Genomic DNA, 144,179 nt, shown 5'->3' with positions numbered 1-144,179 from the left:
AGTCTTTGAACACAATTTACATTATCCCAAATTCCGTGTTATAACATGGAAGCAGCTTCATGCAGTTTTCATAGTAACAGAATAAAGAAAGCTATAAATCCAATACATTGCTGGAAACATCAGAGAGGAGGTTAACAGCAAGATGGAGAAAGTTACCATACAGACCCAAGATATTATATGATGCCTTTCTTATCTTTTAGATTGGCAGAAGCCAGAGGTGTGTTGGCTTACTACATTCCAAAATTATTTTATTCATTATCTACAGGAGATCAACTCAAAAGCAGAGGTGTCCAAGAAATGGTTACTCAGGGTTCTGCAGGTATCATGGACTATGGTAATAAACCTCTAAAACTATTACATTCCAATTTCTCCACATCATTAATGTTTTTATAGCCAGTCTTTGCAGACAAAGGTCTTTCCAGGAGATCTCATTAATACACGTACACATTCATACAGTTCAATATTTCCTGTGGGATAACCCCTGGGAAAGACTCATTTTCTTTCTCTCAGTTGTTCCTAATTGCCTGGTATTGACCAATAGATTCTCATCTGGCCATATATCTCAGGTTACTGTAGTACAACCAAATGGTGTTTCTTCCTGGTGATGGCAGATCTGAAGGCAGAATCATTCCTTCAGTAGAACCCAGTGGCCTTCAGGTTCATGATTTCTGTTAATCTCCCTCTCTAATTGTCACCCAGACTCTTTTATAACACAGGTTTTGAAAGAAGCTTCTGAGAACCAATCTACAAACACTGAGGGCCATGAGTGAGACAGTTTAGACCACCTACCTGCCACAAAGTTACACTTCTTCCCCTTGAGAGCACTTTTGTACTGTCTTAATGTACTTGGGGGTTTCCTTCAAAGTTTGAGAAATACCTTTCCGTTAGTTACTACTTTTTACATTTTTGTAAAGATTTATTATTTTTTACATTATGTTTACAAGTGTTTTGCTTACATGTTTGTGTATATACCACTTGTGTTCATGGTTCTGTTAGAGGCCAGTGGAGGACTCAGATCCCCTAGAAGTGGTGTTTCATATTATTGGAACCTAAAACTAACTACTGAAACTTGAATCAGGGACCTCCACAAGAGAAGCAAGTAGTCATAATATATCAGTCATTTCTCAAGGCCCCAGAACACTATTTTACACAGGTATATATTTTTTCATGTCCTTGAGTGCTGACTTTTTTTTATATGTGAGTGGATGCCACAGGTGTGCCTGGTGCCCAAATATGCCAGACAGGATCTTATGACCTAGAGCCACACATGGTTCCAAGGCCACCCTGTGGGCACTGAGAACTGATACTAGCTTTTATTCAAAGGGGTCAGTGTGCTTAGATGCCTGGACATGTGTCTATCCCCCAAAAGACACTTTAACACTAGGAATGCATAAAAACAAACTTGTTACACTTTTAAGTGAGTATGAGATTGAATCATTTCAAAATAAAAGGACATGAGGTGGTTATTCACATTCCTAGTGAACACCTTAGTAACTCTTCCATATCCCAACATTTCCATGAACAGAAACATCATCAGCACTTATATATTCAGCAGTCATAGGACACAGACAAGTGACAATGCACAGCAAGAAAACAATTACTAGATGCAATTTAATTTCTGAGAGTTTAGGAGCCATTCCATGATGCTCCTGAGTTGCCAGGGAATTAGTCACAGAAGCTTTATATGTCACAGGAAAAGTCAAGGACTAAGACCTCTAGGTTCCTGAATTTGATAAAGACTTTCTGAAGAAACTTGACTAACTATACTCATCATTCAATCCCTATGTGTTTAGATCAAGATAGAAAAACTATCAAATTATGCTGACCCTATACTTTGCCATTGAGGAAATCAATAAGGATTCACAACTGCTTCCTAATGTGACCATGGGCTTCCATATCTACAATGCCTTTAATTCTAATAAAAGAACCTTGGAGGGCCCTCTGATGTTCTTGTCTGGAAGGAGTGATTTTATCCCTAATTACAAATGCAAAACACAACACAAAGTTCTAGGACTTATTTCAAGAATCAGGCCAGAATTTTCTGCTGCTATTGGAACACTTTTGGAGCTCGACAAAGTCCCACAAGTAAGTTAGGAGAGTATTTTTGTTCATAGTCACATAGGAAAATATTACCAAAAGAAAACAAACAAGTGGTTTATGTTTACTATAGGCAGATTTCAAATAGCAGTGAATGAATTACCTTGATATGGCAATGGTTAACAGTGGAAAGGGTGTGGTGAAAAGCATGAGCAGTACATTCTGAGAATTTCAAAGCAGATCACCTAGCAGTATTCATAAGTCTATATCCAAATGCTGGCAAGATGTACTGTGGATACTAAGGCTTTATTTGGTCACAAGTCAAAATCTAAAACACAGATATCTAAGTGCCCAATTTACCATAAAAACACCTCATAATTCATACAGTGGTCAATATATGACATAGAAAATAGAAAGCATAGAAAATGTAACTAAATTTGGAACAATCCTTACGATGATCACCAGTGAAAACATTCCAAAGAAATTTTAAGATCTCATTCAGGATAATAGACCTAAGAAGAGAATATCTACTTAGGTATATTCCCACTACTGACTATTGTAAGCCTATACTGAAGCAAAGCATCCATCAGAAGGTATTAGTACAAACAGAGAAACTATTGGGTGAGTATAAGTGTCAGGAAAAATCAAGAGTACAAAGCCCACAGTGTAACTCTGATTACTATCACTCAGTTAAACAATTCATATGGGAAGAATGAATCAATTTTCTCTATTAGGGTGATGACCCCAAATACCTAGAATATCAAAATCACCTTTTTTTTTTCTTCTTCAGATCACATATGGACCTTTTGATACCAAGCTAAGGGACAAAGTTACATTCCCATCCCTTTATCAGATGTCTCCTAAAGACAGAGGTTTAACCCATGGGGTGATCTCTTTATTGCTATACTTCGGCTGGAATTGGGTGGGGCTTTTTGTGGTTGATGATCTGAAAGGAAAGGAGTTCCTCTCTCACCTGAAAGAAGAGATGTCAACAGAAGATATCTGTGTGGCTTTTACACAAAATTTCCCTCCTTATTGGAAGCAAAGGTTAAAAAATGTTGCTGATTTGGTGGACTTGAACCAACATACACAAGTAAATGTGCAGATATTCTATGGTGATATTGATGACTTGCTGTTATTCTGCATTAATAATAAAATCATTTTAGCCAGAGGGAAGGTGTGGATCATGGCAAAGCAACACTTCATATATTTAGAGTATGCAGCAGAGGAGTATCATTTGATAAACTTTTTCAGAGGAAGTGTCTCATTTTCAAAGAAGAGAACTATCCCTGGCTACAAGAACTTTCCTGAGGATCTTACACCAAACTGGTACCCAGGAGATTTTTACTTCTATAAATTCTGGATGGACATTTTTTTTGTTCACTTTCTGCTTTGCCATGTAAAGTTCTTAAACCTTGCCCAGCAAATATTTCCCTAAAGATTAAGCATAAAAAATTGATATGATGATCATTTCTGAGCCCAGCTATTCCATATGGAATGCAGTGCATGCCATGGCCCATGCCCTCGATAAAATGCTATTGAAGAAAACTGAAATGGGATCTATGGAAGACAGAAACACAGACTGGCTTCTACCATGGCAGGTAAGCCTCACTCATAAGCAAGGGAAGCTCAGTATCTAACATTAGTAGTAAGTAATTTACTGTGGTCAAGCCAATAAAACATTTTCATCTAATAATTAAAACTATAAGTTAAAATGGAAAAGGGTTCTGTCACAGTGTATATGTATATGTCTGTAATTGTCTTATATGATTTTGGGACTGAAAGCACTGACTTGAAGACAGTAAGTCTGTACATCTTTTAACAAATGTTTTTGTAGTTCAATATGGAATTCCGTAAGATGTAAATGTAATCCATGTAAAAATAAAGCAAGTTCAATAATCAAAATTTATGTACATTCATGGAATATGTCATGTGCCATGAGATATATATACTTGTATGCAATAAGCAAAAATAACCCATATCCAGGTGGCTGAGGTGACTCAGTGTTTAGAAGCACTTCTTGCTCTTGAGAAGACTCACACTTGGTTTCTGGTATCTATATAAAAGCTTACAACTGTCTGTAACTCCACGTGGGGGGGGATCCAGCACCTTCTTCTGGCCTTCAGAGGCACCAGGCACGTTTGTAGTGTACATTGTCCCACATAGTGTTCATATCAAAGCTGAAAGTCAACTGTTGTGACAGAAAACAAACCAAAGAGAAATGAAGGCAGGCAGTGGGTCTCTTTTCAGTTTCCTGAGTTATAAATGACATAAATTTTGTACATATTTAATGTACATTTTTAAATCAATATGGAGCTTTAAATAAGCTCCACTAATATTATCACATCAAGGTAGTCTGTATATAAATGCATGTCTTTTGAAATACACTCATATTCATTGTGTGACATAAAAATGGACATATCTTAATACATATGAACCCACTGAAATGATGTTGTTTACATTATTAAACAGAATATTCTCTACAAAAAAAATCTACATTTTCTGATTATACACATTTTTCTGGTGTTGAGGACATTCACAGACCTTGTTCCCTGTAAGAACAAGGTTCACGTTTTCCACAATGTACATATTTCTTCTTGTGTTCAGTAACTCTTACATTATTTTCATGGGGAGAACTGTTCATCTTGTAATGCCAGGATCACAGGACACTCAGAGACCAAAAGGAGATGACTTGATGCAATAACAAGAGAACTTTATTAAGAGAGCAATCATATTTGGGACCCAAGTCTCACCAACGCAGCAGAAGAGAAGTGAGACTCCAAGCCCTGAGTGAGCAGGGTTTTTAAAGGGGAAGGCTGTGATCAGGGGGTTTCCAAGACAGCAATTGGTGGGGGGAGAATATTTTCATGACAGCAAGCAGGGGTGGGGCACATGCCCCGACGTTACGAATTAGGTAAAAGTTAGAGGGGTGAGGTGACCTTCTCTGAATCACAATTACCTAAGGCATACAATCACAATTGCTATTCTTCTGAACTATCTGAAACATTGGGGAGAATTTTCCCAGCTGATTCTCAACCGATTCTCATTGAATTTTGCCAGGGTGATTGTCTCTATTTTCTATGAAGCATTTATTCTGTAATATTTCCTGAAGGCTGTTGCTAGTAGAGATAACTTTGTTTTCTGCCAAGTGTACATTCTGTGATATTTCCTGGTACCTGAATTCAGCTCCTAGTAAAGATGGCTCTTTATTTCAAAATGGAGTTATACTCAGGCTAACTTAAACTCTTCAGTCTCACCAAAACAAATGGGGAGACACATAAACTAAGCCTCTTCAGAAAGATAGGCATGTTTGGGAGAGAGAGAGAGAACGGATTTCTCTTAAAGATCGTCAACCAATAATTTGTACAGCCCACTCATATCAAATGATGTCTCTCTTCAGATGCATCCATTTCTGAGGAAAATTAAAGTGACAAATGGTGCTGGAGATGAAATAAGCTTTGATGAAAACAAGATTATAGAAATGCATGATATTCAAAATTTTGTGGAACATACTAAGCATAATTAATTACTAGTTAAAGTGGGAGAGTTTATCTTCAAGAGTCCATGAGATCAAGGCTTTTTCATCAATGAAGTTCTAGTTAAATGGCCAAGCAACTTCAATCAGGTCTGAAGTTTTTCAATATTTAATATGTAGAGAAATATATGTAAAGAGTTATTAAATTTGGTTGTGTGGTGTCTCTTTGAAATTTTAAAATATTTTTTTTAATTTCAGTTTATTTTCATCCCAAGGGTGGTCCCACCTTCCTCACCCCCTAGCTTCTCCCTCTTTTCTGCTTTTCACCAAGAAAAAAAGGACCTCCTTTCCTACCATATCAACCCTCTCCAACTCGTAAAGTCACATCAGGACTGAGTATATCATCTTCCACTGAGGCCAGGAAAGGCATCCCTGCCAGGGGAAAGTGCTCCAAAAGCAGGCAATAGAGTCCAGGTTAGAACCCTCCCTCCCAGCTCCACTTGCCAGGTGACCCACATGAAGACCAAACTACTCATTGTCCATATATCTGCAGAGAGCCTAGATCCACACATGCCTGCTCCTTAGTTAATGTGTCAATCTCTGTAAGCTCCCATGTGTCTGAGTTAGTCATCTGTTGGTCTTATAGGGTTTCTGTTCCCTCCAGGTGGAGCCTCCCAGAAAACCGTCCTGTAAGACTCTACTGTGTGGTGGGTCTCAGGATGGGCCAATTACTGGCTGTACTTTCCACTCAATCTTTGTTCCCTCTTTATTTCCACACTTCTTGCAGGAAGGGTAATTTTTTTAATTTAATTTTATTTATATATTTATTTATTACAAAATTTCCACTTTGTATCCCCTCTTCAGCCCCCTCCCTCAAATCCTCCCTTTCCCATGCACCCTCCCTCTTCTCACCCTTTGCCCTTTCCATGTCCCATTGATAGGGGAAGACCTCCTGTCTTATCAGATCTCATCAAGGCTGGCTGCATCATCTTCCTCTGTGGCCTGACAAGGCTTCACCCACCAGGGGGAGGTGGTCAAAGAGCTGGGAACTGAGTTCATGTCAGAGACATCCCTCTACCCCTACTAGGGAAAAGTCTTGGGAAATGAACAGCCCAAAGGCTTTCTTTGAACACAGCTTATAGGTCTTCTCCATGCATGGTCTTTAGTTGGAGCATCAGTCTCTGCAGGCCACCCTGGGTTCAGGTATTTTGGCTTTGTTGTTCTCTTTGTGGAGTTTCTGTCCCCTCCAGGTCTTTCTATCTTGGAAGGGTAATTTTTAGATCAAAGTTTTTGTTGATGGGTTGTTTTCCCTTCACTTCATTAGCCCTGCTTAGCTAGGAGGTGGTCATTTCAGGTTTCAGGTTTTCCTCCCTGCTAGGGGTCTCAGCTAGAGCACACCCATATCCTCCAGGGAGCCTGCACTATCACTGGCCGCCATCTTGATAAAGTGATGACTCCCTTTGTGTTCCCTTCTTTTTCCCAGCCCTAGATCCTCCTACCCTCCATTGTCTCCACATCTGATCCCCACCAGTGTTTCCCTCCCAATTAATTCTCCTGTCCAGTTCCCCCTCTTCATCCATTTCTGCTGTCTAATCTATTTCCCCTTCTGAGTGACATTTTGGCACCCACTCTTGGGACCTGCTTTTTACTTAGCTCCTTTTGGTCAATGGATTCTAGTATATTTATCCTGTACTATAGCTCTAATATTTGCTTATAAGTGAGTATATACCATGTGTATCTTTCTGCTTCTGGGTTTCCTCACTCAGGATGATCTTTTCTAGTTCCATACATTTGCTGGCAAATTTCATGATTTCCTTATTTTTAATAGCTGAGTATTGTTCCATTTTGTAAATATAACACAATTTCTTTACCCTTTCTTTGCTTGAGGGACATAACTGTTGTTTCCAGTTTCTGGCTATTAAAAATATAGCTGCAATGAACATAGTTGAACAAATTTCCCTGTTGTATGGTGAGTCATCTTTTGGGTATATGCCCAAAAGTGGTAAATCAGGGTTTTCAGGTAGAACTATTCCAAACTTTCTGAGAAAGTGCCAGCTTGATTTGCAGAGAGTTTGTACAAGTTTTCACATCCATTAGCAACAGAGGAGTGTTCCCTGTTTATCCATAGCCTCTCTGGCATGTGTTGTCACATGAGTTTCTGATCTTAGCCATTCTGACTGGACTAAGATGGAATCTTAAAGTCATTTTGATTCGCATTTCTCTGATGGCTAAAGACATTGAGCATTTAAGAGTGCTTCTCAGCCATTTCACATTCCTGTTGTGAATTCTTAACATATTTTAATTGGATTATTTGATTTGTTCATGTTTGTTTTCTTAAGTTCTTTGTGTATTTTGGATATTAGCCCTCTACGTGATGTAGGGTTAGTGAAGATCTTTTCCCAATCTGTAGGCTGTCGTTTTGTTCAATGTTAATATTGTCCTTTGACTTCCAGGAGCTTTTCAGTTTTATGAGATCCCTTTTATTAATTGTTGATCTCAGAGCCTGTGCTGTTGTTGTTCTATTGTCTCCTATGCCCATGAGTTCCAGACTTTTCACCACTTTGTCTTCTAATAGATTTAGAGTCTCTGGTTTTATGTCAAAATCTTTGATCCAGTCATCCTGGATTTTGTGCAGGGTCATACATAAAGTTCTATTTGCATTTTCTACATGCAGGCATCCAGGTAGACCATCAGTTTGTCTCCGTGGACCAATCTATTTGTTTCTATGCCAAAATCATGCAGTTTTTGTTACTTTTGCTCTGTAGTATAGCTTGAAATCAGGGATGATCACACTGCCAGAACTTCTTTTATTGTATAGAATTGTTTTGGCTAATCTAGGTCTTTTGTTTTTCCATATGAAATTAATTGTTGCACTTTCCAGGTCTGCAAAGAATTGTGTTGGAATTTAATGGGAATTGCACTGAATCTGTAGATAGCTTTCAGTAGGATGGCTGTTTTTAGTATCTTAATTCTACTGATCCACATTAATGGGAGTTCTTTCCATCTTCGAAAAAGCTTCACTTTCTTTTGTTCAAAGACTTGAAATTCTTGTCATACAGGTCTTTCAAATTTTTTGTTGGAGTTACACCAAGATATTTTGTAGTATTTGTGGCTATTGTAAAGTGTGTTGTCTCCCTAATTTATTTTTCAGCCCTATTGTCACTTGTGTACAGAAGGTCTACTGAATTTTTTTCAATTTTTGAGTTAATTTTGTATCCAGACACTTCACTGAAATTGGTTAGCTGCTGGAGGAGTTCTGTGGTAGAATCGTGGGCGTCACTTATCATCTGTAAATAGTGGTAGTTCAAGTTCTTATCTTCCAGTTTGTATCCCTTTGATCTCCTTCACTTGTTTAATTGCTCTAGGTAGAAATTCAAGCACTGTATTGATATATGGTGAGATTGGCAGCCTTGTCCTGTCACTGATATTAGTGGGAATGCTTGAAGTTTCTGAACATTTAACTTGATGATGGCTATTGGCTTGCTGTACATTGCCATTATTTGCTTAGGTATGTGCCTTGTCTCCCTGATTGTGTGATGTCTCTTTGAAAATTTAAAATGATTCATATATTCTATGTTCCTAGCTCTATTGTTATTGTGAGCTTGTGTGTTATTGAACACATGTACTTGTTAGGTCCACACTCAACACTGGTTATCTTCCTCAGTTCCTCACCCTTATATTTTTAACAGGCTAGCTATCTCTCTGAAACCTTTGCTTATTGATTTTGCAGTATTCAGTGGACAAAATTTCCTTGACTTTCTTACTGTCTTCATGATCACAAAATTCCTGTTAGAGGAATATTTTCTACAGCCAACTTTTCTTTCCATCCCTTCAGCATTATCAAATCCAGGTATTCATGTTCATGTGACAAGCATGCTAAACACTAAACTCTTCAGTCTTATTTGATTACTTTAATTGAGAAATAAACCAGTATTTCAGGATTATGTATATGTATATTTCAGAATTATTTATATACATATAAATATATGTAAAAACAAACTCAAAATGTTAAGTGCTTCTTGTAGATAGAATTAGATGAATTGAATTTCAATGTGTGTTCATTCATGCTATAGTGAATGAATGAATGTTCATGGTTATATAGGTGTGTAGGTGTATGGGTTTTTCTGTGTGTACACAAACTTGCATACAAAAGTATGTATATAATCATATATTTTTATTATACATGCATGATCATGCTCAAGCATCCTTCCATTCACACAATTCATACTCAAGCACATCAATAGATTTACAAGTTTGTGAACTAGCATGAACAATAAACTATGGATTTGGATACAACACATTTCTGTAACCAATATATATGAGTTGCCAGATATGTGTGACAGGAACTGAACTTGGTATTTCTCTATAAAAACAGTATGCACTCTTAACTTCTGAGCCAGTTATCCAGAAGCATATATCTGTTAATATATTCATATTTATGAGTCAGAAACTGAATTCAAATCAAGGCAGAAAAGAGGCTAAGAATAGATAGAAATAATTCTTCTCCTACACAATTTCTAACATATAAAAAACTAAAGTTGCGTTAGAAGTTTAGTAGTTAATGTGATTAACTAAAGTGCAACTTGTAAAAATCTTACATGGAAATGTCACTAATGTTTGAAAAGAAAGGCATAGAACTATTCCTAGCATTGGTAGTCAAAGGTAAAAGTCACAGTAATATATCATAATTCACCAAAGACAAAACCATCTTTCATGAGAAAATTGAACTTCCTTTTGTAGCTAAAGGAGAGTGTGTGAGTATTATTACATGACTAGAAATGTAAAGGTAGAAATAGATGAAGCAGTAGTGACTGAGATTCTGTCTGACAATCCAACTGTTCCATAATTCATATGAAAAATGAATTCTGGCTTGGTGCCTCACAGGGGAGAATATATGGATGTTGTACACATTTCACAAAGGCTAGGAAGAAGTGAGTCATAGTTTAGACACCATAAAGGGATGTTGAACATTTAGGATTGAGAAATGTGCTAAATTACTCCATTCTACAGTCCCATATTAAAACCTCTGAGTTCCTCATAAATACATATATTTTACATAGGATGTATGCATTTAAGCTATTTAGCTTAAAGTATTTTAAATTAATGTAAAATATTATTACCAGTTTTTCTGTATTGCCCTCAGACTCCTCAATCTGTATGTGCACAGAGCTGTGGTCCAGGATTCTGGAAAGTTACACAAGAAGAAAGACCTGTCTGCTGTTTTTCTTGTGTATTTTGTCCAGAGCAGCACATTTCCAACCAGACAGGTAGAAAACTAATACTTTTCCTCAAACTGCTTGGGAATGTTGAAGAGAAAAGCTAAGAAGTGACTGTGGTGTCATAATGCAGTGCTCTTTCCTATGTCTCTTTCACTTATCTCTGAACCCATTAGTAACCACTGCTGATTCCACACAATGTGTGAATGTTTCAGTGGGAGTTCTCTTGCTATTTTGTCAAAATCAACCTACTTAAAAATCCTTCCTTTTGGTGCATGGAATGGCCATCTCAGCTCTTGAAGTGATCCATGTTATAGGCTCCTGATTGAGTGTGAGATCTTCAGTTGTCCAAGATCAAACTGTATTTCTGTAATAAACAAACCTCATGATTCATTCCTGAAAATAACTACAGGGAATGTACATTTGTAGTTGTTTCCTGAATGCACAAGAAATGGAATAGCATTTTAAAAACTTATAATTTTCATTTTGAGTATCAACAACAATAGAAAAAGCCAGTCTTTATAAATTAAAGTATGGCTGCCTGTTTAAGGTTGTGGTCAAACATGTGATAACATGTACATGTAACATCATATGGAATGATCAGGTTGTATTTATGAATACAAACACACACACAAAGACACAAATACAACATTTAATAAAAAAGATTCCGTGAATTTGAGAGAGAATAAATGTAGGGTGGGTCCAGGTGAAGGTCTAGAGAAAGAAGAACAAGAAGAGATATAAAGAAGTGATTATGTTATTTTTTAAATGAAATTTTTTATAAAAAAATAAAGTCAGGAGGAATAAACATTACAATAAGGATCTACTATTTATTTTACTCAAAAAAGCCAAGCCTTAGATAATTTTATAACAAATAGAATATTTTATCTTTTATTAAAACAATAAAATGTTGAAAGATTAATTAAATATTCTTTATATTCTAAGATCTAATGCTACCACAGGATAAATTTCTTGCAGTGTGCTATATAGCTTCAAGTACTATGTTAAAGAAATATGGAGAGAGTGGGCATCCTTTCCTTGTCCCTGATTTCAGTGGGATTGATTTAAGTTTCTCTCTGTCTAGTTTGATGTTGACTATAGATTTGCTGTATATTGCCTCTACTATGTTTAGGTATATGCCTCACATGCCTGATCTCTCCAAGACTTTAAACATGATTGGGTGTTGGTATTTGTCAAATTCTTTTTAGGCATCTAAGAAGATGATCATTTTTTTTTCTTTCAGTGTATTTATATGATTGATTACATTGGTGGATTTCTGTGATTTAAAACATCAGTATATGCCTGGAAGGAAGCCTACTTGGTTGTAGTGGATGATATCTTTAATGTGTTCTTGGATTCTGTTTGCGATGATTTTATTGAATATTTTTGCATCAATGTTCATTAGGGAAATTGGCCTGAAGTTCTCTCTCTTTGTTGGCTATTTGTGCAGTTTAGGTGTCAAGATGACTGTGGGGTCATAGAATGAGGTTGGTAATGTTACTTCTGTTTCTATTTTGTGGAATGGTATGAAGAGTTGTGAAGTTAGCACTTTTTTGAAGGTCTGATAGAATTCTTCGCTGAAAACATCTGACCCTGGGATTTTTAGGAAGGGTACTTTAGATGACTGCTTCTATTTTGTTAAGGGAGACAGGCCTATTTAATTTATTTACAAGATCTTTATTTCACTTTGGTAAGTGGACTCTATCAAGAAAATTGTCCATTCCAATTTTGCGATGTGTAGGCTTTTGAAGTACAACATAAAGATTCTTTTGATTTCCTTGGTGTCTGTTCTTATGTCCCCCTTTTCGTTTTTTATTTTGTCATTTGGATAGTGTCTTTCTGCCTTTTAGTAATTTTGTCTAAGGTTTTTTCTATGTTGTTGATTTTCTCAAAGAACTGGTTCTTGGTTTTGTTGACGGTTTAAAACATTTTGGTTTTAGTATATTGCTATTAGCACTGAGTTTGATTATTTCCAGCCATCTACTCCTGTTGGGTGTGTTTATATGTTTTTTTTTCCTAGTTCTTTCAAGTGTGTCATTAGATTGCTTGTATGAGACATCTAAAATTTCCTTATGAAGGCACTGAGTGCTATGAACTTTTCTCTAAGCACTGCTTTCATTGTGTACCATAAGTTTAGGCAAGTTGTGCCTTCATTTTCATTGAATTCTAGGAAATCTTTAATTACTATCTTTATTTCTTCCCTGACACCTGTTGTTGAGTAGGGAGTTATTTGGGTTCCATTGTGTATACTTGTTTTGCTATTTCTGTCATAAGTGAAATCCAGCTTTAGAACATGGTGGTGTCATTGGATTCAAGGGATTATTTCAGTCTTCTTGTATCCATGGAGATTTATTTGCTTTGTGCCTAAATATATGGTCACTTTTGGAGAAGATTCCGTGGGGTTCTAAGAAGAATTTATACTTTTTAGTGTCTGGGTGAATAGTTCTGTAGACATCTATTAGGTCCATTTGATTAGTGACCTCTGTAAACTTCATTATTTCACCATTTAGCTTCTGTCTCAATGATCTGTACCTTAGTGAGAGTGGGGTGTTGAAGTCTCCCTCTATAAGTATGTTGGGACTAATATGTGATTTAAGCTTTAAAAATGTTTCTTTTACAAGTGCAGGAGCTCTTGTATCTGGGGCATAGTTGTTCAAGATATTGATGTCCTCAGTGGATTTTTCCTTCATGAGGATGAAGTGTTCTTCCTCATCTCTTGATTAATTTTGGTTGGAAGTCTCTTTCATTACATATTAGGAGGGTACTACCAATTTCTCCTTCGGTCCAGTTGATGAGAAAACCATCTTTTAGCACTTTACTCTGAGGAAGTTTCTATCTTTGTGGCTAATGTGTGTTTCTTGTATGCAGCAGGATGCTGGCTCCTTTTTCTGTAAGCGTACTGTTAGGATGTGTATTTTTATTGGATTGTTGAGTACACTGCTTTTGATAGATATTATTGACCAATGAATGCTAGTTCCTTGTATTGTGGAGTAGATGTGGACAGTGTATATGTGTGCTTGTTTTCTTTTGATTTTTTGTTGTGATCTTATCTATAGCCTGTGTTTCTTGGGTTTAGTTGATTTCATTTGGTTGGAGTTTTCCTGCTAGTAGCTTCATTATGTCCAGGGTGCTGCATAGATATTGTTTAAACTTAGTTTCATCATGGAATATCTTGTTTCCTCCATCTATTTTGACTGTAATGTTTGCTGGGTATTGTAGTCTGGGTTTGTATCTGTGGTCTTTTCATGTCTGCATGACATCCTCCCAAGGCCTTTTGGCTTTCATAGTCTCTGTTGAGAATTCTGGTGTAATTCTGATAGGTCTGCCTTTATATGTTACTTGATCTTTTTCCCTTCCTGCTTTAATATTTTTTCTTCATTGTGTAGAGTTAGTGTTTTGATTATTGTAAGAATGTTCTTTTCTGGTCTATTCTATTTGGTGTTCTATATGTCTCCTGTATGTTTCTGGACATCACCTTTTTTCAGGTTGGGGAATTTTTCTTTTATAATTTTATTGAAAATATATTCTGGACCTTGTATCCTGGAATCATCTTTTCAGTCTATTCTTATTATTCTTAGGTTTCATCATTTCATAGATTCCTTGATTTCTTGGATGTTTTGCATAAGGAACCTTTCCATTGTTTTCTTTGAGGGATGTATGAGTTTCTTTAATTGTATATTCAAAGAATGAGATTCTCTCTTTCACCTCTTGCATACTGTTGGTGATGCTTTTCTCTGTGGTGCTTGATTCTTTCTATCGGTACCCCATCTCCAGGGATTTCTTGGTTTGTGTTTTCTTTATTGATTCGAATTCCATTTTCAGGTCTTGAATAACTTTATTCATTTTCTTCACCTTTTTGGTTGTGGTTTCCTCTCCATGATGGCCTCTGTTTTTTTTTTTTTTGTATTTCCCTGTACTTCTTTGAGAGATTTTTTTTTCTTTGCCTCTTTTTTTTTCTTTGCCTCTAACAACTGCATACACATAAACTTAATGTCATTTTTCTGTGTTTGAGTTACATTAGAATATCCATTGGTTTTTTGAGGGGAGGGGTTCTGGTGGAGCAATGATGTCATGGTTTTTATTGACTATGTTCTTATGCTGGGCTTTAGCCATCTTGGTTGTCTATAGCCTTAGCTGTTTCTTCCTGGGACCCACACAACAGACTGGATCCACCTGTCTTTGGAGTCTAAAGTAGTATTCAGGAGACAAGAAATGTGCAGTGGCTCAAGAATGGGTGCTGGCGATTCAGATGCCAGTGTCTTGAAGGGCAGTGGTGGGCACAAAAACAGGTGGGAGGTGGTGAATTGAAGATCAGTGTCCACAAGGTGGCCAGCAGAACTGTGTCTTGTTTCCTGGGATGCTGTCACAGGAATCCTGATGCTGCCCTCAGGGGAGCAGGAGGGATCCAATGTCTGTCTGCTAGAGCAGGGAGTCCATGGATATGGAGGTCCAAACTCACTGTAGTACGTGGAAGGTCAGGTGGCCCAATGTTTGCTACTCCTGGATCCATGACATGACCACAGAGGACCTGGGTATGAATGATTCCAATTAATTCCTGAATGTCCCACCCAGGACAGGAAGCACAAAACTTGATGCTCTGAATTTAGCCACCTGTCCACTCACTGGTCTCAGAGTCTCTGAAATCATTTGCCTCTCATATAGAGTGCACACTGGTCTCCACCATCGTGGATTCTCCTTTTTTTTTTTTTTTTTTTTTTTTTGATCTTACACCTTTCTTTTCTTTTATGGTGGGAAACTTTTGTGAGCTTTTCAATTTCCTCATGGGTCTGTTGAGGTCTATTTAGGTTGTTGAATTATTGTTGAATTCATGTTTGAATCATGGTTGCTTCAGCAATTCTATAACATCCATTTCATGTACATTTATAAGCTTACTGGAATATAGTATTTTTTTGATATTTCCTTTGAATATTCTGAATTTCTTTCGTGTCTGTAGTAATGTTTTTCTGTTGTTTCTGATTCTGTTGTGTCTTCTATTTCTTTATTTGATTTACTTGAGACAAGGATCTGTTAATTTTGTTTATCTTCAGAAAGAGCCAGCTCATCCTTTGGTTAATTCTATGTATTGTTTTCTTTGTTTCTATTTCATTGATTTCTATTATAATCTTTTTATTTATTTTTAAATATACTATTTAATTTGTTTATGTAATATTGAAGCATCTGCTCACACCTCCCTTCCCAGTCTCTCCTACTAACCTTACCTACCTTACCTACCAACCAATGTACTACTCCTCCCTTTCTTTATCAGAAAAAAGGAAGCCTCCAATGTATATCAAGCAGCCTTGGCATATAAAGTTGCAATAAGATTATGCACAATTTTAGCTATTGAGGTTACACAAGGCAGTATAATTATGGGAAAGGAATCCAATGGCAGACAAAAAGACAGAGATTGTCTTGGTCTTGCTGTTCAGTGTCCCCCATGAAGACCAAGTAGAATAACTGTTACATATATGCAGAGCCCAGATCTGTTTCATGCATGCTCTCTTGTTGGCAGTTCATTACTATGAGATTGTATCAAGAAACTTTCTGTGGGGCCATCTTCAGCAGGGAAAGGAGAGTTGGAGGGTCTTTGCATACAGGTTGCTTCACAGGGCAGATGAGGGGACTACTGGGGAAGGGAGTGAGTGAAGTACAGTAGTCAGGAGAATTTCACTGCCAACTTCTGAAATTCAGGAATATCTGTGGCTCTAACTTACTATCAACAAGGCACTTTATTTATACAAGTTTCACAGTACAAACACAGACTAATGATTACACAAGTGGTACAGAGTGGGTGTTTAATTTTTTTTCATCACATACCCAGGGTTACAAATTCAGTTACACTTAAAAATTACAAACATAACAGAGTTAATTATTATTATTAGCCCTATAACCCTAATTTAAGGAATCTAAAGAATGTCTCCTTCAAGAAAACACATTTAATATATGAAAGTCTGCTTTTAGGCTGGCAGTGTTTTCAGTTTGACCACAGTCCATACAAACAGATAATACCTGAACTGTTCTTTTTATGAATAGCAAATACTAATATCATCATCTATGCTATGAAGTAGGAAATTTTATTTTAGTCAATATATCATGTTAACTGAATTTTATTCCATCAGGAGTGTACTCTCTATGGCCTCTTATCTTTAAACTACATTTTCAGGGAGTTCTAAGCCTATAATAAAAGAATGTCTTAAATCTATAATCGAATATCCTGGCCTGCTGAGGTTTGCATATTGTCTCTGTTTACCCTGAAATATACTGTTTACAGGCAGATACCCCAAGAAAATTCCTGAAATATTGGCCTCATCTTTCTATCTGCTTATCTGTGCTTAATAATCTCCAGGGCATAAAGACGATTTCCAAACTGTGGAAAGGAAGAGTTAAGTATAGGATTTTCATAAAAAGACTAAAACATAACTTTTTTGTAGAAAAACAAAACAAAAAACAGAAAATGAATCAGTGCAGAAAGTCCCTAGTAATGGAACACACAGAAAAAAAAAGAAAGAAGAACAGTGATTGTTACATTCTGCTCAGCTTTGCTGGAATTTCGTCAAACAGCTGAACTGGCTTCATCAGAATCACCATTCCAGTGAATATGGCTCTGAATTTCCTGCTATCTGATTTAATGATTAACATGTATAGACATATTGTGTGACATGTAGGGCACTTTTTATTCTTCAAAAGATGACTAGAACAACGAGAATGAAAATTAGAAAAATTCCAAAGATTAATCTGAAATTAATAATGAAAGACAAAGGGTCTTATCCTGAGTCAAAGGATGTCAAAGACTACAGATATTTATATGCAACTTCCACAGCAGAGATAGGTACTGGTTGATCTGACCCAATAGCTGCAATTTGTTGATGCAACTGTTGTGTATTTACTACCAAATCAGAATAGTTCCATAGACCATGGAAGTGGTATCTAATTTATTCCATGATCCCTGAGAAAAATTAGACAGAAATGGGGTAACAAATATTCACTGAAACTGTGAGCAATAAGAAAAATGAGAAGAACACATGATGGTGGAAACAAGGAAGTGTATTTTTGTTCAACATACAATGTATATATAACTAGGAGCTCAATGTGTTAAAAAAAAGCATTTGAAGGATTACTTGACATTTTTCCTTAATCTGAATATGGAGGTTGGGGGTTCACACCTAAATAAAACTATTTATTTCCTCATCAAGGTGCCCAAATAAATTAAATTTTGGTATAGAGTAAGATTCAAATATCAGTCCCTGAACCTGAATTCACCTGCCTCACTTTTTCCACCCTGGGTATTGACTTCTGGATATTAACAGTTACAAATTATTTTAAGGCTGTAATTTCATTACAAAATTTCTTCCTTCCATTTTCTCCCTCCAGGCCTTCCCACGTGTTCCCAACTGCTCACCTTCAAATTCACGGCTTCTTTATTCATTGTTATTTCATGTGTTATATACATGTATTTTGAAATATAAACTGCTGATTTTTTATAATGCTATCTGTATGTATGTTTTCAGGGCTGAACAATATATATCCTTTTATTAGTAAACTGAGTGTTCTAAGTGATTGTAGTTAAATTATAGTTAAATATAAGAATGAAAGCAACCAATAATAATCATTTTTTTGAAAATCTAAGGATAACATCAAAATCAACAAAATAATGGAAATTTATAAACATGTTCCAGTAAAATCTCAGTAGTAACAGACTCAATTCTACAACGAAGTGGCAAAGATTGTTAAACAAAAAAATCAATTAGGATTTTTGCTGCCTTAAGAAAGTTTAATACATCAATGATAGTGATTTGATTTATTATTTTTATTTCTATTATTTTTCAATTCTGATATAACTTTAAGCATAATATAACTTCATCATTACCTCTCCTCATTTCTCTTTCCAAACACTCCCATTCCTCATTGCTCTTTTGTAAAATTATGATGTTTTTTTTTCATTGTTATTACACACACACACACACACACACATATACAATGTTGGATCATAGCAATAGAAACATTAACAAAGAAAAACAATCTCAGACTGGAAAATGCTTCCCAGCAAACTACCCCATGCTCAAGAATAACTGCCACCATACACAATTCATTAATGAAACCTCAGAGGCAGAACTAAGGCCAGAAATTTAGACACTGAACCACCATGATATGTTCTTCTCCCCATCAAGCCACTTAAAACCTGCAGCCCATGGTACTACAGTACAGAATCTCCACTCCCCCCTCAAAAGTCTAGTGTGTCAGTGTTCTGTTTGAGAGAAAAATCCTCCATCTGGAAATGCCCACCTTCTCTCTTTTAATTCCATGTCAACTGCAACAATCCTGATTTAACAGACACTACAATGTGCAGTGAGGAAAGCAGAGAATCATAGGTTTATATTTTAAACGTCTTCATTCAACTAAACTTTAAATTGTAAAAAAAGTAGACTTCTACAGTTATAAAATCTAACAACATTAAATCAAGATGAAGTAAATTATTTAAACAGACACATCACAAACACGATAGAAACAGTAATTTAAATCTCTCAATTAAATGTAAAAATAAAAGAAAGCAAGCCTAGCTCCAGATATTCAGCATGAATTTTACAGGGGTCTCAAAGTACTCACTGCAATACTCCTGAAAGTATTCCACAGAAGGGAAAAGAATAAATTAAAGGAAAGATATTCCAAATTTTTGTTGAGATACCAGTATTATCTTGATAACAAAAAACTAAACTTCTGAAAATTAATAATGCAACCTAATATTGTTAACTAATTAATAACTTGTGTTAAAGAACTTCTATATAGGTACACAGTTATGTGTACAAGAGATGTACTAACTTACCTAATATACTATGACTAGAAGCCGTGATTACAGACTATGTCAATATCAATGTCAAATATTACTGATTCCCATAATACTAAAAAATACATAGTATACTAAACATTCACAGTTCTTTTATTTACTTACCATTGACTGAATGAAAAGTTCAATTGACTTGCTCAGCGATCTTCTCAATGATACTCTCCTTGAAGGCTTGTACGTTTAAATGAGTCCTAAGTTTATATCTTGTTGGTTTGAAACACAAACATTATACTTATCACTAACATCTTGAGATATGGCCTGGGCTCATGAGCACTGTGTTCTAAAATTTTAATAATGGAAACACAGTTTTAGTTTCACCTTCAACCTACCTTACATAACCTGTGAAAACATTTACTTTTCAATTACTGCTGACTGTAGAACAAGCTATTTATCATCCACAAAAGGATCTTATTAAAGTTTTGTGTCATAAATATAGATTGTATTTTAGGTGAAATGGCTGCTTTGGATATGATCCCTTTGTCTGTATCTTATGGCATTGGACATATTGAATGAAATTATAAAAATTTAATTTTTTTAACTTGTTATATTTTTACATTGATTACCCATACATCTTTTTATGACTTCTTTGTCATTTTTATTAATTTTTTATATTATTACAGTTTATTCCCTTTGAATCCCATCTGTAGCCTCCTCCCTCATCTCCTCCCAAGCCCTTCTCCAAGTGCACTGATAGGTGAGGTCCTCTTCCCCTTCCATCTGCCCCTAGCCTATCAGGTCTCATCAGGACTGGCTGTATTGTCTTCCTCTGTGGCCTGGCCAGGCTGCTTAGGGTGGGTGTTCAAGGAACCTGCCACTGAGTTCATGTCAGAGACAGAAGTTCATCTCACCCTAGGAAAACATTTGCTGAAATATATTTAAATTTAATGTCTTCAAATCAGTGCTTTCAGTTCCAAAATCATGTAAGATAATTACCGACATAGACAAATAGTCTGTGATAGAACCTTTTCTCATTTAAAATTATAAATTTAATTATAAGAAAAAATGTTGTATTGGCTTGACCACGGTAAATTACTTACCAATGATGTTAGATCCTAACAGTTCCCGTGCTTATGAGTGAGGCTTCCCTGCCATGGTAGAAGCCCCTGCTTGTTTTAGTCTTTTATAGACCCATTTCTGTTTTGCTCAATAGCATTTTACAGAAGGCATAGGCCACTACATACACTGCATCCCATATGTTGTGGTTGGACTCACAAAATGGTCATCACACCATTTTTTTCTGGTTTAATCTTTATAGAAATATTTGCTTGGTATGGTTTATGATTTTCAGATAACAAAGCAGGAAGTGAGCAATCAAAATTGCCAATCCAGAATTTATGTAATTATGACTCTTCTGGGTACTGGGAGAATATAGGTGCCTTGAGAAAATGCTTTAAGCCAGTGATAGTTCTTGTCTTTGAATATGAGAAGCTTCCTCTGAAAAAGTTTACCAAACCATTCTTATTTGATACAGACTCTAAATATACTGTGTTGTTTTGCCGTGTTCCACACCTTCCTTCTGGTTGAAAATATTTTATTTACCATGCAGAAAAACATCAATTATTCAGATTACTATAGAATACTTGCACACTTAACTGTGTATGTTGGTTCAAATAAAGCAAATCAACACCAAATAGTATCCATGTTTCAATTGAAACATGTAAAAACCACACAGATATCTTTCTTACTTTTCTTCCTCCCTTTCCTCTTCTTTATCCTCCTCCTCGTTTCTTTGCCCATGTATGTGGGCGGCCAGCAGAGGTGGCAGGATCCTTATGTACTGAGTCCCGAGAACCCTAACCAGTAAGCACAGAGCACCTTAGCTACTCAGCCCCCTGCACCCTAAACACTATTTGTACACTGTTCAGCATGTGTGTATACCTTCAGGTCAACAGATGTGGCCAGATCCTTATGTACTGAGACCAAGCACCCTAACCACTAAGAACACAGCACTTTATCTAATCAATCTCCAGCACCCTAAAATTATTGATAGTGTCCTGTCTGCTCGCTTACCTGCAGGCCAGCAGAGGGCACCTATATAACCTATACAAGGTTGTGCATAACCTGAACCCCTGGCAGTATGCACCCACCTCCTCCAGGATGCATGCAGACATGGTGGGAGCCTCATGCACAAGCTACTCATGGACTTCAGGGAGACAGAATGATGGACAGCCTCCCCATGTGAGTGGGACTCAAAGAGTTTAGGCAAACAGCTTGGGATAAGAAGGATGCTGACAAGGGAAAACCAGTCTGGACAGTGACGCAGGTTAGCGGAAGTCCTGCCCCTTCAGGCTTTGCTTCCAGATCCACCCTGATGGGGGCAGACACTATGGGGCTCAGAGGCTCCGGAGGCTAACCCACCAACTCTCTGGCCTGGCCTCTGCTCCCGGGATGTAAACACAAAGTTTCTAGTCACAGACAGACTTCTAACCTTTCAGGTCTCACTTCGGAGTGTTCCCTGGTCAGGGAAGTACCAACCATTCCAAGATTCATCGCAACAGTTCACCTGCCTGATAACTACAAACATAACACACACACACACACACACACACACACACACACACACACAGAGAGAGAGAGAGATAATAATAGAGGTCCCCTCATTCAGCCACTCAGAAATCTTATAAAAAGCTTGGGATATAAGAAACCCTCCCTTAATCAAATCCTTAAAAATCTATGGTCTTGCCAGGCATGGTTGCACAAGCCTTTAATCCAGGCACATGAGAGGCAGACACAGGCTGTCTCTGTGAGTTCAATGTCGGCCTGGTTAACAGAGTCCAGGATTGTTAGGGCCCAAAAAATGATGATGTGCACAGAAGATTTTATATGAAAGGTTTATTGGATGGATATGAAGAGAATAAGAGAAGGAGACAGGGAGACAGGATGGGGGAAGGGAGAGGATGCCTCGACAGAAAAGGGGAGAGGGTAAGAGGGCAAGAGGGCAAGAGAGACAAAGTGGTGGGTTGAACCTCTTAAGGAACAACACATAACCATGCCTGCCAGGTGAGCTACTTAGTCAGTGACACATGATGACATCATAGGTAGCTAGGCAACTGAGAAGCAGGCTGCCTAAATGCTAACATTCTTCCCTTTTTCTATAATTAAAAAAAGTGAGGAGCTTGGGCTGCTTCTCATGTAAGGCAAGTTAAAGTATATACATTTAGGTTCATTGGAAGCAGCTCTTGGTTGCCATGCAAGAGGGAGAAAGAGAGAGAGAGAGAGAGAGAGAGAGAGAGAGAGAGAGAGAGAGAGAGAGAGAAAGAGAGAGAGAGAGATAACAAAATATCCAGATTTTCAAGGTCAGGAGGAGAAGAATCCACTGCCCTGGAAAGTTCAGGGTAGAGGGTTGACTGTAGAGTTGCCAGCCATGCAAGTTAACAGGTAAGGACTGAGGAATGCTGGGAGAACCTGGAGCTACTTGTCCTGGGCCTGAAGCACATAATTCCATGATTTTGTTAATAATAAGTGAGTAATGGGTGTAGATTCTCTTCTGGCTACTTCCTGCTGACACTGGGGGCTCTGTAAGGAGGACAAAACACTGAAACACTGGTCAAGTCCAGGAAGAACAGGCTGTTTTGATGCTGTTCAGGGTCTGTGAGACAATCTATGGCTGGGAGAAAAACTGCAAGTCCAGCTTGAGGAAGTCTGTGAGGTCAGACTGGAATGCTTGTGGTAGCTGCTTTGGCGCTGTTGTGGATACAGGAAATATCTGCATTTGGCAGGATACACATATATAGGCAGAAGACAAAGTTAAGTAGGTTATGCAGAAAATTCATTCGGGTGTACATTTAACTTTTGAGAGCGAAAGAATAGAGTTGGAAGCTTTGGGTCAAAGAGACTTAAATACAGATGCTTCTATTTAACTGAGGGAACCTCCAGTTACCAAATCACTGGTGGTAATTAAGAAGGCTTTGCTTTGGGTCTGTCATCTAAGAAAATTGAAGCCAAGTTTGGTTACAGAAGTTTGTACACTTAGAGGCTCTTAAAGCAGGCTCTAGGTATAGAAATCTGAAGTTTTCCAGAAAAAATCCTAGTGGAGAATCTGGAGAAACAGACAAATAAACTATTTCCATTGGGCGGGTAGGAGTCACTGACTGTCAAGGTGTCCAAAGAGCAAGGTTTGAGTAATATGTACAATCTGTTCCAACAGCTAGTAACACCTGCAGCTTGATGCCTGTAAGAACACACCACCTCTTTTGCCTGCAGGCCCTGATTGGCCAGTGTGTCTTGAATAACATGAGCCCCTCACTTAGGGTTAGAGTGTGCAGAACGGGAAAAAAACATAACACTACTAGTACGAGGCTTTTCAGGGTCATGCCTTTTCAAGATCTGCACACATTTGTATTTCAGTAGCCCTTATGACAGTGTATAAATCTATATTTCCATTCAGCTTCAGGACCTACCACTGTATCTAGCTGCAATGACCCTCCACTTACCATTTTGAGACTTCAGAACTTGCGTGACCTTCCCTCAAAACATCTAGCAGCACCTCTCACATCTCATCACAGCAGATGTTCAAGCTTGCTCAGAAACAGAGCAGAACCTAAAGCAGGATGTGCCTTCTCTTTTGACTAGACTCCCTGATTGGCCAGTGAGTCTTGAGTGACATGAGCACCTCCATTAGGGGTACAGTTTGCTGAGGGACACAGCAAACTGATAATGCTACTACGGTGGTGTCTTTTCCACACCTGCAGAGATTTGCATTTCAGTATGACTTGTGCCTGTCCTCCATCTGTCTTCCCACCTATCCCACCAGGCAGGACCCACCACTCCAGCTAGCACTGCTCAGCAGCCTGTTCTGCCTATTTATGGGCTGTGACCCTCCACTCAGCATTTTGGGACTTTGGAACTTGCTTGAGTTTTCCTCACAAAACCTAGCAGCAGTGCTCAGAGCGCTTCACACCGAATCATTCAAGCCTGATCAGCTGTAGAGCAAAACCTCCAGCATGACTCCTGAAGAACCTGCCTCCCAGCCTGACAGGCAACTCTCACCAATGGATCGGTCCTCCAGATAAAACCCATATTCTTGGCCTGCCTGCTCACATGGGAAGCTGTCCTGGGACTTGGTAGCCTTGGAACAAGACAGATCTAAGGAGAGAGGGTATCTCAATGAAAAGGCATCCTGAGATATGGGAGCCCAGAAACCAAAGAGCTCTGAGGTGGAACAATGTCCCTATGGAATGGAATCTTGAGACAGGAGAGTCAAAGAAGCACATAATTCTGAGAAGAGGCCTCTTCAGCAGAGGTGTTGTAGCTCCTATGTGAGGGTATCCCCAGTTGAACTGAGGAAGAACATCAGGAGCCTTGGCCCTACTCCTACTTTACCTCTCCTCTGCTGTGCTTCTTTTCTCTTTCCAATGATAGTCAGACCTGGCAGTAAATCTAATAAAAGGGGTTTATATTAGAGGATCCAGCCAGTGGAGGAAGAAATCCAGGAGTGGCTGCCTCTGCTCCCTTGAGAAGTCAGCAGAGAAGTGAGCAGACACAACCTTTTAATGTGATTTGTTATGGGGTAGAGATTTTTAGGGTAGAGATTTTCAGAGTGAGGATTGAGAGGATTTCAATTTCTGCACTCAGGGAAGTTCGGGATTTCCTGGTTTTCCTGTTTGATCTGAACTCCAACTCATGGATAATGTGGGGGGGGGTAGCTCAGGAATTGGTGGGTTTTCCTGCTCAGATATTAGTGAGCTCTTGTTTAGGGTTTTCACCTAAACTTAGCATAATATAGGGTGGGTCCTACATAGTGGCTCAAAATGGCCTTAGTGACAGTTACAGAAGCAGAAATGCCATTGTAACAGTTACAGCACTGTGCGGGTGAGGGACCTATTGACTTCTGCCTCACGGGGTATACACAGAGTTCATTTCTAAGCTAAACAAAACAATTTTCCTCAAATAAACAGTGAACTTATCTTGAAGGGGCAGAGACCTGATCAAGTTCACCATGCCAGACCAACTAAAGCTCCCTGAATCAGGGGAATGGCTATTTTATACATTGTTACCACAGAGATGCTGCTGGAGCTCACAAACTACCTTCATATAGATAAATCAGTCAGCAGCAGTCCCACCTGAGGCTTCAGAAACTGCTGCTGTCTTCTCCTTTTATGGCTATGTACATTATTTCATATCAGTTTTCATAGTTACACAATGTAGTTTTCTAAATGAATGGTTATGTAGAACAATATCTTTTACCCCACTAAAATTAAACACCACTAAAATTATGTCTTAAAAAGAGCAATTTGCAGCATAAATCCAATACAATCCAAAGAAAATTTCTAGAAATACACCAGAGGAAAGATGATTAGAAAGCTATGTGTCATGTACAAATCCTCAGCATTCTCAATAGGATTATAAAGAAATTGTATACACATTAGGACTAGGTGACTTCTGTACTTCCCACAAACTTACAACATTCATGAATGTGTACAGTATTTCTGAAAGAATGAATGGATGACAAGAAAACACCTAAAATGTAAGCCTAAAATATATATTCAAGTTTTTATCAAAGAACCTAAGGAAACTGCCAAGAAAAGTGTGAATTTGACTAAAGTTACTTTGAATGTATGTGTAAAAAAATAATGCATACTTCACACCTCCTACAAAAACAAATCAAAGTGACACCTAAACTGCTGTATTTCTAACCCTTTAGCTACTACTGATCTCTCTTGCAAACAGAGGCTCCATGGTCAAGAGGTCTCTTTGAAAATGAAAGTCATCACAAAGATGAACTATGGCTCTGCAGCCCTTCATAGCTACTTGCACTTTCAGGCAAACCCAGCCCCAGTGAAGCCCATAAACAAAGCAAGGGTGAAGAATGATTTAACTTCTTCCCACATGGATTGTGTAAGATGTGAAATCTGCCCTCTCCACTTTCCTAAAGCCATATGCAACAGAGAAAACTCTGCATCTCAGAAACTTCTTTAGTTCCCTCAAACTGAATCTCCCTAAATTTTACCTTTGTGCCTGGTGGTACTGGAAAGGCAAAAACGAATCTAATCAAGTATTGCTGAACCATAATCCCCAGCACCTCCTGTCTACTGGTTTCAAAACTACACATAAAATTTGTCACACAAAGTTGAATGTAGAAGGCAAGGTTCAGAACTTCAAGGACCCAGACCTTCTGTTTTCTAATCTGTCTTCCTATTGCACAACAGAGCAATGACTGTGTGTGCACACCAACAGACAGTACTATTATAACGACCAAACTTTTTCACTGCCAGGGCTGCAGAGCCTCCCTGTAGCCAATGAAGCCACACTCAGGAAGGGTCAGAAGTCAAGGGCTTCTGCCCAAGTCACCACATAGATCAACAGAAACACAATCTGACTCAGAGTCCATCTCATTTCAGCAGAATCTAATAGATAGTTCAGTAGAATTGCTCGTCCTGGCCTGGGGAAAGTGTTTATCACACACATACCATGTTGTGGTTTATAGCCTCACTCAGAGCTCCCAATAGCTGCATCAGAGGAGAATATGGGAAAGAATATGCACATGGCCTCCCACTGGTGCTCCTGATTAGTAGGCCTCACCAGAGTCTTTAGTAACTTTGAAAACCCAGCTGGACTTCAGGACTCTAGCAACCAGGAGCTCCTCTACTTGGGGATCAAAGATAAAATGACCCAGACAGCTAAGGCCTGCCCAGCTGGAAGACAGAGCCCCAGTTTGAGAAACATCTCTTTCTGTATAATTGTCCAGTCTCCCACAGCTCTTCATGTTCTTCTTAAAAGGAACATTTATTTCCACATCCATCACACACTCAATATCCAGTGTGGTTATCTCTACCTCATAGCTGAAAAGCCCTGCAGCCAACCTTTAATCAAAATCAAACAGTAACAATGATTAATGAAAACATTAGCTATGACTTTGAAATTAATGAGATGGAATTGGAAAGTGAATGAAAAAAAGAAATAAAAATGAAAAGATATGACTATTCCTAGTTATAGTAAAATAGAAAGCTTATATTAGATAAAAAGAAGAGCATAGCCAGACATAGGGACACTTGGAAGAGTCTACAGTGGATATAACTCCGAGTCATCTCAGGGAGAGAGAATGTGAGAGCCAAACCAAGAGGCCACAAGGATAAATGATAGATGAAAGAGACCAGATAACTAAAATGGTTGGATTACAAATGGACAGCCTTTGGAAGTACCACCCAAATCTTGGACTACAGGGCTTAGTATTCCATCTATACCCTGGAACAGATAGAGACAGAAGGATGCTGGGAGAACCTGGAAGGTCAGCTTTAATATGCTGAATAGGCACCTCAGCTATTTGTCCTAATATTTTAGACTTAACTTTAGGGTGAAATAAAAAGGTTGATTTACATATAATCTCAGACATTATTTTAAAAATTTGTAACAGGCTTTTTTTTGTAGAATATTTTCCAGGAACTAGATATATTTACAAGAACACACCAAGTATTAATCACACATTTTTCACTCAGGTTGTGCATTTTCAGAAAGGAAACATCACATTACTTCTATGCCCAGCCACACCAGTTTGACCAGATCTCCTGTGTTGATTGAACTAGCATTAACTACAGACATTTGTTTTCTAGAAATGAATCGAGGGCTTCATGCAGAAAAAAAGCTAATACTGTCAATGTCCTTAATATATGTAGGATGCAACCAGAAGCTGTGGCCTAGATTAAAGGTGAATCTTATAATCTCTTATCACTTCAAAATATTCAATTTAAAGAAGGGTTTTCCTCTTCAAAAGATACGAATAAGAAAGATTCCCAACAGTACCCAACTCTTTGTGTTTTAGTTAAATAGAGTCAAATTGACTAACTAGAAGAGCCATCACAATATCAAGACAGAAGACATAAGAAAATTGTTTCCTTAGGCAAGCAAGAGAAGCATGAGATTTGTTTCCAAAGCAATGTTTTTCTTCAACAAAGTAAGTACTGGGATTTCACTGAGAGAATACGAGTATGCGCAAATATAGGTTCCACTAATCCAAGCCATACTAAAAAAAAAATACCTATTCTGAATGTGGTCACAATGTAATCAGAGATATAAGGACACTCTTAGCTCAAAGTCTTGCAGAAATATGCATATTTTTAAATGGACAGAAATGCCTCTGAAATGTTTAATTTGGACCACAAATTCTTAGCTGAAAATGAAGTAAATGACACTACAAAAGCAGACTGCTCAGGAGGCAATGCCATTTGGTAATCATGATGTCTGATCTGACAGGTGGATGATACAATGCTACACTTCTCACTTACACAAAGGACAGAGAGCACAACTTCAGAAAACTTCAATGAAAATACATCTATCAGCACTGTGGAGACTATCCCTAAGGGGGAAAATTATACTTTGAGATAAAGTCTATATCTTTTAGAACTCAATCTGTGGAGCTGGGCATTATGTCACACCTGTAATACCAGAACTCAAGGATGAAGGGGCAGGCAGACTTATGTAAATATGAGGCCAGCCAGATCTACAGTGGGTCCCAGAGAGCCAGTCAATGTACAAACAAATGCTCTCTCAAAAACAAACAAGTAGGAGCACTAACTCTGTGGACAAACCAGGCCGCAATCTCAGAGATTGAGTCAGTCTGCCACTGACTACCATATCTATGATGACAGGGATGCCCCTCTGGGTCAAGCTGAGATATGTATTTAAAATAACCTTGAATCAATGAATGAAAGGATAAAATATAATATACAAAGAAACACTTTTCTTTTAATGAACATTAGTAATTCTTCAAATTCTACAATTATTTACACTTGAAAATGATTTGTCATTTTTAGTAAGTGGGTTCTTTGCTTTGTTAATTTCATCCATTTAAAAATATTTGAATGTGTTTGTGTGTATACACATGGTATGCATGTGCTGATGAGAAGACAACTATTGCTACTTATTATCTACATCAGGTATGTGAGTTCTTGACATGAAATGCAAAGGTCTTTTTTGCTATTGACCACACGGGCCCTTTTTAGGTCTAAAAATTATTTACCTATGTCCTCGTGTGTTAGTTTACAGCAACCCAAGAACAGAGATACAACAAAAATCTTTGGGAGTAATACAGGCTACCCAGGTATTGAACTCAAATCATCAGGCTTAGCAACAACCAACTTGAACCACTGAGACAATTCTCTGACATTCACTTGTAGTTCTGAGAAAGAACAACTCTTTACTCCTAGTAATGAACTAATACACTCCAAAAGAAGATAGCAGTATATCATTTTCATTTGCAAACAGCATTTATAATTCAGGTTATTTCTTCCACCCTTAAATAACAATGTTTACAATTTGAATAGGACACAATATTTTACTGATGAAATGTTTGAACTGAGACTATTTGAGTATTAATGAGCTCAGTGAGGAATGTTTGTGGTAATCAAAACTGGCAACATGACCTTGAAAATCATATACCAATGATAACAAACTCTACAAAGCTCTCTCCAAGTCTTCACATATCTGTTATGGCCATAGTCACATTACACACACACACACACACACACACACACACACACATTTTTTTTGAAATAAATCTCATTGTTGTTACACTGTCTATTACCTCTAGCCAATTCTCTTAGAAGGCACTACTTCAAGATGATGTGCCATAAGTAGCTAATGGGAACATGAAGAAGCATGGAACTTCAAATACAGACAAACACATATACATCTCTACGTACACACTATTAAGCAGTTTAACATTAACATTGGTAAAAATATGGCAAAATAGAATAAATTGGGAGAATATCTTCCACCCTTGGAATTGTACTCCAAAGGCTGGAACATGAGAATCAAGACTTCAAATGTAGCCTTGACAAATTACTGACATCCAAGCCAGGCTTGAAAAAAACATCTTAATAAATAAGCAATGGACCAGACAGGTGATGGGAATCCCATTTTATACACTGCAGCAGGAAAATACCTAACACCAAGTGGAAATGCATTAGAAGATGAACAGCAGCTACAAAAAAAAAAATATCAGAATGGCCTAATAAACTTCTGTGAATGAATTTTCTACACATACAGCAAACTCCAATACCTACTCTAATGTTTCACAATACAGAACAAAATTGACATTATAAGTGAACATGAATAATTTACTTCTTACAAGTCTATGTTGAAAAAGTTTAAAAAGGGTTCTTTTCTTGAAAATGAATACATCAACTATGTCTACAGTCATCAAATCTTTCATAAAATCTATTAAGATTTTATATCAAATCTTAAACACAGTTGCTTTCTTCTATGAATTAGTTTCTACAGTTTGACATTAAGATTATATATAAAGTAGTTAAGATATTTACAGTACTAGAGACATGGCTGTGCAGTTAAGACAAGTTTATTCCCAGAACCAAGATCATGTTTTTGACAACTCCCTGGAATTCCTTGTACAAGAAGATCAAAAGATCGGGAGATCAGAATGCACAGGCACATAAACAAAGACACACTGATATCACATAATTTAAATTAAAAGAAATTGGTAAACAAATGTTTGCTCATAAATGTTGTTCATGTGTAAGCATTCATTCCTGTACCTCAGGTGTTGAGGCATCTATAGGGTTATCTACAGAGTTTTTCTTCATCAAGAATTCCTTCATGTAACAGTAATCAAACACGTAGGCTTGAAGTCAGAGAAATTAATCTTTCTCAGTTGGTGGTATCATTTGGGAATGCTTAGGAAAAGCAGCCCTCCTGGAGGAAGTATGTTACCTGGAGTGGGCTTAATAGTTTTCAACTGCATACCATTTGTATTTCCCACTCTCTACTTCATGCTTCAGGTTGAGGATGTGAGTTCCAAACTTCCTAGCTCCCATGTGTGACACTTGTGAAACCCATTTCATAGTGATCCCATATACCTCTGGAACCATAAGGCAAATTAAACACATTTGATATTTGCTTTAGACATTGCGTTTTGTCACAGAAAAAGGCATTAATACACACCCCAAAATTTTACAACTGGATGATTTATTTCATGCAATTGGAGAGAACTTTGAAATCTAGAAGAGTTGCCTTATTGTTTAAATTCATAGGTCTTTTGTCCATATTAGTTTCAATTGGAAACAACATAAGGATGGATGCCATAAAGCATGAATACATTGTTGACACTTGTTAGAATTTTTCCTCCATATAATCTCCTTTAACTGAATGCAATTTGGTTCTTCAAAGATCTTAACAAATCTTTTATTCTAATAGATTTCTTTCAGAATTAGTTCTTTAAGTTTCTCAAAATCTACTGTGATCTGCAAAGGCTTTAACTGGTTGCTCACACACTAACATTTTACTCTTCTATAATGGTACCATGAAGCACAAAACTTTACCATACTGACCACACTCATAGCGTTTCTTTGCAGCATGACTGTTTCTCATGATTTCAAAGGCAACTACATGAAAAGGCTTTACAACTTTGTTTACTCATAGGGTTTCACTGCACTATGTATTCTTGCATGGACATAACTTTATTAAGAAAAGGCTTTATCATATTGATTACATGGGTGAGGTTTCTAGTATCTGTATTTTATATACTTGAGGATGACTTGAAAAAGTAATTTGCATGTGGGAATGAGCAAAAGAAATTTGTCCTAAGTAGTGCCTTTTTGATACTAGCCTCCATTGAATTATAGGGTGAAACCAAGGTTAAGTTCATAGTCCCTCAGAAAGCTGTAAAATTACCAATAGCTGACCAGCATTCATTACTCAACTTTTGTTCCCATAAATATCAAATTTCCATACCATGGTTTCTGGTCCCCTAACATAATGACAGACCCAAACCACATATTCTCTTTCTTTATCCATATTACCTTTTCCTAATCACAAAAGGACAAATGGATGATTGTTTTGATTGCAAAACCTACATTTTGCATCAGCTGACTTCCTCAATGACATAAACAAATCCCATATCCCTAAACCCTGACTGATGTTAAAAATTTAGTTGTAAAATGGCAAAGATGTTTATGATTTTCAAGGTCAGAAACTCTGTAACTTTCTGGTTCATTTGGTGGGTAGGCATCACAGTTTAGATCCCAAGAACATTATGTGGCCTTAATCAACCAGTAGTACCTGGATGACATTTGTTCATATTCTTAGATTTTCTCTCCATTTTGAAAGTTTTATGATGATGTAGAATATAGATATGTGCAAAGGCCTCACATCTTAACATGTTCAAAAAGTTTCTCCCTGTACAAATTCGTTCATGATGATTATACAAATGTTTAATAGTTTCACAATGTTAAATAGTCTCATAGTCTTTCTTTCCAGTATGAATTCTTTCATGACTTTGGACATGATTGTGAAGAGAAAGGGTTTTTCTCTCAAATTTTATTTTTTTCTTATCAGTTACATTTTATTAACTCTGTAAACCAGCCGTGTCCCTATCCCTCATTCCCTCCCAGTCCCTCCCTCCCTCCCTCATCTACACCATGCCCCTTTCCAAGTCCACTGATGGGGGGACCTCCTCCTCATTCATCTGATCCTTTTATCAGGTATCTTCAGGAAGAAGAGCAAGTTTATATTAGGAAATGACTGTTTTGTGCAAAGGCTTTACACATAGGACACATCCCATAATGTTTCTCTCCAGTGTGAGTTTATGTATTAGGAGACACTGTTATATGTAATGACTTTACCACCTTGGTTGCATTCATAAGGTGTCTCTCCAGTATGAGTTCTCTTACGTTTTCAGAGATTACTGTTACATGCAAAGGCTTTATTTACCACATTGGTTACGTTCATAAAGATTCTCTCCAGTGTGAGTTCTTTTATGTCTTAGGAGAACACTGTTACATGCAAAAGGTTTTACCACATTGGTTACATTCATAAGATTTCTCTCCAGTGTGAGCTCTTTTATGTAGCATAAGACTACTGCTACATGTAAAGGCTTTATCACATTGGTTATATTTGTAAGGTTTCTCTGGAGTGTGAGTTTTTTATGCACCAGGGGACTACTGTTACATGCAAAGGTTTTAGCACAGTGGTTGCAGTCATAAGGTTTCTCTTCAGTGTGAGTTCTTTTATGTACTAGCAGATGACTGTTCCATGCAAAGGGTTTACCACCTTGGTTGCATTCATAAGGTGTCTCTCCAGTATGAGTTCTCTTATCTTTTCAGAGTTTACTGTTACATGCAAAGGCTTTATTTACCACATTGGTTACATTCATAAGGTTAATCTCCAGTGAGAGTTCTCTTATCTTTTAGAATACTGGTCTGTGTAAAGGCTTTGTGACATTCATCACATTCATAAGGTTTCTCTCCAGTATGAGTTTTTTTTATGTCTTAGGAGGACACAGTTACATGCAAAGACTTTAACACACTAGTTACATGCATGAAATTGCTCTCCAGTGTGAGTTCTTTTATGTACCAGGAGACTACTGTTATATGCAAAGGTTTTAGCACATTGGTTACATTCATAAGGTTTCTCTCCAGTGTGAGTTCTTTCATGTGTTAAGAGATTACTTTTACGTAGAAAGGCTTTACCACATTGGTTACATTCATAAGGTTTCTCTCCAGTGTGAGCTCTTTTATGTAGCATGAGACTACTGTTACATGTAAAGGCTTTACCACATTGGTTACATTGGTAAGGTTTCTCTCCAGTGTGAGTTCTGTAATGTACCAGGAGACTATTGTTACGTGCAAAGGTTTTAGCACATTGGTTACATTCATAAGGTTTCTCTCCAGTGTGAGTTCTTTCATGTGTTAAGAGATTACTTTTACGTAGAAAGGCTTTACCACATTGGTTACATTCATAAGGTTTCTCACCAGTGTGAGCTCTTTTATGTAGAATGAGACTACTGTTACATGTAAAGGCTTTACCACATTGGTTACATTGGTAAGGTTTCTCTCCAGTGTGAGTTCTTTTATGTAGCATGAGACTACTGTTACATGCAAAAGTTCTAGCACATTGGTTACATTCATAATGTTTCTCTCCAGTGTGAGTTCTTTCATGTGTTAAGAGATGACTTTTACGAACAAAGGCTTTACCACATTGGTTACATTCATAAGGTTTCTCTCCAGTGTGGGTTCTCCCATGTATTAGGAGAAGACAGCTCTGTGCAAAGGATTTACCACACTGCTTACATTCATAAGGTTTCTCTCCAGTGTGAGTTCTTTGATGTCTCAGGACACTACTGTTATGTGCAAAGGCTTTGCCACATTTGTTACATCCATAAGGTTTCTCACCAGTGTGAGCTCTTTTATGTAGCATGAGACTACTGTTACATGTAAAGGCTTTACCACATTGGTTACATTGGTAAGGTTTCTCTCCAGTGTGAGTTCTATAGTGTACCAGGAGACTATTGTTACGTGCAAAGGTTTCAGCACATTGGTTACATTCATAAGGTTTCTCGGCAGTGTGAGTTCTTTCATGTGTTAAGAGATGACTTTTACGACCAAAGGCTTTACCACATTGGTTACATTCATAAGGTTTCTCTCCAGTGTGAGATCTTCCATGCATTAGGAGATTAAAGTTCTGTGCAAAGGATTTACCACACTGCTTACATTCATAAGGTTTCTCTCCAGTGTGAGTTCTTTGATGTCTCAGGACACTACTGTTATGTGCAAAGGCTTTACCACATTGGTTACATCCATAAGGTTTCTCTCCAGTGTGAGTTCTTTCATGTCTTAGGAGTTCAATATTACATGGAAAGGCTTTACCACACTGGTTACATTCATAAGGTTTCTCTCCAGTGTGAGTTCTTTCGTGTCTTAGGAGATCACTGTTACATGCAAAGGCTTTACCATATTGTGTACATTCATTAGGTTTCTCTCCTATATGTGTCCTTTTATGTTTTAGGAGATGACTGTTATGTGCAAAGGCGTTCCCATATTGGTTACATTCATAGCAATCCTCAACAGTATGGATACTTTCATATGTGTGGGAACCACTGTGAGGTGCAAATATTTCATTATATTGAGTATCTTCAGAGGGTTTGTCTCTGCTATCACTGTTTTCATACCTGCAAAGATAATAGGCACATATGAAAACTTTACCACATTCATTACAATAATGAATATTTTTGTCCATGTCACTTAATTTTACAATTTGGTGTAAAGGTAAAGAGGAATAACATCTTGAGTTTTCATCATTATTTTTATATTCATGGTGTTCGCCATCTCTACGAGTTGTTTTGCATATTTGAAAATAGCCATAATGGTAAAAATATTTGTAACCTGGCTTACATTTATACAATACTTTCTTCTATAAGATGTTTTACCATAGATTTGTAGAAAACTGCAAGACCTCGGAGCTTTAACACACTGATTGGATTAATAAATTTCCCTACACTGTGCGCCATATTAAATATGCAAAGATAACTGTAACAAACGTAATAATTTATATATTTCCTAAAACTTACATTTTCTGCAGTGTGATTTTGTGAGAATTCCTTATGAAGTTGAATAACCAGTTAATTGATGTTGGTGTATATTGTATGAAAGTGTGTCAGTATACGTGAATGCTGATTGCTGAGTCAGGAGAGAGCTAAGTGCTGATGAGATCACAGTATTTTTAGTTCTGTGGCCCATCACCAGTCCTATATTTTCTACACATTTGTCCTTCCTCATTTATTGGAAATCATAAAGAGCTGACAACTGATAGCATGGCATAGATGGAGGGCAGAACTTCTGAGTGAGAGGGAAGAAGAAAGCGAATGACAGGCAATTCACCAGAAGGACAGTGAGGTTAACAGACAGACTTGAACATGAAGAAGGTAGAGCTGGACATGCATCGGGACACTATACTTGGTTTATATGTACTAGGGGAAAAAAACGGTTCAGTATCTGCCTAGTAAAACTGTCTAAGCTTTAAAATATTAAAAAGCTTTTGTGTCATTATTTGCACTGCTGGCAGCTCTTAATAACCCATATAAAGCATAAAAGGTATCACTTTTTAAACATCTACTCAAAATGGAGACTACTGTATTTTTTAATTGTTCTGGGTGGTTAACTGTTTCATTCAATATATATATATATATATATATATATATATATATTACTGTATCCATTGTGATATATGATATACCTATTAAAAGAATGACATGGTTTCATGATGCATTCACACATTTGAGTTTTGTTCATCAGAGACATGTGCTATAGGGATTATGATTTTGCCGAAACAACATTCTTGAGTCTAAAAAACTGCTCTCCTCACAAAATTTAGCAACATTACTGCAAGTATATGAGTAACACCATTTTACTATGCACTAGTTGATTAGTATAATGTTATGAATATACTTTCATCACCTATTTACTCTGAATACATTTGGCAATATCTAAGTTGTAGGAGACTAAACAAACTGCATTTCTACCTCATAGAGATAATGAGCAAATGATTTAAACATTGACCTTGTGTAAGGTATGATTTCCTTGCATTCTTTATTAGAGGAGAACCTTGCAAACACACATCAAATACCTAACATGGAGGCACATGGTTTAGTAACAACTTAGTCACCATCAATAAATACACTTAAAGGAGTTCATTTACACTGTCTCTTCTCTTTCAAACTTCCAGAACATATTAAAATTTTCTCAGAAACATATTCATTTCAGCTTACACATGAAAATTACCTTGCATGTCTTCTAGAACTTTGACAATGATCTTCCATATTATGACCTTCCCAATTGTAGCCTAAAATACAGTAAGAGAAAATGTATGATGTATTATTGGAAGTAATACAAAATTTAAGTTGTGATCTCTGGTCAATCAATGAACCATTCACCTCTTTCTTCCTCATCTTCAAGAGAAATTCCAGAAGCAGATCAATAATGAATAAATATTTTTCCCATATTTGTCATTTATCCTTCATTGTTAATTAAATGAAAATAAGCACCAATTTTTTTTTTCTTTTTGTATTATATAGCAATAAAGCTGTGTAATGTGGTATATAATTTTTGTTGATGTTGTTCAATTGTTCAAGTTCAAGGGCTGAACTTTGAGATTGTGCTAATGGTTTAAATGAGGGTAAAGGCATTTAGAAAGACCTGGACTCATTATGAGAGGCACTACTGTAACAAGGGATTGTTCTCAAAAGAAGGCGCTCTCCACTTTTATGATATGAGCATTTTTGTTAATCTTGGGGTTTCTGAACCAACATATCCCACTTGAAAATATTAATGATCAAATACAGTCACAATTATCTCTAAAAAAAAAAAGTAAAGAAAATTCATTGTTCTACCTATAGCAGTGAGGTTCCTGTAGATCTCTAGCATTACATCTTTGTAGAGATTCCTCTGGGAAGGATCCAGCAAAGCCCACTCTTCTCGAGTGAAGTTCACATGGACATCATTGTAGGTCAATGCAGTCTAAAATATCCACACACGTATACAACAGAAAGAATGATACTTAGAACACTGGAAATGTATACTTCGTTTAAAATATTTTCAAAGTATTCTGGTGTTTCTTCTACATATTTTGTGACACACAAGTTTTAATATAATAACTTAACTCTTTTTAGGACGAAACTGAATAGAGAAGTTTACCTCTCTAATTTTTTCATCCTTTAACCAGGATTTAGATTTGCAAGACAAATGTCAAGTAACAGATAGATAGATAGAGAGAATAAACAGATCAACAATTCTGAGTCCACATCTGAGAAATAATATAAACGATTCCTTAATCTAATAACAATGGACAGGCTGGGTGTATTTTCTGATGAGTTTAATTCCAAAACAAAGAAAACAGAGGCTGGTGTATCTCATAGAGCTGAATGCTAGCCTGCTCTATGCAATAAGTTCCAGGACACTCAGGGGTACATAATAAAATCCTGAATAATATTAAAAAATTAATCAAACAAACAAGATAAAAAAAAACCTTAAAGATCTTTCTTTAACTTTCTACAAAGAGTTATACATTCTCTCTAGTTGTGCAGACATGTCTAGAAACATTAAGTGCCTCATTTTAAACAGTAATATTAATACGATCTTGCTAAAATGAAACGTATGTTTGAACAATTACAAAAGGAAAAATGAAAATACTAGTACTGTAAATGTTGATCATAAATAGGCAACATGGCGGATGGAGGTATGGCTCAGTGGTTAAGAAACTGTCTGTTCTTCCAGAGGACCTGGGTTAAATGCCCAGCACCCACATGACAGCTAATAGCTGTCTGTAACAAATATATTCAATAACATACTCGTTCGCAAACCAAATCCAAGAACAACACATCAAAGATACACACAATGAACAAATAGGCTTAATCTCAGGGATACAGGGATTGTTCAACATATAAAAACCCATCAATGTAATCCACCATATAAACAAACTGAAAGACCAAGATTACATGATCATCTCATTAAATGAAATAAAGCCTTTGACAAAATCCAACACTCCTTCATGTTAAAAGACTTGGAGAAATCAGGCATACAAGACATCAGGCACATACTTAACATAATAAAGGCAGTAAAAAGCAAGCTGATAGCCAACATCAAACCATTTGGAGAGAAACTAAAGAAATTCCACTCATATGAAGTACAGGACAAGGATGCCTCCACTCTCCATATTTCTTCAATATACTCCTTAAGTCCTAACTAAATCAATAAGACAACTGAAGGTTATCAAGGAGATACAAATTGGAAAGGAAGTATACAAATTGGAAATTCAAAGTATCACTATTTGCAGATGAATTACTTGTATACCTAGGTGACACAAGAAATTCTACCAGAGAATTCCTACAATTGACAATTTCCACAAAGTGGCTGGGATCACAATTAACTAAAAATTTCATCAGTCCTTTTGTATACAAATGAAAAATGGGCTGAGAATGAAATTTAGGAAACACCCTGAACAGTAGCCACAAACAACATAAAATATTTTGTTGTAACTCTAAACAAGCAAGTGAAATACCTCTATGACTAAAATTTGAAGTCTTTAAAGAAAGAAACTGAAGAAAATCTCAGAAGATGGAAAGATCTCCCAAACTCATGGATATATAGGGTTAACATAGTAAAACAGCATTCTTTTTTAAAATTTTTTATTAATTACACTTTATTCACTTTGAATTCCCCCCACTTCTTCCTCCCCATGAAACACTCCCTTAATCCCCTTCTCTAAAACAGCATTCTTAAAAAATGGATTCTATGAGTTCAATCCATTTCCCAACAACATTGCAACATAATTCTTTACAGACCATGAAAAAGCAAACATTAACTTCAAATGGAGAAATAAAATACCCTTGATAGCAGACCAATCCTGCACAATTGGAGTAAGGACACAGAAATAAATCCACACTCCTACTGGAACTTTACTTTCAACAAAGAAGCCAAAATCATACAATGGAAAAAAGACAGCATCTTCAACAAATGGTGGTAGTGTAACTAGATGTCTATATGTAGAAAAATGAAAATAAAGCCTTTGTTTCATCCTGAAGAAAATCCAGTCTAAGGGGATCTAAGACCTTCACCAGAGACTCTAAATCATTTAGAAGACAAGGTGGAGAAAAGTCTGGAATGTATTAACACAGGAGAACAGCAGCAGCACAGGCTCTGAGATCAACAATTAATAAATGGCATCTCAAGAAACTGAAAAGCTTCTATAAGTCAAAGGATACTATCAATAGAACAAAACATCAGTCAACAGATTGGAGAAATATCTGCATCAACCATACATCAGACAAAAATGTAATATCCAAAATATACAAAGAAATTAAGAAATTAAACACCAACTAATCAAATAAACCAATTTAAAAATGGGGTTCAGAGCTAAACTGAGAAGTCACAACTGAGGAATCTCATATGGCCAAGAAACACTTAAGGAAATGATCAAAGTCCTTAGCCATCAGACAAATGGAAATCAAAACGACTCTAAGATTACATCTTACACCACTCAAATGACTAAGATGAAAAACTCAAGTGACAACACATGCTGGTGAGGATGTGGAGAAAAGGGAACTTTCCTCCAGGGCTGATGGGAGTGCAAACTTGTACAACTTCTCTGGTAATTAAACTGGTGCATTTTCAGAAAATTGGGAATAATTCTACCTTATTACCCAGCTATGCCACTCCAGGGAATACATCCAAAAGATGTTCCATTATAGAATAAGGACAATTGTGCTACTATGTTCATAGCTGTTTTATTCATAACAGCCAGAACTGAGAAATGGATAAAGAACTTCTAGTACACTTACACAATGGAATACTCCTCAGTTATTAAAAATGAGAAATCATGGAACTTGTAGGCAAATGGACTGAACTATAAAAGATCATCCTGAGAGAGGTAACCAGACACAGAAAGAAACACATTGCTTATAATCATACTACAATCCACACACCCAGAGAAGCTAAGTAACAAGAAGGTCCATGTGAGGTTGCCAGAATGTCACTCAGAATAGAAAACAGAACAAACAGCACAAATGGATAAAGAGAGGGAACTGGGCAGAAGTTGGAATGGGGTGGGAAACAAATGTGGGTATCAAATGTGGGGAGAATTGTAGTAGGAGGTGAGAGGGCTCAGAACAAGAAGGGAAACTGAAGGCATTTCTCTTTGGAGTCATTTGACAGGGAAGGTTCCTGATAGCATGTGGGTGTGATCCTAGCTGAGACTCCTAACGAATGAACAGGGGAAAAGAGACATGGAAAATGAAATGACTACCCCCTAGCCAGACAGGACTATTGGAGAGAGGGAACAACAACTGAACCATAAAACTCATGATCCAAAAATTACCCTGCCTACAAGAAGTTTAGGGATAATGAGGGAACAAAGACTGAGGGAATGTCCAACCAATAATTGGGCCAGCTTGAGACCCACCTTAAACTAGTCAGCCAGCCAATGAAATTGTAAATGTTGTTTTGCTGTGCATATAGAAAAGCCTAAATATGCCCATTTTCTCAGAGGCTCCACCTAGTAGCCAATGGAGACAGAATCTAGAACTTGCAAATAAGCATTGGGTGGATCTCTGGGGGTCTTATGATAGTACTGGGGGAAAGATGGAAGAATCTGGAGGGTATAGGAAGCAACAAGAAGACCAACAGAGACAAGTAACCCAGACCCAGGAGGGCTTACGGAAAATGAGATATCAAATAAGGAACATATGTTCTGAACCTAGGCCTATTGAACTTATCTGTGTACTAAGGACAGTTTGGTCCATATGCGTTAAATGGTAAGTGAAAAGGACTGTTTCTTTTATGAACTCTACTGCCTGCTTTTAAATCCTCATCCCCTGTCAGGCGTGCCTTGTCTGTCTTTAGTGGATGAGGATATGTTCAGTCCTGATGTGACTTGATGTGCTGTAATGGGGTGATGCAGGGAGAGTAGGGCTCCATTTTTCTGGGAGGGGACAAAGAAGGGTAGGGGTGGACTGAGAACAGAGGAAGGAGGGATCGCCCTTTAGATGTAAAGTCAAAAAACAAACTAATCTCTTTAAAAATTTAATACACTCAGAGAAAGAGAGAGACAGTGGGCTTGAGAGGAGATAGGGAGGGGGCTGTATATGGGATAGGAAATAAATGTAATAAATAAAAATAAAAAAAGAATAATATTAATACATTCTCTGAAATATCAAGAGGCAAAACTGGCAACATGACCTTGACCATCAAATTAAAATGGTCAAAATAAACACCCCAAACTGTTATCAAATCTTCATATATCTGTCATAGCCTAAGAACTCAGTCATATTACACATATACAACATGCTTTTTTGAAATAAATCTCATTGTTGTGGAATTATATAGCCCCTCTAGAAAATTCTCTTACAAGGCAAAACTTCAGCATGATGTGCCCTGTAGTAACAAATGAGAACATAAAGAAGCATATGACTTCAAACAATACATACATACATTCTATTAAGCATTTTAATATTAACATTGGTAAAATATGTTGACAAAACAGAACACATTGGGGGTACATCTTCCATCCTTTGACTTGTATTCAGAAAGCTGACACATGAGAATCAAGAATTTAAACGTAGCCTTGACTAATTAGTAATATCCAAGTCAGGTATGAAACAAACATCACCACCTAAGAAATCAGTCCCCAATTTTTAACTCTACCTTACTAAATTTTTTAGATCATGAGCAGAATAAGAAAGATCTGAGGACAAATTACCACACAAATGACCTCCAGCTTAATTTTTCACGGAGCATATTTTCCACTGAAATCCTATAACCTCCACTTCCTCTGTATGCACTACACTCAACATTGTGCACTTCCAAGTACTACAGGAAGAGCCAATTAAGGTCTGGACTTTTGCCATCTCAAGTCCTGATATTTTCCACATTCCTCAAAAAAGAGAACATCTTCAGGTCTGTCCAGGAGCAAGGTCACTTTTGGCATAACTTTTTTCTCCTAACCTGCTAACTGTGCTGCTGTGATTGAAACCCCTAACCCCAAATATCTCAGGTTATGAATGAGTTTACTTGTTTGGTCCTTTCAGATCAGAATCCATCATTTTGGAATCCTAGGATAGAATCTCAAGTTTCAAGAAAACTTAGGCAAAAACCATGGCAAATATTGTTTCCTGCCTTGCTCTCTTGTTTCTACATCATCTCAGGCTCACCTAACATTTTTATCCAGCCCAGGGCCAACATGCTTAAGGATAATTCCACTCTCAATGGAAGAACCATCTATAGAAATCATCAGTCAACACAATCTCTCACTTACATAGAAACCAGCCATTTTCTCATTACTTCATTTATTTTTTTTCCCTTTATATCCTGCTTGCAGCTCTGTATCTCCTCTTTTCTGGTATCATCCTCCCCACCTCTACCCCTTCTTCTCCTCCCTTTCTTCTCAGAGAAGGGGAGCCTCCCCATATCAACTCTCCTCAACACATCAAGTTACATACAAACTAAGTGCATCTTCTTCCAGTGAGGACAGACAAGGCAGCCCAGATAGAGAAAAGTTATTCATAAACAGGCAACTGTGTCCATGTGACAGACAGCCCCCATTTCAAATGTTAGGTGACCTACATGAAGACAAAGCTGCCCATCAGCTAGATATGTGTAGTGTGCCTAGGTCAGCACCTGCTCGCTCTTTGGATGCTGGCAACCAGCCATTCTATGATGGCATGGTACCAACTGAATTTACCATGTGAAAAAATAACTCAGAATTCTCAGCAGTTTTATGAAGAAGTATTACACATAGAGACAAATATGACTTCGGTACTTACTTTACAACACAACAATGAAAATTGTGCACATTTTTTTGTGAAAGAATACAGCAAAAATGCCAATAACAGAAGCCCAAAAATAAAGTCAAGATTTCATCAAGGACACTCAACCAAGAAAAACTTGAAGTAGACCAATGTTACCTCTGATTGTATACATATAGAAATTAGATAAACAGAAATGTAATACCTCCCACAAAATAATGCAAATTGACCCCTACACTATTCATATTACTTTCTAGATACAACTGATCTTTTTTTTAAGTCCCCATGCTCTAGTACTCTCTTTGTAAATGGAGATCACCAGAAAAGTGCGCTATGGAGCTGTAGATCATTCCCCCTAGCAATTTCAGGCAAACCCAGTCCTTCTGATTCCCATAAAGGAAATAATGTTAAATAGTAATTTTATGTCTCGTTCTTGCCATATGTATTCCAGCACAAGATGTGAAATCTGTCTTATGTAACTGCATAACACCATATATAGTTGAGACACCTCTGCAGCTCAGAAACGCCTTTTAACCCTAGAAGTGAGTTCCTTAAGCCACAACACTGTGGCTGCTGTTATTGGAATGGTAAAAGGATGCTAATCAAATACTTCTGAAGTTTCATCCACATTCCTTCCTCAACATCATTTTTGTAACCTATTTGTAAAATTGAAATATTTTTCACAAAAAAAAATTCATTAGGAAACAATGTTTAAAACTTCCAGAAATCTGACCTTCAGTTTTTCCAAACTGTCTTCCTACTGCACACACAATAGACAGCTCATTATATGTCTCAAATGAGTAATGTTTAAAACTCTGCTGTGTACAGACTTTAACTTAAGAATTTAGGAATTTTAACCAAGAGAAAGGCAAAGTCATGGATCTGGGGAGCAATAGACTGGGATCAATGTGACCTGAGCCAACAAAGCTTGTCTCAGAAATATTTTTTCCAAAATGCTGAAAATGCAGCCATTATAGAATTAATATCCACACCAGGAAGAAAGAATGCCACACACAACTAAATGGTTAATTAAAAAAGTTCTCTTTAATAGTAGCATGTGTCCAGTGCTAGTTAATGGTATATGAGAAGTCAGCCTAAAGCTAATTTTGTACTCCATACATGCAGTCTTCCTTAAGTCTCTTTTAGGATCCAGGTTATATATTAAACAGTTTCAATATGGGCTAGAGAGTTCAAGTCTAGCCACTGAGTCAACTGGATGATTTACACAGCAAAAATATTCTTAGAATGATTTCTGTAATCCACTCCCCTAGGTCATTATTCAGTGACATGGTATAAGTAAGAGGTCTCAGGGGTTTATAATACTAGGAAAAGTAAAAGGTAGAAAATGCAAAAGCTAGGGTGGCAAGGTTTTCCATGAGCTATATCTTATACCAAGTAAGCTTCTTAAGAAGAATAGCACCTTGTACACTACTTCCTGGGGAGAAATGGAAGGAAACAGGAGACATCTATGAATTGATCAGACAGTCTCATAAAGTGGGATAAAATCATGAGGAATTATAATTAAACAAAACTGCACAAGGAAGGGGGAACACAGGATCTCAAGAACATTATTTACCAAAACCACAGTGACTTTGGAACTGATGTGTTAGAAAGAGTGGGGTTCTGAGAATCTGAAGGAAACCCTCCTCACATGTCCCAACCCTGCAGCTCACCCTATTGCTGGTTTTAGAAAAGGAACACTGCTTTATTTTAATTACCTCAGAATTTTGGGGAAATCTCCCAAAGTGCAGGCCACAGGTTCTATTAGCTCTGCCAAGCATATTTGAGAAGTGTGAGAAGAAGTTAGGTGATTCTACATACATGAGGCTCTTGGGGAAAGCTTTGTTTGATCAGAGAAACCCTCAACACAATAGTGTTTTTCCTGTTCAATTGGTTTTCACCAGATGTCTTCCCCATGTGACAGAGCTATGCTTTTCTCAAGAAGAAAACTGCAACTTTATAACACACCAGTCTTTAATGTTGGCTGTGAGTCTATAATGGCAATTAAGCAGCTTGTTATATGCCTCTTCTTTGGCATGGAGATGGGCCAATAGTTGGTATGCATAAGGGCTGTCTCCTTGGTTATGGTTGGAGACAAATTTGTTGACTATCATCTTGAGCAAACATGTGTTTCCTAGCATCCTAATCTCTAACAGGCCTGCATGGCATGCTACTTATCTACTTAGCCCTTAGCTAAATTCTACTTGGTGTGACTTCCTGTCATCTAAGTATTGGTAAATCCCTTACATCAACAATTCTACTTGTTTACATCACAGCTGTGTAAGGAAGTGCTACTCAACACATGTTATTTACAACCTCAACAAAATTAACTCCAAATGAATCTTATATCTAAATGTTAAATGCCAAGGTCAGAACTTGGAAAAGGTACTAGAAACTAGGCTTCTCTGAGTTTGCATCCTACCAAGGACATGTCTATTTTCAAACCTGTCCTGCAAACACTTTGTGAACATGCAGCCCCATAGTGTGTAAGGAGGCAGCCTCCAGAGCCCCAACCCTCTCCAAGTAAAATACTAACTTCACCTGAGCTTGCAGCTCTACTTCCCACCCTACCCCTTGAAACATTTTCCTAATTTTCAGTTAACTCAGAAAAATTGCTGTTACCTTAACCAAGGTGGCTAAACTGTAAAATTATGTCATTTACAAAGCTCTGCCTTATTATGGATAGAACTCACACAACTTTGTTTCTTTATCATCTTGAGTTCAGGACCAAATGCCAAGGGACATAAATTAAGGACCTTGGATTCCAGACCAAATGTCTTGGAAAACAGTTAAAGGTCTTGAGCCCAGTGGCCTGTATCAGCACAGCCTCCAACAGAAATTCCCTTGCTAAACCCACAATGTTAAAATTTGATTGGATAACCCCAGCACTCACCAAGGGGCCCTGCTTTTGTGGATTTAATCCTTTAAATACACAATAAAGCACCATTCAGATCCTGAACTGACCCTGAGCTCAGAAAATAAAGCTTTCATTTTAACCTTCTGCTCCAGAAATGACTTTTCTCTGCTCCCAACCCGAAGCCAATGTAGTCAAGACATTTAGATGCCCCACTGTGTTCAGGGCTAGGAAAAGGGACCTCTCAGGTAGGTGATTCTGCCTGCTGGTTCCCACTCTGCCTCAGGAAGGACCCTACAGGACAGCTCCTACTGTTCAGCCTCCTGCTCCACCAGGTTGGGGGCAGCAGACACAATCTCACCATGTTGCGACTTTGGAACTTGTCTGAAATGCCTTCATAGTACACAGCAGCGGCACACCAATCGTTCAACCCCATTCATCTAAGCTACAGAGGGAACATGCAGCATGGGGCCAGGAAGAACCAGCCTCTTCCTCTAACTGGAGGGATGGAAGATCCTAATTGGCCAGTGAGTCTTGAGTGACATGAACACCTCCCTTAGGGTTACACTTTACTGAAAGGACAAAGGTTAGTGATTCTTGGCCCAGGCTTCAGTTTCAGAACCAAACCTTCTTCATATCTGCAGCGATTTGCATTTCATCATCAATTGTGCCTGTCTCCCCTAGCCTACCCTCTGACTTCCAGAACTCAGGACATAATTTCCCTCTTCCTACGAGAATCACGGTGGATATTGCACAACCATTATTCAACCTGTACCAGAGTAAACAATCTGTGCTACAGGTAGAATGGTGCCAAGAGTATTAAAAATTAAAAAGAGATTTTAGAAAATGCAAGATTTTTGCTCGGTGACTTCACACTGGGGTCAGGTAAACTGCAGCCGCTTTTCTCCTGGAAGATAAGAGACAACCCAGGGGGGGAAAGCAGGAAAAACATGACACTTTGGAGTACTATCAGCAGGTAAATCAGCTTCCTCAATGGGAAGATGAAGAAAACAGAAAGCTGTGCTAGTAAAGGCTCTCTGCACGAAAAGAAATGACAGAATAAATTTCTCTGGATGTATATAGCTAACACAGACATTCATATATATATATATATTTTCAGCTGGGCTTCTCCTGCTTGGACTAGATGTGTAGACCAGGCTGACCTTGAACTCACAGAGACTGACCTGCTTCTTCCTGCCAGGGGACTGGGATTCAAGGCCTGTGCCATCAAATCCATGCCAGATTTTCTGTTTTAATTTTATTTTTTGTTTTGTATTTCTCAAGACCAGGTTTCATTGTGTAGGCCTGTCTGTGCTGGGCTCTCCTTGTCAACCAGGCCGAACTCACAGAGAACAGCCTGTGTCTGCATTTCGTGTGCCTGGATTAAAGGCTTATGCAAGCATGACTAGCAAGACCTTAGACTTTTAAGGATTTGTTTAAGGGAGGGTTTCTTATGTAACTAAATTTTTATAAGATTTTTGAGTGGGTGGATGAGGGGACCTCTGATTATTATTATCTGTGCATGCATAGATGTGTGTCTGTGCATGCACAGACATTAAATCAGACACTGCTGCCATCCTCACAGTTCTTAGATCGGAGCTTTTATTCTTATGCTTAAGAAATTTTATTTATTTTTTTTTTTGAAAAACATCTCCCCAGGCAGTGAGTTCTGTGCTGAGCACCACTTGCACTGTGGGTCTGATCCTCCGAGGGCAAGGAATCATATAAAATAAGAGAGAGTTAGTATCACCTGGAGAGGACAGGAGTTCCACAAGGACCAATTATATCTGGGAACAGGGGTCTTTTATGAGACTGTATCTCCAACCAAGGACCATGTATAGATATGACCTAGAATCCCTGCTCAGATGGAGCCCATGGTAGCTTGGTATCCAAGTGGGCACTCTAGTAAGGGGAACAGGGACTATTTCTGACATGAACTCAATGGCTGGCTCTTTGTCCTCCCCCCTCTGAGGGAGGAGCAGCCTTGCTAGGCCACAAAAGCGGACACTGCAGGCAGTCCTGAAGATACCTGATAAGCTAAGGTCAGATAGAAGGGGAGGAAGACCTCCCCTATCAGTGGACTTGGAAAAAGGTAGGGAGGAGATGAGGGAGGGAGGGTGGGATTGGGAGGTAATAAGGGAGCAGGCTACAGCTGGGATACAAAGTTAATAAACTGTAACTTATATTTAAAAATATATATATAAAATAAGAAACAGAGAACAGATCTCAACAGAGAATTCTCAACAGGAGAATCTCAAATGGCTGAGAAACACTGTTCAGGTTCAGCATCCTTATCCTTTAAGGAAATGCAAATGGAAACTACTTTGAGCTTTAATTTTACACATGTCAGAATGGTGACGTTTAACAGGACAAGCGACAGCTCACTCATACTGACAAAGGTGTTGGGGAAGGGAAACACTCCTTCATTGTTGGATGGAGGTCAAACAAATACAGCCAACATTGTATTTTCTCAGACAACTGAGTTGTTGTCCCAGGAGGTCATTTGGAAATGCCCAAAAGCCAAGGCTAATATTAGGACAGAGCATTGATTTCTCAAAAATAACACCAGGACCACACTGTGGAGGAAAGCTTACACACAGTGCACTGAAGGTGGAGAGGTGGACCAGGTGCAGGCTGAAAGACTTCACCCCTATATTCTAGTCTCTTTAGGGTGAGACTACTGTACAGGCTACTGAAAGAGAAACGTGGACAGAAACCCAGAATAAAAACCACTCCACCTAAAATCTGTACTGCTTGCAAGATGTAAAGTTGGCGTGGTGGCACCAAACATGCTTGAGTGGTGAGTTAATGTTTGGTTTAACTTGCACCCTAAGCCATGGGATGGAATCCACTCCCTTCATGGCCAGGAATGTCACAGAGACATAAATGACAAGCATTGCATGAGCATGTATCAGCACCAGGTCCTCTACTGAGGTGTCATGCTGTTAGCTTTGTATTTTTATGGGAATCATAACATTAGCAATGGGCATAGCTTTGACTCTCTCACCTGCTCTTGAGAATCTTTTTCCCCTAATGGGTTCCTTGCCAATCCTCTGTGTGGGGTGTTTGTTTATCTTTTTGTATCTTGTTTGGTGTTGTTTGGCAGTCCTATCTTGGAGGCCTGTTCTTTTCTGAAAAGGATACAGAGTGGAGGGAGTGGAACCGGGGAAGAAGGGAGGTATGCTGGATGTGGGAGAAGTGGAGGGAGGGAAAATTGGTCAGAATATATTGTCTGAGGGAAGAATCCTTTTCAATTAAAAAGCATTAATTCAATTTTCCTACCTAAAAAATGGAAAGAAGGGAAGCAATCAAAGAGAAGTGAAATAGTGAAGACAAGGAAAACACTATCATGACGTACAGTTATTGTTCTGTGTGCATAGAGGGAAAGCATCACTCAGAAGTTTAACAAGCTTATTCTTTAGTCCCATCTAGATCTATGAAATCAGAAGTTTTGCTCTCACCAATGTGAAATATATATCATGCAGGTAAAAAAATGGTAACTTTCTGCTGTTATGTGGAATTACAGGGGTCCCTGCTCACTTAATTCCAAAAGAGTACTCTTTCTTCTCTATAATAAAAACTAAACTTTGAAGCTGGAGAGGTGGCTCAGCAGGTAAGAACACTCTCTGTTCCTTCAGAACTCCTGAGTTCAATTCCCAGCAACCACATGGTGGCTCACGACCATCTATACTGTGGTCTGTTGCGCTCTTCTGGCATGCAGGCGCACATGCAGACAGAACACTAATTAAATAAATAAAATCTTTAAAAAGAAACAACCAAAAACAATGTTTGAATAATATTCGCAATAACAGAAATAAATGCATAATGTTATACACTATACATTAAATATATACTACATTAAGTATATACAAACTGATATTTTAAAATGTTAAGCATTTAAACATGTTTTCCCAATAAAAATAAAAGTGTCATCATCTAAGGTGGGTTAGCTGATCAAAACAAAACTAAGAAAAGTGTTACTTGTCTAAGACTATTACATTTTTATTCAACTGTAATTTATTGTCATTCTTTCAATTCAAACAAAACAAGTCAGTTTCTTAACTCATTTTCACTTCATGCAGCATGACTCATTGGCAGAAAGCTCTTATACCATCAAAATAAACCAACTTTCTGCAATTTTCTAGAATATTATACAAGCACATTTGCTTTTTATTTCTATAACAACTTTTGCTCTAAAAAGTCTGATATTTGATTTTCCTTCTCCACATACCAACTAAAAAAAATGTTACAAAAATTCTTTGAAGGTGCTTCACCTAGGTTGTGTTGTTTCTGCCTTTCATTTTCTATTGCGAACATTAAGGTAGACAAGATGACTGAAGGTCTCCTTCCCAATGGACAAATGGGAATGCAGCAAGATTGAAATCAGAGAGAGAGAGAGAGAGAGAAGTTTGTTGGTTTAACACTGCTTATGCTGTAATTATATCCTGTTTCATGACTAATACAGCACTGACTGTGAGAGTCTTTTATAAGTATGCAATCCTTTAACTATTGCTGTTGTCTTCATTTATTTGCCATACTGTCCTCCTGAGGTACCCAGGGTGACCTCAACAAATGAAGAATTAGGTTATTTTGAAAGTTATACCACCACGAATATAAATGCAATAAGCATGAGATTTCAGATACTACTTTAAAACCAATCTAGAGTACATGAAAATTTACTAAGAAGACTGTTGGGATCCATAGCAATTCTGTCATTTTATGAGCTCTGTGCAATGTAGGCACACATAAACATGGAAACAATGAGAATGTGTGAAAACATGGTTTATTGTGTTGTTTTTGGTAATGAGGGGGTGTGGGTGTAGGTAATATCTGCAAAAGCATCAGATTACATACATTAAATACTTGCAGTTTTACATTGACTATAAAATTACTTGATGTTACTTAATTTTAGTTCATATCCACAGGAAATCCCAAATTCTGCTATCAAAAGTTGATTTGTATGCTAATACACGATCCCATATCATATTCAAATTTATTGTTCAATTCTGTACCGTGTGTTATTTTCACTTTTTGTCTTCTCAAATTATACTTGGTGGGATAGCTTTTCTGACCATAACAATGTTTTTTGTGTCAGTAAATTCTATACTTGTCTTCTTTCTATAGATTGTAAATTATTTCATATCACTTTCAATTTTATGTACTAACTGTAGTTTGCTAAACAAATTATTTATATAGGATAATATTATTTACCCTTTTATACTAGAGTAAATGACACAAATGGAATGATGTATTTAAAAATAAAAAGATGTTGGCTATTTTCTCTTTCAACATGAATTCAACAGACTCTAAAGAAAATTTCTATGAATTTCTAAGAGGAAAGCTGATTCCAAAGCTATATCCCATGAAAAACGACACAGAATTCCAAATAGGATTATGAAGGAACACATGGGCAGCTGTGACCTCAGAATGTATCTCAGAGCTACAACTACCAAGAATGTGTACAACAGTTTTGACAAAATTAGGAGATGAAGAGAAAAAGCCAAAACTGTAAGCTTAAAAATATATTCAAATTTTCCTCAAAAGACCCAAGGAAACTCTGCCAGGAAAAATGTGTACTTGACCATGTGTACTTTTGGTTATATGTATATAGAAATTAAATAAACACAGACTTCAAAACTCTTACAAAAGCAATTCAAACTGACCACTAACATACATTTCTGACCCACTGGCTACTGTAGATCGCTCTCGAAAAGGAGAGATCACATGCTCTGTGTTCTGGAGCTCGGTGTAGAAAAAAGTGATCAAAAAAGTGGGCTATGATTCTACAGACCCTCTTGCTTCCTTGTGGTTTCAGGCAAATCCAGCCCCACCGAAAGCCACACACAAACCAATGTGGTGAGTGTTTTCATGTTTGCTTACTCCCACATAGATTGTGCCACAAGATATGGAATCTGCCTTATTCACCTACCCAACACCATGCACACCTTAAAAACCTCTGCATCTCAGAAATTCCTTTTGTGTCATGAAGTTAAATTTCCTGAATCACACCATTGTGGTTGAAAGTAGCGAAAAGATAAAAAGATTACAAAAATTGCTGTAGAATGTACATCGCCCCCTTTCTACCAGCTTCAAAACTATTTATAAAATTTGCCACACAAAACTGAACGTGAAATACAAGGTTCAGAACGTCTAGAGAGCAGACCATCAATTTTCCAATCTGTCTTCCCAGCACACACCAAAAGCAATGTGTATGTGTGCACACTGGACAGTGATATTTTAAGAATCACTGCTTTAAACTGCCAGGACTGCAGAGGAATTCTACCAGCCCCCCATCCACTGCCCCCAACCACCGCCAAGGAATCCACACTCAAGGGAGAGTCAGAGACCAAGGACCACTACTGAAAATCACCACATAGATCAACAGAATGACAGTTGACTGACTGGCAGTCTCAGCACCGCCATATCAGATTCTGAGAACTTAGCAGAACTGTTCCTCCTGATTTTGGGACAGTGGCCCACATACTCACCATTGCATACTTTGTGGTCTCCAGTGTCCGGGACTGACCTCAAGCTAAGATAACTACCTTAGGTAGTTAAAATTCCTTGGTTGATTGCAAACATCCCTTGCACAAACATTTAGATTAGAATCTGTCCCCTAGGAGGAGCCAAGATGGCGGCGCCGGGAGAACAGCTCATCTGAGAAGCAGGACAACACTCTCTGTGCAGAGACCAGGAGACTGAACTCGGGACCCTGAAACTACATCAATCGTGTTTCCCAGGTGAGGGGAGGCTCCCACGGGGTGGGAATCGGTCGGGTCCACTCACAGCTACCCAGCCAGAACCCGGAAGAAATCCCGGGTAACGCAGGCTTTGTGTCTCCAGGCTGGAGGCGCAAGCAGGCGTGTCCCAGTCACTTTCCCAGGCTGATCTGTGGGCACAAGGGTACCTGAGACTGGATGTCCCAGTCGCGGGGGGACCCCACGGGGAAGCAGGGTTGCGGGTCTGATCGCTGGTCACCCAGTCTTTACCCGGAAGGTCTCTGCCGCCATCACAGCCGAGATCCTGCCATGCGCAGAGAATTTAGCACTCAGCTCAGCGGTACAGACAAGCTGCGCGCCCAAGTACAACAGGTACTGGGAACCCCTGTTCAGAGAGGACCCCACAGAGAAGGAAGAAACCGTGCTGCTGGGGTCACCTAGGGAAAGTCTAGCAGACTGCAGATTGCAAACAGGTGAGTACGGCCAGTCATCACAGATCTGGGCCCAAACAGGGAGCACAGAGTGATTGGAAACTCAGCTCCCGCAGACTAGCAGGTGGGCGCACACTCCACCAGCTCAGAGGTCTGCTTCGTACCAACTATTCCTTACAGACAGAACTGAGTGCCCTAAGACACCAGAGCAGTACTCACCCGCCACAGATTAGCTCTTGGGTTCTGGGGCACAGAGCCCCAACCTCAGACCTACAAAAGTCCGGGAACCCTGAGATCAACCCCCAGATACTGCTCCAAGGGGCAACCAGTTATTCCTAACAAAACCGACCAAACCATGGGACACAAAGGTTACAGAAGCTGGTCACTAAATTTACAGCAAGAAACCCAGAAGAAGGGCAGCTGTCTCCAGGACTTCTCCCGGTGAAAGGAGAGCCCTCTTGACTAATCAGGGCCACAGTTACCACCCAGGTCTCTATGCCTAAGGTGAGCTGTAACAACTCCTGAAAAACACAGGCCATCCAGTGACTATAACCAAAAAGCTGAGAAGGCTTCCTTCAGGAAAAACCATCTTCCTGCCAAAGGGATTCTCTCCACTACAACAGTCCAGGAACAACCAGAAACTAAATTCAAACAACTAAGATAGCCCAATGGGTAGAGGACAGCGTAAAAGTCCAACCAACAAAGGCCAGAGCAATATGGCATCTCCAGAACCCAGTTATCCAGGGGCAAATAGCCCTAGAAACCCCAGCATAAATGAAATTCAAGGAGATGACCTAACATCTATGCTCACGAAGATAACAGAGGAAACAAATAAAATACGAAAAGAATTAGAGGAAGATAAAAACAAACATATCATGGCTATCCGTAAAAAAATGGAGGAAATTAAAGACAAGGAGATTATGGCCATCCATGAAGAAATATGGGAAGCTGCAGCCAAACAGTCTGTGGCCTTTAGAGAGGAAATGCTTAAATCACTGAATGAAATAAAAGAAACAGTGGATTCTTCAAACAAGCAGCTGAAGGAATTGATGGAAAAACATGAAAATACAGTCAGACAGGGGAAGGAAACCAACAAACTAGCTCAAGAACTGAAGATAGAATTGGAAAAATTAAAAAAAAACACAAATGGAAGAAATTGTAGAGAGAAAGAACTTAGGGAAGAAAGCAGGAACTACAGAGGTTAGCATAACCAATAGGATACAAGAAATGGAAGAAAGAATCTCTGGTGTGGACGATACAATGGAAGAAATAGATGTATCTGTCAAAGAAAATGTTAAATCTAAAAAATTTCTGACACAGACCGTCCAAGAAATTCAAGGCAACATAAAAAGACAAAACCTAAGAATAATAGGAATAGAGGAAAAAGAAGATTCCCTGCACCAAGGCCCAGAAAATACTTTCAACAAAATCATCGAAGAAAATTTCCCCAACTTAAAGGAGAGGCCAATAAGAATACAAGAGGCCTATAGAACACCCAATAAATTAGACCAGAAAAGAAAATCCTCCCGCCACATAATAATCAAAACTGTAAGTATACAGAACAAAGAAAAAATACTAAAAGCTGCAAGAGAAAAAGGCCAAGTAACATATAATGGCAAACCCATTAGAATCACACCTGACTTTTCAACAGAGACTATGAAAGCCAGAAGGGCCTGGAGAGATATCATGCAGACCCTAAGAGAACACAGATGTCAGCCCAGGCTACTATACCCTGCAAAACTCTCAGTCCTCATAGACGGAGAAAACAAGATATTCAACGACAAAAACAAATTTCAACAATACCTACAAACAAATCCAGCATTACAGAAGACACTGGAAGGGAAAATACAACCCAAGAAAGCTGGCTACATTCAAAAAAACACAGGAAATAAATAACCCCACTACAGTAAAACAAAAAGCAACCAAGCACACAACCGTATGACCACAGCCAACATCAAATTCAAAGAATCTAACAGCCACTGGTCATTATTCTCTCTCAATATCAATGGACTTAATTCTCCAATAAAAAGACAAAGACTAACAGAATGGATGCATAAACAAAACCCAGCAATCTGTTGTATACAAGAAACACACCTACGTCACAAAGATAGACATTACCTGAGGGTAAAAGGATGGAAGACGGCTTTTCAAGCAAATGGACGCAAGAAGCAAGCAGGAGTAGCCATTCTAATATCTGATAAAATACTCTTTCAACCAAAATTAATCAAAAGAGATGGGGAAGGACACTTCGTACTCATCAAGGGAAAATTCCACCAAGAAGACATCACAATCCTGAACATTTATGCCCCAAATACAAGGGCACCCACATTTATGAAAGAAACATTGATAAAACTTAAACCACATATAGATCCCCACATACTAATAGTGGGAGACTTCAACACCCCACTCTCAACAAAAGACAGGTCAACAAAACAGAAATTAAACGAAGAAACAATATCTCTGACAGAGGTCATGAATCAAATGGACCTAACAGACATTTACACCCAAACACAAAAGAATTTACCTTCTTCTCAGCACTTCATGGAACCTTCTCCAAAATAGACCACACAGTTGGTCACAAAGCAAGCCTCAACAAATACAGGAAGATTGAAATAATCCCTTGTATCCTGTCTGATCACCATGGAATAAAGCTGGACCTCAGTAACAACAGAAATAGCAAAAAGCCTACACATACATGGAAACTGAACGACTTGCTACTAAAAGACAGCTGGGTCAGGGAAGAAATAAAGAAAGAAATTAAAATCTTCCTAGAACTCAATGAAAATGAAGACACAACATACCCAAACTTGTGGGACACAATGAAAGCAGTGCTAAGAGGAAAGTTCACAGCAATAAGTGCCTTCAAGAAGAAATTTGAGACAGAGCATTCAAGCAACTTAATGGCTCATTTAAAAACCCTAGAAAAACAAGAAGCAGACACACCAAGAAGGAGCAGATGGCTGGAAATAATCAAACTCAGGGCTGAAATCAATCAATTAGAAACAAATAAAACAATTCAAAGAATCAATGAAACCAAGAGCTGGTTCTTTGAGAAAATCAACAAGATAGACAAACCCTTAGCAAAGCTAACTAAAAGGCAGCGAGACACCATCCAAATCAACAAAATCAGAAATGAAAAGGGGGACGTAACTACAGACACTGAGGAAATCCAAGCAATCATTAGGACTTACTTCAAAAGTCTATATGCAACAAAATTTGAAAATTTAAATGAAATGGACAATTTTCTTGATCGATTCCACTTACCAAAGCTAAATCAGGACCAGGTAAATCAATTAAATAGTCCTATATCCCCCAAGGAAATAGAAGCAGTCATCGAAAGTCTCCCATCCAAAAAAGGCCCAGGACCTTATGGTCCTGAAAAATAAGGAAATCATGAAATTCGCAGGTAAATGGTGGGATCTGGAAAGGATCATCCTGAGTGAGTTGTCCCAGAAGCAAAAAGACACACATGGTATATACTCACTCATATAGACATACAACGTAGAACAAACCCACTAAAACCTGTGCACCTAAAGAAACTAAGTAAGAGAGAGGACCCTAACTAAAATGTCCAATCCCCCATCCAGAAAGGCAAAGAGGATGGACATCAGAAGAAGAAGAAAACAGGAAACAACCTAGGAACCTACCACAGAGTGCCTCTGAAAGCCTCTGCCCTACAGACTATCTAAGCAGATGCTGAGCCTGATGGGCAACTGTTGGGCAGAATGAATGGAATTTTATGTAAGAATTGGGAAATAGTAAGAGCTGGAGAGGACAGGGTCTCCACAAGGAGAGCAACAGAACAAGAAAAATTTGAATACAGGGAACTTCCCAGAGACTCATACTCCAATCAAGGACTATTCATAGAGATAATCCAGAACCCCTGCACAGATGTAGCCCAGGGCAGTTCAGAGTCCAATTGGGTTACATAGTAATGTGAAGAGGGACTGCCTCTGACATGAACTGACTGGCCTGCTCTTTAGTCACCTCCTCCTGAGGGGAGCAGCCTTACCAGGCCATAGTAGAGGACAATGCAGCCACTTTTGATGTGAACTGATAGACTAAGATCAGAAAGGAGAGGAGAACCTCCCCTATCAGTGGACTTGGGGAGTGCCATGCATGCAGAGGGAGGAGGGAGGGTGCGATTGGGAGGGGAGGAGGGAGGGGCTTATGGGGGGATGCAGAATGAATAAAGTGTAATTGATGAAAAATTTAAAAAAAAGGAAAAAATAATTTAAGAACCTTAAATGACTTTCAAAAGTGGAGAAAAACATGGAGTTAGACAATTTACAGGGAGCACGTCTCGCCCCTTGGGGCAATGGTCTCCTGAACCTACTCATACCTCGGACACCACCACTGCTAGTTCTAGAACTGATGCAGGATGTTCCAACGAGGGGGTTAAGGCTTCTCATAATATTTCCTATAAGCCCACACCTGTTTATTTATATCCCCCATTTTTATTCATTATTAGCCAAATAGAGCCAAGTAATTGTGGTAATGATACTTGCTTTTTTGCCCAATGCTGGAATGCTAGTAAATTTACTACCTGGTTACTCACATGCCTCGCTGGGCGCCTGTGCCTGTTGATGCCCCTCACGCTATGACTCTCTTCAGACAGAAAAGGGATCTTGGAATTAACAGCCACCATTGTTACTGCCATCTCATTGGCGGCTGTTGGAGCTACCACCGTGGCATTAGCCATGAGTCATACTGTGCAGACTGCTCAGACCCTGAATAATCTTTTAGCCAATGTAGCTCATGCCTTAGATGTACAAAAAGGAATTAATGCTCAACTAAAAGGAGGCTTGATGGTGTTCGATCAGAGGATTGACCTCGTGCAGGAGCAAATTGATACCCTATGGCAAATTGCTCAACTTGGCTGTCAATGGAAGTATGCTGGACTTTAAGTCACTAGCATACAACATAAGAATTTTTCCTGTGCTGCAAATCTGTCTAAACAATTGTCAAGCTATATTTTAGGTAATTGGACTGGAAAACTCGATACTACGATGGAGCACCTGAGAGTGGCCATTGTCACGGTAAATTCTACCAGAGTGGACACAGGACTAGCCACAGGAATATCATCATGGATTGCTGCAGCCATGAATCATCTGAAGGAATGGGCGGGCATGGGAGCATTAGCAGGCCTTCTGGTGTTGGTCTCCTTGGTTTGCCTGTGGTATATATGCAAGATTAGAGTCTCACAACAGCGTAATGCAGCCATGACCATTCAGGCCTTTAGAGCCATTGAAGCAGGACAGTCTCCCCAAGTATGGTTGGCTACCATAAAAAGCTAAAATGTTATGCTCAGGATGCGAGGCTAAGCACTCCACTCAGGATCACCCGCTTTGGACCCAGAGAAGAGCATGTCTGATTGCATGCGGGTTGATGCCCCAGGTCCCGCCTCTGAGAAAAAGGTATCGGATGGGTCTGATGCTCTTTGGGTGGATGACACCTAAATGAACATCGGTACAAAGTCCCAATTTATTTCTAATATCAGAGATCAGACCTCTACTCTTGCCTGATGTGTCTTAAAAAAAAATGGGGAACTGTAGAGAGCTGCGTGATGCCGCGCCTTAAAGAGGGAGCTGGTTTCCACCTTCCACCTTCCCGATGGTGAGTGCTCTCTGTTACGAACAACTCTACATTTGGCTAAGGCTGAGGATCTGGCTTGCTTCCATGTATGTGGACCTATCTGCATTGCCCACGTGGCATGCTGGGGTTGGCTACCCAGAGGTTATTTAAGCTGTGGGTTGGCTTTCCCCAGGGTCAGATGATTGTTCAAGGTTCCTGAATAAACTGCATTGAAAAATAAAATAAAAAAATAAATAAAATAACAAGCTTTTTCTTCAATGGTATTAGGGGAAAAAAAAATCTGTCCCCAGCAAAGAATAGAGCAAAGAATAATAATAACTGAGTCTCCGCTGATGGGGGCACCCCTCACAGTTCTCTTCAGATGCATCAGAGAAGAATCTTGGAGAAAGACTATGAGCTACCTCACACTGGTGCTGCTGATTTGTAGATCTTCCCAGAGTTCCTCATTTCATTTGGCCATCTAGCTGAGCTTCAGGACAGTAACAGCTACTTAACTGGGGTATCAGATCAAGCAACTCAGACATGTGAGTCTTTCCCAGATGGACCCTTCGACCTTAGGAGCAGACAGAGCCCTACTCTAAGAAATCTGTATTTTAGTACAATTTTCCAGTCTCCAAGACACAAGGAGACAGTTCCTCTTCAAAGTCACAGGGTCCTTTGTGTGCACATTCCAATACACAAACAACATTCAGTGCAGATATCTCTACCCCATAGCTGAGAAATCCCAAATCCAAACAGGTCAAAGTCAACAACAATTAAAGCAAAAAGTGACCATATATTTGAAAGTAAGGAGTGGTAAATGGTTAATGAATGAAAAAAAAAAAAACAAGAAATAAAAAGGAAAGGACATAGATAATTCTAGATATGGTAGTGTAGAAAGTTTATTATAGATAAAAGGGACAGCACAGCCAGATGCAGGGACATCTGGGAGAGTCCAGAGGAGACATGACTGTGAGCCTTATGAGGAAAGGAAGGAGGGAGAGGGGAAAGCCAGACCAAGGGGCCAGGATAGTAAATGATAGATAAAAAAGGCCAGGTAACCAAAATGGTTGGATTATATAAGGAAGACCATCCAGGGAAAGTGGAGCTCAGCCCCTGGGCTAGAAGGCTGGGGATGCCAACCATTACCCAATCACAGGTAGAAACAGAGGGATGCTGGGAGAACCAGCAGCTGGGCCTGCTTTGCTTTGTTAAATAGATACCTCAGCCATTTGTCCCAGCATTTGAGACTTAACAGTAGGGAAGAATGAGGAGATTGAAATGATTTAACTATAATCTCCAAAATTTGTTGTAAAAAGTTAAAACAGGCTTCATGCTCCGATAGTTTTCTGGGACTAGACATGCATAGCAGAGCACACCAAGAATTATACACTCCTTTTCCTTGGGGTGCGCCATTGTTAGAATAATAACATTCCAGTTATGCTTGGCCACACCAGATTATCCAGGTCTTCTGTGTTTGTTGAATCAGTATAACTACAGAAATTTGGTTTCTAGAAATAAGTTTAGCTGCTTTTCCAGAATCTTGATTGCCTTGGTCTGTGAACTCCAAGTATTGCCAGTTTGGACATTTCCTAATCATCTAAAATTGAGTAACTGACATTTCTGTTCAAGCAGAAAAGCTCTCACCATCCTTTTTTTTCCATCCCTTTCTTTACAGTGATGACACCAGCTTCAAAGTTGGTCACTGAATTCAATTTATACATAGGTGCCTCTTTATTTGTAATTACTCACCCCATGAAACCCATGGGATGTTTGAGGAACCTCATTCACTGGTCCCTTTTTCATTTCACTTACCGGGTTAAGGTCCAGCCTGAAATGAGTTGCAAGACACTGGGCTACAAAGGCAGGATTGGGTGGTTCAAACAAGTCTTAACTACATAGCATAAAGAAAGGCCGAATTTTGGGAGACATTGCTCTAAACAGAAAATAATAAAAAAATCCATTTTTAATTAGGAATAAAATTCTTTTTAAAAAATATTTAATTTTTTCTGTGCATTAGTGTGAAGGTGTTAGATTGCTTGGAATTGGCATTCCAGCTGTGAGCTGTCACATGAGTGATGGGAATTGAAGCTGGGTCCTTTAGAAGAGGAGACAATGCTCTTAACCACTGAGCCATCTCTCCAGTCCCAGGAATCAAATTCTTAATGACTGGTAAATGTTGGAGAAGAGAAAGAAATAAGAGATTAGAGCAGTGATGCATAATGAAAGTAAAACTTACTAAGTAATACCAACAATTGACTTTTTTAGAAAGATAAATATAATTGAAAAACTACGTAGGTATACTGACTTTGAACATAAGCGGGCCCTTCTCTGGTAGAGCTAATAGCATTAATCATATACTTTTTGACCTTGATTCTACCTTCAGTGTTAGCTGCTGAGATTGGTAACCTGACATACAAAGCTACCACCAATAGATGAGTCTCAAATTTTTGAGCAGACATAGCCCTATGAAGACTGTAAATAAATGCATAGGATAGACCTTACTTGGAAATTCAATATTCACTGGCTCCATCTGACCTACCGAAATTGAACACCCACCAATCTGGTCCATTTTCACTCACATGCAAAAGTTAATAGGTGCTCGAAATTGAAAAATCACTAACCCTGTAGGGATCACGTCCCTTTTCATAGGGTGACCCCTGCAGCTGCCTGCCTTAGTCTTTGATCTAGCTATTGCCTACCCTGATTCACACAGCAATTGAACATAATAAATTTTTCTTCCTGTTCTGAACAGAAGACACAAACCATGCTCCACATGCAAATCCTTTCACTGTAACTACAATGGACAGTTTATTACTAACTCAAAGTATAAAGCTCTTTTGTGATACAGCTGTTTAACTAAATAATTTAGAAATTTTAATCAAGAGGAAAGCAAGGTCATTGTCCTAGGGGAAAACAGAGTGGGATGAAGGTGACCTCAGTCAGAAGAGCTTGCCTTGGAACATTTATCTACAAGGCTAAAGATGTAACTGTTCTAGAACTAATATCCCCTCCCCAGGAGAAATCACTGCAAACACAATTAAAAGATTAATTATGACAGCATACATTTAATGACAGCATACATTCAGCTCTGGCCAATGCTCAAAAGGAGCCAGCTGAGGACAGAATTTTGCATTACATGTATCTTGTAAACCTTAATTCACTTTTAGGTAAAGGCCTCAGGTTATGTTTTCAACAATTTAAATGGGGACTGGAGACATATAAGTCTAGCCACTTAAAAAGATGGGAGATTTACACAGTAAAAATATTTCCAGAAGTACACCAGTGCCCTCAAACAGAAGGCCATTCTTCAGGGATAGGGTCCTGAATTGAGTATGCCAGAAGAGAAGACAGGAAAAGGCAACATTGAAAAAAAATAAAACCTGGGATGGGGAGGTCTTGTACAAGCTATGTGTTAAGCCAAGTAAGCATTTTTGTCCTTCAGTTCATTTATTTAATCACTTAACAGCCAGATGGAAAATGCCATCCTCCTTTCCTCCCTGTCTCATCCCCACACCCCACCCCTCCCTACCTCTATCCTCATAGAAGCATATATCCCCTTCCCCACTTAAGTACCAACATACCCTGATGCATCAAGTCTAAATGGAACCAACTGTTCCCTTTCCCACTGAAGCTAGGCAAGTCAGTCCAGGTGGAAAGAAAGTGATCCAAACCCAGGCACAGAGTCAGAAACAGCCAGGACTCCAACTGTTAGGGGAGCTACATGATGACCAAGCTGCACATCTGCTACATATGTGGAGGGGTTCTATGTCCAGCCCATGAATACTATTTAGTTGGTGGTTCAGCCTCTGAGAGGTCCATGGCCAAGTTAGCTTCTCAAGAATAGCATCTGGTATACTACTTTCAGGGAAAATGGAAGGAAATGGTTAACTTCTGTGATGTCAGGAGAAAATATCATAAGTAGAAACAAATTCACGAGGAGTCTAATGAAACAGAGCTGCAGTAAGAGGAACACAGGGTCTCTCAAGAACATTACTAACCAAGCCTACAGTGGCCTTGGAATTGACAACCACAGCCCCATGTGGTGGGAAGAGGTGGGATCTCATGATCTGAAGCAATGCCTCCCCAAAGGCCTGGAACTCAGACCATTATGGGCTCTCTCAAACATATTCCTGGCTTTTGAGAAGGAACTCCATTTTATTCTCAATACATGGAGAACTTAGTGAAAGCTCCCAAGGCCTAGGTCCCAATCTGTTACTGGCTATGCCAAAAATGTTAATGGTAATGAGAAAGAACTATGCCATTCCCCTTATGTGAAGGCCTCATGGAATGCCTTCATTAATCAGGACAGCTGTGAACACAAACATGGCTGCTCTGACAAGAGATCACATCCAAAGACTTTCTAGATATATATGATCTGGATGGAATATAGACACATCTTTTTGCTGTACTAGGCCTAGTTTAGCAGATGAAGGCACTAAACTCCTGGAGGACAATTACATCAGGGGAATAAAAGTTACGTTAACACCTTTATGTCACCACAGGCTGTAATGTTGGTTGTGACCCTGTAAGATCGACTTGAGCAGCTTGGTAGAGGCCTGTTCTTTGATATGAGGATCGGCCTGGTAGCTGGTTGTAAATCAGAGTTGTCTCTCTCCTTTGCTAGTGTTGGGAGGCAAATTTCCAGCTCCCGCCGCTCAGCTGGCTTCTCCTCCCTGCACTCACCATGTTGCGACTTCGGACCTTGCATCAGTTCCCCTCGCAGCACCCAAGCAGCGCCGGTGGAGCTCAGAGCTCTTCACCTGGACCCAAAAAGCCGGCCCAGCGACAGGATTCTTTTCCTCCACAGAAAGGAATCCGGAAGGACACGACCCCTCTATTGACTGGCAGGTCCGGCAGGAGGCCCTGATTGGCTAGAGAGACTTGAGTGACATGTACCCCTTCCTTAGGTTTAGGCTGTCTACCTTAGGGTTAGAGTGTGCTGAAGGGACACAGCCTGTTAGTCCATGATCCTGGATTCCTGTCCAGGGCAGCACCTTCTCCAGATCTGCGGAGATTCGCAATTCATCAGCGCTAGTGCCTACACACCCAACCTCGGGACCACCCAGCCCTCCCAACCTGGCCGCTCAGCCACTTGCTGCTCCCCTCTGTGGGAGGGGACCCTAGGCTCCCCAACTCAAGATCTCAGGGCATGCCTAAGCTTCCCCACAGCACTCAGGAGGCAGTTCTGCTTCTTCCTCCTGGTGGATCAGGCTTCCATAGCCCAACTCAACTGCAGTGAAGTTACCCATCCGTCCCACAAATGGAAGGGATCCTAGAATATTAACAAGATAATTTAATTATTTATACATTTTATAATTAAAGAACAAAATACAAATTTAGGTGACTTCTCTATTAAATTACCATGGTGTTTAAATGCTTTAGCAGTAATATACACATATATAATGTAAATATAAAACATTTGAATCATATACTCCAAGAAGCCCATTCCTAGATGATTAGCATGTCTAGAAAACATATTCAGTACAATCAAGCAATGCTGACAAAATGATTGTCTCAGAGGATGAAAACATTCTAGGCCTAGATTTGATTGTATGGAGGCTAGAAGCTTGCAGGACTAGGCTTAGGTTAGCAGATGAAGGCACTAAGCTCCTGGAGGACAATTACATCAGGGGAATAAATGTTACTTTAACACCTTTATGTCACCACAGGCTGTAATGTTGGTTGTGACCCTGTAAGATCGACTTCAGCAGCTCGGTAGAAGTCTATTCTTTGATATGAGGATTGGCCTGATAGCTGGTTGAAAATCAGAGTTGTCTCTCTCCTTTGCTAGTGTTGGGAGGCAAATTTCGGGACAAGCCCGGTCAACATGTGTATGCTAGCATGCTAATCTCTAACAGGCCTGGTTAGCATACTGTTTACCTGTGGGGTGATTTAGAGACAGTCCTCCCCGCGGCTAAATTCTATTTAGTGTCACCTACTATTTCCCAAGCATTGGAAATCCTTTACATCAATTCTACTCTTCCTCATCACAGCTTAATACTGGAGTGCTACCCAACACACGAGATGCCGTTTGCAACCCCCAAAAAACTACTTCGGAATGGATCTTACACCTAAAGGTTAAATGCTAAGAGCGGAACCTGTAGAAGACATTAGAGAAACTGGAACACTGAAGAGAAACTGAAATACTCCGAATTTGGCATGCCACCACAAGGATGATTCTGCACACAAACCCCTGCTGCAAACGCTCTGCATAGATGCGGCCCCCTCAGTGAAGTGACTCAGATGCCACCTCTGGGTCCAGCGAGCACCCAGGACCACAAGGTCTCTCCCCAGTGGCTGCTGCTCACCAGCCAGTCCCGGAAGAGACCCCGCATACCAGCTCCCGCTGCTCAGCTGCCTTCTCCTCCCTGAACTCACCATGTTGCGACTTTGTAGCTTGCCTCAGTTCCCCTCAAGCACCCAAGCAACAGAAGAGGTTGCTCACGTGGTTCACCTGGAACCACAAGAGCCTGTTCAGCAGCTGGAGCTGAACCAGCAGAAAGGTATCTGGAAGAACACGCCCCCTTTCTTGACTGGCAGGTCCGGACAGAGGCCCTGATTGGACAGAGAGTCTTGAGTGACAGGAGCCCCTTCCTTAGGGTTAGGGTGTCTCCCTTAGGGTTAGAGTGTGCAGAAGGGACACAGCCAGTTAGTCCCTGACCCTGGCTTCCAGTCCGTGCCCTCGCCTTCTCCAGATCTGCAGAGGTTCGCATTTCAGCAGTGCTAGGGCCTGTTCTCCCATAGCCTCTGTCTGCCTGCACACCCAGCCTCGGGACCGCCCAGCCCTCCCACTCTGGCTGCTCAGCCACTTGCTGCTCCCCTATGTGGGAAGGGGCCCTAGGCTCCCCAACTCTAGAACTCAGGACATGCCTGAGCTCTCCCACAGCGTTCTGCTTCTTCTTCCTGGTGGATCAACCTTCCACAGCCCATTACTCAACTGCAGTGGAGTTACCCATCTGTTCCACAAATGGAAGGGGTCCTAGAATATTAACAATTAAGGAGAAGTTTTTAATTATTCATACATTTTATAATTAAGGAACAAAATACAAATTAAGCTGACTTCTCTATTAAATTAGCATGCTGTTTAAGTGCTTTAGCAGTAATATGCATATATGTATATAATATAAAATATAAAAGGTAGGAATCACATACTCCAAAAAGCCCATTCCTGTGAGATGATTAACATGTCTAGAGAACATATTTAGTACAATCAAACAATACTGATGAAATGATTGCAGGATTCTTAACTTAGGCTAAATCATATTCATCTTTGAAGGAATGTCAAGTTATTTATAGTTATTTACAAGTATTTCAGAGGAGTTTGTTAGATTTTATAAATGACTCTCACAGGAGTTATATACTCTTCTGAAAGAACAACAGGCATTGTATTTTATAATAAATGCAAAATGCACTCTTGGCAAAAAGTATAAAATCTACTAACAGAATTTTGATTGGGACTGTGTGTTCCTCATACATTTCATTTCTGAATGTTACGATTTTTTTAATTTTATTTTTATATTAATTAAGTTTATTCAATTTGTATCCCAGCTGTAGGCCCCTTCCTCATTCCCTCCCAATCTCACCCATGCTCCCTCATTTCCATCCATGCCCCTCTATGTCTTTTTTGAGACTGATACTCCAACCAAGGACCATGCATGGAGATAACTTAGAACCCCTGCACATGGCAACTAAGTATACAAGTGGGTTTCCTAGTAAGGGGAACAGGGTATCTCTCTGACATGTACTCAGTGGCTGGCTCTTTGATCACCTACCCCTAAGGGGAGAGCAGCCTGACCAGGCTACAGAGGAAAACAATGCAGCCAGTCCTGATGAGACCTGATAGGCTTGGGTCAGATGAAAGGAGAGGAGGACCTCCCTATTAGAGAAATTTCAAGAAACAACAATTTTCTTTTGTGGCTTCATGCTTGGTTCAGATAATTGCACCTATATTTCACCTGGTACCTGTGAAAACCTTGGGAGAAAAGCAGTTAACAGATGACAATCTCTGTGGAACACTGTCTTTAGCAGCCACATCTTCCCAAATGGGAAGGGAAACAAAACAAAACCAAAATAAAACAAAACATCTGTATTAGTAAAGATTCTCTAGATGAACAGAACTGATCGAATGAATGCACATGTGTAGAACGTGGGTTTATTAGAATGGCTCACATGCTGAAAGATTATTTAATCATACTGTGAACCCTGAGATGGTGTCCTGGAAAAATCTGTCTCTAGTTGTGGTATGCCTCAGTGCAAGCCCACACCTTTAATCCATGAACGCTTTATTAAAACAGGCTTAAATAAACTCAACCATAGGTCAAGAGGTCAACAAGGGTGAGTAGGAAGGTAGGCTGGGTGCTTTCTATGCCTTTCTGAGCTAGTAAGTTTTCACCCAGGCATCTGACTCCAGCATCTTTATTGGTGACATCAAATCTTTTGCTTAAAAACAAAACAAAACAAAAAAGCCAGTAATGGTTCAGCCAGTGTGGCTGGATGTCTCAGCTGGTCTTCAGTATATACCAGACTCCTTAAGAAGTAGGCTTTAATGCCAGTTTTAAAAAAATTAGCTTGCCAGCCAGAGGTAGGGCCAGCAGACAAAGAGAAAGAGCTACCATCTCCAATATCATATGTTACCATCAGAGACTGTGGCCAAGATTAAAGGTGGATTTTATCACATCAAAAATCTAGATTGAAGAAAGAGTTTTTCCACTTTCCCAACAGTTTGGGTTTTAGTTAATTCCAGACATATAGTCAATTTGGCTGCCTAGAAGAGCCATCATAACAGAAGAAAAAACAGAAGAGCTGAGAAAGATTTTTTTTTTCCTGTCGCAGGCAAGGAGAACATGGAAGTCTTTTCTAAAGCATGATTTTCTTCAACAAAGGAAGCTTTGGGGTTTTACTTAGGGAATCTGGATAAGTTCAAATATAGGTTTGCCTACTTTAAAGCATGCTAAGTTAAATCCTTTTCTTAACATGGTAATAGTGTATAAGGAGAGATATTTAAATGCATCTTAGCTCAAAGTCATGCAGAAACATTTATAAAATATAAAAGTAATGGACAGAAATGCTTCTGTAATGTTCATCTTGTACCACAAGGTCTTAGATGAAAATAAGGAACACTAAAAATCGTTTGCATGCAGCCTGTACTTTCAATCATGTTGTATGATTTCACAGATATAAGTATCAAGGCCATTTTCTCATACATACAAAGATAGAGAATACAAATTCAGAAAACATCAAGGAAATCACCTATCAGCACCATGGACACTATTCTTAGAGGAACAGCTTTGTTGAACTAGTCTAACTTCACAATGAGCCTGTTTTTGCCTATGAGATGGTTGGTTCTGAGGAATGCTGCAGCTACTTTCATACAGGAGCAGAAAGAGTTCATTTTAAGTAGCCCTGGCTGCTATCTGTCTCACTGCTGTGATATCTCTGTAGAGATTACTACAATTTTAAGCGTTATTTTTATTTCATATACATGGGTGTTTGCCTCCATGTGTCTATGTTCAGTAACAACAGAAGCTAGAAGATTGCAGGAGATGGCATGGACTGGAATTAGAGCAAATGGTTAGCTACCATGTGGTTTCTGGAGATGGAAACTGTATCTTCTGTACCAATATCCATTGTTCTTAACTGCTAAACTATCTCCCTAGCTACATTTTAATTTAAAATGTATTTTTATACATTTTAATTAAAGTATATTACATTGCTTTCCCCATTTTTTGTCCTCTACTTTTTAATTTTTATTTTTATTTCATTTCATTATTTTTCCCCAAAGACTTGTGTCTGACCCTCCCCAGGCGTGACCCTGTGACCTGGTTTGTTTACACACACGTCCACCCCAGATGGTGACCAGCTCGACCCTGTCCACTCCGTCCTCCTGAGGAGACTAGGATTGAGAGAGGTGACAGGAAATGGCTCTCCCGGATGCCCCTGCTGTAGTCATGGCTATGACAAGGGATCTCTCTGTAGCTGCTTCTGGCTGTAGGTTCCCACCCAGCCCCAGGAAGGACACACCACAGCAGGTCCGGCTGTTTAGTCACTTCCTCCACCAGGTTGGGGGAAGCAGCTGCACACTCACCATATTGCAACTTTGGACCTAGCCTGAAATCCCATCACAGCACACAGCAGCTGTGCTCAGACCAGATCATACCAACCTTTAACCTCTTCTCAGCTACAGAACTGCAGCAAGGTGGTGGGAAGAACCTGCCTCTTCCTGTGACTGAAGGGAAGGAGGGTTCTGATTGGACAGTGAGTCTTGAGTGACATGAGCACCTCCCTTAGGGTTACAGTGTACTGAAATGAAAAAGTACAGTGATTCTTGGTCCAGGCTTCCATTTCAGTCTTTTTCCATATCTGCAGAGATTTGTATTTCATCATGATCTGTGCCTATCCTCTCCTTGCCTACCTTCTGTCTTCCAGTACACAGTAGGCACTTTCCCTCTTCCTCTTGGAATCAAGACAGATAGCTGTACAGTCCATTATTCAACCTGCAGGGAGTAAACAAACTTTCCCACAGGTGAAAGGGTGCCAAGAATATTAAGAATTGAGAGATTTTAAAAAATACAGAGAGATATTTGTTCTGTGTTTTCATGCTGGGGCTAAGTAAACTGCAGCTATTTTTCAATGCTAAAACCAATGATGTAGAAACAAAGGCAACAATACAAAGAATCATTGTAACTAAGAGCTGTTTGTTTTTTACTTTGTTTTTTTGAGAAAATCAACAAGATAGACAAACTTCTAGCCATAAGAAAAAGATAGACAGTATCCAAATAACCAAAATCAGAAATGAAAAGGGGGACGTAACAATAGACCCTGTGGAAATCCAAATAATTGTTAGGTCTTATTTCAAAAGACTATATTTAATAAAATTGGAAAATCTGAAGGAAATTGACATTTTTTTCCTGTGTCTCTTGTTCCTCCCCTCCCCCATTCCTTCCACCCTCCTTTCTTTAGGAACCCCGTTGAAGTCCCTTGGGTCGGGACAAGGAGCCAGAGGGCAGCAAATGAGCAAGAAGAGAGGTGTGAGAGGAAAGCTAGGAGAAAGAAGCAGGAGAGAGAGATCCTGGAACTACGTGAAGATGGACTGGATATAATATTTCACAAAAAGCAAGTATAATGTGGGGAATCTAAATGTTAGGAAACTATGAGGGTTTGGAGGTTTAGGATGCAGTAACTATTGCCCTACATTGTGTTCTAGGTTAACTAAATGAGCCCAGTCTTTGTGTGGTGATTTGTGTATACAGCTGTTTAGGATTAACAGCAAGCTTTACCAGAAGGTATATCAATAGTAAATATTAAACAACACCTACAACGTGATAGTTTGAATTCTACTTTCCCTATTGATATTCTTTTACTTATTTTTCTTTATTGCCTAAACTAACACTTGGAGCACAATACTGAAAAGGAGTGGGGGTGGTGAACATAGATGACAAGCTTCTGACCTAAATAAACTAGCCTAAACCTTTGCTCCATTAGTGATGATTTTGGATGCAGGTTTCTCACCTATAGCTTTATTGTGTTGAGAGGTGTTGCCTCTAGCCTTACAACTTTTGAAACTTTTATGATAAAGGTATTTGGATTTTTTCAAAGATTTTGTTGTTTTTTTTTTGTAGACGCTATTAAGATGTTCATGTGATTTTTGTTTATACATCATTTATCATTTATGTTGTTTTTATATTTATTGACTAATGTTGTGCCATATTAGGTATAAGCAATTTGTTCATAGTGGAAATCAGAAATGAAAAATCAGAATTGAAAGGGGAGACCTAACAACAGACACTGAGGAAATGCAAACAATCATTAGGTCTTGCTATAAAAGCCTATATGGCATAAAATATGAAAATCTAAATGAAATGGACAATTTTCTTGATAGATTCCATCTTCCAAAATTAAATCAAGATCAGATAAATGGATTGAATAGTACTATATCTCCCAAGGAAACAGAATTAGTCATCACAAATCTCCCTTCCCAAATAAGAAAGCAAGCCACAGTCACCTTGATACCTAAAACCCACAAAGACCCAAAAAAAGAGAACTTCAGACCCATCTCTTTTATGAACATGCAAAAATACTCAACAAAATACTTGCAAACCAAATACAAGAACACATTAAAGATATCATCCATCATGTCCATGCTAGAGCAGTAAATGAGATCAAGGGGATACAAATCAGAAAGGAAGAAGTCAAAGTATCACTATTCACAGATGATATGATAGTATACATGAGTAGACCCACAAATTCTACCAGAGCTCTCCTATACCTGATAAACACCTTCAGCAAAATTGCTGGATATAAAATTAACTCAAAAAATTCTGAAGTCTTCCCGTATACAAAAGACAAGTGAGCTGAGAAAGAAATTGGGGCAACAACAACGTTCCAATATTCACAAATAATATAAAGTACATCGGTTTAACTCTTACCAAGAAAGGGAAAGATCTGTATGAAAAAAAAAAAAACTTCAAGTCTCTGAAGAAAGAAATTGAAGAAGATATGAGAAGATGGAAAGATTTTCCATGCTTATGGATCAGTAAGCATGATAGCAAAAATGGTCATCCTACCAAAAGAAATCTAGAGATTAATGCAATTCCCATCAAAACATCAACACTATTCCTTACAGACCTTGAAAGAACAATTCTCAACATCATATTAAAAAAAATTGAATAGTTAAAACAACCAGTATGATAAAGAACTTCTGAAGTTATCTCCATCCCTGATCTAAAGCTATACTATAGAGCAAGAGTAATAATAACGCCATAGTACTGGCAGAGAAAAAGACTTGTGGATCAATGGAATTGAAACAGATACCCAGAAATAAACCCACGCACCTACAGACAGGCAGGACTAAGGCCAGAAATTTATACACTGAACCCCCACGGTGTGTTCTTCTCCCCATCAAGCTACTTAAGACCTCCATCCTCTGGTACTACAGCACAGAATCTCCACTTCCCCTCTCAATAGACTACCATATCAGTGTTCTGTCTGAGAGAAAAATCCTGCTTTTGGAAATGCCTGTCTGCTCTCTTTTAAGTCCATGTCAACTGCATCAATCCTGATCTAACAGACACTACAACATGCACTGAGGAAAGCAGCGAATCATTGGTTCATATTTTAAAAGTCTTCATTCAACTAAGCATTAAATGCAAAAACATTTAATGGGTAGACTTCTAGATGTATAAAATCTAACATTAAATCAAGATGAAATAAATTATTAAAACAGATACATAATAACCAAGATAGAAATGGTAATTTAAAAATCTCTCAAAAAAAAAAAAAGAGAAAAGAGAAAAGAACAGCCTAGGTCTAGAGATTCAGCATGAATTCTACAAGAGTCGCAAATAACTCACTACAATACTCCTCAAAGTAGTTCACATAAGGGAAAAGGAAAAAAACTTCCATATTTTGTTAAGACACCAGCAGTATTATCTTGATTACAAAAAAATCAATTTCTGAAAATTAATAACACAACCTAATATTGTGTTAACTAATTAATAGCTCATGTTATAAAGAACTTCTATACAGGTACTCAGTTATTCGTACAAGAGACTTACTCACTTACCTAATACATTATGACTGGAAGCCATGATTACAGACTATGTTAATATTAATGTCAAATATTACTGATTCCCATAATACTAATTATATAGTATACAAACATTCACATTTTATCTTTTATTTACCTATCAACTGAATGAAAAGTTCAATTGACTTGTTCAACAATCATCTTGACATCCTATTTGAAGTTAATCTCCAAGGCTTATAAGTGTAAGTGAGTCCTATATTAAACCTTGTTGGTTTAAAACCCATACATTACATTCATCACTAACACACTGAGATATGGTCCAGGCCCATGAGCACTGTCTATGTTCTAAAATTTATTAATGGGACCATGATTTTTGTTTCACATTGATCTTACCTTATTAATACTAAATCATCTGCGAAAGCAATTACTTTTCTGTTACTGCTGACTCAAAGACAGGCTATTTATTGTCCACAAAAGAATCTTCTTATGGTCTTTTGTCATAAATACAGATTGTATTTTAGGTGAAATGGTTGCTTGGATATGATGCCCTAATCTGTATCTTATGACATTGGACATATTCCATGAAATGATAAAAATTTTGGAACTTGATATATTTTTACACTATTTTCAATTGTATCTTACAGAATTTCATCTCACATTAGGAAAACATTTGTTGAAAGACATTCAAATTTGTCTTCAAATGAGTGCTTTCAGTATCCAAATCATGTAAGATATATACACATACACTTTGACAGAACCTTTTTCTATTTTAATTTGTACTTGCAACTATAAGATGAAAATGTTTTATTGGTTTGAGGATAGTAATTACTTACCAATAATATAAAATCCTGATGCTTCCCTTGCTTATGAGTGAGGCTTACCTGGCATGGAAGAAGCCAGTCCATGTTTCTGTCTTCTTTAGGTCCCATTTCAATTTTGCTCAGCAGCATTTTATGGAGGGCATGGGACACTGCATACACTGCATTCCGTATCGAATAGCTGGGCTCAGAAACGGTCACCACATCATTTTCTTCTGGTTTAATCTCTATAGAAATTGGGTATGTGTCATGATATATAGCATAGCAGGAGATGAGCAATCAAACCTGTCAATCCAGAATTTATGGAAGTAAAAATCTCCTGGGTAGTGGGAGGCTGTAGAAGACTAGAGATAGTTCATTAAGCCAGGGATAGCTCTTGTTTTCGAATATGAGAAGCTTCCTCTGAAAAAGTTCATCAAGTCATTCCTATTTGATAGGGACTCAAAATAAAATGTATTGGTTTGCCATGTTCTACACCTTCCTTCTGGTAGAAAATAATTTATTTACCATGTGGAAAAACTTCAGTTACTTATGTGAGTACAGAATACCTGCACTTTTACCTGTGTATGTTGGTTCAAATTCAGGAAATCAACACCAAATAGTACCCAAGTTTTAATTAGCTGTTGTTTTTCTGCAAAGCCACACAGATTTCTTTCGTTCTTTCCTTCCTTTTCTTTCTTCTCTCTCTCCTTCCTTCCCTCTTCTTCCTCCTCCACCTCTTTTTTCTCTTTGCCCATAAGTATATGCCCTCAGCCCAGCAGAGGTGGACAGATCCTTTTGTACTGAGTCCCCAGCACCCTAACAACTAAGCCCAGTGCACCTTACCTACTCAACCCCCAGCCCCCTAAAAATTATTTATAGGATCCTCCCTGCTCGTGCACCCGCAGGCCAGCAGAGGGCGCCAGAACAACCAATACAAGGTCGTGCACAGCCTCACCCCGGGCGGGGTGCACCCATCTCCCCCAGGAAGCATGCAGGCCTGGAGGGAGCAGAGGACTGTGTTCTCGTCCCGCCAACACCCTGCCTGCGGTTCTGCTCCACACACGAGCCGCTCAGGGACTCCAGGCGGATGGATGGATGGAAGGCCAGGGGTGGACAAGGGAAGGAGGCAGGGAACCCCCAAATCCCTCCTACTCCCCTTCCTCCCCGCCTCCACCCCACGTGTGAGCAGGACTATGAATTCATAACTGCTTGAGATAAGAAGATTGCGGACCTGGGAAAACCGTTCCGGGTAGCAGCGCGTCGCTGGCGGAAGTCCCGCCCCTTATGGCTTCGCTTCCAGATCCGCCCCGCAGAGAACAGAGACTTCCGGGCTCGGAGGCACCGAGGCCGCCCTACCATCTCCCTGGCCTGGGCTGTAAACACAAACCCTCTACTTACAAACAGACCTTTATCCCTTCGTTTCTCACTTCGGAGCTCTTGCTGGTCACGGAAGTCCCAATGGTCCAAGATACATCGCCTCAGAGACCCACCAGCCTGAGAACTACAAACATGGCTTCGGAGCAAGGACTTCCGGGATTGTATCGGAGAACTATAAAAATGGCGTCCACGTGGCGCAATGCATTCTGGGATTGCTCGTAGTCCCGAGTTTGATTCCTTCCCTGTCCGTTGCCTGGACCGTGGACCCTGAGTCGCCTACAAATCCCAAAATCTCATGCGCGCTGTTTCCAGCATTATAAACGCTGCGAGGCGGAGATGCGCATGGAGAGACCCACGACGGGTCCGGCTTTTGTATCTCTCTGTCCGGAGTAGGCGTGGGTTGATGACGCACTTCCGGCCTGGTTTTTTTTTTTTTCTCTCCCGCTGGCGCGCTCGCCGGGGTCGTGAGCTGTCGTGGCGGTGTTTTGGGGGAAACGGTGGCCGCACGCCCCGCTTTCCGGGAATCTCATCGGGGTCTCGTGGCCCCGGAGGCTGCGATGGCGGTGGCCTGCGCGGTCGTGTTGGCGTTGAAAGCAGAAGCGGAGGAGGAAGAGAAGGATCCCGGGGACGGGCGAGACCCCGAAACCTCCCGGAGACGCTTCTGGCGGCTGCGCTCCGGGGACGTGTCCGGCCCGGAGGAGGCGCTGAGCCGCCGGCGGGAGCTGTGCCGCCGCTGGCTGCGGCCCGAGCGGCGCTCCGAGGAGCGGATGCTGGAGCTGCTGGTCCTCGAGCAGTTCCTCAGCCTCCTCGCGCGCCGGCTGCAGGACCCCGTGCGCCACCTGCCCCCCGAGAGCGGGGAGGAGGCAGGGGCCTGGGCGCGCGCCCTGCACCCGGCCTCCCCGCAGGTGAGGACCCCCCAAACCCCGAGACCGCAGGCGAATGAGTCTTCCCACCGCTGTGTCAAGAGCTCCGAGAGGGAAGGGCGCACTTTGGGGTTGAACAAGATCCACAGTCTAGGCCCAAGAAGGTGCAGCAGGGTTGTAGCTGGTCCCCTTGTTCCCTGATTAGCAGTGAGGAGGAGGTGGACACTGGCGCTCCCCTTGTCTCCCTTCCGCACATTCAGCCCAGTCAAAGCTGTCTGGAGATGCTGGCTAGCTCAAGCTAGCCCCGAAGTCGCGTTTCAGGGGTCCCTGAGTCCAGTCGAGGTGACGTGGGTCGCTTTGTTACCCTGCTACTCGGCTCACCAGCTCCTCGCTCTCAGCAGAGAAAGCGAGCACTAACTGAGGTCTTGCACACCTCCAGGGCACCCCGACTTTCAAGGCCAAGGCTGGATCACCGACCCGGGGAGAGTGGCAGCAGCTGGCCGCGGCCCCCCAGAATGGCTTGTGCAAAGAGAGCACTGAGGACTATGGGAGCACGGCCTTGCCCGGTGAGTGAGGCTCCTCTCTGATGCCCTGTGGTCCGCATGACTCTAGTGAGCCAGGGTCTCCTCCCGGATGCTGTGATGAAACACCCTTCCCAGAATGCCCCAGTTCCTGTCCTCCTGCCTCTGGAACTCCTCTTCTTCCCAGAATCCCCCAGTTCCCACCCCCCACACACACCTCCCTCTCCACAAGCGCCCAGGGGAATAGTTCTTATAGATTGACACCTCCCCCCCCCCAACCCAACCGAGACCACGGGTCCTGACACTGACATTGGAGTCCCGGGCTGGGCCCGTTCTCTCTCTGCTCACATTCTCGCATTTCAGGCCTGGAGAACCAAGCTGCCTGGAACCCCATCCTGATCCCAAAGCAGGAGAAGGACTGCAAGAAGGAGGTCAAGCCTGCGCAGGCCTGGTACAAGGCGCGCCCCCAAGGACGGACCTCAACAGGGAAGAGAAACTACCTAAAGATGCTGTCCTGCCACCGCCACACCCCCAGGGTTCTCCAGGAGAGCCAAGGTACCACAGCTACCATGCACGTCCCCTGTGGGGTCAACGAGGAAGAGCTTTGGAGAAGTGGAGAGCCGGGGTGCACAGCCATCTCACAGGTCCCCTGTGGGGCCAAGGAGGAGGGGCTTTGGAGAAGTGACAACTTTGAGGAGGTTGTCACCGCCCTTGCCCTTGCTCAGGATCAACTTTACCACTTTTGTGAAGTAGTCCCCACTGGAGAACGAGTTTGCTGTGGGGAGTGGAGCCCAGCTCATCTCCTCCGTCTGCTACTTTGAGTCTGAAAAGGACTGGTGAGCCATGCTAATCTCACTTCCCTTCCTTCCTACTTCATCTCTTCCTCTCCATCCTTTTCTTCCCAGCCCCCAACTCTTCTTAATTCATGTAGGAAGCATTTTCTCCTGACTGCCTTGGAGCAGTTGACTGTATGTGTTCGCTGAGAGATCATAGGTGGACTGGACCTTACTGTGGTCGGACATGTAGTCCCTGGACGTGAGCTGTATGTCAGCCCCTCGGGCCAGTGTGGTGCACAGGCCTGTGATTCTAGCTTTATTTTGAGACCAGTGTGGGGTTCACAGGAAGTCGGAGGCAGCCTGAACTCTGTGTAGGAAGCTCTTCCCTGACAGAGAGCAAGCCAGCCTTCAGCAGGAGCAGCTGTGCACTGTAGGGAGCCCATGAAACTACTCCATAAATGTAGCTAACATTGTCTGTGGATTTCAGAATTGAAATGGTTTTTATAAACATATAGATCAGTTTTATTTGGAGGGGGTTTATGGGGCGGCTTGGAAAATGCCGCTGTTTTTATCTGTGAAGACAGTGTAAACTAGGTTTTTTTCCTTCCTCAGGTGGGTGAGCAAGCACATTAAGAAGCCCATTCCACAGTCCTCAGCTTGGGCTGGCACCCCAACAACATTTTGCTGGCTGTAGCATCATGTGACTTCAAATCCAGGTGAGGATAAATGGGCACTGCCTGTTGCTCAGCACTGACAAGGTACCCATTGGGCTCCTTTATTTGCAAAGTACAGTACCTTGTGAGCAGCTTGGTGATAAAGAGAGCTTCTTTGTCTAGAAAAGGAGCTGGGGCTGGGATGTGGCTCAGCAGCTAGAGAACTTGCTGAGCTGGTTACCTTCCCCCAGCACTGCAGAAGCCCGGTAGGTGCTGCACGCCTGTAAACCCAGCACTGCAGCAGCTGTGCTGGTGGCTGGGTGCACAGCGTTAGCTGCTCGGCCATCGGGAGCCGCCTGGCCTGGGTCAGCCACGACAGCACAGTGTCTGTGGCCAACACCTCCAAGAGTGTTCAGTGAGTCCTCTCCTGGCTGGGGGGAGGGTTGGGGGGTACAGTTAGCGATCTGTACATGCTGGCCCTACACGGCAGCGAGGGGAAGGGTGGACAGCTACCGATCTGGACACGCTCTCCTTGGCAGCTGGAGGAAGTGTATACAGTTGGCCACAGTCACTCTCGACACAGTAACCTAGAGCACTGTAGCTAGGGGGAGTGTATACAGCTCCCAGGATAGAGCAGCTGGGTCTCACTGGGGGTCAGTAACCCACACCTGCCCTTCAAGAAGCACCTGTAGACAGCAGGCCTGGTCCCAGCCACCCTCATGAAGATGATGGCTGGGAGCTGGGAAGATGGCTCCACAGATGCCTGAATGTCTCTCACATCTGTGGTCCCCACCAGCCCCCAGGGAGATGGGAAGTGTGGTGGCGCAGGAGGCTCAGAAGTTCAAGACCAGCCCGGTCTTTGTCCCAGGAAACCAGAGCTGAAGTTGCTGCCACCACCCGGCACATGCACGCCCTCAGCTCCTTCCCCTGACACCACCCCAAACAGGACAGGGGCCATCTTTCTCCTGCCTTCGTGCCACCCCAGGTCTTCGGGAAGAGTCTGAATGGTGCTTTGTCACCAGACTGTGGTGAAGGTGGCTCGGTGGCAAGGGAAGAAGCCCAGAGTCCGCTTTCAGGCGGCTTGGCACTTGCCCCCCCTCCCCCACCCCCTTCGCCCCCCCCCCCCCGGCCAGCCTAGGAATGTGCCTGGGTTATGGCCTCCTCCTGGCCACCCTGTGAGGATGCAGTGGCGTGGACAGTTCAGACGTCGTCCTCCCCGTGCTGACTCTACTAGTTCTCTTGTGAAAGGGTCACCATGGCAGAACTGTGCTCTGCGACAGCTTTGCTGGTGTCAAGCTTTTATTTTGTTTTTTGGTTGTTTGCATTTTGTTTTGTTTGTTAAATTAAATTTCTGTTTTTTGTATTAATTATAGTTTATTTGTAGCCCAGCTGTAGCTCCCTCCCTCCCCCTGTCATTCCTCCCATCATCTCTTCCTCCCTGTCATTCCTCCCTTTCTCCCCACCAACCCTCCTTCTTTCCTGCATCATCCCTCCTTCCCTCCCCACATCTCTCCCTCCCTCCACATCATCCCTTCCTCCCTCCTCATCATCCCTGCCATCCTCCCTTCCTGTCATCCCTCCCTCCATATCATCCCTTCCTCCCTCCTCATCATCCCTGCCACCCTCCCTTTCTGTCATCCCTCCCTCCCCATCATCCCTTCCTCCCTCCTCTCCTCCCTGCTCCTCCCCCAGTCTACTGCTAGGGGAAGTCCCCCCCTTCCATATAACCCTAGTCTATCAGGTCTCATCAGGACTGGCTATAATGTCCTCCTCTGTGGCCTGGCAAGACTGCTCCTCTCTCGGGTGGTGGTGGGGGAAGTCAAAGAGCCGACCTCGTAGGTCATGTCAGAGATCTTGGTGTCAAGCTTTCACCCTTTCACATGAATACACTCTTACAAGCCAGACACGGTGGCGCAGGCCCACAGTCCCATCATCCAGGGAGCCGAGGCAAAGGGATCATGCGTTCGAGGCCATTCTGGTCTGCAGGGTAGGACCCTCATGTGAAGGTGGCACTGCCCGAGTTTGGTCCTCAGTGTGCACTTCACAAAGGAGGAGAACCATGTGTGATGCGTGTTTCCCCTGTGCAGTGTGTCGACTCTGAAGACAGAATTTCTACCACTGCTCAGTTTGTCCTCAGAGAAGAGCATCGTGGCCGAGGTGAGTGTGTGCCCCTCCTGGGATGCCTCCTGTGCTGGGCCCAGGACTTGCCTCACACACCCTCCCCCGCACACACTTTCCCACAGTGGGCACCCTAGCTGGGTGCCACCTGCCTGTGCCAGTCCCGGGATGTGCCCCTCACACCCTCCCCTGTACACAGTTCCCCGCACACAGTGTACCTACTTGCATGGTGCCACTTGGCTGTGGCAGTCAAACAAGGTGCATGTGCTGCCCAGAGCCCACACAGAGAAGGGAGAGAACAGATTCTCACAGTCGTCCGCTGACCTGTGTACCAAACACACAGCATAATGAACTAATAACAACCTGAAATGATAGTGAGTGTGTAAAGGCCCTTCTCACGGGCTGTGCTGTTGCCTCAACGCTCGAGTCCAGCCAAGCTGGCATCTGAGGAGGAGGAGGAGGCTGTCTCTGAAAGCTCTGCAGGGTGAAGTTGGCTCACCCTGGTGTCCCTTGTCTGCCCAGCTCTGCAGGCATCTTGGGGTGAAGGCTCTATAAGAAGTCTCCCTATTTGTTTGTTTCCTTTGGGGTTGTGGATTGGGATGGAACCTGGAACTCCTGAAGGCCGATTTCAAAACCCAGGAAGGCTCTGGCCGCCCAAGCAGGCTGCTCTCAGAGGCCTTGTTGAGGACTGGTTGGCTTCAGCCATGCTCCGGTCACTTTTGAGCTTGGAAGGAGAAAGTAGTTCTTTGTGTCCGCATCTGCTGAGCCCTGTTCTGTCCCTACCAGCCCCATGCTGAGGCTGTGGCCTTTCCTCCTTCCCTCCCTGTCTTCCTCCCTGCTGCCTTCCCCTCCCTCTCCTTCCCCCTTCCTCACTCTCCTCTCTCCTGTATCCCTCTCCCTCCCCTTTTCCTTACTTCTCCATTCCCTTTCTCTCTCCCTCTACCTTCATCTCCTTCCCCCTCCTTTTCCCTCCTCTCTCTCTCCCTTTCTCTCACTCTCCCTTCCTCTCTCTGCCTCTCTCCTTTCTCCCTTTCTCTCTGTCCCTCTCTTTTCTCCCGTTCTCTCCCTCTCTCTTATTCCTCTCTCCCTCTCTCCCGTTCTCTCTCCCTTCCTCTCTCTCTCCGTCTCTTTCCCTCCCTATCTCTCTCTCTCCCTCCTTTTCACTCTCCTCCTCTGACACCAGATGGCTGTGAACCACCATGTGAGTCCTGGGACTCTTTCAAGACCTCTGGAAGAGTAGCCAGCACTCTCAACCGCTGAGCCATCCCTGTAGCCCCCTGACCTTGAACTTGTAACCTTCCTGCCTCCACCTTCAGATGGGTAGGGCTCTATGCAAACACCAGTACCCAGTGTATGGCTCTGGGGACCTGGCCAAGGCCTGATGTAGTCTTGGGCTTACCTGCTGGACCACATCCCGGGTGAGTGATGAGCCCTCCCACTCTAGGACAGGGTCTCGTCATGTAGCCCTGAGGGATCTGGAGCCTAGTGCACCCCCAGCTATCCGTCGGTGTGGGGCTTGGGGGAATGGCCTCACTCCCTCCACATACATCATGGTCTCACTCTTCTTTTAGCCATGTGTCAATTTACAAGGTAGACCAGCAAGACTGTCGAAAATTCTGCACCACTGGCATCGACGGGGCCATGAAGATCTGGGATTTCAAGATATGTCTCTCCAGTGGTGGTCGGCAGTGCTGGGGTGCAGACCGGGCCATGCACGCACTATCCACTGAGCCACCCTGCCGCAGTGTCTGCTGAAGAGCTGGCATTGGAGTCCCTAAGGGGAGCACAGCCCCCAGCAGGTGGGTGGACGTTGGCTCCGAGCCACCCTCATCCTCAGGAAAGGTTGGTGCCGTGTTGAAGCCAGCAGCCCACACAGCACAGCTGTGCACAGACACAATTTCACAGTTTACACAGTTGGCCTTGGACTCAGTCCTGGAATGGCCAGGCTTGGGAGGCTGAAGCAGAGGGATTACTCTGAGCTTGGTGCCAGCCTGAGCTAGATGATAGAACCTTACCCCCACACACACCAAAAAACAATGCAGTGAGCTGAGACGATAGAACATGCATGCACACACATGCACACATGCACATGCAACAAGTGTGATAATACAAAAAGTAGTATAGGGCCTGGAGTGATGGCTCAGCAGTTAAAGAGCACTCGCCTGGGCCTCAGGATTTGGTTCCAGTCACCCCCTTTGTCAGCTCACAACCAGGTCCATGGAATCTGATGCTCTTCCACCTTCCATAGACACCAGGCACACATGTGGTGTGTCAAAAAATACATACATACGTATATGCATACATACATGTGTACATACATGCGTACATGCATACATAAATTAGCTGGGTGGTGTAGCATGCCTGTGACCCCAGTACTCAGGGAGGCGGAGGAAGGGGCATCTCCGTGAGTTCAAGGCCAGCCTGGTCTACAGAGCAAGTCCAGAACAGCCAGGGCTGCGTAGAGAGACCCTGTCTCAAAAAAACAAAATGACATAAATAAATCCTGAAATAAAGGTCCAGACTTAGGGACACATGTCTTTAATTCCAGATGAGGATTGGTCTCCATGGAGTTGGAGGCAGCCTGGTATACAGAGTTCCAGGCCAGGCAGGGCCATGCAGTGAGGGGAAGAAGAAGTGGGAGGGAGGGAAGGAGGAAGGCTATGCAGATGGAGGTGATTGAGCTCTTGGGGAAGGAGATTCCATGCCCTGAGGCCGGGGAGTACAGCAGTGTGGCAGAGAGCCAAGGTCTCCAGGGCTGACAGAGCTCTGCTTTCTCCAGACCCTAGAGTCATCCATCCAGGGCCTCCGCAGCATGTGAGGAGGAGCCACCTGCACTAGGACCGGGGCTCCCTAAACGAAGTAACATGTCTTGGACATAGTAACATTCACTTAATAAAATACATACTTTAAATATTCAAACTGTATGAGCAGGGACAGCAGAGAAACCAGCAAAATAGCAGCTGGTCTATTATTGCAGTGAGTAATTTTATTATGGATGAGAGAGGAAAAATATTCAGAGGCACCTGGAAGAGTTTAGATGAGAGAGAAAAAGAAGTAGACTTGATATGACCAAGACTGTCTCAAAGAAAATAAAGAATATTAGGAGAAAAGTACAGGTAGCTTAGACAGAGACAAAGTAGGCTTTCATCAATGCACAGGATGGACCTAGGTCCCCCTTCACTTATGTAGCGGATGTGCAGCTTGGTCAACATGTGGGTCCCCTAACAATTGGACTGAGAGCTTTCAGTGACTCTGTTATTTGCCCTTAGTTCCCTTTCCCCTAGCCGGGCTATCTTGCCTGTCCTTATTGAGAGAGCATGCTCTTAGTCCTGCCTCATGTGATATGTCAGGGTGGGTTGGTACACATAGTAAACCTCTCTGAAAAGAATGAGGTCATGGGAGAGGGAATAATAATGGTGGGACTGTGAGGAGAGAAGGGATGGGGGCCTGTGATGAAGATATGAAATTAATTAATTGGTGGAAAGAAAGGGTAATTTCTAGAATATTTAGAAAATTGTGATAGTGCAGAAAGAGATGAGGCTGTTTGGGAAGGCACCAGAATCTAGATGGGTGTTTTGAGGTGTATAAGGAGTACATTTACTCCCCCTTCAGGCAACCTGGAAGCCACCATGGGTGTTAATATCCTGATAGGAGCCACAGGTCAGTAGAGAGCAGTATGTTCCTTTTGTCACAGCAAGAAAAATGGTTATTTTGCTGGACAAGGACTATTTCACTAATTCTGGATGAATACTGTTTTTGGTATGTGTGTTTATTTGTTTGTCTGTTTTTGTTTTTGTTTGTTTCTAATCCCCAGAATTCCTTTGATACTGCATGTTGAGCAGGTCCAGGACTGACATTTTTGGATAATTGCACTTCATGGGACCTAAGAAGTTTAAACTTGTTTTTTAAATTATTTAAATTAAATAGTGTAATCAGGAGAGCCTGATTAAACTATTCCCACCTATTATGTCCTTTTAAAAAGTAATGGGTTTAGTTATCACATGCCACTTTAGAGATTTCCTTATGATGTGTTTTTATTTCCCATACTCAAATGTGTCATATTTTTAAAATCATAATTATTCGGCAGAATATCTTTAGGAAGAACCTAACAGTCTGGTAGAATTTTTCTATCTTAATGAAAACTGTATAATTACATGTATTAATGAAATTACACACTTTGCAGAAGTCAAAAATTATTACTATCATCAAATACAATCACCATAAACACAGGTAATTCTAATTTTGAATGATTTGTCCATGATTATATGTCCGAAGTATAATACATATTTTATTAATTAATGTACAGAGCATCTCCCATGTTTCAGTTACAATTCTTTGTGTATCTAGGATTAATATATAAAATTTACTGTATACTAGTAAGCATGTGTACTCCTCTCCACTCTTCCAAGCTTTCTGACTTCTTCGTGCATGAAGCTTTCTGACCATGTCTCAGTAAAGCACATTCACCTTTAAAGTATTCTATGATTTTTGCATGTGTTAGACACCACAGTTCACAGTTTTAATGATTCTGCATGCTGCCTTTTTTCACCTGGGCCTTTAACAGGTTAAAAAATTAGGAACTGATAATCTTTGGAGATGAATATAAATTTCATGATATTTTTATATTACTGTCTTTTAAATATTATTATTATTTTCATTTATTTCAATTTATTCAAATTATATTGTGGCTGTGGCCCCCTCTCTCATCTCTTCCCAATCCCACCCTCCTTCCCTCTTCTCGCCTTACACCCCTACCCTAGTTCTCCCCTTTTTTTTTGAACCTATACAAGTATTCCTCTTATTTGACCCTGTATAAGTATTCCTCCTATTGTTACACTGATATCATTACAGTTATCTATCCTTCCATCTAACATCTATCCTCTATCGTCTATATCATATATCTATTACACACACATACACACACAGTTTTGAATATGTTATTTCTTCGAAACACGTGGTTCAAAATTTTTTTTTTAAAATCAATGTCTTAAAGTCAAAATTTGAAATGCATGTGTCCCTTTGTCAGTTATGGCTTGAGCCTTAGAATGTTGATATCACAGTGGTTTCTCCCCCTGACTACTACAGAATGTTTATACTTCAGTGGTTTGTCTACAAACTGCTGTAGCCATTTTGGTTAGTGCCAGGAAAGAAAAGGATAATTTTTTGCCCACTGAAAGGTTCTCTATTCCAGGCTCCAATGTAAAGGTATTTTAAAATGCTCATTATGATTTTCATGCTAGACTAATGGTTTCAGGAAGTGTTCTGTCTTGAGTTCTCTAGAACCTGTGACCTAATTCTTAACAGTTTTCTCATGAAAAGCTACTCTGTTAGCAATAATCAGTACCATTCCCCCAAAGAAACAAAGTTATCATGACAGAGAGGTATGCTTTGAGTTATTATACACGAGAATGATAGCTATGTATCTTCAAAACTATATGCCCAAGATATGAGAGATTATTTTCTCTTTCATCTAGTTGTATTACCCACTATGCCAACAAAGTTTTGTTGGAAACTGCTTAAATTTCAGCCCCAAATTCAACAACTTTCTGGTTTCAAACATATATTTCTCAATATGTGAACACTGATTCTGCTAGATAGGAATGACTTTCCAGACTTACTCATTTAATTTCAATTTTATTATGAAACTGCATTGGCAATATTTTATAAAATACCTTTACATTATTGCCAGATGCATTTGATGACAGCCTTGGCTGATGTCTCTCTTTGACTGTTCAATTCACAGGGATCTTTAATCCTTCCCAAGTAAAAACTATGGCGTGTCAGTACATATTTCTTGAATGAAATAAAATGACTTAGGCATGGTAATATTCACTTAATAAAATATATACCTTAAATATTCCAACTTTATGAACAGGAGCAGTATACAAACCAGTAAAATAGTAGCCACTCTGTTATTACAGGGAATAATTTTATTATGGGTCAGAGAGGAAAGATGATGTTCAGAGGTACCTGGAAGAGTTCAGAGCAAAGAAAAAAAGAAGCAGACGTGATATGACCAAGACTGTCTAGAAGAGAATGGAGAATATTAGGAGAAAAGTAGAGATAGCTTAGACAGAGACAAACTATGCTTTCATAAATGCACAGGCTGGACCTAGGTCCACCTACACATATGTAGCAGATGTGTATCTTGGTCAACATGTGGGTCCCCGAACAATTGGACTGAGGGCTGTCTCTGACTCTGTTGCTAGCCTTTTAGTTCCTTTTCCCCTAGCAGGGCTGTCTTGCCTGTCCTTAGTGAGAGAGGAAGCTCTTAGTCCTACCTCATGTTATGTGTCAGGGTGGGTTGGTACACAGAGTGACCCTCTCTGAAGAGAAAGAGGGAATGAGGGAGGGGAGAATGATGTGGGATTGTGAGGAGAGAAGGGCCGGGGCCTGGAATGAAGATGTGAAATTTATAAATAAATTAATTAGTGTAAAAAAATCAGGATATTTCTAGACTATTTAGGAAATTAGGATAGTGCAGAAAGAGTTGAGGCTGTTTGGGAAAGTATAGGAATCTAGATGGTTGTTTTGAGATGTATAAAAAGTCCATTTACATCCCCTTCAAGGAACCTGGAGACCACCATGGGTGTTGATATCTTGATAGGAGTCATAGGTCAATAGAAAGCCATATGACCCTTTTGTCAGAGCAAGGAGAATGGCTAATTTGCTGGACTATTTCACTACTATTTTAAAAATAATGGGTTTAGTTACAGCATGCCACTATATAGATGTCCTTCTAATGTGTTTTTATTTCCCATACTCATGTATCACATTTTAAAAATCATTTATTCAGCAGAATATCTTTATGAAGAACTTTATAGTTTGGTAGAGTTTTTCTGTCTTAATTAGAAATGTATAATTACACATATTAATGAAATTACACACTTCAAAAATTATTCCTATCACCAAATACAATCATTTTAAACACAGGCATTCTAATTTTGAACGATTTGTCTGTGATTATTTTATGTCCAAGGTATACTACATTTCTTTATTAGGAAACTTACAGAGTATCTCCCTTGTTTCAGTCACAATTCTTTGTGTGTCTAGGATTAATATATAAAATTTACTATACACTAATAAGCATGTGCACTTCTCTCCAATCTTTAAAACGTTCTAACTTCTCTGTGCATGAAGCTTTCTGACTGTATCTTAGTAAAGCATATTCATCTTTGAAGTATGCTATGATTTTTGCATTTCTTAGACTCCAAGGTTCACAGTCTTAATGATTTTGCATGAAGCCTTTTTTCACATGGGCCTTTAGCAGGTCAAAAGAATTAGGAATTAATAATCTTTGGAGATGAATATAAATGTCATGATTTTTTATACATACTCTCTTTTTAATATTGCTGTTATTATTAACGTTTATTACAATTTATTCAAATTACATTGCGGTTATGGCCCCCTCCCTCATCTCCCAATCTCACCCTCCTCTCCTGCTATGCCCCTCCCCTAATGCACTGATAGGGAAGGTCCTCTTCCCCTTCTATTTGATCCTAGTCTATCATGATGTTTTATAAAGGTATTCCTCCTATTTTGGAACACATCTTACAGGTATCTATCCTGTCTAACATCAATCACCTATCGGTCATCTATACATATATCTTTTACACAAACATACACACATATATGGTTGTGAAAATGTTATTCCAAACACATATTGTTCAAGAATTGTTCAAAATCACTGTTTTATAAAGTCAACAGTTTGAAAAAAGTGAAATGCATGTGTCACTTTGTCAGTTATGGCCTGAGCCTTGGAATGTTGACATCACAGTGGTTTCTCCCTCTGACTACTACAGAATGTGTGCTCTTCAGTAGTTTGTCTACAAACTGCTGTAGCAGTTTTTGTTTGGTGCCATGAGAGAAAAGCTTAATTTGTGCCCAGTGAAAGATTCTCCATTCTAGGCTCCACTGTAAAGGTATTTTTAAATGACTATTATGGTTTTCATGGTACACTAATGGTTTCAAGAAGCATGTCTTGATTCATTCAGATTATGTAAACCCAGATTCATGAAAAAATACTCATACTACAATTTAGTACCATTCCCCAAAAGAAAGAAAAAAATACCTGAAGTATGCTCTGAGCTATAAAGAAAAAAGGTGTTTGTATATTTGACCAAGTTATGAGTGAGGACTATTCTCTGTAGCATCTAATTTTGGTACTCATCCTGACTACAAGGATTTGTTTTAAATTTGCGTCAGATTTCAACCTTAAAATCTGAAAACTCTCTGGTTTTCAACAGACTTTTATTGTTTCTAACATATTTTGTGTTCTTTCAAACCTAAATCTCAATATTTTGATATAGATTCAGATTAGACAACTGTTTTCCAAACGTGCTCATTTACTTTCAATTCTGTTATCATAAAACTGAATTAGTACTACTTTTAACGTACCTTTACATTACATACCTTTCATTTATGTGCATATTGAAAACCATTGACTGCTGTCTTTCTTTGACACTTTCATTCATTTCATTAAGTGTTTTCTAACTCAAAGCTATGGGATCTCTGTATACATTCCTTGTTTTTAGCAGCGTAATAGTCACTTAAGTACAGATATATTTTAAATGTTCAATTATATGATCTGGATAACAGGAAAAAACACCAAATCTTAGATGATTACAGGAAAGACTTTTATTATGGATAAAAGATTAAAAATTTTCAGAGGATTCTAGAAAAGTTCATACGAGAGGGGAGAAAAACATATTTCATGTGACCAAACTGGCTAGGAGAAAAGAAACAATATTAAGACAGAAAGGTGGAGATAGCTCAGACAAGTAAAGAAACTGCCTTCATAAAGGGATAATTACACTAGAATATTTTGGGAGTTAGAAGAGTGCAGGAGGAGTTAGGCTTGTTTGGGAATGACAGGAATACAGGTGTGGGTTCTGAGATGTGTAAGAAGTACTTTTGTTTCCCCTTCACTTGACCTGCAGGCCAGCATTGGTGCTGATATCCTGATATCACAGGTCAATGGAGTGCCATATGTCCCTTTTGCCAGAGGCAAGGAAAATGACTTCTTTTGCTATTTAAGAACTGTATCACAAATTCTTTATGAATATTGTTTAGTATCAGTATTTTTTCCTGCATTCCAATGTTTCAGCCATTTGAAAGAAGAAGTATTGAGTAGAAAATCTTTATAAAGTACTTTACAGTTTGGTAGAGTTTTGCTATCTCATTTAATACTGTAAAATTATACATATTAAACTACACAGTTTACAGAAGGTACAGTTTACTATCAACAAAATTCAATCATTTAAAGAAATAGGCATTCTAATTTTAAATGATCTGTTCATGATTATCTTGTGTCTTGTATACTACATATTTGATCATGAGATTTACCGAGTATCTTCCAGGTTGTTTCAGTCACAATTCTACGTGTCTTTAGCCTTTACTATATACTAATAAGCAAGTATCCTCCTCTGTAGACATCAATGCTGTCTGACTTTCTTGTGCATGAAGCTTTCTATCTCAGTAAAGCATATTCCCTTTGAAAACCTATGATTTTTACATCTGTTAGGCCCTAAGGTTCACAGGATTAATGACATCTCCATATTGCCTTTTTCAGGTGGAACTTTGATAGGTTAAAAGTATTAGGAATTAATAAATGGGGATAAATATACATTTCACCATGTTTTGCACCAATTATTTTGCCTCTTATTGCACACATATTGCATTAGGGTGAACAATGATATCCATGTTGCTACTACAATGGCCAATTTTTAGGAGTCACCTACTTTGGCCTTCATTTAACGTTTGGCATCAATATGTCCTTTTTGTGAATTACTCTAGTATTTCTTTTTCTCTCCAATATGATGCTTTGCAATGTGCTTCCTGCTTTAATTTTTAAACCATGAATAATATTGGCAAACTTTATTAATAATGGATAGTCTTTATTACTCAAATTAAAAAATGATTTTAGTTGAAATACAATTACTTCACCCCCTTCCTCACTCTGGGCAAGTGGTTCTCACCTTTGGAGATGCTATATTTGATATCTTCCTATCAGAGACTTATATTAGAATTCATAACAGTAACAAAATTACAGTTATAAAGTAGCAATGAAATAATTTTATAATAATAAAGCATAATAACCATAAAATAATTTTATGGTTGTATCCTATGACATGAGTAACTGTATTAAAGTGTTAAACACTGATCTATATCCTACCAGCTACACTTCTTCAAACTTGAGTCTTCTCATGACTCTCAAGTTGATCACTTCTGGAAAAAAAAAGCCTATTTCTCCAATCTCTTCCCAATACTTCTCTTCCTAAGTGTCCTCTTCCTATTTCATTTTAAATATGCTTATAGCTCAACAGAATCGTGCTTTGGGAATTGAGCCTGTGTTTTAAAACTGTGCACCCTTTGAAATTTAGTATGGATATCAGTCTTGTAATTATCCACTGAATACCTGTTCTGTTAGGTCGAGACCTGTCCTAGGAGAATCCATAAACTACATGGAAGCCTGTGAGGAGTTCACCACCAATGGAATGTACTGAACCTCGCTATGCCAAGGCTCCTGAGACAGAACAAGAAAAAAACATCTCTCCTTGTTTGATGATATTTTGGTTGTGTCTAATAACCTTTGAGTATGTCCCTCATGCCTGCCACTTTGATTAGGCTTTACTGTACAAAAATAAAATAGTTTTGATTTATGTATTGCTTTATAATTACTTCATTATTTCCCCATTTTATTTCTTATTACACATCTTCTCATGTTCCCTTACTTGGTCTCTTTTAAAATCATAGCTTCTTTTTTAATTAATTATTGTTACAGAAGTATATGTATATTAAGGTACATATATGTGTGTGGATATTCCTAACTATATAAATATAATCAGCTCATTCAGTATAATGTTAATTGTATATGTGTTTTCAGGACTGTCCATTTGATATTAGATAGCCAATTGGTCCGCTCTTCCTATGGGAGGGGTATTTCTCTTACTCTCAAAATTTCACAGTGGTGCAGACTTTTGAAGTAGGGTTGAAGCTTAGTGGACTCTCTTCTGTACACATTTTCACTTTGTCATCACAAATGTTTTAGTCATATTATAAAAAATGAATTATTTAAAGTGTGATTCTGCTGTTTGAATTGAGGAAAGAATAGTAACAATCTTGAAAAGGAGAGAGATGTAGTAGCACATGTCAGCAATTACAGTTATTTTGAAGCTAACTTACAAGTATTGGAAGTTTGTGGACTACACTAAAATTTTTCTGACACTATTTAAAATATGAAAGGTAAAATAACTTACATTGTTTGCTCAAAGGGGATGATATATATAAGCCTCTGAAATTATAATTTCCAAATTAGTGTGAAGAGATGAGAACCAGACACTATTCCTGCACTCATCAGAGGAACTGCTAGAACCAAGTAGGTCCTGCTTGGTGATCCTGCAGATGCTAAGGACTGCTGTGATTGAATATATATATATATATTTGCATTGTTACATATGAGCATGGAGGTGTTTTCTAGGACCACATCACATGTAATCTTGAGGAGCCATGATCATAGCCTTCATATTATTCTGAAAGGAATAAAATTGGTCCTGACCTCATCAAATACATATTTTAAGGGGCATTCTCATAAGCATATAAATAGATTTTAGGACAGACATCAATAAAACAGTCTTCTCAGTTTGGGGGTAAATTTTCCAGTCATTGAGTAATATTCCTGAAGATCCATTTCATAAATTATGAAAAAAATTATTAAAGGTGCAGAAGAGAGTTCTTCTATACATTATAGACAACCAAATGCATACATTTGTCTCTCAACTCTGAGAGAAAACTCAACCCTCAACATTTTTCTCTCACTGTAAGCTCCCACCCTAGAAAAGGGTGACTTAGTGTCTAAGCAGTGTAGGCCTAACCTAAGTGAATGGCCCAGCTGTATGTCCAATCTGTCCATCTTTCTCGTCAGTTCTCCTCAGCTCCACTTTAGTCCACAATTGGAAATTCTCATTTTATTTTGAAAAATAGTAATCAACTCATTTCAAATTAAAAAAAAAAAAAGATACTGATCATTTTCTATCAAATGTATTTGTGAAACAAGTGAATTTCACTTTCACTTTTGAGGATAATGAAAACTAAAATGTTTGATTTCTTAAAAGAAAAGCTGTTCATTTTTGGTTGAATTGGAACAGTAATTAAAACTGTTTTGAGATTATCATTTATATTATGAAAAGAGGATTATCAAGCTTATGAGATGGTTGTCATTTTTCCATTTTCATTGCAGATTATTTCTAATAAATATTAGAAGTTACAGGTTTCATTAAGCATTACTTCCCAGTTTTGGTTCATATATGCATACACATGTATGTATATATACATTCATACACATATATGCATTCAGAATGTCTTGAGGGTGGAAAGCAAATGCAAATATGAATATTTCATATATCTGAGGTGTGTGCATGTGTATCCTGAAGCATATGTTACATGATGTGCTTGTGTTTTCACTATAGCATATTATGTTAGATGGGTGGGAAATCTTCACGTTTTGGATTTTAGAAGTATTTACGTTTAGGATTTTTGAATCAGGGTTTATACTTGTCATCTGATTTCTCCTGAACCTGAGAGAGTCAGAGTCCTTATGTTTAGTTGTGTAGCCACATATTAGCTCACCAGTATCCAATGAAGAATTCCATATCCAGGTTTACATAACAAATGCCTCAGAAAATTCTCAGTCCGTCATAAAAATAATACAAAAGAATCACAAATGTGGGAAGAACTCTCAGGAGATAGAAAGGAGAGAGTGAGAAAAATTAATCAACATTGTATATGTGTGTGAAATTCTCAAAGAACCAACTTCATATAAAATTGTGAAGACAAACTCCCAGGTAATTGTTTTTCAAGAATGCTTTTGATAACATTAGAATGCTTGATAAGATGACATTTGTAATCAGTTGATGAGGTTACTGGAAAAAAGAATCCTCTTTGTGTTACTTGCACATCGTGGGTTCACTGAAGGAGCAACAGCAGTAAGCTGGCATGACTACTTAGTACAGGGTAAAGGACAATGGAATGTGAATATTATTATGTCAGACAGTATTTCTATAGTATTTATTTTGAAAAGGTTATCAAAGTTAATATAAAATTCTTAACTAGTTTTTGATATGGAAATAATGCAAAAAGGCTAGTATTTAGCTAAGTGGCAGGGGGGGAGAAATATTGAAAGAGATAGCTTTCTAAAAATGCTGAGCCTTTAAAATCCATAGTATACCTATACTACAAAACACCAATCAGAAAAAGACCAGTCTACAGGTATTTGTGACCGTTTGTGTGTACCGAGTGACTTTTTTCAACACAGGCTTTGTTGAGGTCTGTGTACCATGGCATAAGCTATGCCTTGATCATAGAGGGGGATGAGTCCTCCTCTGCTTTGGGACAGGAAGAACTGGGTCTTACTACAAGAATTCCAACTACAATGAAAAGCAAATTAACCGATACTTGATTCTCTTTCTAGACAGAAGAAAGGTTTAAAATAAGGGTCCATTTCACTGAGTAACTTATGGATAGATGACTGTGGACATATTCAGGACAGACAGCAGTTCTGCTTGCAAGTCCATTCACCTGTTCTGTCCCAAGGAACATCTTGTTGTCACAGCTTGGATGTAAGACAGCTTGGATCTATGTTCAGAAAAAATCTGGCTGTAGAAATTTTGTGTCAGAATAATGGTAACTCACATGGAAAATATAAATCTCTTCTCCAGAATATTCACTAAATAAGAATTTATTAGTGTGATTGTATGGAGGCTGCCAACTCAAGTTTTCCACTTCTATGATGACCGAGTGTGTCTATACTTTTCATCACACACATTTCTATATGTAAGTAGGTTTTTTAAGATTTTGATCTGTGATGTTCATCAGGACTCCACAAAATCCTTCGGGAGAAAATGAAGTGCATTGTGTTATATGAAGAACATGACAGGACCAGGCCTTACCTCATTCTTCTCATTCCTCACTGCAAAATGACCTGGTATTTTCTGTGTTTTGAAAGCACACAAATTAATCTCTCCTCAGTGATACTGCATAGTATAATTGATTTTGAAAAAATACTTCCTATACCCTCAAGTTACCCTTAGACTGCAAAAGGTCTTAAATGTCTGTGCAGCAGAATATCACTGGTGTCTATATTCAACAGATGAGGACCAGTGTCATTAGAATATCACAGGAGACACAGTTGATTTGTGCACTACAGGTAAATTTCAAATTCACATTCTGATCTTTCAAGAAAAGATATGATCATGGTATACTGAGAATATCTTGAATATGAAGTTTGGAATCACAGAGATTATGTAGTGTAAACCTTCTGTTCTATGCAAGTATATACCAGAATTCATATGTCTTTTCCACATTAAGATTTAATGACAGGTAACCCCCTTCATTCTTCTGTCCATATGTCTAGTCTCATTACAGAGTTGACTCAACACAAGTGCTTGCAAGTTGTATAAACTTCTGGGTTCTGTGACTTTACTCTTAACCTGGAAAGCATTTCTGTAGACTTGAGGAAGAAGATCATCTTTGTGTTGTTCTCTCAATATTTTCTTGTCCTTTGGTAATATGTCTTGCCACAGACCGACCCAGTCAGGTCCCACAACCGCAGGAGAATCAGTGATTTGGATACTCAGGAAGGCTCGGGTTCAGCGATGACAGACAGACACGACACCAAGAAGGTATTGAATCTGCTGCAATTTACTGAAGTCAAGCTAACAATTTTATAGTGATTACATAAAGAAACACCCTGAAGTTGGCATACTTCCTGGAACATTTAGACTTTTACCAACAATACAAAGTTTACATTTTAACTCAAAAGTGTAACCAGGCATAAAGTAGTGCCCACAAGAAATCTTGGCCTAAAAGCTTTTAATCAAAGCAAACAAAGGACATAAAAACCTCAAACTCATGGTTATTTATGCAGTTTCATTGTTACTAACCGGTGAAGGGGAAAGCCAGGGGCTGTTATGGTCCTCCGAGCCAAGTTGGCTAAAGATTTACGATCCTCCTTAGAGATAAGGCACCAAGGGGGACATGCTCGAGCCAGTCTGTCCATAAAACTCATAGTATAATATAAAACTTTCTGACATCCTATGTTTACCCATCTTATTCCTGCTTCATCATAAACACCTGTGTATGGTAATGGTTCTGCAGTAGTTCTGTACTTTCCCATGCTAGCTTTTCCTAGAGGAGGAGCCCACTATTTTCCCCTAATCTTGTAATGCTTCCTTCCATGGAATGACTGCAGTGGGAACACCCAGAGCATTTATCTTGACAGATCCTGATGAAATATTTTCCTTAGAAAGACCTAAAGCTCTTTCTCTTTCATTATCTATAATGTCTGGATGTTCCACAAGCAGTTCCTGATACTGAATCTGATTCACTACTTCTCCTAAAATTTTATTTTTCTTCCACTCTATTCTTGCTAAAGCTTTTAATAATCTATCAGAAATGTGTTTCCTTGAATAGTTAATTGTGCTATTCCAAGAATCATAGAGAAACAACAAAAAGCTCATTAATTCAACCCCTCAACTGAGGAAGCGTAGGAATCTCGGAGTACGTCTTTTTGGCTTAGGTGGCCAGGGGCAAGCACTTTGCCAGAGACCTCCAGGGAGCTTATTCCCGAGGGAAACGTATCTCCCGTCTGGCAGCACAGCCATTGTCATGCTACACAGACAATACTGGAGTTGGTGTGGCAATATCTGAAGATTTTCTATGTTAAATTACGGTGTTTCTCCCATCTGGAATATGAGAGAATATGTCCCTAGAATATGTCTAGGGATATATGAAGTATTTACTGACATTATTCCCATTAAACTTTTATTTTTATGAAGGAGTGAAGTTTGAAAGTCAAATTGACAGTAGTGCACATTCTATTAAATATGCACCAGGCATTTTCAATAATGCATATAACCAAATTCCTTTGATGTTTCTGTCTATGTCACCTTTTAATTTGGTGATATTAGATGTATTATCTGTTTACACTTGCATATTGAGGGCCACAAGCATAATCCACCCTTCTGATAAGTGTGGTTTCAGGCAGAATATAAAGTGGGTGAGGAGTTAATAGTGGAAACATGAAAGGTGAGAGTCTCTTGTCAAGAATCAGTCACAGAGAATTTTAGAATAGATATGCAGCTCCATTTATGGATGTAGAACCATGGCAAAAGAGAAATAAAATGTATCTGAATGTTCCTGGCAACAAGGATCATAATTTTCAGAAATTTGAAATAATTCACATTTTAGCTTATGAATGAAAAACAGTACCTGGCATAGGTCTATAAAATAGTAGAATTAAGAATAGTGGACTGAGTCTTTCAGTGGCCTTGTGTGGTAGGATTCTTTCCTGTTCCCTGTTTTCTCCCTCTTTCAATGTCTGTCCCATTTGCATTCATGAATGAGAATTGAGCATCTTACCCAGGGTCATCCTTCTTACTTAGCTTCTTTAGGTATACAGATTTTAGTATGTTTACCCTATATATTATGTCTAATATCCACTTACAAGTGAGTATATACTATGTGTATCTTTCTCCTTCTGGGATAACTTAGGATGATTTTTCCTAGTTCCTAGTATTTGCCTACAAATTTCATGATATCCTTGTTTTTATTGCTGAGTAGTATTCCATTGTGTAAATGTACCACAATTGCCATATCCCTCCATTAAGGGACATCTTGGTTCTTTGCAGATTCTGTCTATTATGAATAAAGCTGCTGTGAACATGGTTGAGCAAATTTCCTTGTATATTTGAGGATATTTTGGATATATGCCTAGGAGTTGTAAAGCTGGATCTTGCAAAGGAGATGCGGAGACTCATAGCCAAACTTTGGGCAAAGTGCATAGAACCTTATGTAAGAAGGGGGAGACAGAAAGACCTGGAGGGGACAGGAGCTCCACAAGGAGAGCAACAGAACCAAAAAATCTGGGCCCAGGCATCTTTTCTGAGACTGATTCTCCAAGGAAGGACCATGCATCAGATAGTCTAGAACTGCTGCACAGATGTAGCCCATGGCATCTCAGTGTCCAAGTGGGTTCCCTAGTATGTAGAAGAGGAGCTGTCTCTGAGATGAACTCAGTGGCTGACTCTTTGATCACCTCCCCCTGAGGGGTTGTGGGCAGCCTTATGAAGCCACAGAGGAAGACAATGCAGCCAGTCCTGATGAGACCTGATAAGCTAGAGTCAGATGGAAGGGCAGGAGTTGCTTCTCTATCAATAGACTCTGGGAGGTGCAGGGGAAGAGAAGAAGGAGGGAGGGCATGATTGGGAGGAAATAAGGGAGGAAATTACAACAAGTATACGAAGTGAATAAGTTATAAAGTAAATCAATTAAAAAAGATTGTAGAAAAGAATAGCGAAATGGGTAAGGGTTGTACTTTGGATAAAAAAGATGTTCATCAACAAAATAATGTTGATGGTGATAAGACCCATTGAATATATCCAATATAACTATTGTCTAACTCATTCGACATAATACTTTTCACTTCATGAAATCTTAGTTTGCCACTTTCATCTTAAACCATTTTATATTTGATTGTTACATGCTACAATTAAATACAGGTGGGCTCATTATTAATTAGCACCAAAGGAATTGTTCTTATGTTTCACACAGATAAAGCACTAGTTTTCTAGGAACTAATGTCTCTCATGCCAATTCTATAATTCATATCAGAAAATAATGAACAATTTTTATCGTAAAAGTTGTTTTCCCTGTTTAAGTGTGTGTTCTAACCAAAGGTCACATTCTTTATGTTTGCATTAGTGTCAATAATGAAATAATAATTCCTTTCTATGTGAACAAGACATTCCCAACCAGCATCACCACTATTGTTTAATTCCAATCATGTATGTTTTCCAGTGAAATAACAGATCTAACAGCAGCCAGTCGTGTGAAGAATGCCAGCTACACCTGCATGCTTACAGATGAAAATTGGCTTTATATTATTTTTAATAAGGAATAATATTAAATACCATAGAATTTTTCAATAGCCTAATTTTTTTCACTTTTTAAATTATAGTTTCATGGACTAGAAAGAGCAGTGGTACTGTTTTCTCTAAAGGTATTTTACTCATTTTAATTCCTCATTGATAAAGGAATAGCAGTCTGCTGTATTTTTTTAAATGTGTTTCATAGACTGTTTTAAACTATGCTGTTGATTACATGTTTCCTAGCTACTGCTTTAAATTTTCTTGTTCAAATGCATATTTTGCTTAATTATGAGGAAGTTCTATATGCTATGCTCTTCATCATCTCCTCTTTCTATTGGAGGAAGCAGTCTTCTCCAGACTTATTTTAATTTCCACTCAGTAGATGTTACTCTCCCATGTATGCTCAAATCATCTGATGCTTTCTGCTTTGAAGTCAAGGAGGTTTCTGCCCTTCCCTCACAGACAAAAATTTTGAAGACTGGATGTGCTTGCTAGATCAATGTGCTATTATATGACCATGTCTTTCTTTCTGAAACATTTTGAATATTCTCAATTCTAATAATGCATAGTCCAGAAGTTGTGTTTAAAGCTAAGATAATATTGATAAAATATTGACAATGATTAGCTTGTAATACTCTACTCATCGATTCATTTTATTGTATTGTGTTTTTTTTTAATTGCATTTGAGCAGAGCCATGAATGATGCCAAGAAGGGAAACAGGAAACCTCTTCCATTAAAGATATTCATTGAGGACATCATAAGCTGTGCTAATATATGTGAATATAAAACCAAAAATGACATTCTGTGTTCATGACTAGGAGAGAGACAATTTGTAAAATAATGAAATATGGAGATATAAGAAGAGGGTACAGGAGAGAGAGTGAGAATTTAGGCAGTGGTATGTAGAAACAATATGTATATTCCATGCACATAAATGTATTTACAGTGTGATATGTAGAAAGCAATATGAAGCAAGATTGTTTCATGTTAGCTACAGTGTCACCAAAGAGAAAATAATTTTATTAAATGATCCACTAACATACAGTTTCAATCCAAATGCTCCTACCATAATTAAATTGTTTTCTCCTGGTTGTTATTGTTTATATATAGACTTACGTGTTTTTCCATTATTGCTTATATTGTAAAATAAATTTGTCTAATCATAAATGATTCTAATAATAGAAGATTAACATAAATTTTAAGCAAAATATTACCAAGAATTAACATTTGATCTTCATATTTACCTGATTGGTGACATTTTACATATTTAACTATGTCCTGTATTTTTTCTCTTTCTCTCAATATGCACTCTCACACCTTATTTTAAAGCCCAGCTATATAGTCTTGGCTTCTTTTTCATATATTTGTGTGACTCTCCTAGGCATAAGGATAACTTCTGCTTAAAAATCACCTTTATAAACTTGAGTGTGTGGGTGTGTGTGTGAGAGAGAGATACTAACTGTGTGTTTGGTGCTTGGGATAGAGTTCATGACCTCATACATACTATACACTGAGTTACACCCATATCAAATAATTTTCTATTCTTCTAATTCTAATATTGTTTTTACATGATTGGATTCAGTGCAGATCATCAGTTTAACTATTATGTAGAATTCAGAACATTCCTTCCTAAGAATTGGATGACACGTAGCTGAAAGAATCACCATGTTTTTTACTTTTGTAAATGCTAGTGGTTATAGAACACATTTGGAGTCAATATTCTAACATATCACTGTAGAAATTGTACTAGAGTAACAAAGGTGTTTATTATTAAAAAAAATTTTAGATCAACAAAGTGATATGTTCTTCATACCAGTTCTAGGTTATACAAAACAGTAATTAAACAAAAAGTGTAGTATAAAGTTAAGTACTAGCCAGTAACATAAATTGGAGAGCACTCTCACCAGCTTTGCTGAACCAGATATGTCTATCTTCAGGAAAGAGAAAAAGAGATATTCCTGTATATGAATGTTCTCTTGCCTCTTCTTGATTGATTTTAACTGTGGCAAATGTTCAGTATTGTATGTCAACAATCTCTCTGATGTCTTTAAACAATATTGTGACATAGATTCAGTTCCTTTAAAATAATTATTTCTACTGATTTTCATTCAAGGTCCTAGTGGTTTTCTATTTTATCCTGCAACAATTTTTTTAATAAAAATATTCCCAATTTGTTTTATTTCATAATATTTTCTTTAGGAGCGCCCATGAACAAGTTACATTCTGGAAAGGATTTGATATGTTTGAAAAACTGTGTGCGTGCCTCACAGTTGAAAATTCTAGTGTCCTCCACAGCATCACAGATGGAGGAATTCTGTCATGAGCATTCATTCTTTTTGTCCTTGCCTGTGTATTCAGCACGCAAGAATGTTCTGACTGTGTAAGGATGACCAAAAATCTAAGCTTTGCTCTCTTTGTAGTTTACTAAGACTTAGAAGGAAAAAGACCTCTGTGTGTCATTTAGTTCAAAACTTGCAAATTGAGTCCACAGTCCTTTGGGCTTAGAATTCTCTAACAGCCTGGGAACATTTACAAAGAGATGCTTCTTGGAAAACTTAGTGATGCTTACTACTTCCAGATATATTGAAAGTTGAAGGCTGCAACAAATAGCCTTTTGTATAGTGCAGATGATTGAAAATAGATACTTTCAGCTTTTCCTTATGTGATAAAGTTTTATTTCTTTTTTTGTTCTTACAGTCTTATAAAACTTAAATACTTAAATATTCTCCACAATTTTTATTGTTCCATGTCCTTCACCCTTTTTTAATGGTTTTTTTTCTTGATTTTCTTTTTATAGTTTGGCCTCTTGAGGTTTGAAAATTATGCTTATAGTGAAACTATAATTTTTCTCTATAGAGAAATGAGGAAAATTTTTAAGCTATTCTTTAATATTTTATTTCTAATCTTTTTTGCTTTATTTTTTGTTTATTGCAGTTTATTCACTTTTTATCCCAGCTGTAGCCCCCACCTCCACCCCCATCCCACTCTCTTCCCAGTCTGACTCAATCTCTCTATGCCCCTCCCCTAGTCCACTGACAGGGGAGGACCTCCTCCTCTTCTATCTGAACCTAGCCCATCAGTTCTCATCAGGGATGGCATCTTTCTCTGTGGCCTGTTAAAGCTGCACCCCACCCTCCACCCCCAGGGAGGGGTTATCAAAGGCTGACAACTGAGTCCATGTCAGAGAGAGCCCATGAACCCCTTTCTAGGGTACCCACTTGGAAACTGAGCAGCGTAGGGACTTCCTATGTGCAGAGCTTTTAGGTTCTCTCTCTGCATGGTCCTTGGTTGGAGTACCAGTCTATGCAGGCCACCCTGGGACCAGGTTTTTTGGCTCTGTTAGTCTCCTTGTGGAGCACCTGTCCCTTCCAGCTCTTTTTATCTCCCCATTTTTCCATAATCTCTGCCCTCTGTCCAAAATTTGACTATGAGTCTCAGTGTCTCCTTCAATATCCTGATGGGTAGAGTCTTTCAGTGGACCCCGTGGAAGGCTCCTGTTTTGTTCCCTGTGTTCTGTTCCCTACTTCCAAAGTCTTATCCTGTTTGTCCTTCTGATCGAGGTTGTAGCTTCTTACATAGGGTCCTCCTTGTTTTAGCTTCTTTAGTACTATACATTTTAGTATGTTCATCTTATATGGCTACTATATACTTATAAGTGAGTATATTACATATGTGTTTTTTCTGCTTCTGGGATACTTCATTCATGATATTTTCTAGTTTCATCCATTTGCCTACAAATTTCATAATTTTCTTGTTTTTAATTGCTGAGTAGTATTCCATTGTATAAATATACCACAATTTCTATATTCATTCCTCTGTTGAGGGCCATCTAGGTCGTTTCCATATTCTGGCTATTAAGAAAAAAATGCTATAAACATAGTTTAGCAAATGTTCTTGTTCTATATTTGAGCATCTTTTGGGTATATGCTCAGGAGTGGTAGAGCTGGATCTTGAGGTAACACTAGTCATAATTTTCTGAGAAAGTGCTGGATTGATTTCCAAAGTGGTTGTACAAGGGTACATTCCCACCGTCAGTGAGGGTTCTCCTTTCTCCACAGCATCTCTAGCATGTGTCATCCCTTGAGTTTTGATCTTAGCTATTCTGGTGGGTGTAAGGTAAAAATATCAGGGTAGTTTTGATTTCCCTGATGAATAAGGACATTGAACATTTCTTTAAGTGTTTCTCTGCCATTCTATATTCCTCCACAGAGAATTCTCAGTTTAACTCTGTACACCATTTTTTAATTTGGATTACTTGATTTGTTGCTTTTTAACTTCTTCAGTTCTTAATATATTCTGGATATTAGTCCTCTATGAGATACAGGGTTGGTGAAGATCTTTTCCCAGTGTGTAGGCTATCCTTTTCTTCTAACGACAGTGTCCTTTGCTTTAGAGAAGCTTTTCAGTTTCATGAGATCTCATTTATTAATTGTTGTTCTTAGAGCCTGTGCTGTTGGTGTTCTGTTCAGGAAGTTGTCTCCTGTGCCAATGAGGACAAGGCTCTTCCCCACTTTTTCTTCTAGCCAATTTAGTGTGTCTGGTTTTATATTGAGGTCTTTGATCCACTTGGACTTTAGTTTTGTGTAGGGCGCTAAATATGAATGTATTTGCATTGTTCTACATGTAGACATCCAGTTAGACCAGCACCATTTGTTGAAGATGCTGTCTTTTTTCCGTTATGTGGTTTTGGCTGGTTTGTCAAAAATCAAGTAACTGTAGGTGTATGGGTTTATTTCTTGATCTTTAATTTGAGTCCATTGAGCCACCATTCTGTTTCCATGCTAGTACCATGTGGTTTTTATTACTATTGCTCTGTAGTACAGGTTGAGATCAGGGATGGAGATACCTCCAGACAATAGGTTGGTGTATAGGATCATTTTGGCAATTCTGAGTTTATTTGTTTTTTCATATGAAGTTGAGAATTTTTCTTTCAAGTTCCAGTTCTGGTGGTGCAGGCCAGTAGGATTTGCTGAAGGAGGCAGAGGCAGGTGTATCTGGAGTTTGTTTTTGAGAGAAAATTTGCTTGTGTATCCTTGGATATGTTGGACTCACTTTCTAGACCAGGCTGTCCTTAAAGTCACAGAGATCTGCTTACCTCTTCTTCCCTGAGTTCTGGAATTACAAGTGTGTGCCACCATGCCGAGGTCCACAGATTGCGTTCTGAAACAGCCGTGGCTATGTAGACATATCCTGTCTCTGATTGATTCCAAAAAGTTAGGCTATATCTCAAATAATGAATATTTTTCTAATATAATCTGACTGGTTTCAACAAAGCCTTTTGTTACATTTACTCATATCAAGAGAACTGTGGTAACAATGACAATAAGAATATGGGAAGTCCATTCACAAAGGGAGAGAAATCCAGCAGCCATTTATCAGAGTCTTCATCACCTTTAAGTGCTAGGAGAAAGAAGGGGTAATGCAGCATCTTCACCCTCTGCATTATAATGACATCATTGGGAACTAGAGAGTTAGTGGTACTACTCCATTTTGACGCCAATTTTAATTCCTAGCACTTACATCAAGGGCTCAGAAGTGTATGTTTCCAAGTCCAGGATATCAAATGTAATCTTCTGGCATCCTAGAGGATAAGATAATGAAAATAGTGACAATACACACGCACATGTAATTTCCTAAAGTTTTCTTCTTCTATATGTTATTTTTTTCTTTAGAAATTAAAATTGATTTATTTTAGGTACATAAGTTTTGTCAGACCCTGTTGTATAAGACCCTAGTTGTGTAACAATGGCAAGAGTGAATTTTCTCCGATTTTCTGTGTTCTTTCATCTGGACATTCTTACTTTCCTTTTCCTTCACTACAGACACTATCACCTGATTCTTGTAACTATTTTTGACTGAATTCTACAACCTAGAGAAGTTTCTAAGGATTGTTGACTCAGGCAGCCAGTGTGTCCTTCAGTCTTGTAACAGTTTACATACTGACCTTGACTGCTCTTAAGTGTTTCTTGGTGTTGACAAGGCATGATTTCTTTTATGACATAATATATTTAAAATATATGTTTGCACAATTTAAAAATCTTCACAGAAATGCAAAACCATTAGTATATAAGATGCTGTCATTGATAATGGAAACAAAATGATGTTGGTGATTGCTAGAGGACCTGCCGGGGCAGAAGGCCCTGGCCTTGATTCTCATCATCACAGAACAGCCAACAGACAGGCTGGTAATGCATAAGGAGCACTGTTAAACAAACTGTTGATACTGAGGAGTTGTTGCAGAACCTCAGTTGGGGAACTCTGAATATAATTTTGTAGTATGACAATTCCAGATAGCCTCTGAGCTTGGTGTGTAACAGTGGACTCACTTTCTCAGTGGGATTCTCTCTTTGCCTGATCTGGGGAACCTCAGATCCTATAAGGAGCATCACATAGCCTTAAGTGAAGATTACAGGCCTGTCCTTTTCCTGATAAGAAACCTGTTCAGCAAGCACCTGTGGATTCCTGAAAATACTCCACCCTATCCTAAGGAGATCTTACCTGGAGATGTTCCCCCATGAATAGGATCATTAATTAACATATTCTCCTTGTAATAGTACTGTGATACTACATGCAAATGAGGTACTGTACCACAATATGTAAATCAACTATCCCTAGTATCTCTATTCCTAGGCAATCAAACACATGTACCCTTTAAGCCCCTCTCATGGCCCAAGGTTTATAAATCCTTGATATCACAGGACAAAATGACAAAATTGTGTTTCATGATATAATCAGCTTTCCACCATGGCTACTTGAAATTTGTCAGTCATTTATCCTGGGGGGATGGAGTACTCCCCTCCTCTCTGGAGATTTGCCATTGAATTCCCAGGGCTTGGCCGCCAGCTCTGGTGGCTGGATAGTGCAGTATATCCACAAACTCTCCTGACCTCAGGTGAAGCACCTACTGGGCTGAGACCTGCCTTTCAGTCCAAGAGGCCTGCACCTTACTGTATCTGCCTCCTGGCTTGCTGGACCTGAGCCTGGCCAGGCCTGTGATTTTTCTGCAATCCCACACCACTGATCTTAATACAGCAGCTTATCCAAAGAGATGGAACACTTCCACATAATCACAGGCACTGATGTGTAATACCGAAAACCTCATTTTAAAAAGCTAACTAACACCTGTTGTAAACCTCATTTCCATCTCCCACAGTGAGACCATGTGCCTGGCCTAGAGCACAGGCCTTGAGCTTGAACTAGTTTTCTCCCTTGAAAAGACTTAAGTTGTTTTACAGAGAAATGGTACCTATGGTCTCAGGATCCCTCTGTTGACCAAATGCTTAGCAACCACAAGAAAATCTGAGTCCCATCTTCACCAATGCTTAAACTGAGGTGTGGTGCTGCACCCCTGGAATCCAAGCACCCAGGAGTTAGAGGCAAGATGATTGGATCAAGGTCATTTTAGTTTATATGTGATTTTAAAAGACAATACAGATGGGAGATCCTGTCACACACACACATACACACACACACACACACACAAAACCCTATCCTTTCCCCCTCTCACTTTCCTCTCTCTCTCTTTCTCTCTCTCTCTCTCTCTCTCTCTCTCTCTCTCTGTGTGTGTGTGTGTGTGTGTGTGTGTGTGTTTACAGAGGAATGTGGGTCCTCACGGAGGCCAGAAGAGGGTGTCAGATCACTTGAATCTGGTGTTACAGACCATTGGGAGTAGCCCAATATGAATGCTGGAAGCTAAATTCAATTCACTGGCAGGGCAAGAAGTCCTCTTAACTGCTGAGCTATCCCTCCAGTCCCGATTTTTAGCCTGTAATTTGTGACACTCATTTTCCTGTGGAGTTTGTGAAAACATACTCCAGTCAAAACAAGCGATACAGAAGGGAAACACTAGTCACAGATTGGCAGTAGAATACATTTATGTCTCCAGCAAAATCTTACGTTTTAACTTTGGGTATATATCATGTGTGCATGGTATCTTAGTTACTTTTCTACTTATGTGATTGAAGAGTTTAAATTAGCTTGGGTGACTCCATTTTGAAAGGAGAAGCCACAGAGGGAGACAATGCAGCCACTCCTGATGAGACCTAATAGACTAGGATCAGAAGGAAGGAAAAGAAGACCTCCCTTATCAGTGGACTTGGGGAGGGGCATGCGTGGAGAAGGGGAGAGGAAGGGAGGAATTGGGAAGGGAGGGCGGAGAGAGCTACATGGGGGATACAAAATGAATAGTGTAATTAATAAAAAAATTTAAAAAAAGTCCCCCTCCAAAAGAAGGCAGAGTGGTATTCATGTAAAAAAAAAAAAAATTATTGTCTGTGTCTGACTCCCAGGGACATAATCAAAGGTGCAGAGACCCAAGGACAAGCTACCAGGGACAGGACTTTTTACTGTAGTAGCAGGAGCAGCTTAAGTGTGTTGACTTCGTGGACAAGGGGCGGGGCAATGACGTCACAAAGCTCCTGCTCCCTATGACGGTATGGCGTGGCAGAGAGATTTACAGACACGGAGAGCAGGGGAAAGGCTGTGTGGGGTCTGAGGACAAAGAGGTTTCCCTCGCCTACTTCCACGCTCCTCGCCAAGCCAAATGGTGGTAATCCTAAGGAACACATTCAAATGATGCTGGCAACGGCACGCAGCGGATTCTGGGATTTGTAGGCGACTCTGGGGCCACGGTCCAGGCAACAGAGAGGGAGAGACGCAGGTTTGTGACTACAAACAATCCCAGTATGCATGGCGCCGCCTGGACGCCATTTTTGTAGTTCTAGCATACAATCCCAGAAGTCCCTGCTCCGAAGCCATGTTTGTAGTTTTCGCGCCGGTAAATCTAAGCCGCGATTCCTCTTGGGACTCTTGGGACTTCCGTGACCAGCAAGAGCTCTGAAGTGAGAAACGAAGGGATAAAGGTATGTCTGTGACTAGAAGGTTTGTGTTTACATCCCCGTGGCAGGGGCCAGGGAGATGGTGGGGCGGCCTTGGTGCCTCCGAGCCCGGAAGTCTCGACTCTCTGCGGGGCGGATCTGGAAGCGAAGCCCTAAGGGGCGGGACTTCCGCCAGAGACGCGCTTCTACCCGGAACGGTTTTTCCAGGTCAGCAATCTTCTTATCCCAAGCAGTTATGAATTCATAGTCCTGCTCACACGTAGGGTGGGTGCGGGGAGGAAGGGGAGAAGGAGGGATTTTGGGGTTCCCCGCTTCCCTCCTCTGTCCGCTCCTCGCCTTCCATCCGTCCGCCTGGAGTCCCCCAGCTGGTGGTGCGGAGGGCAGAACTTCAGGCAGAGGGTTGGCGGGATGAGAAGACGCACAGTCCTCTGCTCCCTCCAGGCCTGCAAGCTTCCTGGGGGAGATGGGTGCACCCCGTCCTGGGTGAGGCTGTGCACGACCTTGTATTGGTTGTTTTGGCGCCCTCTGCTGGCCTGCGGGTGCACGAGCAGGAAAGATCCTATAAATAATTTTTAGGGGGCTGTTGAGTAGGTAAGGTGCACTGGGCTGTTGTTAGGGTGCTGGGGACTCAGTACAGAAGGATCTGCCCACCTCTGCTGGGCTGAGGGCATATACATATGGGCAAAGAGAAAAAAGAGATGGAGGAGGAAGAAGAGGGAAGGAAGGAGAGAGAGAAGAAAGAAAAGGAAGGAAAGAACGAAAGAAATCTGTGTGGCTTTGCAGAAAAACAATCAGCTAATTGAAACTTGGGTACTATTTGGTGTTGAATTCCTGAGTTTGAACCAACATACATAGGTAAAAGTGCAGATACTCTGTACTCACATAAGTAACTGAAGTTTTTCCGCATGGTAAATAAATTATTTTCAACCAGAAGGAAGGTGTAGAACATGGCAAACCAACACATTTTATTTTGAGTCCCTATCAAATAGGAATGACTTGATGAACTTTTTCAGAGGAAGCTTCTCATATTCAAAAACAATAGCTATCCCTGGCTTAATGAGCTATATCTAGTCTTCTACAGCCTCCCAGTACCCAGGAGATTTTTTACTTCCATTAATTCTGGATTGACAGGTTTGATTGCTCATCTCCTGTTTTGCTATGTGAAAATCATGACCCATACCCAATTTCTATAGAGATTAAACCAGAAGAAAATGATGTGGTGACTGTTTTTGAGCCCAGCTATTCCATATGGAATGCAGTGTATGCAGTGTCCCATGCCCTCCATAAAACGCTGTTGAGCAAAATTGAAATGGGACCTAAAGAAGACAGAAACATGGACTGGCTTCTTCCATGCCAGGTAAGCCTCACTCATAAGCAAGGGAAGCACCGGGATCTTATATTATTGGTAAGTAATTCACTATCCTCAAACCAATAAAACATTTTCATTTTATAGTTGCAAGTACAAATTAAAATGGAAAAAGTTTCTGTCAAAGTGTATGTGTATATACCGTACATGATTTGGGTACTGAAAACACTCATTTGAAGAAATTAAATTTGAATGTCTTTCAACAAATGTTTTCCTAGTGTGAGATGAAGTCCTGTAAGATACAATTGAACATAGTGTAAAAATATATCAAGTTTAAGAACCAAAATTTTTATCACTTCATGGAATATGTCCAATGCCATAAGATATATAGGGCATCATATCCAAGCAACCATTTCACCGAAAATACAGTCTATATTTATGACAAAAGACCATAAAAAGATCCTTTTGTGGACAATAAATAGCCTGTCCTCGAGTCAGCAGTAACAGAAAAGTAATTGCTTTCGCAGATGATTTAGTATTAATAAGGTAAGATGAATGTGAAATGAAAATCATGGTCTCATTAATAAATTTTAGAACATAGACAGTGCTCATGAGCCTGGGTCATATCTCAATGTGTTAGTGATGAGTGTAATGTGTGGGTTTTAAACCAACAAGGTATAATATAGGACTCACTTATACTTATAAGCCTTGGAGATTAACTTCAAATAAGATATCAAGATGATTGTTGAACAAGTCAGTTGAACTTTTCATTCAGTCGATAGGTAAATAAAAGATAAAATGTAAATGTTTGTATACTATATAATTTAGTATTATGGGAATCAGTAATATTTGACATTAATATTAACATAGTCTGTAATCATGGCTTCCAGTCATATGTATTAGGTAAGTGAGTATGTCTCTTGTACAGATAACTGAGTACCTGTATAGAAGTTCTTTATAACATGAGTTATTAATTAGTTAACACAATATTAGGTTGTGTTATTAATTTTCAGAAGTTGATTTTTTTCTAATCAAGATAATACTGCTGGTGTCTTAACAAAAATATGGAAGTGTTTCTTCCTTTTCCCTTATATGGAATACTTTGAGGAGTATTGTAGTGAGTTATTTGCGACTCTTGTAGAATTCATGCTGAATCTCTAGACCTAGGCTTTTCTTTTCTCTCTCTCTTTTTTTTTGAGAGATTTTTAAGTTACCATTTCTATCTTGGTTGTTATGTGTCTGTTTTAATAATTTATTTCATCTTGATTTAATGTTGTTAGATTTTATACATCTAGAAGTCTACCCATTGATTTTTTTGCATTTAAATGCTTAGTTGAATGAAGACTTTTAAAATATGAACCAATGATTTGCTGCTTTCCTCAGTGCATGTTGTAGTGTCTGTTAGATCAGGATTGATGCAGTTGTCATGGACTTAAAAGAAAGCAGACAGGCATTTCCAAAAGCAGGATTTTTCTCTCAGACAGAACACTGATATGGTAGTCTATTGAGAGGGGAAGTAGAGATTCTATGCTGTAGTACCGGGGGATGGAGGTCTTAAGTAGCTTGATAGGGAGAAGGACATACCGTGGGGGTTCAGTCTATAAATTTCTGGCCTTAGTCCTGCCTGTCTGTAGGTGTGTGGGTTTATTTCTGGATATCTGATTCAATTCCATTGATCCACAAGGCTTTTTCTCTGCCCGTACTATGTCGTTATTATTACTCTTGCTCTATAGTATAGCTTTAGATCAGGGATGGAGATAACTTCAGAAGTTCTTTATCATACTGGGTTGTTTTAACTATTCTGTTTTGTTTTTTTTTTAACATGATGTTGAGAATTGTTCTTTCAAGGTCTGTAAGGAATAGTGTTGATATTTTGATGAGAATTGCATTAATCTCTAGATTTTTTTTTGGTAGGATGACCATTTTTTGCTGTTATTCTTACTGATCCATAAGCATGGAAAAATCTCTCCATCTTCTCATATATTCTTCAATTTCTTTCTTCAGAGACTTGAAGTGTTTTTGTTTTTTTTTTTTTTTTCATACAGATCTTTCCCATTCTTGGTAAGAGTTAAACCGATGTACTTTATATTATTTGTGAATATTGGAAGGTTGTTGTTGCCCCAATTTCTTTCTCAGCCCACTTGTCTTTTGTATACAGGAAGACCTCGGATGTTTTTTGAGTTAATTTTATATCCAGCAATTTTGCTGAAGGTGTTCATCAACTGTACGAGTTCTCTGGTAGTATTTGTGGGTCCACTCCTGTATACTATCATAACACCTGTGAATAGTGATACTTTGACTTCTTCCTTTCTGACTTGTATCCCCTTGATCTCCTTTAGTTTTCTTACTGCTCTAGCCTGGACATGGTGGATGATATCTTTAATGTTTCCTTGGATGTGGTTTGCAACTATTTTATTGAGTATTTTTGCACCAATATTCATAAGAGAGATAGGTCTGAAGTTCTCTTTTTTCTTGGATCTTTGTGTGGATTAGGTATCAATGTGACTGGTTTCCTAGAATGAGTTTGATAATGTTCCTTCTGTATCTATTTTGTGGGTTCGTTTGAAGAGAATTGGGGTTAGCTCTTCTTTGAACGTCTGGCAGAATTCTGCGCTGAAACTATCTGGCCCTGGGCTTTCTTTTTTCGGAAGACTGATTCTATTTCCTTGGGAGATATAGGACTATTCAATTTATTTACCTGATCTAGATTTAATTTTGGTAAATGGAATCTATCAAGAAAATTGTCCATTTTATTTAGCTTTTTAAATTTTATGGCATATAGGCTTTTGTATTAAGACCTAATGATTGTTTGGATTTCCTCAATGTCTGTTGTTATGTTCCCATTTTCATTTCTGATTTTGCTGATTTGGATAGTTTTTCTCTGCATTTTACTTAGTTTGGCTAAAGATTTGTCTATCTTGTTGATTTTCTCAAAGAACCAGCTCTTAGTCTCATTGATTCTTTGAATTGTTTTCTTTGTACCTAATACATTGATTTCAGCTCTGAATTTGATTATTTCTAATCATCTACTCCACTTGGGTGTGTCTGCTTAACATGAAGTCACACCATAATTCTACCAGACATTCAAAAAGGAGCTACAGTAATCCTTCTTAAACTATCATGAAAAGAAAGGAAAAAAAAGGAAAAGAAACAGAAGGAGCCTGTGAAAACCCTTTCTAGAAATCCAGCATTGCTGTCATTTGCAAACCCATTAAAACTACACAAAAAGAAAACCATAGGCCAATATCCTTGATAAAAATAGACTTTCAACCGAAATTAATCAAAAAAGATGAGGAAGGGCAATCCATTCTCATCAAAGGAAAAATCCATTAGGAGGACATTACAACCCTGAACGTCTATGCCCCCAAATCAAGAGCACCTGCATTTGCGACTGAAATATGATTAAAGCTTAAACCACACATCAATCCCAACACTTTAATATTGGGAGACTTCAACACTCTACTCTCACCAAGGGACAGATCATCTAGACAGAAGCTAAATAGGGAAATAATGACAATTACAGAGGTCCTAAATCAAATGGACCTAATAGATGTCTACAGAACTTTTCACCCAAACACAAAAGCGTGTACCTTCTTTTACCTTCTTTTCAGCACCTCATGGAACTTTCTCTAAAATTGACCATATAATTGGGCACAAAGAAGGCCTCAAGAGATACAAGAAGATCGAAATAATCCCTTGTATCCTATCAGACCACATGGCCTAAAACTAGACTTCAATAACAACAGAAATAACAAAAAGCCTACATATACATGGAAGAGCCTTGAACTCATTGGCATAAGAGAGTACTTCCTAAACAGAACACCAACAGCTCAAGCTCTAAGAGCAACAATTAATTAATGGGACCTCATGACACTGAAAAGTTTTTGTAAACAAAAGACACTGTCATCAGACTTAAACAACAGCCTACAGATTAGGAAAGGATCTTCGCCAACCCGATAGCTGACAGAGGGCTAATCCAGAATATATAAAGAACTCAAGAAATTAAACAAAAATAATCAAATTAAAAATATAGTAAACAGAATGGAGCTAAACAGAATTCTCAATAGAGGAATATTGAATGGCAGAGAAACACTTAAAGCAATGTTCAACTTCCTTAATCATCAGGGAAATGCAAATCAAAACAACCCTGAGATTTCACCTTATAGCCATTAGAATGGCTAAGATAAATAACTCAAGTGACAGCACATGCTGGAGAGGATGTGGAGAAAAGGGGCACCCTCCTCCACTTCTGGCAGGAATGTAATCTTGAACAACTGCTTTGGATATCAATCTGGCATGTTCTCAGAGAAAAAGGAATGCTCTTAATTCAAGATCCAGCTATAGCACTCCTAGGCATGTATCCAAAACATGCTCAAGTATACAACAGGGGTATTTGTTCAAACATGTTTATTGTAGCTTTATTTGTAATAATCAGAATCTGGAAACAATCCAGATGACCCTCAACTAAAGAATGGACACAGAAATTGTGTTACATTTACACAATGGAATACTGCTCAGGTATTATAAAAATTACAAAATTTGCAAGCAAATGGTGGGACCTAGAAATACTCATCTTGACTGAGGGAGGTATCCTAGAAACTGAAAGAAACACATGGCATATCCTCACTTATAAGCGGATTTTAGACATATACTACATGGTAAACATACTGAAATGTGTACAGCTTAAGAAGCTAAACAAGAAGGAGGACCCTTGTTTAGATGATCAATCCTCACTCAGAATGGCAAATGGGATGGACATTGGAAGTGAGAGATACCAGGCTATAGGACAGGACCCTACCACAGAGGGCCTCTGAAGACTATACCCGACAGGATATCAAAGCAGGTGCTGATACTAATAGCCAAACTTTGGGCACAGAGGAGGTAATCTTACAAAAGAAGGGGGAGGTAGGAAGACCTGGAGGGGACAACATCTCCACAAGGAGAATGACAGATCCAAGAAACCTTGGCATATGGGTCTTTTCTGAGACTTCTACTCCAACCAAGGACCATGTATGAAGATAACCTAGAATCCCTAGTACCCCTACACAGGTGTAGCCCATGACAGCTCAGTCTCCAAGTTAGTTCTCTAGAAAGGGGAATAGTGACTGACATTAACTCAGTGACTGGCTCTTTGATCACCTCCTCCTAATGGGACTGTAGTCTTAACAGGCCACACAGGAAGACAATGCAGCCAGTCATGATGAGAGCTGATAGGCTAGGGTCAGCTAGGGATCAGAGGAAGACCTCCGCTATTAGTTGTCTTGTGGGAAAAGGGAGGACATAAGGGAGGGAGGGTAGGATTGGGAGGGGATGATGGAGTGGGATACAGTGGGGATACAAAGTGAATAAACAAATTTATTGAAAAATAAATTAATAAAAATAGACTCAATTCTAAAGAAATTCTTGTAAAGAGAATACAGACATACATCAAAACTACTATCCACTCTGAACAAATTTCTTATCCCTGATATGGCACAACATACATCAATAAATATAAAAATCACATAAATGATGTATAAACAAAAATCACATGAACACCTCAAGAATTTAAACCGAAAACAACAAAAATCTTTGAAAAAAATCCAACATGCCTTTATCATAAAAGTTTCAAAAGTTGTAAGGCTAGAGGCAACACCTCTGAACATAATAAAAGCTATAGGTGAGAAACCTGCATCCAGAATCATCCCTAATGGAGAAAAGGTCCAGGCAAGTTTACTCAGGTCAGAAGTTTGTCATCTATGTCCACCACCCCCAGTCCTTTTCAATATTTTGCTCAAAGTATTAGTTTAAGCAATAAAGAAAGATAAGTAAAGAAATATAAATAGGAAAATTAGAATTCAAACTATCACTCTTTGCAGATGATGTAATAACATGCATTAAAATTCCCCAAAATTCTATCACAAAAATTTTTGAAATGATTAAAAAGTATACCTATGTGACAGGATACAGAATCTGCGTACACAAATCTATTTACTTTTGTATATACCAACATCAAACATTCAAAGGAGATCTTGAACATACATTCAGAAATGTCTGAAGGAAAGTAAAATATCTAGTAATAAACAGATGAAAGAAAAAATATACCTACAATGAGAACTTCAAACACCTTAAGGAATCAAGAAAGACACTGGAAAATGAGAAGACATCCCATGTTCCTGGATTGATAAAGATAAAATCTTGAAAATGACCATTCAACTGAAAGCTATTCACAAATTCAATACAAATGCAATAAAAAGTATATTATTCTTATTCTTCACAGATAGAAAAAAAATTTCTGCTCAGTTCCCTCTCTTCATCCACTTCTGCTGTCTATTCTGTTTTCTGTTCTGAGTGATATTCTGGCACCCTCCTGTGGACCCTCCTTGTTATTTAGCTTCTTTGGGTCTGTGGATTGTAGTATGGTTATCCTGTATTATAGGTCTAATATCCACTCATAAATGTGTACATACTATGTGTTTTTATCTGTGTCTGTGTTACCTCACTCAGGATGATGTTTTCTAGTTCAATCCATTTGCCTGCAGTTTCCATGATTTCTTATTTTTAATAACTGGTTAGTATTCCATTGTGTAAATGTACCAGAAGTACTTTATCCATTCTTCTAGATTTGAGGGACACCTAGGTTGTTTCCAGTTTCTAGCTGTTATGAATAAACAGCTATGAACACAGTAGAACAAATGTCCTTGTTATATAATGTAAGGGAACAACTATTGGATATATTCCCTGGAGTGGTATAGCTGGGTCTGGAGGTAGAACTAGTCCCAATTTTCTGAGAATGCACCAGATTGATTGATTTCCAGAGAAGTTGTACAAGTTTGCATTTCCATCAGCAGTGGAGGAATGTTCCCTTTTTACTACATCCTCACCAGCGTGTGTTGTCACTTGAGTTTTTGATCTTAGCCATTCGAGTGTAAGATGGAATCCTGGAGTCATTTTGATTTCTGTTTCTCTGATGACTAAGGACTTTGATGATTTCCTTTAGTGCTTCTCAGCCATTCGAGATTCCTCTGTGGTGAATTCCCAGTTTAGCTCTGAACCCCATTTGTTAATTGGATTAGTTGATTTCTTGGTGTTTAATTTCTTAAGTTCTTTGTATATTTTGGATTTTACCGCTCTGTCTGATGCAGGGTTGGTGTTGTTATTTTCCTAATCTGTTGGCTGCCATTTTTTCTTTTGATAATGTCCTTTGACTTACAGAAGCTTTTCAGTTTCTTGAGATCCCATTTATTAATTGTTGATCTCAGAGCCTGTGCTGATTTGTTCTATTGTCTCCTATGTTAATGAGTTCCAGACTTTTCTCTACCTTGTCTTCTAAATGATTTAGAGACTCTGGTTTTATGTCAAGGTCTTTGATCCACTTGGACTTGAGTTTCTTCAGGGGGATACAAAGGGGTCTATTTGCATTTTTCTACAGGCAGACATCCAGTTAGACCACAACTATTTGTTGAAGATGCTGTTATTTTCCCATTGTATGGTTTTGTCTTTGTTGAAAGTAAAGTTTCAGTAGGAGTGTCGGTTTATTTCTATGTCCTTATTTTAATTGTATAGGATTGGTCTGCTCAAAAGGGTGTTTTATTTTTCCATATGAAAACTTCAAACTTCCATATGAAGTTTGTTTGCTCTTTCCAGGTCTTTAAAGAATTATGTTTGAATGTTGGTGGGAAATGGACTGAATCTGTAGATTGCATTTGTTAAGAATGCTGTTTTACTATGTTAACCCTACATGTCCATGATTTTGGGAGATCTTTCCATCTTCTGATATCTTCCTCAGTTTCTTTCTTTAAAGACTTGAAATTCTAGTCATAGAGGTCTTTCATTTGGTTAGAGTTACTACAAAATATTTCATATTGTTTGTGGCTACTGTTTAGGGTGTTGTTTCCCAAATTTCATTCTCAGCCCATTTTTCATTTGTAAGCAGAAGATCTTTTTCATTAAATGTGTTCCCAGCCTATTTGTCGAAAGTATATATCAATTGTAGGGATTCTCTGGTAGAATTTCTTGGGTCTTTGTGTATACTAGTATATCATGTGTGAATAGTGATACTTTGACTTCTTCCTTTCCAAGTTGTATCTCCTTGATCACCTTCAGTTGTGGTATTACTCTGGCTAGGACTTAAGTAGTACATTGAACAGATATGGAGAGGGTAGGCATCCTTGTCCTGTACCTCGTATTAGTGGAATTTAAGTTTCTCTCCAAATAATTTCATGCTGGTTCTCAGCTTGCCTTTTACTGCCTTTATTATGTTAAGTATGTGCCCAATTCCTTGTATGTCTGATTTCTCCAAGTCTGTTAACATGAAAGGGGTGTTGGATTTTGTGAAAGGCTTTTTCTCATCTAATGAGATGATCATGTGATTTTGTTGTTTGTTTTTTTATATGGTGGATTACACTGATGGATTCTGAACCATCCTGGTATCCCTGAGATGATGCGTATTTGTTCATCGTGTATATATTTGATGTATTTTTGGATTTGGTTTGTGAGTATTTTATTGAATATGTTTTTTTTCTATGTTCATGAGTGAGATTGCTCTGAAATTTTCTTTCTTTGTTGAGACTTTGTTTGGTTTGTGTATCAGGGTGACTGCCATCACAATGAGTTTGGCAATGTTCCTTCTGTTTGTATTTTGTGGAATACTTTGATGAATATTGGTATGAACTCTGGTTTGAAAATCGGGTATGATTCAATGCTAAAACCATCTAGCCCAGGGCATGTGTGTGTGTGTGTGTGTGTGTGTTTGGCAGACTTTTAATTCCTGCTTCCATTTTCTAAGGGACTATTGATCTATTGTTTTATATTATTAATTTTGTTGGTTTTGTTTTTGAAGAGAAAATTTCTCTCATCTTGTGTGTCCTGTAAGTAGGTATGTAAATCAGGCAAGCCTCAGACATAGAGATTCATCTGAATCTTAATCTAGAGTGCTAGCTTTGTAATTTTGTTTTGTTTTTATATTATTGGCTGATGACCTGAAATGTAGGTATTTGTACATATCAAATCTGTTCTTCAATTGATCTTCATCCACATGTTGAATTTTGAGATTTAACAGAGCATATTATATTTCTCATTTGGTAACTTCATGGTCCGTAACCCATGCTGTTGTGGTTTCTCATCTAGGGCCACACCTGTATCCTGCCAGGGGCCTCCCATGACCTCCAAATTCACCCACCCTGATTTCTATTCTCTCTCTTCATTCCTTCCTTGCCTCTACTTTCCCCAAACTTGATGTCCATCCCCATTATCCTCCTCACTCCCTTTCCCACCCTATTCCTTCCCTCCATTTAATTCAGGTACCTATCTTATTTTCTCTTCTGAGTGAGTTTCCTACATCCTCCCTTTGCTCTCCTTGACACTCTGGGTCTGTGGATTGTTCCATGGTTATCCTGTACTTTATGGTTAATTTCCACTTATGAGTGAGTAGGTACCATGTGGGTCTTTCAGGGTCTGGGTTACCTCACTCAGAAAAATCTTTCCTAGTTCCATCCATTCTCTGGCTGATTGCATGAAGTCTTTGTTATTAATAGCTAATTGGTATTCGGTTGTATAACTGTATCACATTTTATTTATCCATTCTTCAACAGAAGATATCTAGGTTTTTTCCAGTTTCTGTTTATTACAAATAAATCTGCTATGAACATAGTTGAGCAAGTGTCCGTGTGTTATGGTAGAACACCTTTTGGGTATATTCCCCAGAGTAGTATAGCTCTTCAGGTATATAGGTATTGATGTTGGACTGTTGTAAAGTTTTTGAGAAATGTCTAGATGCATTTCCAAAGTGGTTGTTTAAGTTTTCATTCTCACCAGCACTGAAGGTGTGTTTTCCTTACTCCACATCCTCACCACCATGTGCTATCCCTTGAGTTCATGATCTGAGCCATTCTGACAAATGTAAGCTCAAAATGCAGAGTTCTTTTGATTTGCATTTCCTTGATGACTAAGGACAATGAACATATCTTTAAGTGGGTCTCAGCCATTAGCACTGCCTCTGTTGAGGGTTGTCTGTTTAGTTCTTTATGCCATGATTTAATTGTGTTATTTGGTGTCTAATTTCTTCAATTCTTTATTTTAGATATTATCCTTCAGTCAGAGATAGGGTTGGTGAAGGTCCTCTCCCAGTCCATATGCTATCATTTGTTCTATTGATGGAGTTGTTTACCTTCCAGGTGATTTTCATCTTCATGTGTCCCTTTGTTAATTGTTGATCTTATTGTCTGAGCTGTTGGTGTAGTGTTCACAGAGGTGTCTCTGTTTTTTATTTGATTGATTAATTTTTACAGAATATACAGGTTTTTATTACATACCCCTGACTGTCCTGGAACTTACTGGATAGATCAGGCTAGCATCCAGCTCTATGAAATACTCCTGGGCCTGTCTCCTGAGTGTTCTTGGAATAAAAGACTTGAGAAAATACACCCAGCTTGTCCATTGTTATTTTAGTTAGGGATTGTTCATACTATTTATCTGATATGTGCTCATTACTGTTAGTGTTTACTCTCTCTCTCTCTTTATGTCTGTGAATTGGCATTTCTCTTGCAAGGCTATATCCTCCTGAAAGGATGCAGAAATTAGAGAGGTGAACCTCACTATTCAGTTTCCTCCTAAAAAGATTTCATGATTACATTAGAACCTGTGTATCAGAAAATAAGTAGAAGAAACGCCAGAATTCAATGAAAATATTGTAAACGAAGTATACATTTCCAGTATACTTTGTCCGTTTCATGCTTTCTGTTGTACACATGTGTGAATATTTTAGAATGCATTGACCTACAATGATGTGCATGTGAACTTCACTCGAGAAGAGTGGGCTTTGCTGGATCCTTCCCAGAGGAATCTTTACCAAGATGTGATGCTGGAGACCTACAGGAATCTCACTGCTATAGGTATGAGAGTGAATAATCTTTACTTTTTAAAATGAGGGAGGAACTCTTTATTTATTATTGATGTACTTCTGTAATTTCACTTGCCCATGGGGAAGACTAAAGTGAATGGTTCTTTGATTGATCATAGATTATGACCTAAATTTTGCCTTATTTCCAATAATAAAACATACATTTTCTGGTATTGTATTTTAGGCTACAGTTGGGAAGATCATAATATTGAAAAGCATTGTCAGAGTTCTAGAAGACATATAAGGTAATTTTCATATGTAAGCTGATATGAATATGGTTCTGAGAAAATGTTAATGTGTCTTGGAAATTTGAAAGAAAAGGGACAGTGTAAATGGAATGTTTTAAGTATATTTACTGATGATTACTAACTTGTTACTAAACTATTTACCTCCATGTTAGGTATTTGATGTGTGTTTGCAAGGCACTCCTCTAAGAATGCAAGGAAACCATACCTCATGCAAGATCAACATTTAAATCATAGCCTTGTTAGCGCTATGAGGTGGAGCTGCATTTCTTTAGTTTCCTACAACTCAGATATTGCTAAAGGTATTCACAGTAAATAGTTGCTGAAAGTATGTAGAAAACATTATACTAAAGTAGTCCATAGTAAAGCTGGGGTTACTCATACACTTGTAATAATGTTGCTAAGCTTTGTGAGAAGGACAGATTTTTAGAGTCAGGAATGTTGTTGTGGAAAAACCATAATCCCTGTAGCACATATCTATAATGAACAAAAATCAAATGTGTGAATGCAACGTGAAACCATGTCATTTATTATTCTTCTTTTAATAGGGATATCATATATCACAATGAATACAAGTCATAGATATATTGAAAGAAACAATATACCACTCAAAACAACTAAAATAAATAGTAGTCCCCATTATGAGTAGATATTTAAATGGGGATACCTATTATGCTTTATATGGACTATTCAGAGATGCAAGCAGTATAAATAATGACACAGAGACTATTTTATATTTTAAAGCTTAGGAAATTTAACTGGTTGGATTCTGAAACCTCTTTTTCCCTAACACAAATAAACCTAATACAGTGTCCTGCTGCATGGGCAGCACTACCTCTTTGTTCATCTTCATGTCTATCTCTTAACCCCTCTGTCCTGCTGGTGAATCGCCTGTCATTTGCTTTCTTCTTTCCAGCAAACCTCTCTCACTCAGAAGTTCTGCCCTCCATTTTGTGCCCTGCTATCAGTTGTCAGCTCTTTATTATTTCCAATGTAAGGAAGGACAAATGTTTACAAAATATAGGGCAGGTGATGGACCATAAAAAGAGAATTATGCAATCTGCTCAGCACTTAGCTTTCTGCTGTCTCAGCAATCAGCATTCCAATACACAGACACACTTTCACATAATATTACAACAACATCAATTAACTGGTTATTCAACTTCATTAGGAATTTTCACAAAAATCACACTTCAGAAAATGTAGTTTTAGGAATATATAAATTATTCTGTTTCTCACAGTTAACTTTGCCAATTTACCATGGTGTGCAGTATAGGGAAATTTATTAACCCAATCAGTGAGTTAAAACTCTGAGGTATTGCAGTTTTGTACAAATATGTGGCAAAACACCTTAAAGAATAAAGTAAGAAAGAATAGTATAAATGTGAGCAAGGTGACAAATATTTTCACCATCACAGGTATTTTCAAATATGCAAAACACCCCTAGAGAAGGAGAAAACCGTGAATGTGAAAATAATGATGAAAACTAAGATGTAATTCCTATTTATCTTTACACCAAATTGTAAAATTAAGTGACATGGACAATTAGATTCATCAGTGTAATGAATGTGGTAAAGTTTTCATATGTATCAATTATCTTTGCAGGTATGAAAATACTCATAGTGGAGACAAACCCCCTGAAGATACTCAATATGGTGAAGTCTTTACACATCACAGGAGTCCCCACACATATGAAAGTAAGCATATTCGTGAGGACCGCTATGAATCAAACCAATATGGTAACGCTTTTGCACATAACAGTCATCTCCTAAGACATAAAAGGACACATATAGCAGAGATATCTGATGAATGTAACCAATGTGGCAAAGCCTTTGCAGGTAACAGTACTCTTATAATACATAAAAAAGCTCACACTGGGGAGAAACGTTATGAAAGTAACCAATGTGGTAAAGCCTTGGCAAATAATGGTTATCTCCTAAGACATAGAAGAACTCACAATGGAGAAAAACCCTATGAATATAACCAGTGTGGTAAAGCCTTTGCATACAACAATGGTCTCCTAATACATAAAAGAACTCACACTGGAGAAAAACCTTATGAATGTAACCAATGTGGTAAAGCCTTTGTACAGAGGAGTACTCTCCTATTACATAACAGAACTCACACGGGAGAGAAACCCTATAAATGTAACCAGTGTGGTAAAGCCTTTGCATACAACAATGGTCTCCTAATACATAAAAGAACTCACACTGGAGAAAAACCTTATGAATGTAACCAATGTGGTAAAGCCTTTGCACAGAGGTGTACACTCCTATTACATAACAGAACTCACACGGGAGAGAAACCCTATGAATGTAACCAGTGTGGTAAAGCCTTTTCAAACAGGTATATTCTCCTAGTACATAACAGAACTCACACTGGTGAAAAACCTTATAAATGTAACCAGTGTGTTAAAGCCTTTTCATCTAAACAAAAGCTCCTACTACATAAAAGAATTCACACTGGAGAGAAACCCTATGAATGTAACCAGTGTGGTAAAACCTTTGCATCCAACTACGTTCTCCTAATACATAAAAGAGTTCACACAGGAGAGAAACGTTATCAATGTAACCAATGTGGTAAAGCCTTTTCGCAGAACAGTCATCTCCTAAGACATAAAAGAACTCACACTGGAGAAAAACCTTATGACTGTAACCAATGTGATAAAGCCTTTGCATCTAACACTGAACTCCTAATACATAAAAGAACTCACACAGGAGAAAAACGTTATGAATGTAACCAATGTGATAAAGCCTTTGCATGTAACAGTAATCTCTTAAGACATAAAAGAAATCACACTGAAGAAAAACCCTATGAATGTAACCAATGTGGTAAAGCCTTTGCATGTAACAGTGATTTCATAAGACATAAAGGAACTCACACTGGAGAAAAACCTTATGAATGTATCCAATGTGGTAAAACCTTTGCACAGAGGTATACTCTCCTAGTACATAACAGAACTCACACTGGAGAAAAACCCTATGAATGTAACCAATGTGATAAAGCATTTGCACAGAACAGTAGTCTCCAAATACATAAACGAACTCACACGGGAGAGAAACCTTATGAATGCAACGAATGTAGTAAAGCCTTTGCATGTAACAGTGTTCTCCTAAGACATAAAAGAACTCACACTGGAGAGAAACCTTATGAATGTAACCAATGTGGTAAAGCCTTTGCATATAACAGTGTTCTCCTAAGACATAAAAGAACTCACACTGGAGAGAAACCTTATGAATGCAATGAATGTCGTAAAGCCTTTGCACAGAACAGTCATCTGGTAGTACATAAAAAAATTCACACTGGAGAGAAATCTTATGAATGTACCCAAAGTGATAAAGTCTATGCATTTCAGAGTAGTCTATAAAGTCTATGCATTTCAGAGTAGTCTCTGAAGACAAAAAGAACACATCCTGGAGAAAAACCTTATGAATGTAAGCCGTGTGGAATCACCTTTTTACAACAGTCTCATAATAAAGTCTTTTCATGTAAGAGTCATCTTGAACAAGAACACTTATTGGAGTGAAACCCTATAAATGTAACCAACGTGTGAAAAACTTCTCATGCCATAATAATCTCCATCTACATAGAAGAATGCACACTGGAGAGAAACATTACAAATGTAACCAATGTGATAGAGCATTTTGACATAATAGTAATCTCCCATGACATAAAAAAGACATACTGGAGAGAAACCATATGAATGTAAGCAATGTGGAAAGGCTTTGCATGTAACAGTCATCTCCTAATACATAAAAGAGCTCACACTCGAGAGAAACCTTATTAATGTAACCTATGTGGTAACATACTTTCTCCAGCAGGGATACATTTCATAAACATTCCCAAATGATACCACCAACTGAGAAGGATTCATTTCTCTGACTTCAAATGTACGTGTTTGATTTCTGTTACATGAAAGAATTCATGATGAAGAAAACATTTATAGATAAGCCTGTAGTTGCCTCAACACCTGAGTTCAGTAATGAATGCTTATATAAGTAAAACATTCATGAGTAAACATATTTAAGAATTAGTTTTAATTTCCATTATGTGATAACAGTTTGTCTTTGTGTTTTTGATGTGCCTGTCCTTTCTAGTTTCCATGAAGACCAGACCTTATCGTCTGGTCTTTCTGAGACCAGATCTTCTCATACCAGGAATTCTAGAAAGTTGTCAAAAACCTTACCTAGGTCCTGGGAATGAACTTGTCTTAACTGCAAAGCCATGTCTCTAGTACTGTAAATATATTATATTATCGTGATGTCAGGAAGTAGAAAAGAATTCATAGGAGAGCAACCCTATTTGTACAAAGGAGTTGATTACTTTGTACATAATAAATGTATCCATTTTCAAGAAAAGAACCTTTTTTGTATCTGTTTTTATCATAGCCTTGGAGGAAGTAAATTATTTACCATGTTCCCTTAAATGTAATGGAGCAGAACACCATTTGTGATTGTGGTCTGAATTTTGAACATTGGAGTAGGGATTGAATTTGCTGTATGTGTAGCAAATCCATTCACAGAAGTTTATGAGGTTGTTCTGATATTCCTTCTGTGGTGGCTGTTCGTATTCTAATGCATTTCCACTTGGTGAAAGGTATTTTTCTGTGCAATGTATAGAATGTGATCCCCATCATCTAATTGGTCCATTGCTTATTTATATCAGGCAGTCTGTGATCATAGTTTTCAAGGAAGGGTCTCTGAGAACGTGTGGTATTTTTTTTTTATGTTTTCACAAATTCATTTAAAATGTTTGTTTTTAAGCCTTGCTTGGATATCAATAATTAAGAAATGCTCAATAGTATGTGTGTGTGTATATATATGTATATGTTGTTTGAAGTTCCATGTTTCTGCATTTTCCCACATTTACTATATGGCACATCATCTTCCTAGAGATTTATCTAGCTTTCTTAGAGATTTATCTAGCCTTCTTAGAGATTTATCTAGAGGTGCTAGTTAATGTAACAGCAATGAGATTTATTTCAAAACATGTTGTGTGTTTAGTGGACTATTCATTCTTAGGCTATGACAGATATATGAAGACTGTGTGACACTTTGTGGGGTTTATTTTAGTCATGCTTATATGATCTTCAAGTTTATGTCGTCAGTTTTGCATAACACAGTCTTTCCACTGAGCACATTGACATGCACAAAATTTAGTTGAAACATTACATCAGTACAATATTGTATTTTATTCAGATTATGAATATATTGTCATCAGAAAATGGAAGAATATAAAATGATTTGAATAATAAATGCTACTTGCAAATGAAAATTATACACTCCTGTCTCATTTTGGAATGTGTTGGTTCTTAGGAGTAAAGACTTGTTCATAAGACTTTCTCAAAACTGCAAGTGAATGTCAGAGAATTGTCTCAGTGGGTAAATTTAGTTATTGCTAAGCCTGATGATTTGAGCTCAATCCCTGTGTAGTCCATATCACTGCTGTAGATTTTTCTAATGTTTCTATAGTTGGGCTGCTGTATATGCAAATTCACACACTAGCATATATGTAAATATATTTTCAGGCTAAATAAGGGCCAGTGTGGTCACTGGCTGAAAGACTCATTGTGTTCCATGTCAAGAACTAATAAACAGCAATAAGTTGTACTCTCACTAGCACATATACACAATAACATGTATGTATACAAAAACACACTCCAGCATTTTTTAATTCATTTTTATTTTTATTGATTATAGTTTATTCACTTTGTATCCCTGCTATAGACCTCTCCTCATCCCCTCCCAATCCTACCCTCTCTCCCTCTTATTCTCTTATGCTCCTCCACTCCACTGATAGGGGAGGTACTTCTCTCCATCCATTTAAACCTAATCTATCAGGTTTCACAGGGACTGTCTTCATTGTCTTCCTCTGTGGAATGGTAAGGCTGTTTCCCATGCAGGCAGAAATGACCAATGAGCCAGGCCCTGAGTTCATGTCAGAGACAGTCCTTGTTCCCATTACTAGGGAACCCTTTTGGACACTGAGCTGCAAGGGGCTAAATCTGTCAGGGGTACTACATTATCTCCATTCTTTGTGCTTGTTTGGAGTATGAGTCTCCAAAAATCTCTGTACCCAGATTTTTCTTGTTCTATTGCTCTCCTTGTGGAGCTCCTGTCCCCTCCAGGTCTTTCTATCTCCCCCTTCATTCATAAGATTACCTGCACTCTGCCTAAAGGTTGTTTACTAGTCTCAGTATCTGTTATGACACCCTGCTGCATAGAGTCTTTCAGAGGCCCTCTGTGGTAGGCTCCTGTCTAGTTCCCTACTTTTTCCCTCTTCTGCTGTCCATCCTGTTTCTATTTCTGAATGGAGACTGAGCATCTTACCCAGGGTCCTCTTTCTTGATTTTAGTATGATTACCCTATATTTATATGTCTAGTATCTGGTTATAAATGATGAAGTTAACAAAGCAATGCAGCCATTTATAGATAACAGAAATTATTTGTAGAATTTGAAGACTTATTGCTGTTCATTAAAAGGAAAATGGTTCCTTCGTACATCTTATTTTATACTTTAATTCCTTGATTCAAGGATAGACCACTTAAAAATCATAGCTTGGCTCAGAAATGCATCCCTGTCATCCTAAATCTATTATTCAGAGAAGGCTAATCTCTCAGACTGATGCCAGATTGTTCCACAGAGTGTGTTTTCTGTTTGTTTGTTTGGTTGGTTGGTTGTTTTTGAGACACAATTTTCTTGTGTAGCTTTGGCTGTTCTGGACTCACTTTGTAGACCCAGCCATCCTCAAAATCACATAAATCTGTTTGCCTCTTCCTCCTTGAGTGATGGGATTACAGGTGTGTGCCACCATGCCCAGCTCCACGGACACTTCTAAAACAGGCATAGCTATGTGGGAATATCATGTATCAAAATGATTTCAAAATGCAAACTATCTTTCAAGGTATAGATTTTTTTCCTGAGGGATAGTGTACACAGGGACGTTAGAAGTTTTCTGAAATTGTGCTCTGTCCTTTCTGTAAGTGAGAACTGTAGTATTGTAACATCCCCCTCATAGATAAGACATTATTACCAGATGGCATTGCTCCCTGAACAATCTACTTTCATGGCCTCATTTACTTCATTTTGAGATAAGAATTTGTGGTCAAAAGTAAACATTCCAGAGACATTTCTGACCATAATTTTAAATTTTTTACATCTATTTCTGCATGACTTTGAGCCAAGAGTGCTTTTTATCTCTTATTTTTACATTATTATCACATTGAGAATAGGACTTAATTTAGAATGGCTCTGATTAGGCGAACCCACATTTGAACTTATCTATATGCCCTAAGTAAATTCCGGTGATTGCTTTGTTAATGAAAACCATTGCTTTGGAAAGGATTCTTATGCTCTTCTTGCCTATGCCAGGAAAATCTCTTTCTCAGGTCCTGTGTCTTTGCAGTGTAACAAAACACCAACAACACAGGCTCTAAACAACAATCAATAAGTGGGACCTCATGAAACTGAAAAGTTTCTATAAAGCAAAGAACCCTGTCTACAGATTGGGAAAGAATGTTCACTAACCCTATATCTGACAAGAGGACTAATATCCAGAATATATAGAAAACTCAAGAAGTTAAACAGCAACAACTCAAGTAATCCAATAAAAAAATGGGATACAGAGCTAAACAGAATTCTCAACAGAGAAATGACAGAGAAACACTTAAAGAAATGCTCAACACCCTTAGTCATCAGGGAAATGCAAATCAAAACAACTGTGAGATTTCACCTTACAGCGATCAGAATAGCTAAGATCTAAAGCTCAAGGGACAAAACATGCTGAAGAGGATGTTGCAAAAGAGGAACCCTTCTCCATTCCTGGTGGGAATATAAACTTGTACAATCACTTTGGAAATCAATCTGGCACTTTCTCAGACAATTAGGAATACTGCTTCCTCAAGATTCCACTCCTAAGCATATATCCAAAAGATGCTCAAGTATACAACAAAGACATTTGTCCAACTGTGTTTGTAACAGCTTTATTAATAATGGTCAGAAGTTGGAAACAACCCAGATGCCCCCCTCAACTGAGGAATGGATACAAAAATTGTGGTACATCTACATAATGGAATATTACTCAGCAATAAAAAACAAAAAACAAAACAAAACAAACAAAAAAAACAAGGAAATCATGAAAATTGCAGGCAAATGGTGGGAACTGGAAAATATCATCCTGAGTGAGGTATCCCAGAAGCAGAAAGACACACAGGGTATATACTACTCATAAGTGGATATTAGACATAAAATGTAGGATAAACGTACTAAAGTCTAGACAATTAAAGAAATTTATGAACGAGGAGGACTCTGGCTAAGATGCTGAATCCTCATTCAGAAAGGCAAAGATGGTGGACATCAGAAGAGGGAGAAAACGGAATAGCACAGGAGCCTACCAAAGAGGGAATCTGAAAGGCTCTACCCTGCAGAGTATCAGAGAAGATGCTGAGACTTGTAGCCAAATTTTGGACAGAGTGCAAAGAACTTCATGAAAGAAGTAGGAAATAATATGACCTGGAGAGGACAGGTGCTCCACAAGGAGAGCAACAGAACCAAAAAAATCTGGGCACAGGGCTCTTTTCTGAGACTGATACTCCAACCAAGGACCATTGATGGAGATAAACTAGAACCCTGCACAGCTATTGCCCATGGCAGTTCAGTGTCCAAGTGGGTTCCATTTTAATGGGAACAGGGACTGTCTCTGACATGAACTGATTGGCCTGCTCTTTGATCACCTCCCCCTGAGGGGGTAGCAACATTACCAGGCCACAGAGGAAGACAGTGAAGCTATTCGTGATGAGCCCTGATAGACAATGATCATAGGGAGGGAGAGGAGGACCTCCCCTATCAGTGGACTTGGGGAGGCACATTTGTGGAGAAGGGGGAGGGAGGATGGGATTGGGAGAGGAGGAGGGAGGGGGCATGGAGGGATTCAAAGTGAATAAAGTGTAATGAATAAAAATTAAGATTAAAAATGGAAAGAATATAAAAGACACATAAGCCAGGTTTATAAGCTCTCATTGGTCAAGTGACAAAACAATATAAACATCAAAATGATATGCATATCTACGTTCTCCCAAAATTCCTATGTTGAAGTCCTAAGACCCAAAGTAACAAAGCTGCATGAGATCTTTGGAAGGTACTCAGGTCTTGGAGGTGAAGCCCTTATAAATAGGTTTGTAACCTTGTTGAAGAGATCCTATAAAATCATGTGGCCCTTTAGAACACTGAGTTTAAAGTGAGAACAGGACTGTAGACAAGCATGCCCCCAACTAGACCTTATAATTAAACTTTAGACTTTCCAGAGTTCAAAACTGAAAAGTAAAGCCTTTGTTTATAAATCATTTGTCACTTAGCTCCAGCAGACTAAAACAAACAATAACAGTCCAGTCCACTATAGAAGGCACATAAATCATGAATCCATATTGATGTAAGAGTATGGCAAATACATTAACATTCTGAGGACCAAGAACACAGAGTGTCAAGGTACTCATGGGGGTGCAGGGTATTAACTCTGTAGTAGAAAAGCCTAGAAAACACTGATTAAAAGTAATCAAAGTGAAAGTATGTACCACCTGTCAGGACACAGTGTGTTACACTTTTGTGATACCCTTGTCCAAATTTATGCATTGATCCATGAGAACACAGAGTCTACAAAAATAACCAACCTGAGATATTAGCCATTAAGTACAGGATAACCATCGTACCACCCACAGACCTAAATAAACTAAGTAACATGGAGGGTTGAAGAGAGGATACTTGAATCTCACTAAGAAGGGGACATACATGGGAAGTAGAGGGAGAAAGGAAGTGGGTGGGAGGGGGGTGAGGAGAGGAACAGGAGAGGTGTGGGTAAAGTGAGCATGAGTGAGTAAGTGGGCTAGGAGAGAAGGGAAATTGTTGTTGAGGCATCTCTGAGAAAAGATGAAGACCTGGAATTTTGGAGGTGCCTGGGAAGACATGGGGGTGACCCTGACTGAGACTCCTAGCATCAGAGATATTGAAACCAAAGTATACAAATCCTGTAGCCTGAGGAGGGAGGGGAACACCAACCAACTCGCAAAACCCTCTACCCAAAGTTGACCACCTACAAGATATGCAGGGATAAGAGATGGCACAAAGATTGAGGAAATGGCCAACCAATGACTGGCACAACTTGAGACCAAACCCATGGGAGAGACCCAACTCTCTCTATTAATGATAGTCTGCTATGTCTGTAGACAGACAGGAGAGCAGCATAACTGTCATCTGAGAGCCTTCATCCAACAGATAATGGAAAAAGTTGCAGAGACCCACAGGCAAACAAACATTAGGCAGAACTCAGGGACTCTTGTGGAAGAATTAGAGGAAGGATTGAGGGAGATGGAGGGGTAGGACACCGAAAGAAGACCTACATAGCCAGCTCACCTGGGACTATGGGGCCTCACAGAGACTGAACCACCAACAAAAGTACATGCCTGGACTAGTCCTAGCCACTCTACACACACACAAAAAAAAAAAAAAAAAAAAAAAAAAAAAAAACAAAACAAAAAAAAAACAGTGGGCTGATTTTCCTCAAGTGATTCCCCTAACAACTAGAGAAGGGGCTGTCTCTGACCTGTACTCCATTGCCTCCCTCTGGGTCCCATTTTCCTAGCAGGGCTCCCTTGTCTTGCCTCAGTAAAAGAGGACGTACTTAATCCTCATGTAACTTGATGTGCTAGGGTAGGTTGTTTTGGGGTGGGGTGTTATGGGGAAAGTGGGTGGGAGAGTGGCACTGGGAGGAGAGGAGGGAATGGGGTTGTGAGTGGAATGTAAAATGAACAAATAAATAAATTAATGAAGAATGCAGCCAGTTCAGATGAGACCAGATATGCTAGGATTAGATGGAAGGGAAGGAGGACAGTGGCATAGGAGGAGATGAGAGAGGGAGGATGGAGTTGGGAGAGGAAGAGAGAGGGGGCTACAACTGGGATACAAAGTGAATAAACTGTAATTAATATAAAAAATAAAAATTTAATTAAAAATATATCTGACACTTAGTCATCAAAAGTGACAAGGTCATGAAAAAGATGAGGGAACTGTTCCATACTGAAAGAGACTTAAGAGATAAAGAAACAATGCAACACTTAAATGTACCAGCTTTTTTTGACATTTATGTTGAGTAATAACATAGTCAATAAAACCCACATTAAATGGAATACTATATCAGCGTGAATTTCCTATTTTGATAACTGCATTGTCATTAGGTAGGACAACGTTCTTGTTTGTATAAAACTGACACTAAACCACTCAGAGTGACAGGGCATAAGGTCAGCAGCTTCCTCTCAAAATGTCCAAAGTAAAACAGCAGTTAACTGTGTATCATACTTGAAACTTTTTTCAAGTTTGTTATTGTTTCAAAATTGTTGTGGGGGAAGCCGGGCATGGTCTTTAACTCCAACACTTGGGAGGCAGAGGAAGGCAGATCTCTGGAGGTTCAAGGCCAGCCTAATCTACATAGGGAAGCCCAGGATAGCCAGGGCTCTGTAGAGAGAATCTGTCTCAAAACAAAACAAAAACCAAAAATAAATAAATAAATAAATAAATAAATAAATAATATTGCTTTAGGGGAAAGACCAATGTAACTAAAAACTGAACAAGCTTAAAAAAAAACCTGATTCTTCACACTGGTAGGCTGGGTAAGACTATGTCTGTAAGAGACTAAAAAGTGAAGTGACGTGATATTATGGAGCAGTATGAAGATTCCCTTAATACAGGTCAATGTCTTTTTTTTTTTTGTCTGTGTGTGTGTGTTTGTGTGTTCATGGTGCGGGTGAAGCATGCATACTAGAGAACACATAGAAGGTCAGAAGATAACTCTTGCCTTCCACCTTTTCATGAATTCAGGGATCAAACTCAGATCTCCAGGCTTGATAGCAAGACTCTTTATCTGCTGAGCCATCTCACCAATCTGCAAGCAGTTTTGTTAAGTGGCCTCAATTAGGTAGTAGGGAGAAAAAAATGTGAAGGATCCCTTCTTCAACAAATTCTTAGGGATGAATAAATCATAAAAAGAGATGAGTAGAATATTGTTATCCTAGTGCTACCAATGACTTAAAAATCAACAAAATACAGCCCAAGCACCTTCTGAGACAAGGGACTGCATGGCTGCTAGCTAAAATTCCTTGCAAGGGTAAAACTGGAATTACCCTGAAATAAAAGGCCTTTACCAGCTCTACAGTAACCTTTTATTACATCTCCCTTATCTATACATAACAACACAAAGATATAACAATAAGAAAATAAACCTTTGTGAACCCTGTATACTCCTCGTTGTGCAAGTCCATCAATGTATAAACAGCAGTGTATCTACCAAACTGTTCCTTATGAAAAATTCTCTGAAGAGTAAAGGGAACAATCAAATCACTTGAAAGCTAAGTGAGAGAGAGAGCACCTGCAGTGGCTGTCTTTACTTAAGAAGAGTCATTTCATTCTGGAATGCTGGCACGTAAGTCCTGAAAAAATGTTCCTAGAAATGTGCACGGATCCTGTAGCTTTTTTAAGCACCAGGCATTCATTCGACTGGGATGTCCAAGCTCCCCCACTCTACCCGCCCTAGGGCAGGCAGGAGGCAGCACTGGACTCTCTGCACTTCCATTCCTGGAGGACTCACTCTTCCTCAGGATGCAGAGCACAAGCGTATCCTAGAAACTCCTCAGAGTGTACTCCCGCCCTGCCAACCCTGGCAGCAAGAGGGCGCGGTCCCAGGTACCAGCATCCTCCACAAAAGCTCTTGGCAGAACTCCGACAGGCTCTCCCGACCCGCCCAGCCCTCCAGCTCCCAGCTGCACAGCCCCTGCCTTGCCTGGCGACCGCTGTCTAGCGGGTCCCCAACACACGCCCACAGCCAGCCAGGCTCAGCCGCTCCGCGATGGCCGACACCCGTGGACCAATGGCTCCTCCACCGCCGGACCCAACCCTCACTCCTCCGCACCTCCCAGCCAAGATGCCAGGCCCAGCACCGCTTAACCCACTGGACGGCTGCTGGGGTCGGAGGCGGAGCCCAGAGGCAGAGACTGGGGAAGAGTCTGCAGGCGGGGGGGCACAGCCCTGGGACGGAGGCGGAGCCTGAGGCGGAGGCGGAGCCTAGTGAGAGCGGAGGCGGAGCCCGGGGGCAGAGGCGGAGCCCAGGCGGGTGGAGGCAGCACCCGGGAGATGGAGGCAGAACCCGGAACCGGGATGGGGCAGAGCCCTGGGACGGAAGGAGGAGCCCGGGGGGGCAGGGTGGAGCCCGGGGTGGAGGCGGAGCCCGAAAATGGAGGAGTAGCTCGGGGGATGGGGAGGCCGAGCCCGAGGCAGAGGGAGGCGGAGCCTGTGTGGGCGGAGGCGGAGCTCGAGGGCGGAGGCGGAGCACGGGGAGATGGAGGCGGAGCCTGGGGAGATGGAGGCGGAGCCCGGGGGCAGAGAGGAGTCCGGAGCCGGCACCCGCCCCACATGCTTACTTGGCTTCTCCTGGTCTCAGCCTACTACGTTGAAGTAGTAGCCGAGCCATGACAGCTGCCACCGCGCCCGGGAAGCGGGTTGCCATAGCCGCCCTCGCCGCCGCCATTGCCCACCAGTCCCGGGAAGAGCTCAGCGTTTTCCCTTCAGCGTCTGTAGCGATAGCAACAGCGCTTCCGTCACGCTTGACAATGGAGGTGCGCACTGCGCCTGCCCTGCGCCTCGCGTAAGCCCCTCCCCCGCCCCACCAGAGTAGGTTCTGCCTTCTGGGTCCAGACTCTGTGAGGCCTGAAATTTCTGAAATCTTACTATTAATTTTACAGGACAAAAGGATCTTTGAGATAAGTGTACATCAAAGCATTTCTCTCCTGTTTTCAAACCCCTTGTCTTAGCTGCTTTTCTATCACTGTGCTAAGATATTATGACCAAGACAGCTTATAGAAGAAACGGTTGGTTGGGTACCTAGAGTTTCAAAGGGTAAGTCCATGACCATCATGGCAGGGACCATGGTGGCAGACAGGAATGGCAGGCAGAGAACCAGACAGAACAGTGGCTGAGAGCTTACATCCTGATCTACAAGTATGAGGCAGAGAGCTAACTGAGAATGCTATGGGATTTTAAAATCTCAAAGCCTACCCACAGTGACACACCTCTTCAACAAGATCACACTTCCTAATTTTTCTAAAACAGTTCCACCAACGGGGGACCATATTTTCAAACATATGAGATTATAGGGGTGATTTTCATTCAAACAAATACACTCCTCAATAGCTTTCTATGTAGCCATGAATTGAGATAAAAAATGTCAATGTCCCAAAACATCCCAGGCACTCAGATTCTTGTGCAGTTTTGTTGTTGCTGCTGCTGTTTTGTTTTTGAGACAGTTTCAAATAGTCCAGATTGACCTTCAATCCTGACCATCCTGATGCTCCATTTACAGGCATGTTTCACCACAATTGATTTATGATCTTGTTTGTTTGTTTGTTTTGTTGTTTTGTTTCGCTTTTCAAGACAAGGTTTCCCTGAGTAGATTTGGCTTTGTAGACCAGGATGGCCTCGAACTCACAGAGATTCGGTGTGTGTGACCTCTTTTTCTTCTTCTTCTTCTCCTTCTTCTTCTTCTTCTTCTTCTTCTTCTTCTTCTTCTTCTTCTTCTTCTTCTTTTTTGAGGGAGCTATTTTTATCTTTTGCGTAGATGAGTGATAAGAGTATTTTACTTGCACGTATATAAGCATACCACATGAGTGCCTTATATTCCAGGAGGTCATATGGCATCAAATTCCCTAAAACAGGAGCTACAGAAGATGGTCATCAACCATGTACAAGTTAGGAACTCTGGGGGAAAAAAAGAGAGAATGTTTTGATTTAAGATTTATTATTTATTATGTATACAATGTTGTGTTTGCATGTACACCTGCACGACAGAAAAGGACACCAGAGTTCATTATAGACAGTTGTGAGCCACCATGTGATTCCTGGGAATTGAACTCATGACCTCTGGAAAAGCAGCCAGTGCTCTTAACCTCTGAGCCATCTCTCCAGCCCCAGAGAAAGTATTTTTCATCACTAAGCTATGTCTTCAGCCCCTCTGGCTTTCTTTTTAATCTTCATTATTATTATTATTATTATTATCTATTTCTTCTTCCATATTATATTCCAAACAAATTCACCTTCTTTCATTTCCTCTACTGAACTAAAATGTTCTCACCTCTGGGCCCTTGAATACATATATTCTTTATACCTTCTGGGGTGTTAGGTCCCCCTTGCTTTTCTTTAGGTTTCATAGTGGATTTTATTGTGATGTATACATTTCTATGCGTGGTCTATACGTTTGTTTATGGTGGATTACCCCACAAGGCTGTAAGCTTCTAGAGAAAGAATTATGTTTGCACCAATCATTTTTGTGTGTTCAGGACTTAGCACAATATTGGGTACCTAATTCACAAACAGTAACTATCTGTGAAAGGACAAATAACCTTTTAAACAGTAAATACCTTTAACAAAGTCTTCATAATCTGATAGTAATACAGAATTCTTGCCTAGAGGATGGGAGCATGTAGCATTTTTTTTGTTAATGCCAGCCATTGTGATTTCTGTAATAAACTTCTTCTGAAGTCTTTTTATCTTTTTCTGTTACTGCTGTTAATAGGACAGCCTCCTCTATGCCTGATGCCTTCTCTGTGTTCTCTTTCATTTATCCCATAACAAGTTACTTTCTTTAAGCTTTGGTGAGCTTTAGCATCTGGCTTTATTATACTCAAAGACTATCTGTATCTGCCTATTTTGTACAGAAGCTAGGAACACAGCTCAGCGGTAGAAAATTTGCTTTACATATAGGAGGTAAGGAAGGAGGAGGAAGGGGAGGAGAAAAAAAGGAACAGGAGATGCAAAACATTGCTTTTCTTTATGCAGATGCACTACCTTAAATACAGGGGTTAACAGTCATCCTGTCTCTTCCTTCCAAACAAGATAGACATTCCAGATACAGCAACAGTGATACTTATTTGGCATTAGTTTTTTAACCTCGTCCCTAACCTGACATTTACTCTGTACCTGCTTTATATGTGGTTGGTTTTATGTACATGTTCATTTTTTAGGAATAATCTATATTTTCATTAGGTTTTATGAGAAGTCATATCTTCAGAAAAAGTCATATCTTCAGAAACTGTCCTGGGCTTTGCATCCTACCATACTTATCTCTAGGAGACCATATCTGCAAAGGTGACTATGTCCTCTCTGTACATCATTTGATGTTATGACTTCAGGATGCATCTTGAACCTTGTTTTCAAGAGAATGTTGTAAACAAGGCTTAAGATTAACAGGCATTTGTGCCTCATGAAAAAAAATTCATTATAAAATGTCCTGTCTGAAAAGAGCATCTGAGATCATTGTACAATGCACTCAGTTACTTTCATTTTAGTCATTAACATTATTAGTACTGTTTACTGTTTTTCATTACTTTGCTAGAGACCCATATATAATGACTCTGGTGTAAGAGACTGTGTGCACACTGTTAACTAAGAAAATAAAACCACGCATTAAAAATAAGTAAAACCTCCAAATATTGATAACAATTATGTTTACATTTAGGGCTCAAAAATAATTCAGTTGAAATGTGGGAAAGACATTGAACCACCATTATTCAGCAAGCATTAAGAGTATATATATATATATATATATATATATATATATATATGTATGTATATACATGTAAATATGCTAAACACAACTTAAGAATTCTTGGCATACGGTATATACTCACTCATATAGATATAGGATAAACCTACTAAAATCTGTACATCTAAAGAAACTAATCAAGAGGGAGGATCCTGTCTAAAATGCTCAATCCCTATCTTGTAAGGCAAAGAGGATAGACATCAGAAGAAGAAGAAAACAGGAAACAAGTTAGGAACCTGCCATAGAGGGCCTCTAAAGGCTCTGCCCTGCAGACTATCAAAGCAGATGCTGAGACTTATGGCCAACTGCTAGGCAGAGTGCATGAAATCTTATAAAAGAAGTGGGAGGGAAATAGTAAGATCTTGAGAGGACAGGAACTCCACAAGGAGAGCAACAGAAACAGAAAATTTGAACAGAGGAGTCTTTCCAGAGACTCATACTCCAACCAAGGAGTATGAGTTCTAGGTTATGAAGATAACCTAGAACCCCTGCACAGATGTAGCCCATGGCAATTCAGTATCCAAGTGGGTTACATAGTAATGGGAAGAGGGACTGCCTGTGACATAAACTGATTGGTTTATTGCTCTGTTGATTACCTCCTCCTGAGGGGGGAGCAGCCTTACCAGGCCACAGAAGATGACAATGCAGCCACTCTTGATGAGCTCTGATAGACTAAGATCAGAAGGAAAGAGAGGGGGTCTTCCCTATCAGTGGACATGGGGAGGGACATGCATAAAGAAAGGAAAAGGTAGATTGGATTAGGAGGGGAGGAGGGAGGGGTATATGGGGGGATACAAAGTGAATAAAGTATAATTAATAAAAGTTAAAAAAATTAAAAATATTTAACACCCAAAATAAATAAATAATTTAAAAAAAGAATTCTGGAGGGGGCGGAGCCAAGATGGCGACTAGCACACACAGTTTCTGAGCGGTGGGATACCTGATCTTCTGAGTTGGAGAATGGAAGGACCCCCAACCCAGGAAAGCCACAGCGAGGCTTTCTGAACACCAGAGAACATCGCAGGAGGTGAAAACTTTGGCCTCCGGTCACCCGGAGACTTGCTTGGGGAAGGAGAGAAACAATCCTTTGTTCTTGCGGCACTCCCTTCCCCCAGACCTCCTTCCTCCTCGGCACAGTGGCACAGCGGACTTATCTTTCTCAGCGCAGACCTAACTGCCTGGGGTATACAGCCGCTGAGATGGAGCCCCAAGCACTTTAGCGGCAGACAAAAGCCAGCAGTACGTGCCCCGGAGTCCCAGATTCGCGCAGTGGCTGCACCATCCTCCCAGGGTGCGAATCTGCTAGACACCATACTAGCTTCGCAGGATCACCATCACTGATGGTACGGCCCGCCCAATCCCACAGTGACAGAGAATATGCTATATACTCACCAAAACCAGGCAGAAACGTCATACAACCTGGACACACCAGTCACTGGGCCTCCCAAGCTTGGAGAGCACAACGAAGAGATCTCAGGACTTCCCAGAAAGCATTGGGAATAGCAACCCAATCTCCAGTTACAGCGGGACGTGGCAGCGGAGCAGCACTGAACTGGCGGGGCACCACAGCCCTCCAGTTTAAGACTAACCAGGGCCAAACCAGAGAACAGAGAGCCTGGTTACCCCATCCCTGCTGAAGTGACCACCCTGAAATCTCCAGCTGCAGCAAGACCTCAGAACCTGGCAGTGACAGCAACACAGAACTAGCAGAACACATCAAAGAAGCAGGGCCAAACCAGAGAGAAGAGAGCCCTGGATACCAAGATCTCTGCCAAGAGACCTGCCTGTAAATGAGTGCACCCTTGAGAATCTGCAGTTCCCCAGATCCTGGGTCCTTCTAAATCAGAAGCCAGGCATCGAACCCCCCTCCCACCCACATACCCACTTTGGGAAACAGAGGGGCACTAGGGACATTGAAGTTCCTGCCCTGTGGGCCTGATTGAGGAGCTAAGACAGTTAATGCCAGAAATTGTGCTGCGATCATCATTAGCGCCTGCGACATATACAGTGCAGAGCCCCTCCCACACACTCAAGGGTTCAACATTAGCCATCACTCTGTCCCTCGAGAAACTCATCCACACACACTTACACACACAGACACACACACGCACGCACACACACATGCTTGCATTTGCCCCGTTTGTGCCTGCGTACTTTCCTCCCACAGGTACAGCTAGTCCTCAGCACACGCTGAGAGTGCTCAGCTTCCTGAAGAACTCTCCAGACACCAGAGAGAGACAGCACCAGTCTGATCTGCAGAATCCAAAAACAAACAGGGAAGGTTTCAGATAAGCCAATGGCCAGAGGTAGGCGAAAGAACACTTCCAACATAAATCAGGACATCATGACTTCACCAGCAAACCCCAAAATCGATGGATACACCAATTCAGCAGAAGCATAGGAAAATGATTTTAAAGCCATGCTTGCCCAATTATTTGAGGCTCATAAGGAGGAAATGAACAAGTCTTTCAAAGAGATGGCCAGTCAATTGGAGGCAAAGAAAGAAGAAATAGACAATATCCTTAAAGAAACACAGGCAAACATAGCCAAACAAATAGATACACAAGTAGAGAAAAAATTAGTGGCATATAAGAAGGAAATGAAAAAAGAAATAGAGGCCATCGTAGAGAGACAGGAATCCAAATTCAAACACATGAAAGAAATGGTGCAAGGCATGAAAACAGAATTAGAATCAATAAAGAAAACACAAAATGAGAAAACCCTTGAGCTGGAGAACGTGGAGAAAAGATCAGGAACCACAAAAGTAAGCATCACCAACAGAATACAAGAGATGGAAGAGAGAATCTCTGGAGCTGAAGACACACTTGCAGAAATGGATACTTCTCTCAAAGAAAAAGTAAAATCAGAAAAGTTCCAATCACAAAATATCCAAGAAATCAAGGATGCTATGAAAAGACAAAATCTAAGAATAATAGGAATTCATGAAAAAGAAGACTCCAGACTCCAAGGTCCAGAAAATATTTTCAAGAAAATCATAGAAGAAAATTTTCCCAACTTAAAGAAAGAGATGTCCATAAATATACAAGAGGCCTACAGAACTCCAAATAGACTAGACCAGAAAAGAAACACATCACGTCACATCATAGTCAAAACACTAAATCTACAGAACAAAGAAAAGATATTAAAAGCAGCAAGGGAAAAAGGCCAAGTAACATATGAAGGTAGACCTATCAGAATCACGCCGGACTTCTCATCAGAAACTATGAAAGCCAGAAGGGCCTGGGCAAGTATCATGGAGACTCTAAGAGATCACAAATGTCAACCCAGACTACTATACCCTGCAAAGCTTTCAATCAACATAGATGGAGAAAACAAAATATTCCATGACAAAACTAAATTTATACAATATCTACACAGCAAACCATCCCTACAGAAGATACTAGAAGGAAAACTCCAATCCAATGAAAACAAATTCACCCAAGAAAACAGGGCATACAGATAATGTCCCAACAAAAATGAAAAGAAAACAAGCAATGAATCAGGGTTAGATCATCGACTCCATTACAAAAGGAACTAACATGCATTGGTCACTATTATCAATCAATATCAATGGACTCAACTCACCAATAAAAAGACACAGGCTAACAGAATGGTTAAGGAAACAGGATCCAACATTCTGTTGCATCCAAGAAACACACCTATGCAACAAAGACAAACACTACCTCAGAGTAAAGGGCTGGAAAACTGTTTTTCAAGCAAACGGTTCCAGAAAACAAGCTGGAGTAGCCATCCTAATATCTAATAAAATAGACTTTCAACCCAAGTTAATCAAAAAAGATAAGGAGGGCCACTATATTCTCATCAAAGGAAAAATCCACCAAGAGGACATCACAATCTTGAATATCTATGCCCCAAATACAAGAGCACCGACATTCGTAAATGAAACATTATTAAAGCTTAAATCATACATTGATCCTAATACCTTAATAGTGGGAGACTTCAACACTCCACTCTCACCAAGGGACAGATCAACTAGACAGACACCAAATAGGGAAATAAAAGCACTCACAGAATCCCTAAATCAAATGGACCTAATAGACGTCTACAGATCATTTCACCCAAACTCAAAAGAGTACACCTTCTTTTCAGCACCACATGGAACCTTTTCCAAAATAGACCATATAGTGGGCCACAAAGCAAGCCTCAACAGATACAAAAGGATTGAAATAATCCCTTGTATACTATCTGACCACCATGGACTAAAGCTCGACCTCAACAACAACAGAAACAACAAAAAGCTGACACGCACATGGAAACTAAACAACTTACTACTCAATGACAGCTGGGTTAAGGAAGAAATAAAGAAAGAAATTAAAGACTTCCTAGAATTCAATGAAAAGGAAGGCACAACATACCCAAATTTATGGGACACACTGAAAGCAGTGCTCAGAGGAAAATTTATAGCACTAAGTGCCTGCAAGAAGAAATTCGTAACATCACATACAAACAACTTAATGGCCCAACTGAAAACCCTAGAACAAAAAGAAGCAGATACACCCAAAAGGAGCAGACGGCTGGAAATAATCAAACTAAGGGCTGAAATCAATCAACTAGAAACAAATAAAACTATCCAAAGAATCAATGAAACAAAAAGCTGGTTCTTTGAGAAAATCAACAAGATAGACAAACCCTTAGCCAAACTAACTAAAAAGCAGAGAGAAACTATCCAGATCAGCAAAATCAGAAATGAAAATGGGGACATAACCACAGACATTGAGGAAATCCAAACAATTATTAGGTCATACTACAAAAGCCTATATGCCACAAAATTTGAGAATCTAAATGAAATGGATAATTTTCTTGAAAGATTCCATCTACCAAAACTAAGTCAAGATCAGGTAGAAAGACTGAATAGCCCTATATCTCCCAAGGAAATCGAAGCAGTCATTAACAGTCTCCCCTCCAAAAAAAGCCCTGGACCAGATGGCTTCAGCGCAGAATTCTACAAGACCTTCAAAGAAGTGCTAACTCCAATTCTCCTCAAGCTATTCCACAAAATAGAAACAGAAGGAACACTACCAAACTCATTCTATGAAGCCACAGTCACCTTAATACCTAAACCACACAAAGACCCAACAAAAAAAGAGAACTTTAGGCCTATCTCTCTTATGAACATTGACGCAAAAATACTCAATAAAATACTTGCAAACAGAATCCAAGAACACATCAAAGATATCATCCACCATGACCAAGTAGGCTTCATCCCAGGCATGCAAGGGTGGTTCAACATACGGAAATCCATCAATGTAATCCACTACATAAACAAACTGAAGGAGAAAAACCACATGATCATCTCCTTAGACGCCGAAAAAGCATTTAACAAAGTCCAACACCCATTCATGTTTAAAGTCTTGGAGAGATCAGGGATACAAGGCATATACCTAAACATAGTAAAGGCAATATATAGCAAGCCTATAGCTAACATCAAACTCAATGGAGAGAAACTTAAATCAATTCCACTGAAATCAGGGACAAGACAAGGCTGTCCATTGTCCCCATATCTCTTCAACATAGTACTTGAAGTCCTAGCCAGAGCAATAAGACAACTAAAGGAGATCAAGGGGATACAAATCGGAAAGGGAGAGGTCAAAGTGTCACTATTTGCAGATGATATGATAGTATACATGAGCGACCCCAAAAATTCAACCAGAGAACTCCTTCAGCTGATAAACACCTTCAGCAAAGTGGCAGGATACAAAATCAACTCAAAAAAATCAGAAGCCCTCCTATATACCAAAGACAAAAAGGCTGAGAAAGAAATTAGGGAAACAACACCCTTCACAATAGCCACTAATAACATAAAGTACCTTGGTGTGACCCTAACCAAGCAAGTGAAAGACCTGTTTGAGAAAAACTTCAAGTCTCTGAAGAAAGAAATTGAAGAAGATATCAGAAGATGGAAAGATCTCCCGTGCTCATGGATTGGTATGATTAACATTGTGAAAATGGCCATACTGCCAAAAGCAATCTACAGATTCAATGCAATTCCCATCAAAATACCATCTCAATTCTTTACAGACCTTGAAAAAAAGATTCTCAGCTTCATATGGAGAAACAAAAAACCCAGAATCTCCAAAACGATCCTGTACAACAACAGATCATCTGGAGGTATCTCCATTCCTGATCTCAAGCTGTACTACAGGGCAACAGTAATAAAAACTGCATGGTACTGGCATAGAAACAGAAAGGAGGATCAATGGAACCGCATAGAAGACCCAGAAATAAATCCACACACCTATGAATACTCAATATTCGACAAAGAAGCCAATTCCATTCAATGGAAAAAAGACAGCATCTTCAACAAATGGTGCTGGACCAACTGGATGCCTACATGCAGAAAAATGAAAATAGATCCATATTTATCACCCTGCACAAAACTAAAGTCAAAGTGGATCAAGGACCTCAACATAAAACCAGATACCCTAAATCAATTGGAAAAAAAAGTGGGGAACAGCCTAGAACTCATTGGCACAGGAGACAACTTCCTGAACAGAACACCAACAGCACAGGCTCTAAGAGCAACAATCAATAAATGGGACCTCATGAAATTGAAAAGTTTCTGTAAAGCAAAGGATACCGTCATCAAAACAAAACGACTGCCTACAGATTGGGAAAGAATCTTCACTAACCCTTTATCTGACAGAGGACTAATATCCAGTATATACAAAGAACTAAAGAAGCTGAAAAGCAGCAAACCAAGTAATTCAATTAAAAAATGGGGAACAGAGCTAAACAGAGAATTCTGGACAGAGGCATATCGAATGGCAGAAAAACACTTAAAGAAATGCTCATCCTCATTAGCCATCAGGGAAATGCAAATCAAAACGACCCTGAGATATCACCTTACACCCATCAGAATGGCCAAGATGAAAAACTCAAGCGACAACACATGCTGGAGAGGTTGTGGAGAAAGGGGAACCCTCCTCCACTGCTGGTGGGAATGTAAACTGGTATAACCACTCTGGAAAGCTATCTGGCACTTTCTAAGACAATTAGAAATAGTGCTTCCTCAAGACCCAGCTATACCACTGCTAGGTATATACCCAAAGTTCGTGCAAGTACACAAAAGGGATACTTGCTCAACCATTTTTATAGCAGCTTTATTTGTAATAGCCAGAACCTGGAAACAACCCAGATGTCCATCATCGGAGGAATGGGTACAGAAATTGTGGTATTTTTACACAATGGAATACTACTCAGCAATCAAAAAGGAGGAAATCATGAAATTTGCAGGCAAATGGTGGGATCTAGAAAAGATCTTTCTGAGTGAAATATCCCAGAAGGAGAAAGACAAACATGGGATATACTCACTTATATAAACCTATAAGATATGATAAATATAATGTAATCTATACACCTAAAAAAGATAATTGAGCGGACATGGGGCAAGATGATCAATCCTTGTTTAGAAAGACAGATGGGATGTGCATTGAATGTATGACAGGAGTCTACTGAGCCCATCTGAAAGACTCTTACAGCAGTGTTTTCAAAGCAAAGACTCATGACCAAACCTTTGGCAGAGTACAGGGAATCATAAGAAAGAAGGGGAGTTAGTCTGATGGGGAAAGGATAGGAGCTCCACAAGGACCAAATATATCTGGGCACAGGGTCTTTTCTGAGACTGACATTCAACCAAGGACCATGTATGGATATAACCTAGAACCTCCACTAAGATGTAGCCTGTGGTAGCTCAATTGGTTTCCCAAAGTGAGGGGAACAAGGACTATTTCTAACAGGAACTCAATGACTGACTCTTTGGCCTCCCCACTTCCAAAGGGAGGAGCAGCCCTGTTAGGCCACAGAGGAGGGCTTTGCAGCCAGTCCTGAAGATACCTGATAAAACAGGATCAGATGAATGGGGAGAAGATCCCCCCCCATCAGTGGACTTGGAAAGGGGCACAGTGGAGATGAGGGAGGGCGGGAGGGACTGGGAGGGAATGAGGGATCGGGACATGGCTGGGATACAGAGTTAATAAAATGTAACTGATAAAAAAATAAAAAATAAAAAAAGAAATTACTATTAATAGCTGAATAAAAGTATAAGGTAATGAAGCTCAAAAAATAATCTTATTATATGGTTAATTTTAAATGATTTATTGTTATATATATTTTATATACATTGGTGTTTTCTGTCCATGTATATCTGTGTGAGTGGGCCAAATCCCCTAAAATGAGTTGCAGATGGTTGTGAGCTGTAATGTGGATGTGGGGAATTGAATACTGCTTCTCTGGAAAAGCAGCTGATGCTCTTAAATGTGGTTAATTTACAATATTTTCATTAGGATAATAACAGTAACAGAACATACAAAAAATTAATAGGAAAGATCATACATGAGACAAATTTCTGCGTTTTTTTTTCTAAATTTCTACAGAATCAGAGCGTGTGAAAGACTTCCATGAAAAAAATAATTTGAAGTCTTTGAAGAAGGAAATAGATGATGATATCAGAAGATGGAAAGATTTCCCATGCTCAAGGACTGTTAGGATTAACATGGTAAAGATGACTATCCTGCCAAGAGCAATG

The 144,179-nt window shown here is 39.5% G+C and overlaps 3 protein-coding genes and 1 pseudogene across 10 annotated transcripts; 2 read left to right on the top strand and 2 right to left on the bottom strand.

Annotated features, from left to right (window-relative positions):
* Positions 1-33,224: 33,224 nt before the first annotated feature.
* Positions 33,225-33,777, bottom strand: LOC132650712 (zinc finger protein 709-like; annotated as a pseudogene).
* Positions 33,776-75,027, bottom strand: LOC132650626 (zinc finger protein 431-like). 6 transcript variants are annotated; one of them, XM_060375970.1, is made up of 5 exons: positions 74,897-75,027; positions 73,532-73,743; positions 37,686-37,812; positions 37,078-37,138; positions 33,776-35,468 (listed from the first exon to the last, which is right to left on the bottom strand). In XM_060375970.1, exons 2-5 carry the CDS (start codon positions 73,646-73,648, stop codon positions 33,827-33,829), a joined length of 1,947 nt encoding a protein of 648 aa, XP_060231953.1. In that variant the 5' UTR covers positions 73,649-73,743; positions 74,897-75,027; the 3' UTR covers positions 33,776-33,826. The 6 variants fall into 6 exon arrangements, with proteins under 6 accessions (XP_060231953.1, XP_060231954.1, XP_060231952.1 ...); XM_060375971.1 differs by having other exon boundaries at positions 74,905-75,025; XM_060375969.1 differs by lacking the exon at positions 74,897-75,027 and adding an exon at positions 74,730-74,888.
* A 296-nt stretch (positions 75,028-75,323) lies between these two features.
* On the top strand, positions 75,324-90,467 carry LOC132650683 (zinc finger protein 394-like). 3 transcript variants are annotated; one of them, XM_060376025.1, is made up of 7 exons: positions 75,324-75,780; positions 76,178-76,304; positions 76,623-76,814; positions 77,648-77,751; positions 79,776-79,845; positions 81,378-81,605; positions 90,236-90,467. In XM_060376025.1, the coding sequence occupies exons 1-4, from the start codon at positions 75,433-75,435 to the stop codon at positions 77,653-77,655; spliced, it is 675 nt and encodes a 224-aa protein (XP_060232008.1). In that variant the 5' UTR covers positions 75,324-75,432; the 3' UTR covers positions 77,656-77,751; positions 79,776-79,845; positions 81,378-81,605; positions 90,236-90,467. The 3 variants fall into 3 exon arrangements, with proteins under 3 accessions (XP_060232008.1, XP_060232006.1, XP_060232007.1); XM_060376023.1 differs by having other exon boundaries at positions 76,623-77,095; XM_060376024.1 differs by having other exon boundaries at positions 76,623-77,095; positions 83,419-90,467.
* Positions 90,468-106,119: 15,652 nt separating this feature from the next.
* On the top strand, positions 106,120-124,273 carry LOC132650682 (zinc finger protein 431-like). The gene is made up of 5 exons (XM_060376022.1): positions 106,120-106,592; positions 107,762-107,973; positions 118,619-118,745; positions 118,938-118,998; positions 120,604-124,273. The coding sequence occupies exons 2-5, from the start codon at positions 107,878-107,880 to the stop codon at positions 122,363-122,365; spliced, it is 2,046 nt and encodes a 681-aa protein (XP_060232005.1). The 5' UTR covers positions 106,120-106,592; positions 107,762-107,877; the 3' UTR covers positions 122,366-124,273.
* Positions 124,274-144,179: the final 19,906 nt, after the last annotated feature.

This window comes from Meriones unguiculatus (genome assembly GCF_030254825.1).
Source record: "Meriones unguiculatus strain TT.TT164.6M chromosome 13 unlocalized genomic scaffold, Bangor_MerUng_6.1 Chr13_unordered_Scaffold_28, whole genome shotgun sequence".
Classification (NCBI taxonomy): Eukaryota; Metazoa; Chordata; class Mammalia; order Rodentia; family Muridae; genus Meriones; species Meriones unguiculatus.
This window is presented reverse-complemented; position numbering and strand designations above follow the sequence as displayed.

What these genes read in the sequence shown, in the direction of transcription:
- LOC132650626 (XM_060375970.1), bottom strand. Translation starts at nt 73,648, where the DNA reads ATGCTGCTGAGCAAAATTGAAATGGGACCTAAAGAAGACAGAAACATG. An exon ending in CAGGAACCTCACTGCTATAG is followed by an intron (nt 37,139 to 37,685) that starts GTAGAACAATGA and finishes ACTGTATTTTAG; the next exon opens with GCTACAATTGGGAAGGTCAT. An exon ending in AGTTCTAGAAGACATGCAAG is followed by an intron (nt 35,469 to 37,077) that starts GTAATTTTCATG and finishes TTATCTTTGCAG; the next exon opens with GTATGAAAACAGTGATAGCA.
- LOC132650683 (XM_060376023.1), top strand. Translation starts at nt 75,433, where the DNA reads ATGGCGGTGGCCTGCGCGGTCGTGTTGGCGTTGAAAGCAGAAGCGGAG. An exon ending in TGCACCCGGCCTCCCCGCAG is followed by an intron (nt 75,781 to 76,177) that starts GTGAGGACCCCC and finishes GCACACCTCCAG; the next exon opens with GGCACCCCGACTTTCAAGGC. An exon ending in TGGGAGCACGGCCTTGCCCG is followed by an intron (nt 76,305 to 76,622) that starts GTGAGTGAGGCT and finishes CTCGCATTTCAG; the next exon opens with GCCTGGAGAACCAAGCTGCC.
- LOC132650682 (XM_060376022.1), top strand. Translation starts at nt 107,878, where the DNA reads ATGGGACCTAAAGAAGACAGAAACATGGACTGGCTTCTTCCATGCCAG. An exon ending in ACCGGGATCTTATATTATTG is followed by an intron (nt 107,974 to 118,618) that starts GTAAGTAATTCA and finishes TGAATATTTTAG; the next exon opens with AATGCATTGACCTACAATGA. An exon ending in CAGGAATCTCACTGCTATAG is followed by an intron (nt 118,746 to 118,937) that starts GTATGAGAGTGA and finishes ATTGTATTTTAG; the next exon opens with GCTACAGTTGGGAAGATCAT.